The 125,281-nt window shown below is 34.2% G+C and overlaps 1 protein-coding gene across 1 annotated transcript; it reads left to right on the top strand.

The window, feature by feature from the left end:
• Nucleotides 1-7,067: 7,067 nt before the first annotated feature.
• On the top strand, nt 7,068-46,927 carry Ir64a (Ionotropic receptor 64a). Its single transcript, XM_036364261.2, has 13 exons — nt 7,068-7,320; nt 9,135-10,411; nt 15,211-15,887; nt 18,637-18,793; nt 22,350-22,477; nt 24,829-24,996; nt 28,585-28,766; nt 31,826-32,224; nt 35,317-35,528; nt 35,711-35,975; nt 40,789-40,951; nt 45,366-45,468; nt 46,062-46,927. The coding sequence occupies exons 1-13, from the start codon at nt 7,083-7,085 to the stop codon at nt 46,221-46,223; spliced, it is 4,131 nt and encodes a 1,376-aa protein (XP_036220154.2). The 5' UTR covers nt 7,068-7,082; the 3' UTR covers nt 46,224-46,927.
• The last annotated feature ends 78,354 nt before the right edge of the window (nt 46,928-125,281 follow it).

Below are 125,281 nucleotides of genomic sequence, written 5' to 3'. Positions count from 1 at the left end.
CAGTGTTTTTCTTTGGAAAATTATACCGTTATTCCAATTAATAACACTGAAGTTATTGGAGCATTCGGTTTAATCATTTAGAATTTGCAAAAGGAAACGTCAGAGACCCTATAAAATATATATATAAATGGTCAGCGTGACGAGCGATTTAGTTATATTCGTCTGCATGTTTATACGCGAACTAGTCCCTCAGTTTTTGAGATATCGATCTGAAATTTTGCATACGTCCTTTTCTCACCAAGAAGCTGCCATATATGTCGCAATCGGATAACTATAGATTATAGCTGTCATAAAAAGTGGCCGATCAAACTGAAGTCCTTGTATAAAAAACTTTAAAAAAAATTAGGCAGAGATTATTAATAAAGTCATCGCTACCATCTTCGTAGAAATTGTTCAGATCGTACAACTATAGCATACAGCTGTCATACAAACTGACCGAACTAACTCAAATTCTTGTATATTGTAGAAATCATATTAATTTGACAAGGTTTTTTCACAAATATATTATTAATTGAAGATCGGACCATCTTTTTTTTCAGGTCTTCCAGAACATCAGATAAAGGATCATGGTAATTCAAATTTTTCAATGTGCATCTCCGATTATTGAAGTACAATAAATTCTGTGAATGCACATTTTTTTTTATTTACTGGTTATAAAATATAAAATGCCTCACACATACATACATATCACGGAAAAATGCGTTTTTTCTGCTTTGCAAGTGTATATAACCCCTTAACCGAATAGACGAGATTTTAAATTTAATTTTTAAGGTGTAAAGTGTGATAAAGGCGAGTTCATAGCCATTACGAAGTTTGCTATTTTATATGCTACCAAACATTTTTTTGTACTAATTGAGAATACCCTGCACAAATAAATGAAGTTAACTAGCAAAACACCAATTTATTTCTTGGATGCACTTTTTAAATACAAATTCTCAAACCAACAAATTGATGAGCATGAATTAAGTGCTTTTTGATGATCAAGATTGAAATTTCAAAATGAAATGAACAAAAATCTAATCTTACAAATGACCAACAAAATCATAATGACAAAAATTCTTCGAGTTATAGATGAACGAAGTGAAAACGACGAAAGTAAAACGATGGCACTTGAAATGGACAAAACAAGAAGAGAGCACACACCATGACAACACTCCCACATTCACTCAAACAAAGGCGCATAGATTGCAATCTAGTTTAAGCGCCACTCAATTACATTTACCGCAATTTGCATTACCACAGAATTCAACCATTTGGTTCACCGCACAGTTGTTTTTTTGCTTTCCTTCGAATAGAATTTGCTTTTTGCCATTGTTTTTGTAATTCTTCTATTCCGCGATATTAGGAATTCGTTGAATTAATCGTTGTAATGCAATTAAAAATCAATATTCGCTTCGTTAAACCATTACGTGCTTGATTGCATAAAAATTCCGCCACCACGCTGTAACTCCACGCGCTACCTCAAACACCCACACACACACACACACACTGGCATTTTATTACACTTTACATTCGCGTTTTTGACTTTGCCGTTAAGCGCCTTTGTTGAAATAATTAAATTGAAAGAGACAAAATAAAGAGACAATCACCTTCGGGTTCGTTTGTTGAGTTGAGATGGTGTTGGCGTTGCCACTTCGCTTGTCCGCTTGGCGGTTGGTAAATTTAATCAAATTGAATTTTACAGCTTTTCGCATAGTTAGTGTGAGTTGAGCGTAAAAATCAGTGCCAAAAATAGCTCTGTTGAATGCTGACACGTATCGGTGTACACACACTCATACATATGTACATATGTAAATTTTGTACATATGTATGTATATATATGTATGGTATGCGCGCTGTGATTTAAGTAACAAAGCGCTCAACGTTGGTACTTCATTGCCCACCATCTGCGCCTGCCGGTGCTTATCCCTCCACCCGCACCTCCTTTGTATTCATGTTTTTCATGCCGCATCTATCTGTGCCAGGTAATGCAGGCTTCCTGGGCGCTGGTTATCCTGGTCAAGCGATGTGCTACACCACACCAATGGGCGAGTTCGTTGGGCCATGTGGCAGTTTTAACGCGGCTATGCTTTTGTCACATATTTGCACGTCGCCTCTTAATTAACTTTATGTATACCTGACTGGGTGTTCATCTCTCTCGCCAAGTGTGTGTGTGAGTGGTATATGCCTTTTATACATTTCGTTTGATTTTGATTCAATCAGCCGAAAGTGTAACGTGCAAACAAACCTCAATGTGCCTCTGCCTTACTATTTGTGTATTCGTGTCTATATGGGTTCAATAGTTGGTACATTAGAGCGTCACTTTTTTCATTTGGGGAAGTTTGTTTTGTGCCTCATTGATGTTAAGTGTAAGCTAGTGTAATTTTAGGCGCATGTGTGTTGGACCTATATTGAAGCTAGTTCTAGCTAATAACTAGAGAAAACGTTAACTTCAACTGCACCGCTGCTATAATACCCTTCACAGATGCATTTCCTATAGCTATTCTAGCATTTATGTATAACTTAATCTGAAAACGTAACCGGGTTAAGGTTTGCATTCAATGGAACATGTTTTGCTTGTTCTTCCAACCCACGTTGTTAGATATAAACTACATTCAAATCGAACTAAGTTTACTTAATAAGTAAGCAAGATATTTTTTATTCGATCAGTTTGAATGGCAGCTATATTCTTTAGTGGTCTGATCTAAACAATATTTATGAGATTTGTCGATATTGTAGTGTTGTCCGTACAAGGTCAAATATCGTAAAGACGTCTTGCCAAATAAAAAGCTTGACATATAAGAACTTGATTTTGATCGATCAGTTTTTATGGCAGCTATGTCCTATAGTGGTTCGACATCGGGAGAAAAAGACATGTGCAGAAGAACTGTTGTAGTGCAAAAGAAGAAGAAGAAGATGTTATAAGCCAACGAGAGATCTATGTGTTGAGATAGGATACAGAAAGGTATGTTTTTTACTTGACACTGCAATTTTAATCTGGATTGCGCATAGTAGATACGTCTATTCTTTTTGATATGAAAAGAGGCAATATTGCAAAACAAAGAGGTTGACATGATTTTTATCTCCACTGTAATATTGGTGAGTTGTAAATCAATTGGAACATACACGAAGAGTAGAGGTCATAGCTTATGCCAAAATCATGTTAGCATCCTTTGAGTAGCAAAAATCGTATTTACCGTTATGTTCAACGATACATTCCCTAAAGAGCATCTCAAATTATGGTTGTGATTACTTACATAACATTGTGGGATGTGATAATGTCACAGGAAACGCTTTCGACCGACACAATCAAATTATGGATATGTATGAATATGTTTGTATTTCTTTAAATAATATTCATACTATCATCAGAAGCAGTATACATATGTAGATGTGTATACTTGTATGCATTTTACATTCAAGTTTTCATATGACACATTTTCTGTGCTGTTATGACTAAAAATTCACATACAAGTTCATGTGTGTCTCGAAGTGTATTTAATATGCATGCCATTTCTTCTTCTTCTTTTAATATTTCAGTAAATAAAACACAAACTGTGTATTAACAAATTCTTCAACATATTCATTTCATTTTCATCGCTTCACTTGCTTTAACACACAATACCAAAATACCTGTCTGAATGTGTACATAATTAAAACTTCTATGATTTTCACATTTTCTTTTCGGTTTTGGTTTTTAATTAAATTTTGTTTTTGCGTCATATTTTTAAATTATTTTTTTTTTAGCTTAAACCATGTCATGCTTTATTTTCACTTTTGTGATTTCTGCTTTTTATGCATCTACTTAATTTATTTACGAGTTTAACGTCACAGACTTGGCATTGAGCTGCAATTTGATTACCGTAAATATTGACACATGTCACAACTTTTGATATAGGAATGCTGCAATGTGACAGCCATAAATTATTTTGCAAAAAATTGAAATTTGAAAGTCCACTGAAACGTCTTATTGAGCGGATACGATTGGTATGTTTATGTGTATGTGTATAAGTGCATCTTATATCAATTTCCGTTACTTATTCAGTGGAATTCAATACTTTATGTCATTTTCAATGAATTCCTATAGTGCAACATCGTAAACGCTGACCGAACAATGAGTTTACTGCTATACACGCCTTATTCACAATTTTGAACAATTGAAGAAGAGTTTGATTAACAACAAATGTCTTTACTTTGACAGCATAATTGAAATATTAGTTTCAATAGAACGTTGTCATATTTTTTGGGGAACGCGAGTACAGTGAGAAAAGTAAATGTGTATAGTTTTTTTAGCTTTATTTAATTTTTTTATATTTATCAATAAGTTTATTTTTATACTTATCTATAACTATATCTTTATCTTTATATTCATCTTTATCTTTATCTTTATCTTTATCTTTAACTTTATCTTCATCTTTGTCATCATCTTTATATTTATATTTATCTGTATCTTTATTTTTATCATATCATTATCTATTCAAATTATACTTCTGGATCCGTTAAGAACGGATTGATAGCTATAAAAGCCGTAAACCCAATATAGTTATGTGGATATTAGGATGGAGCAAAAATTTTTATTTTTATTTTTTTGCTTAGCCTGAGGCCTAACTCTCTTTTCTAGGACACTTATCAAAAATTTTTTACGAAATAAAACTAGAAGGTTTACTTTAAAATTGAGTGCGCCGCCTCTAGATTAGAAATTTTTTTTCCAAAAATTTTCTTATTTTTTTAACTAGAAGTTTTACTTTAAAACTGAGTGCGCCGCCTCTAGATGTTAAAATTTTTTTTTCCAAAAATTTTCTTATTTTATAATCTACAGATTTTACTCCCAGGCTAAGCGAAAAAACCCCCACCCTAGTGAATATATACGTCCGTCATTACACCAATTCTGACATGTGTCGCACTGGTTTGGTGACCAGCATTAACGAAACTATATAATATCAGGAAATAGGGGTCACCGGGGCTATTAAGTCATGTCCGACGGATGCGCTCAATATACTCATGTATCAGCTGCTCATAGGCATCTTTACTCGGAAAGTAGCAGCAAGTTCTGCTATAAAAATAAGCAGGAAAGATAATGGTCAATAGCGCCATCCTGAACCAGCTAGACTTAAGTAAATTGAACTACATCCTCGGGCAAGGATCCCTCTAGACGTGATTAGAGAAGAAGTTTAGTAGGGGAGGATGATACAACCTCGATCTATACCGACTGGTCCAAAGTGGACTGCGGAGTAGGTGCGAGTGTATACTCCAATGATATGGAAATCTCTCTCTCTATCCGACTACCAAACTCAGAAAGCGTCTTTCAAGCCAGACGCTTCTTTAGACGAATCCGAGGTGGAGTTTGTACAATGCCCGCTGGGAATGATAAAAAGGGAGGTCTTTACTCATTTTGAACAAATATCTCAGAACAGATGGAAATCAATAAACAACTTCAAGATAACAAAGAAAATATAGCCCAACTATGATAAGACTAGAACTAAGGACTTATTACATAGGTCCAGGTATAGTATTTACAAACTTGCAGCTACTATAACGGGCGCTTGGCTTTTTGAAGAACATATACTGATATTGGGTTTGCCCTGTAACAATATTGGCCTCAGCTTCTAGCTAGAAGGGAATAAGGAAAACAATTTCTACTTACTTTGCTTATGCCCAGCTCTAACACAATACCAGATACAGAATACTTGGAACACATCAGGCACCAAACCTTGAATGACTGTCCACAAAATGCATAGGATATAAGTAGTTTCATTGAGAGCACCAAATGGTTTAAGCAAAGATCAAACGAGATAGCAAGATCCAGCGATGCATCCAGCGCTAATTGAGCCCAGACTGCTCCTACCTACCTACGTACACTTGTTCGACCAACCCAAAAAGTAGGATGGTAAAATCGGTCGACTCCGTACACAAAAAAGGTAAAAATGCCCCTTAGGAATCTTCAGTTGCTGGGGCTGCATCCTTGAATTTTTTTACATTCTCCATTTTCTGAGGCGCGAGGCTCATGTGTAAGCTTAAAATTTGTTATTGTTATTGTTATTAACTCTATAATGCTTATTTTCTCGACCGTCATTTTAACACTTTGTTATTGCAATTTATGAGTTCTTTCCGCGCCAGAAATAAGGCAACGACACGTAAAATTTTCAGTAAATGTAAGTAGATTATGCTGCTTTTTATTTTACGTGTACTTCGTGGCTATCAATAAACGTGAACAAAGCGAATTACAACAAACAATTCATATGTCTTTCATAGCAATTGACAACAAAGGCAGGCTAAAGTCGATGTATATGCGTATGTATGTGTGCGTTTCAATCACTGTGACTCGGGGCAAGCGAAAAATGACATTAACATAAAAATTGATTGTTACCGCTGTGCTATTAATAATAAAAGACCGTTAAGAGAAGAATCGAAGAGCAAATGGCGTCTTGGTTATGGCATTTCCATGCACATACACATATATAGAACATGTGGCTATAAACGCATTTGTGCAACTTGTGAGCGCTGTTTGCTGCTCGTTGTGGTAATTTTTCGCTGGTTATTCTCCCAAACTCATTAATTGCCTTTCGGAAGGCTGCTTAAAAAACATTAAATGGTCACTCTCGACGCTGAACCAGTTGAGGGGAAGTGCTTTCAGTTGTTGTTGCTGTGTGATGAGCCACTTATGGCGACCACAATATTTCCGCTATAAAAGCGCGCATTAAGCCGCCAAGCAAATTGTGGCAGTCAAGTAAGTGAAGTTGCACAAACAGACGCGAGTTCGTGGCTTGTGTCATAAAAAAAAGTTGCAAGAAAATTTTGTGCAACAAAAACCCTCACACACATCTTACATAAACATGTTTATATATTTTTTAATAATAAAGTTCTTTGCACATTTTTATGCTTTCGCTGCTGTTTAATTTGTGGCATTGTGGAATTTATTTATGCAACGGCATAATTTATGAAATTTTTAAAAGAGCAAAAAAAAAATAGCAAAGGCAGCGCATAAGAATGCAGTGAAAATGGGCATGCCGAATATGCAAAGGACATCGACTACTCCACGGGCGCCGCGGTGTTGGCGGTGTGTGTTGACACGTACGCCGGAATGTTTTAATAACAAAATAAAAATGGCATTGTTAATTTTAATATGGACAACAATATGGTGCAGGCGTGAGTGTGTTGCCGCGGCACGCCATAGCAATCAAGCTGTGTATAATAACAACAACAAGAGTAATTTGCACGAGCAGCTGGAGATTAATGTTGTAGATGACAGTGAGGATGTGGAAGCGATTGTCAGCGAGTGGGATGAGGTCTACAATGGTGTTGCGCCATTCGATGTGGCTGACGAACGCCGTTCGGTGCATGGTGAGCAAGCAAGTGCAATTAATGCAAAGTTAAAGTTTTTTACATTACACGTTAAAGCTGTAATATACTTCATAGGTGCATTTTTCAAAAGGTATAAACAGATGTTTTTCTTGATTTTGCTCGGCCAGTTTGCATGGCAGCGTATATATGCTTTAGTGGTCTGATCTAAACAATATATTTGGAGATTGTTGCTTTGGACAATAATCTTTATTATATTTCACGGAGATACATTATTAAATAAAAAAATGTTCCTTACAAGGACTTGAGTTTGATCGTTCAATTTGTATGGCTAATGAGCAGCTTCTTGGGGAGTAAGGGAAGTGTGCACAATTTCGGAACGTTAACGCAAAAACCGAGGGAGTAGATCGCGTATATACAGACAAACTAACGGAGAAAGCTAACCCTCTTCAGGCTATAAAAATACACAGTGCATAAATAACGATTTACGAAAGCTTGTAATTTCTTAAAAAAAATTTAAAAGTTAATTATTTCAGCTTAATTAATACTATTACGATATGTCCATATCTGAATAGGATTTCTCTATTATATATATGTAGTCACTCTGGAAAACCAAATAATAACCTCTAACCTCTGTTAGAACATCATTCCTTGCTGTATAAAGTATACTATGGGTTTAGTCCCGAAAACATTTTGGAATCCCGAAGTTTTTTTTTTCTAAATCTCCAAGTGTTCAGATTCAAAGGAAGTCAAAATTCAATGTTATGTTGTATAAATATACATTTTAAGGACTATTAAGGTGATCGAAAAGGTTTTTTGAATTTTCGTAATATTTACAAGTATGTATACGTCTTATGATTGGGCCTGTATGAAGTAAAACATTTTTTATATCAGTTTTTCAAGCCATTCACGTGGGCTTATTGATACCACTATAGCCGATTTTATAATTTCAAAATATTTCGTATTTCGTATAACATCGTATAATATCCTAGTATGAAATTTCGAATTTTTAAATAGCTTTGCTTTGAGATGCAAAAGTAAATGATAACGAAAAAACTATATTACATACATTTTAAAAAAATATTGCACATATTACCAAAAGGTTGTAATGATTCGTTCTCAATCTTAAAATTCCGAATTTTTGAATAAAAATGAAAAAAATGAATTTAAAGCAAAATCATTTTTTCTAATATTATAAATTTTTTAAAATCGTATTATATTGTATTTTTCAATGCTTTATCAATTTCTTAAGGTTTTGGCATACCTTTTTTAAAAATATGTACTACATACATATATCTACTTTTCGGGATTTCTCGATGTTTCGGGATTGCCTGTACTGATACTGAAATATTTGAGTATAGATTTTTTTCTAGAAGTACGGACGGGTCTTTCTACGTTTTTATCGAGACATATTTTTTTTGGTTTAAACCTTTCGGTATTGTCAGTTTTTTACTTCCCTATTACTTAACTCTTGTATAACGGAAGCATATTTGGTAAAAACGTACATGCTTTTGTTGTATTTTGTAGAATGTTCTCATATATATACTTATTTTTTTCCGATAGTTCTTCGCAAATGAAGTGCAGTTATTCGTTTAACGCATCGGAAAGTTTCGGTACTAAAACCTCGATTACGTCATCGTCATCTAAACGTTGTTAGAAAGAAAAGAGCTTTATCATTGTATGTGTAGAATGTACTATATTTTAAATAGTATGTTCGAATAATGTTTCCTCAAATCTTCTCAATTTTGAGCACTTAATTTTTTCTATAAACATTTTATCAATTGGGTTAACAAAAATTTATTTTGGCTTATTTTAGCAAAATTTTAAATTTCTAAAATATTATTTTTGCTGTACAGTGTTGTACAAACGAGATGCAACGAAAGCGGCCGAAGGTGAGTCGGGAGTGCTAAATGCACCAGCAAAGTATGAGTTCACAACGCTGAACGCAGTAATGACAGGTGCGGCCGATACAAAACGCATGATGACCCAACAAACAACTGAAATACCAACTGAAACAACAACAACAATATATGACACCAACAGCGGGGCAACAACTATGAATAACAGCGTCGAAATTAATGAGTACGAAAATGTGAAAAATAATGGAAATGAAAATGGCAAGCGACCAAAGGTTGTTGACAGAAAAATTATAGCAGCCACAACAACACCAACAACAATATTTGCAGCAGCACATGCAGAAAGTGCCACCAAAACGGTAGCAGCAGTCACACCACAAACTGGAGACCAGCAAAATTCTGCAGAAAACACAGCAGAGGGCGTGGGAGGTGCGCGCGAAACCCAGACGGACGCATGCGAACCACCGGTGGATGTGACAGCCGCGTTGCATCAGCAGTTAATTTATGAATTTGCAATTAAATATAAGCACATACCGCGTGTCACGTACTTCACCTGCCGCTGGTTGCGTGGCGCGCGCGGCCACGAGGGGACCGGCAACACTTTCGGCGAACAAATGACGTACTTAAATATGCAGACGCTGGCGATGTTGCAGCGTATGTATGGCACTAGCAAGGTAGTGGATAAAATGGGGTCAGATGCCGACGCAGCAATGGCGAGAAAAGCCAGCGCTGACAAGGTGGCAACACAGCGCAAAAGTGAGCCAGCAAATATACCGAGCACAACAACAGCGCACAGAGTAGCCTTATCTAAAGCTGTCGAAACAAATACACGAACAGCACGAAGCAACGGAAATACGCGCGGCAAACGTTCGCCCACTGCGGTGCTGTATAACGGAAATGTGACGCAGAGCGGAAAAGGAAACAACCGTGCCAGTCGTGCAACCAGTGAAGGCTCCGCCGCCACCGCCACCACCGCACCGTTGGACATTTTAATTAAAGTTGTACATATCGATCAATTAATCAATAAACGTCCAACCGCTGCCAATAACAAAAATAGCAAAAACAACCAACGCTACAATTGGAATGTGCAACGCACATTTGGCGGTGGATTTGCCATTGCTGGTGGTTATGGTCGATCAGCAGCAGGTAATGCCGGCGCACGCAATGCGTACGCGAATGCAAATTGGCTGGCACAAGTGTTGCGCGACGATGGCAGCCGTCAGGTGGTGGCGCTGAATTTGGCATGCGGTGCAGCGAGTCGTCGGCTGCTCGAAATGGTAAGTGGAATGCGGAAAAACGATAAAGTGCCATTTGGCAAAAATGTATGAGATAGGTAAGAGTGAGAGTGGTGTGTGTTTTTAAGCTACTTGTGGCCGGCTGAATAGCGAATTTTTAAATACGGTGGCGTATACGCCGTGTAGTACCTTGAATCTCCTATTCTCTTGCTCCTAAAATAGTATTTGCAGCAGAGTATTAATATTTGTGTATGAATTGTAGTCATATCAATCTCCTTTTGGTTTAAAAAATATTATCAAATACTTTATATTAATTTTTTTGCGTGAAAATCTTTGTAAATTAATTTTTTTGTCAAGTTATTATTTTTTTTTTAATAAAATGTGCACTAGCTCATAGGTTTTTAATCTGTGGCACATATAAGTGGCACTGTCAAAAGTCTCAAAAATTTTCTAAATGACACGTTTACCGTTAAACAAAGCACATCTGCACTCTATATTACTAAATATTTATGGAAGCAAATTTTGTGAAGTTTAGCCTCATGTCGCCAAATATAATTACATAGCAGGTAACTAAAAACTACAATAATCCCTTATATTTGAATTCTTTTGACGTTAAGGCATGGTTATTTCCTTTATGTTTGTAAATTGTTTGGCATTTTGGGTTTCAGAATTTTTGTCTTATGGGACTGCGGTTTAGGAGTTTAGTAAGCATAGCAGTAGTAATTTTGGAATAAATTTCCTAATTTTTTACTCGTTAAAACATACTGAACATAAATATCAAACAGTTGTATTTACTTCGACAGCTAACATAACACTCAGAAGCTGAGTCTTTAGAAAACGCCTTATAACAAAATACACGCTTTGTCTTGAAGTATATTTTACTTCTAGGCGCATCTAAACTATTTTCGCGTAGTTAAAAGTTAACTTTTGAATGCAGCCACATATAATAAGAAGCTATTTAAAGAGTAAGATTAGTGCAACATTTCATATAAATGTTACGTATACGCCATGGTTCACCTGTATGTACAAGAGAAGTAAAAATATAAGTTTGTATAGAGGAACTGTTGTAAGGGTGGATATTTCTATGAGGTTTTTAATAGAAATAGTTGAAGTTGGGTCTGCTGTAACAACAGTATAGGGTCAACCGTATATAGAGAATAGAAATACGGCTGTCACCGTAGTAGGGTTTAACAAACCAGATGCCATTTATGAAAATAGCTTAGAACCAACAGAAAGAAGAAAACATATTAACTTCGGCTGCACTGAAGCTATAATATCCTTCGCAGCTGCATTTTTTATAGCGTAAAAGGGTATAAACAGATCTTTATCTAGATTTTGATTGATCAGTTTGTATGGCATTTATATGTTATAGTACTTATATCAGAACAATTTGTTCGGAGATTGTAGCAAAGTTTTTGATCGATATTTGCAAAACTGAGAATATTTACAGACATATAATTTATATATGGTATATACTTTATAGGCTCTCCGACATTTTCTTCTGGGTGTTACATTCTTCGTGGTAAGCTTAATATACTCTGTTCCGGGTATAAAAATAATGAGAATAACATCCACATACACATTTTTCGAGGCATGCATTTTTTTGACCCAATGATCTGTAGAAAATACGAATACCATTTCCTTGTTTATTTCGCTTATAGGCTTAACCCTTATATTATCCTTTAAAAAAATAAAATATTACTGATTATGACACAAAAGCGTCTTAATTATGTTAGGTAAATTAACACTCTTACAGCGAAATTTGAAGCAAAAGAATTATTTAATTATTCAATCATTTTTATGTTAATCACTTTATGTCTTACTTAATTTTTACCAAACATTTTTGTTGCAGTTTTCTGAAATATTGATATGCGAAATATATTATGAGCATAAACTATAAATAACATTAGATAATAAAATTATTTAAAATAGAAAATCTTGAAAGATAACATCCAATTTGATTTGATGTATTGTAGATAACATCCAATATGATTTGAAGCCGGTTGCATTAAACAGATTATAACTGCACGGTTAAATTGAATTTTTGAATTAAAACTACATGTATCCACATGACATTTAGTATTAATATCGTATGCATTTCACCCACGCATGCTGAAATGTGCATATTTATTCGTGCTTTGTCCGTCTGCCGCCTGCCACTCCCTGCGATTACCGCCAAATGTATTTAAATAACTATATTCGCTTAGATATACATAGCTACAACAAAATATAGTTTAACTGCGGGCCATTCAACTGTTTTTCGGAAATTTGCTTGCGGTTCTATATCGAAAGCGCGCTACAGGAATCGCCACTAATAAGTACCCACGTCTGTGTGCGTGTGTGGGCACGTGTGTAAAATTGGACATTTGGCCAATGCCATTTATGTTTGTTATGCACTTTGTATTCGATTTGCTGTCGATTTGTTGTTATTTTGCAACTGTTAATGCTTATTACTCCACACATTTGCCATGTCGGCTATTTGAAAATTCATCGCCCCACTAAATACAAATTCGCCCGTATGCATGTGTGTGTGTTTACGCCTTTACAATTTGATGTTAGGTGTAATTTTACGGTTTGAGCTTTTAGTTTAAATTGATTGTAAGCCGCCACACATTAGCTATTCAATTCAATTAGCATTAAAATTCGCAAATACATATATTTTATTAAATTTGTTGTTTGTGAATGGAAAAGCTGCCGGATATTTGAAAATTAGAGCCACATCAATTGTGGCTTTATTTTCAATTGGGTGGCTATTTTTAATTGAGGGAACACGTTTTACTTCAGGTAAAGTAAATTTCATTGTTGAATGTGAATGGAGTAATTTGTGAGACTATTTTTGTTATATAAAATCGCGAAAAAAAGGAAGAAAACATGTTAACTTCGGTTGCACTGAAGCCCATCTTCCTCTACAGGTGCACTTCTTATAGCATAAAAGGGTGTAAAAGGATTTGCATCTTGATTTTGATCGATCAGTTTATATGGTAGCTATATACTATGGTGATTTGATTGTTGAATTGTGTTAAATATTAGAGATGAATCTGAACAATTAAGTAGCTTATTTGTAGAAATTTTTGCAACATTTTTACAATTTTCTGATACGGGGATGTGGATCCTTAACTATACCTAAAGACTGAGGATTCCAGTGTCTAATTCATGAAAAAATTAGTGTATATAATCGCGGAGTGGCTTTTCAAGCATTTACACCCTAATCAGAAGCTATCTGTAAATATGTATGTGTAAGTCTTTTAGAATAGTTTAGACAGAACGAAAAATTGTGTTTCGAAAACGGAAATAGAAAATTCTTACTCAGAAACATCTTTTACTGAGAAAGCTTCATCTGTAACGTCGAACTAGAATTATCTCTTATACCTATATAAGTAGAAAGCAAAGCAGTATGTACTAAATGAAAGAAAGAAAAGCTAATAAAATAATTCTAAATAAATTGCACAAAAAAAAAACTTAAATCTTGATACATCAATCGCCAATGGCTGTTTGGCCGCTAAGGAGCGGTAAATCAGCGCTAACAAGAGCAAAAACGAAATCACGACTTACAAGCAAATCTATGCAATTATCCATGCTTATTGATGTGTTGTGAGAAAAGAACAGAGAGATGGGAAAAAAGAGAGCACAAAGCGCATGGTAGTAAATGAATCAGCTTGGAATACTATTGACTGTTGCAGATTGTTAGAGTAAAGATGTTTTTGTTGAGATTTTTATATATATTTTTTTTTGTATTTATAATATACAAGTATACTTTTGTGAATAACAATAAGTAGCAATAAATAGAAATAAAAACAACAAATAAAATAAAACGTTAACTTCGGTTGCACTGAAGCTACAATACCCTTCACAAATGCAAAAGATTCCTTACAAGAATGCAATTACGAGCGGTCAGTTTAAATGGCAGCTATATGATATAGTGGCTCGATTCAAAAATTTGTTCAGAGATTGCATAATTGTAGACTGTAAAACATCTTTTATGCGAATGAAAAGCTCAAGACAGGAAAATAATTACAACTATCGGTCGAGGGTTCCTTGACGACGTATCGGAAGTTGCTCATATAAAACTATTTATACTGATGAACTTCATCAGAAGCACAGTTTGAATCAGAGAGGAGACATTAGAGTGAGAGAACATTAGTCCCGGTGGTATCACGCCTCCTATAGGCCTAGGTGCGTCGTCTACTCTACCTACCTACATTGCATAGTTGGCTTGAAAAGTAATCTCTAACAAATTTCGTGTTTGCCATAAAACAACTTAATTTTGATCGTTCAGTTTGAATGGCAGCTATATGATATAGTGGCCCGATATCGCCGCTTCCGACAAATGAGCAGCTTCGTGAGGAGAAAAGAACGTGTGCAAAATTTCAAATCAAAAACTCAAAAACTTAGAGATCAGTTTGCGTACATACAGACAGAGGGATAGACGAACAGCTCATCACGCTGATCACTTATGTATATAAGAGTATATATATTGACAACAAACTGTTACAAACTGCGAGGTGAATTTAATGTACCGTTTTCAGGGTATAAATAGCTGAGGCTACTGACTCACTTTCATAGATATTTTCTAGGAAATCAATTTTATTATTTTTGTTTGTAATTTCTTAAATTTTCTTTTGACTTCGCCTACTTTGTGACTACCGGTGCTTTAACTATGCTCAAAAGAGAAGTGGAAGAGTAGCGTAAAATAAATATTCAAAATCTCATTTGAAACGTTGGACTAACTTTTTCACTTTCTCACTTCCACTTACATACAAATGAACGCTTCATTGTTACGCCGAGCAACTCCCACATAAATACATACACACACGTACGCGGATGAACGTACGAATGCCAAGGCATCGAATAAAGCATTGTTCAATGCAACCTATCATTGGCTGTTGATTGAGGATTATACATTTAATCGGAATGCTGACAACGATGACATCGCTGACAACGATCACAACGACAACAACAATAATAAGAATTGCAAGCGAACAAGCGCACATCCGAATAATGAGGCAGTCGATGGCGACAACAATAAGAGCAGAAACAACAACAACAATGCCGACAACGTTAGCAATAAGTTTTTCGAACAAACTCAAACGCAGCAGCTGCCTGGGAATAACGAGGAGGAAGAGGAGAAGAAACAGAAGCAGTTGACAGCGACAGCGACATCAACAGTTGCTACTCGTAGTACTTCGATTACGTCGCCGCGCCCAAAAGCTACTATTGCAGCGTCGCCGGTGACTGCCAATAATGAGAACACCATGGAGATTATTGAAAAGTATCTGGAAAAAATCAACATCAACATAAATACTGAGTTAATATTGGCAAAGCGGCACACACGGCGTATACGTGACGGCGTTGCGACTGGCGATAACAAAAAATGTGCTGGCGGTGGTGGTACTGATGGAGATGACGATGGTGATGGAGATGGTGTGCTCCATGGCAGGGGCTGCGGCACGTCTGACAGTGAAAGCGCTACTAATAATACACTTCAAAGGAAGGATTACTACCGGCTCTACGATGTTTGGTAAGTTTCATTTTATGCTTTTTATACTTGTATTATTTGTGTGGTTGTTGGTTTTGCGTTCGCGTACGGCATGCACGGCGACATCGTAAGATATACTCATTAAAAAGGATATGCCTGCTTGCCGAAGATAAACACACACATACACACCACCACCTACACAAGAGCTCACTCAAATACACGTGCATATATGTAAGTTGAATGTGTTTGCGTATTTGTGCGCTGCGGCCCTCTTATTGAGTATTGGCAACATATGTTACGTTACAGCGCAGCAGTTTGCCGTTTGCGCGTGCGTTTTGTACTTTTTCCTGATGACAATAATCTTTTGTAAACTTCTACGTGAAATGTGCAACATATGTGTGTATCTGTGTGTGTGTGTGCTGTTAAGCGAAAGTTTTTCAATTTGCTGATTGAAATTTTTTACGCGTGGCCAAAGTTTGCTTTTTGACAATAATGTTTATGGCGGCATATAGGAAGGAAGGCCTTGAATTTGACGTGGTTTACAATCTTTTTTATTTTTATTTTTCTGAAAATAATTGTAGCTTAACAATGCAAGGAAGCGTTTAAAATATCTCGCTTTTATCATGAAAGTTAACCAAATTTAGTCTTTGATATAGAAATCGATCATTAACGGAAATGTGTTATATATAAGGTTCTTATAGTGTGAAAAAATAATAATGCTATAAAAACAACAATCTCGTGGTGCAGATAATTTTACATGATAGAAAATATTTATAGTAGATGGTATAAACCAATATTTTTGGTTTTATTTTTCCAATTTTTGTGTTTGCCTGAGTAATTATAGAATAAAATATGTGCAGAAAAGTAAAAAGTTAAAAGTATGTGGAACATTGGTTTGATAATAAAATAATAATATCATTGGAGAAAACTTTCTTTGCTTATGGAAAATTTATTCAAATATTTGGCTTAATATTTTTTACGTATTTGAACACAAGTCTTGATTATCGTCTTAAAAAGAGGCTCCTGAGCCAATAAAAGCATACCAACGTCAATACAACTTTCAATATATTTGTTAAAAGCTTCGTTTTTGCAAAAGACTCAGGTCTTTTGGTATGTATCTAGCATTGACATCCTTTATACCCAAAATATTATCCAAAAGTCGATTCATATGAGAAGTTGAGATCCTCTGCTATCTCTGTGATGATAACACAATTATTTTCATGCACTGTTTTCTTAACTTTATAGACCTTATCGACATTAATGACTTTTCAACCTTCACTGAATGCATTGTGCTACACAAATACTTGTGTTCGTGGTAAAGTAGACTTCATAAAACAGTTTTGCAACATCCGTTTCCGTAGTCGTGATATCATTGGAAACACAAAATTTTGAACGAATGGGTAATGCACTTTATATTCAATACTATTTATATTCAAATCAACACACACACTAGTTGACATATGGAGATTAAACTTCAAACGAAGATAAAAAAGTTAGTATCAATATGGGAAAAAAATATTTATCGATTCCGTTGCCCGCTGAGTTTAAATTGATCAGTCCGTTTCAAATTTGAACTATACAGTTTATTAACAATGAAATAGTAAACTTCCATAGAAAAAAAATCTTTCGAAATACTTTCAAACAAAAGCACAGTTTGACTACCTTCGCCAATGTAAATGATTTACTGTTCAAAAAAAAATTTTTTTCCAGTCTTTTGGTAAACTAAGTGTACTTACGTATGTATGTGGTATGCGACGTTTTCAGATTAATAGGAAGCTTTGTCAAAAATAACCACAGGGTTTCCTAAGACTCATATGATGCAATAATTGGCTATAAATGTTAAAACTAACGAATGTATTTAAAAAATGGCGAAAACGTTAAGAATTAATGAGAAAAAGAAATAGTGAAAAAGAGAAAAATCATTTTCCACTTCTGAAATGGTGGATCTTACTTAAAAACTAAACTTTCAGTGTATGAAATAGGATTTGTGAAGACATTTATGAGTATAAGTTTCAGGTAGTTCTTAAAAACGTTTGGTCGAAAAACTAGTGTTAACATGATTTTGTTGTTGTTGTCGCGTCAGAAAATATTCCCAAGTAACTTTGAGGAATGATAGCTAGTTGACAGCGCTTTCACGATTACAATTCTTACCTGATATATAATTTATTGTACAATAGACCCAAATCTCTTGTGAATGACAGAGTCAAGTTATGAATACTTTTTGTTTGCTTAAATCAGTTGATTTCAATAGTATAGTGAACTACTTATGTTAAAATCATCGCCATGTACTTGTGATATACATTATTTTTCAAATTTCGAAATTTTACTTTAAGCCAATAAGACCGAGTTAATTTTTTCAAGGAAGTAATTTTCTAATATGCACACCGTTACTTGGCTATTGTGCCCTACAGAGTAAATAAGAAAATCAAATGAACTTCAACGGCACACGAAATGTTTACCAAAAAGGACACAAATGTGTTTGTGTACCATATGTACGTACATATTGCTGTCAAAAAGGGACCATATATACACCCACACACACACAGAAAGAGGAAAAAGGCAGTGAAAATAATAATACGGAAATCTACGAATAAACTAGCCGCAAATACAAAACGAGCGTAAAATCGACAGAAAATCTAATATTTGTTTGCCCATTCGCTTAGTTGCACACACATACAAATGTAACATACATACGTATGTCTCATATATGTATAGTATAATTGTATACAGTATATGTGTGTATATGTATATGGAAGTATATTATTTGCTGTTTCTTTGTTGACCACAATAGGAATCCAGGACTACAATATGGCGGCCAATTGAACATTTCGGAAATTGGATATTTCGCACTCGATGATGGTCTACAAATTGCCCTCTGGTATCGTAGATGGACCACAATTACAAGGCGAATGGACATGAAGATGGCACGCATCCGTTGCTTGATTGTGGTAAGTGGTGGGCTCGATGGCAAATAATACAACAAATAAAAAATACATATATACGTATAATTAGCCTGGGGGTAATGAATATATGGTATGTGAAACCGATTTTCGCAAAATATTTCGACTGGCTTGGAAATCACTAGTACGAGACTAGTTAAGTTAATTTTTTGAAAAAAAAGATTCACAAATACATATTGCGTAGTTTTCGTTTACGTGATAATCATTCTGTCAAAATTTTTTTATGAATGCTTTTTAAAACTTCTGACGTCTTTTACGAATAAGATGTGATCCATAACCAAATTTTTTTTTAACAGTATGACTTGAATGTAAAAAATAAATGAAGAATTTGAGCGTTGCGAATTTTTACAATTTTATGAAAAAAGGAAGTATAAAATCAGTGTTGTTGTAGCGTTTATCTAGACCTTGTTGGCGTGACAAGCCCCAAGTTTATTTTCAAAGGTTCCAGATATGTGCTGTTTCGAGACTGGGTCGGACCATATAGAAAGGGAAGTTAGGTGAGTTGTCTTTATGAGAAATGAGTTTCTTGTGGTTGTTAAGGATCAGATCCTTTTTATAGCTATCTAGTAATTAATTTTAATAAATTGTATAAATATAGTAACAATAAAATATAGCCTACATTTCGGCGTAATGATTAAATATTTTTCTTCACTGATTAAATAAAGCATTAAATGTGGCGTAACAATGACGAACTACACAAATTGCTATAGAATCTTTTACGTGTTCGTGACTAGTACCCAATGAATCGAAAAATAGGCAATACTAAACCTTTGAGTATATTTTAAGGAAGAAAACATTTTTTATGTGATATCTATTATCCACCAGTTTTTTCTAATGCCAGTTAACACAAGTAAACTTTAACGTTAGGGAATACTCGAAATAATATTTTTGGGATCTTAGACAATTTGGTCTACCAACAGCTGGTTGCTTGTTCTGTTTAGTTTTTTTCCATTTAAAAACAAAATTATTATTTTTATACTCAATTAAATACTACTACTCAACAACTATATACAAAGTAATGAGTTCTACGACAGTTACCGATTGTAGACAGTCAAATTCGCATATTCACGTATTCACATATACGCAATAATGACTGCAGGGCGAAAATTTAGTGAAGATGTGTTATTTAATGGGGATAAAGAGCGCAAACAGTGTGGAGCCGGAATAAACTGAAGTGCCGTGCTGTAAAAAAAGAGAGAGTCGTGTAAAGAAGTAAACTATTGGACAATGGCAAATAGGTAAACAAACAAGCAAACAAATAAAAGTTGAGGAGCGCAAATTTGAAAACGCTTAGTTGATTGCGACAGAGGGCGATGTGATTGTGTGATTAGAATGAAAATGCGATAAAAAGAGCATGGAACTCATATTTGCTTTCGGCTAAGCCTGTGCTAACTTGACACTATTTACATGCAAACATTTATCCATATACATACATGTATATAGGGAGTGCACACATATAGAGAGTGCGCAGTGCCGGTCTGTGTGTGTGGTGTCACAATGTCCTTTGATTTCCCAAGTGGAAGTGCGTTTATCTCCTGTGCTTTGCATTGTCCTGCGGCGAAAACCTTTCAAGTGTTCACACGTACATGCGCACAGACGTATGCACATTTATTTGCGTTTACATGTGTTTGAGCTTAGAGTTTTTGTAATTTTTATTCAGCCATGCAACTATACTGGAAGTAGAATTATTATTAAAGAGAAAAAAAAATGTTATAACGAATTCTTAGCTGAAGCCATCCAGTTGGCAAGTAATATGAATAGTGAAGATATATTTTTCTAACAAAATATTGTTCAAAGGAACTCATTAGGAATCAATACTAGAGTAAATATGCTCGACCCCTAAAAGTCAATAAAGAAAGCACTTACTCTTAGGAACACAATAAATGGGACAACTTGCCAAAGAATAAGTCATTTACTTTATATATAATAATAGAGTAGCAAAAATATTTCTGGATCCTAATGTTGATTTAATATCCAGTTATTTATAATTAAATTTATAATTCATAGAAGTTCTGTTTTCTTCGGAGAAATGCATATACACTCCGATAGCAGAGCGGATGCAATGGCTCGCTTTGTGGGCTTAAAGCCAGTCAAGGACCTAATTAGCAAAAGCATCAAACTTCCTCCATATTAGACATATTTGGGTAGTTGGGGACAACGGAATCGTTTGGAATTGCAAACCACTGATGAGCTTGCTAGAAGACTCCCTTGCCAAATTAAATCCGATTGGAAGCTAGTCGATGCTCCGTTGTCATCTTGCGCTATAGCTCTGGCCCTTTAGACATCCCGTATGCTCTGCAACCGTCTATACTGTCCAATAAGCTGAATACTTTGTTGGACTCTTTTTGCCAAAGATGGGGAGGTGGAATTACCTAGGCACCACTTTCTTCTCTACTGCCCAGTTTTGCAAAACTGAGATTGAAATATCTCGCTAACCGTACATTTGGCGAACCTAGCGAAATTTTTGGGAGTCATATTAACTGCCTAAATAAATTGGTGGTAAGCGCAAAACGCCTTGGCGATCTATGAGGATCGAATGATCTATTTTTAGAAGTTTTTGAGTATCAGGAAAAATCAACGTTCATAGCCGTCCAACTGAAATTCGGCGCTACGTTTTGGCCTTCCTAACCTAACCTAACAGTATTTCGTTATTATTATTCATTATTTTGTTAATTGTTAAGGTCCTTAGATATAGGCTAATCTACATATATTGTATTTTGATTGAGTATCTAAGGTGATCAAGCATTACTTAAGTCCTTTTCTAGTCTTAATAACTTTACTACAATAATCGAAGTAGCGTTCACTTAGCAAATTTTTGAAATTCTCTTCCGAAGCCTATTTTTGATTTATTTATTGTATTTATAAACCCCCTTTTGCTATTGCAGACTTACTCCTAATTATAGGCAATGCTTTTGGCAATTAACAAATCGTTGCCTACATTCAGGCTGTTAATGATGGATGTGGTTTCTAGTTAAGCTATAATATGATTAAAATCTAGTTAAGTGCCTGTTATGAGTTGGATATACCCTATCCACAAAAAATGGGGGGAAAAAATGTACACTTCCTTTAAAATGTAAACACTAAATTCGGTAGAAAGAGTGTTTAGCATAGTAATTGAGCACTCTGGTACATTAGCAAGTGTGCATGAAAAACCTATTAAGCTGTTTCGTCTTTAGTGTGCAATTGCATAAAATAACACCCTCGGGACAATCTAAATATTTTACAATTACCCAAACATAACTTTTCCATATATTACTCTTTACACTCTTTGCAGTTTTTAAAGAGAATGTGTACTCCTTTCTTAGTGAAAAAGTATACTTTCTAAACTTAATTTTACCGAAAAAAGTGCGTTTCCTTGTCACGTTAAATGATTATTCCCAAGACGTTACATTTTCAGCTGGTCTTAACTTTTTCTCTAAGTTTCTATTGCAAATATATTTGAGAAAGAATTTATTTTACCACATTTGTTCACATATTTATGTTCTTGTTATTGTTGTGGTCGAATCATAGCATTTTCAGCACTCACTGTGTATTTATTTTGCAGGTAACGAACAAAAATCTCACGGATACTCTGGAGCATTATCTAACCGCACACTACGACACACATCTGGATTCAATGAATCGCTTCAATTTTGCACTACTCTCGAACGTAAGGGACTTGTTCAATTTCAGGTTCGTTACGCAATGCTTTCTTCTCGATACTTTTCCCGTTTGTGTCTTGCACAAAAAAACGGGAACTTTTTGTACGAATTTTATTTTTTTTAAATTTTATTTTTATCTCATTCAAAGATTCCTCATTTTCATCAACACATCTAAAAGAGTGCTTTACAAATGTATATGTTTGTATGTACATTCATTACTTATAGTTCCCTATTTGAAATTCCCTTCTTTCGCTTATTCCTGAGTGTTTTGATTGATTGTGTGTTGCGCTGATTAAAGTGAGTGTGGCAACAAATTGAAAATGGCAAAATATGTACGAATTACTCTGACATGCTTCGTCACTTTCCGAACTAAACACTTATTTATCCCTTTTTCACATTTTCACTTTTTCGACAGCCACTCACATTCACATAAGTGGCGAGCTTAGATACAACTCTTTTGCTGTTGCCAACAATTTGTCGATAGTCATGTGTAAATTAAGATTTCCCCAGTGTTAAGTATTATGAGTGAGAAGATAATGATAGAAAATTGCTTATGCAACACGGTTTTCCATTTTCAAATACATAATATACTCGTGTATACTTATTGTATAGCTGAAAGCGTTATATTTGAATTGCGATATGGAAATCAGCAAATATTTAATTCGAATGATCGAAAGTACTCCTTAAAATACCTATGTTTTTTCTAGTATCTGAGGATTGTTTGTTATTTTAAATTAAAAAAAAAAATAACTTCGGTTGCAGCGAAGCTATAATACTGGTGCATTTCTTAAAGAACGTGTGTAAAACTTCAGATCGATATCTCAAAGACTGAGGAATTAGTAAATGTATAAACAGAGAGACAGATGGCCATGATTAAATATGCTCAGGTCGACTAATAGGACCGATCATATATCCTTGGCGATGAAAATGGAGTTTTGAAATATTATTGGAACATATAATAGTTTCACAAGTGCATTTTTTTCTGTTCTTCAAATTCTTTAAATTGACTGACTCAAATGCTAGGTGTTCGAAACGAATTTAATTTAATATATTATTAACACGGAATATATTCCTTTTAATGTCTTTTCTGATAGGTTATTTTAGTTAATTTGAAATCATTCCATATGTAAATTAGTACGTATTTGGTAACTGTTTATTTACGACGCGAAAGGTTTGTGTGGCTATTTTTACCACAGAAAAGTGAAGGTCGTAAAGTCATCAAAAGCATAGCTCCTGCGAGTCGTCAATCTACCTCTGTTAATGAAGATAACATCGAAAAAGTTAAGGAAAAATGTTTGAAAATCGTTGTGTTGGTATCAAAGAGAAAGCAAAGGATCTCAACACCTCAACTTTCTGGATAAAGCGTGTCAATGCGAGACTCGTAACAAAAGATCTTAATATTTTTCAAAATAGACGTCGAGTAGCGTTCGCAAAAGAAATGCTTGAGAACGTAGTTGGTGACCCTTCATTCATCGCATAATTACTGGTGACGAGACGTGGGGTAAGAATATTATACCGAAACTGTCGAACAACATGGCGCTCAACAAATGGACCGAAGCTGAACAAACAACGTCGAAGTTGTTCATGAATCAAGGTGTTGTTCGTCGATTTGTTTGATTATCGTGATTGTGGTTTACTATGAATTCGTTCCATAGGATCAAGAAGCATACAATATCAATAAGGAATACTAATTGACTGTAACATGAAACGTGAGCCATCACTCATCCACCAAATTCGCCATACTTGGGTCTCTGCGGCTTTTTTCTGTTTTCGAAACTGGCTATAAAATATTACGCTATAAAGCAGGAAGGATATGTACTTAACGAAACTTGCTCTTCTAATTGGTAATACTTGTGTATAAGAGAATGTAACATAAATATGGGGGAGGCATACACATACCCTCACACAATATTGAAATTAAAGTGTCACCAATATGATACCTACTCTCCCTCTCATCTATTAATGTCAGTTCTCAACTCACTTTTTTCACAACACAATGCAATTATAATTCATCACCTTCTACTTTGACTGTAAATTAAATTTTATTCTCTTATATACCTATCAGAAATCGATTAACGGTTACAAAGAACTGTTACCAATAATTTATCATTAAATTATAATCGGCCCACAGTTTTAAACTCATGAGAGAGTCGAAAGAGAATTAATCATGAGTAAATTTTTTTATATATAAAAAGTGAGATTATGAAAAAGTTACATAAATCATATTTGTTTGTTGTTTTTTGTTTTAGTCTGGAAACAAATTTAATCATGTAAAATTCAATTAACACAAAAAAATAAAATTTTTCATACATACATATGTTTTACATATATATCCTGTTAAATATGCATACTTTTTGCTCGCTGTCAAACTTTTTTTTGCAGTTTCGTCATGTCGAAGACTGCCAGCTGGGGCCACCTGAAGAATGGCAAATTCGACGGCATGATTGGAGCGTTGGTACGCAAACAAGCGGATATTGGTGGCTCGCCGATTTTCTTTCGCATCGAACGTGCCAAAGTGATTGATTACACCACACGAACGTGGGTGGCCAGGTGAGTGAGGGAGGAAAGCATAAAGAGCACACACACACATACAAGCAAGCCAGTAAATAAACACAAAAAACGCTGGCTGAGCGAAAGTGATAAATGGTAAAAGAAATAGGGGCAAGTGGCAAAAAGTCAGTGGAAGTCGGGAGGTCAAAGCAGACAGTTTGTTTTCTGGTATGGTGGACAACTGTTGTTATTCGCAAAGCTGTTGCTTTTTCCTGCTTTTTGTTGTAGAGAGGTTATTGTGGTTTGAGTGCTGGTGGTGTTAACCGAAAAAAGTGACTTACACTAATTCCTAGAAGCGGCACAGAGCATAAGCGGTCAACCGCTCAACAGTCACGTGGTTCGCTGCGCTACAGCTCTTAGGCGTGATTGGAGCGTCGTTGCTGTTTCCATTTTTCGACTTTTTTCACTTTTCTTTTGCTATGTTTAGCACAACAATAATAGTTGTTATTGTATTTATTGCTTGTGGTTCTTTAGCAAATTTTAAAAAGCAATTTGTCGAAAGCTTTGCACTTAAAAGCACAGCCCAGTTCGGTTCGTTTCGGCACAGCACAGTTGAGTGATGGCAGCGCGTTTATCATGAAGAACATGCCGCAATGAATTGAATTAAGTGGTGCGGCGTACAGGTGGGCGCGCTTCACTTATTTCCCTAATGCTTTTATTGTTGCTGCCTCACCTGTCACCTTTGTTGCTCTCAGCGCACTTGTTGGCTTTATTGTTGCGGTTTATTTAATTTCGCATATTGTAACCTGTCAATGGCATGAAAAATGATATCAGAACGACCGATGCGAGACCCGTCGCCGTTTAACACGAAACTTTTTTTCATTCACTTTACATTACCGTTATTTGTGTATTGTCGCCAATTGTTGCTTTTGTTTGCATTGTTGTCGTTGTTTTTTGTTGTTTTTGTTGTGCCTCGATATTATTATTGCCAAGATAAATGTTTGTAAGTTTAGCCTTTGCGGTTGACACACATAAATCTTGTTGACAAAATATCGCCAACAAAAAGTCACACAGTGCGCCAGCATATATCTTGAACAAGGAACAATGACATTCGTTTGTTGTCTTTATTTATAACAACAATAAATATGTACATGCGTATTAGTTAGTCATTGATAGTTGCGTACTGAGTGTGAGTTTGTAAATACCTGAACACTGGTGGCTAATTTAAACTCACTATTTCTTAGAGGACAACACAGAAAATATCAGTAAGACAGCAGAAAAGGCAATTACATTGTTTTACTGGAACATACCGTGAAAATATACCTTAACGAAATGCGTCTTAGAGGTTCCGCTATATTTTTTTTCTTTCAGTGAAATAATCTTTAAAGAGAAACTTTTCGGAAAATTTTCGAAAATTAATAGTGTCCTATAATATTATATAGAGTGAAGAATAAATCTAAGAATTTCTGTTATAAAATATTAATTGTACCACACCAATTCTGGCTATTTTAGTAAATTATGCAACAGCAGATTAACTTAATTAGGACCCATTTTATAATAAATGTTAAGTGACTCTAATTCATATCCAGTTTTTCTGAAAACTGCAAATTTAAGTGAAACTTATCACTCTTCCGGTAGTTTGCCTGAACTCTGTATAAGTATTCCTCAGATTTTTTGGAAGATTGGTCGATAATGTTGGCCTTAACTTCATCTCCATAATGAACGACATGATAACTATACGCTTTACAGATTATATTAAGTTTATCACGAAGTTAGTAACACCCGCAAGGGAACGTCAGAAATCCTATAAAATATATACATATAATAGGGTGTAGCGAAAAAATATATATTTTTTCTTAGCCTGAGGCTAAAATTTGTAGATTATAAGATTTGTAGATTATAAAACAAGAAAGAAAAAAAATTTTTTTTTAACATCTAGAGGTCTACTCACTATTAAAGTAAATTTAGAGTTTTTTTGGTTTAAACTCTTCATAACTATATAAAAATTACCGATTTGACAAAATTTTTTTCAAGTTGATAACTTTTAATTGGCCAGAAAGAAGACTCTCCACATCTTCTAGAACACTTATCAAAAATGTATTACCAAATAAAAATTTTTACTCTGAATTTACTTAACTTTTTTTTCCCCAAAAAGTTTTCATTTTTTATAATCCTTAAATTTTCCCATCAGGCAAAGCAAAAAAAAAAATTATTTTCGCTCAACCCTAATATCTAAGTGATCAGCGTGTCTTTCTGTCTGTCTATCTATATATGCACATGTGTCTAAACCGCCGATATTGGACACCTATAGGACTTAGGACAAGATAAACATCATTTTATTCCCTCTTATGTCATAAAAATGTACCTTTGAAGAGTATTATAGCTTCGATTAAGCCCTTTATGTCTGGCTGATTCTAACTCTCTGAGTATTCTCTTTTTTCTTCAAAAACCGTTGAAAGAAATGTTCGCTATATCTGTCTCGCTCTAATTTGTTAGTCGAGAATTTTGTATCAGTTATTGTGTTCTATCGAAATAATTATCATATACATTTAATAAATAATTTTTAGCGAATGTAAAGTCTGAGGCATTCTCCAATTTCATTTGTGAAATATAGAATGTAGAAAATTTCCCGTTTTCTCTGGGCTTGTTCGGCAGTTTCTGGGAATGAAGGCATTATTATAGTTCTGAAATATACGAATATTGAATTTTTTTCTTAAATGTCGAATCGTTTTCGTTTATTTTTATCACTGTCGAGGAAAAGATTATTCGAATAAAAAGGGAAAGATGTAGCTTTAATCTGACCACCACTGTAGTTGTGTCGTCTCTTGTCATTTGGTAGGTGTCTACGTGTGTACATCCGCGCACAATCTTTCCACACTCCGCCGATTAAATACTCATTTCTCTTGTTAAGCGGTGCAAATTTATGCGCCGCTCAATTTTTGCGTCGCGCTTTTGCGACGCTTCTTATCGCTTTGCGGTGATTTGTTGCACGCGTGCTTGTTGCTTCTGCTTTACTTACGCTCATTGCGCCCGAGTTCAATTTTGTTTGCGTTCTTTGATTTGTTGTAGTCGTTTCGTTTTGCTCGCCACTTCACCTCCAGCTGTGCTAAAGACAATTTAATGCTGCCGCCGCCAATGCCGCCTTGCTGCTTGCCTCGCTGGTGCTTAGAGACCGGATTGCTAACGCTGCGGCTCCCTAGAGTGTGGAAAGGTCACGCCAACAGCTGACTTGACAGCAACTTAAGTGGCAATGAGACGCTGACTTAAGAGCGTTTAGAATGTGTAGTTGTTGGTGTAGGCAGATGGCAAAGGACATGGCGTTGGACAAGCAATTTGTTTTTAGTCGGTGCTGTCCGCTCACTGCTCCACGCCACGTACTCGCCTAAGATTGACACATTAATTGAAACTAAATCCTGTCGGGGACATGTTTGCTGATTTAATTTCTTTGTGTAAAATAAGATTTATGTTTGTGGCTTTTCACCTGCTGCGGCTTCGCCACTGCCGCTGCCGCTGTTGGTTGATATTGTGGGCGTATCAGCTGATAAGGGCTGATTGCTGAAAGCTCACTTACATACCTATGTGTGAATTTACGGGTGTGTGTGTTATAGTTTTGTTTATACAAATACAATGTATTTTTATTATTCGCAGGCCTTGTTTCATATTTCGTCATCCACCGAGCACCAAAAAGGATCGTATAGTGTTTCTGCAACCCTTTTCAAATATCGTCTGGATTTTATTGGGATTATGTGGCATATTCACCATCTGCTTTCTGTGGCTCCTGACGTCAGTGGAGCGTAGCTTGGAGGCGGTGGGTGTGGTAAAGCAACTAGGTAGGTTTTATTTATTATGGTGAATCGTATTTTCATGCATAACGGTATGTTCTACAGTTGACTTAATTCTTCATATAGTATATATTTTGCAACCTATGACTTAAAAGTTAATACAATCTTCTGTTAACTAAACTTTTCCCGAATTTTTGGATTTGTCTGAAGCCTTTAACTTAGAACCATAAACTTTAGAAACATGATATACTTCTAACAAAATACTTTTTGCCGCTCAAAGGTTTTTTGAATCTTCAATAATTTACACTCAGTTTTAGGCTTTCTGACCACTGCAGTCGTCTTCCAACCAAAATGGCTGCCATAAAAGTAGCAGTAGCTATACTGCCCCCGAGCGCAGCCTCCTCCAGAGTGGTGAGTATCCACTTCGATGGCAGTGGGTTCAAGACTAATGAAGGGTAACTTTATGATTAGACTGGTTTGGATGTCTGGCCACAACGGAATTGATGGAAACTGCAAGACTGATAAGCCTGCTAGGGCAAGTACTTAACTCGCATTATATGCAGAATGGTGGGTAGGAGCTCTGCTGGTTTCTTACGGCTCATAATTGGCCAACTACTAGCAAATGTGTTGTCACAAGGTCCTTTTGGCGCAGGAAGAATCGTAAGAGGTCTAGGAAGTTCTTAGGCCAAGCAAAGTACACCTTTTAATGGTTGTCCGAATTCTAATTGGACCTTCGCTAAACAGTTAGGTCCACAAAATCGAAGCTATGTACAATATCGTGTATCTGTAATATAATAATCTTTAATTGGGAATACTGGTCAATGCTACCTTGATAACCTCAGTAATGCTTCAGGGTCATAAAGTAGTATATTTTAAGTAATAACTACCTAACGCTGTGGTCTTGAAAATCTTCAAAAATTATATGAAAAATTTCGAATCAGGAATGTTATATATTATATTTGACATTTTAGACTATTTCTAATCATCTATACAGAATTTTATACTTGTATATTCAGTTGGAAGTTTTCTAATCGAATTCGAATCCGAATAAAATAGTTGAAAGAACTGAGGAGAAGAAAACTCGAATTTTTTTCTGATTAAATATTTTCACCACCGCTGACATACATATTTATAGAATACATACAATTTAGAACTTTGTCTTTTAGCCCTTATTCAGCAGAACAAAATGATAGCTGAATATCAAAGAGCCACAAAAGTCTGGTAAATTATGCGCTGATGGCACTTATGTGGAAGAATCTCAGTTAAGTACTACATATCTCATGGGCTCCAAAATATGCTGCTGTTTAGTGCAAAAATTCGAGTTCGTTCATGTCATTAACGACTTCCAGTTCCCATCAACCAAAACTAATCGATTCACCACAACAACGTTGCGCATAAAATGTCATTAAATTATCGGTTATTACAAATTCCGATGATAAAATTTTCCGCACGGCGAACGCGGTTTTGACTTTTACTATTTGCTGTCGCAGACAAAAGTTTGGAATTTTCTTTTCACTTTAGTAATTTTTATAACCTCTGACGGTGGCAATTTCATAAAACACCATTTAGAAGGTAGACGAAGGCGTGTCGAAGAGCAAGAATGTCGATAGACAGTACCAACTTTGTGAAAGTATAAATCAAAACTTTCAATTTTCAAGCAAACCAAAGGGCCAAAAATTGCAGCAAAACGCCGTTAGGATGTATTGCAAGGCACACGGGACGATAAACGCCGCAATGTCGAAGTGCATTGGCACTGTGGCAGTCACATACAATGATTACAATTGCTAACGGAGTGTACGAGGGTAGTTTGACAAGACAATGACAGAGTAAGCTTAAGGAATTTCTAGAGTTTTGATTTACATTTGGAGGCTGCTTGATTAGTTGAAAACGGAGCCCATTGTGCTCCCGGGTGGTAACTAAAATAAGTCTTATCCCGTCTCATCCGGCTGTAGGCTTCGCAGGGATAATGTTCGAGCGTCTTATTATTCTCCGCGCATGTTCTGCATTCCGTTTTTTATTTTTTTGAAGGTGGGAACTTAAATGTGGGTGCCCTGTAATGACCCCTACAATGTTACTAAGTTCCTTTTTGCCTAGAGGCAGAAAATTTTTAGCAGAAGTTTTTCCAGCTCGGACCAAAAAAAAAATTTTTTTGAGTGGCCAAAATAGATGCTTGAGGCTCAACATCAGTATTTGATTATTTGATAATAAAATTTCACAATTTTTAAACGAGATGAATTCGGAGAATTTTCATGTAGTCTTCTTCAAAAGGTTTGGTTCGAACTTCGAAGTTAATACTTTCCACAATATTTTAAATCATTTGGAACACAAAAATATCCTGCTATAGAGCTCTACTTCCTGTTTATAGATTGGAAGGTTTACATATCTCGAAGATAAGAACGCTAGGTCGAATAAGAAAGCCATTGTGGAAACGCCCATAAGAAAATACGATTTTTGTTGAGGATACAGTCCACTTCCAAGCTCATGGAGATAATATCAGTTCATCGCATATTAACCCCAAGTTAGACATAAGTCACTCACTACGCGTGAATTAGAAGCCACAGGTTTTGGAAATTGTGTGCTTGCTTTGTCTCTCAGTCAGTCCATACTTCGGGTGGTAGGACCTATTCCACAATTTTTAAATAAGGTTGTAAGATGTAGGCTATCCGCTCGTGAGCCGAAATATATTGCAATTACTCCTCGCCACTACGATATCGGACCGCCTTCGTACCCTCATCGCGCTGGTGATTAGATGCACTATGCATTGTGGCTGACTACAGGACCTGCTGGGATATTTCGAGCAAATATCGCTGGCGAAAAGTTTTTGTGCGGCACGAATGCGTGCCTCTGAAAAATGAGAGATCATTGCCATTAAATTCTCGGCTCCATTGCGTATATGGCACATGCTTTAGCACTACGAGCGCCATTTATTTGTTTTCCTGCAAAATTTTGGGCGATATTACTTGCTGCGCCCGAGGTCAAAAACTACTAGAAACTTTTTTTAACTCGCATTTCACTCCTCCTTTCCTCTCTTACTTGCTGCTTTTTGCTTTATCCTTTCATTGATTTCGCCAACAATTGACTCCCTGGTGAATGCTGCGACACAAAAGGACATAGCACGCGCAGCAGCAGCAGCAACATGAACATCGGCGCCCTCATCAACAACCAACAACCGAGTGCAATCGGCGGTAATGATGAACTACCACCAGTTGGTTGCTGCTGTTCCACACGAACGACGTTAAGTGCTAGGACAATGCTGGGCTGCGGCGCTCGCACCTCGCCGTGGGTTGGCCTAGCAACAAAAGAGCAACGGAAACAAAAGCCTGGCAAGTTGATGCAACGAAGTAAGACGGAAGCGCGAAAGAATGTGCAGAGCATTAGCTGCAGGCATTGCATGCTCGGCTGCGGCAGTGCGTGCTGCGGCCAGACAGGCAGCGATGTGGCACAACAGCGCGCTGGCTTGTTCTTCGAGTCGATGCTGTTCTACGTGGGCTCCATATGTCAGCAAGGTAAGTTTGTCGAAAAACGACTACAGTAGTAGATAATGTTAGCGTAAAGAGCACGAGGGAGCGCGCTTCGAAAACTAATATACGCAGGAACTTTGTAGAAACATATACATAAGTTCTCGAGATATTTTGGGGCAGGAATGAGTGGCCTGTACATGTAAGTCGTAGCAGTTGTGTTTGTGTGTGTCTGTGTTTGAGCTTTTAGTTTTATTGGCATGTTTGGTAGCATGTGTGGCATGCAACGCAATTTATGCGCTCACAAGTTTACTTTTCAGCTTTGCTTTCATAACTAAGCATACTACTTTCCCAGTGTGCCGCCTTCCATCTGCATGTGCGTTACCACGGCGGGTGGAAGGTTCTTGAGTTCAATTTCCTTTGTTTGGCTTTGTTACAAGAGTTTCTTATTCTTGTAAACATAACTGAACAAATTGCTAGTGAATTTGTGGTGGTAAGACGCGGAGGAAAGCGTGCGCGTAAACAATGCTTCTTCTTACAAATTTATAAGAAATGCGTTTTCTGCGCAAAAAATGTGCTAAGTCAACACCGAGTAATGCTAAGAAAATATTGAATTATTTATTTAATTACCGTTATACATTTTATTATTTAATTAGGTCGTGCTTAAAGAGAGTTGACTGTTTGATGTGGCTCAGAATGGTGAAATGAAAGTGAAAGGTTCTCTGTTGTTAGTGAATTTTTATTTTATAAGGAAAGACTGAAAATATCGTAAGCGAGTTCTTATTTAACTGATTCAGTTCAGGTGTAAATTATTTTCAAAAACTTTTTTCTAATAAGAATTATCTGCAGTGCTGTTGAAACTGCTTACTATGTGTTTTCGACCCTAAATGTTGGGTTCAGTTGCGTATAACTGTTCTACTGGAAAATGAGTTCAGCAGAGTTCTAATTCAAGCTGCAAGCTCGCGCTCCCTGATTATTGACAGTCACATGTATTTGCAGTACTGCAAACCCCAGGTATTCAGCTTTGGTGTAATACCGAAAAGTCTGAAATTTCTGAACCCAGAAGCGCATAATCCTGTTCTTTTAGGGATGCAACTATCTGTAAGCTATTTTCACTTTAGATAAACCTTTACATTATTATCAATTGAGTTCCCTCTGTTTGGGTTGTAAGTACTGCTTTAAATACTGCTGCAAAAAAGGATCAAAAACCATCGAATAAAGCTATTTTATACCACTTCCTCAGATATAAATATTTTAGATTAGAGCTTTACAAAAAATACGTCGTGCTTTTGGAGGTAGTCGAAAAACTTGTAGTATTCTTTAATTTGTTCTTTAAATATTAAGCAGCATAATGCAAATTCTTCTAGTAAGGATGTTCTGACGTCAATGGCTAATAACAAAAAAACTTCAAAATGTCAAAAGAGCGCTGTGATAGAAGTGAATAGCTTTCGTCTTCACTCTCTTGAGTGCTGCTCGAGACAACATCACTCAAGGCTACATATCTCCTAATTGTTTCCCATAAATCGAAGCAATCACACCCTTCACCATAATTATTGGAGAAATTTAAACTGATTACCTTCAAGATTCCACTTCGCTTCTCCTTTTCCTTCTCCTTAAACATAAACTTCGATCGATTTTCACGTCATGACAAGTTTGTTGAAGTATATGCAATAACAATTCGCATTAAATTGCAGCAATCGATGCAATTGGGCAACAGCTAATGGGTTCTGTTTCTGCTGGTGAGTAGTTGAGAAAATAGCAAAGTCATTACCGTTGTTAGCGTCTGCTTCTCACAAACGAGTATATTCTGTGCGGTCAAGAATGAGTAGAAAGACGAATAATTGAAGTTAAAGGTGGAAGATTTTATAAATTACATGGCGGGGTATATGTATCTAAAGCGTGATTGTGTTGCAGCTGAATGAAATTGAGAAATGGCAGGAGTAAAATTCGAAAACTTCGAGGTATTCTGTATAAATAAATGAGCTCGTTAAAGTATATAACCATGTGTGGAGGTACTAATATTGCTAATTACTTCATTCGCCCATTACGAGGATATGTAATATGGATCGTAGATTTTCAGTGTTACCGATATTTGTATCAGTATATGTGAGTAGTAATACCTTGATGGTTAAATTTTAAGAGAATATGTAAGAATTTACGATAATTTGGATGGTACCACTTTTTTTTAATAATTATGTGGGAATATCAAAAAAATATACATATATGCGGAAATTATTGAGCATTTCGCTGTTCACGAGATGTAAAGATTGTGAGTACAGAGCTAAATGTTGCATAGAAAAATCACTTCGAGCAAAATCCAATTAAAATTGATTTTCAAGTACCGTATATGTATTGTGAAGGTAAGAGTATAGCTACTTGTATTGCCATCCATATTTAAATCTCTGATATATCCATAAATTCAATATTGGTAGTAGAATTAGACTGAAGACATCCACCGTTTCGTCAAGCATACCGAAGCGAGTTTTGTTGTTCTGCGGGGAGATGTAAAAAGCAATATGTCCAAACTAGAATCATAATTTCGTTGTACAAATGCTCTTAATATGACTCTCAACTGCTTCGCCCAGATTTTAGCAGAATAAAGACCGTAAACTTAGCATATTGGCAGGAAATCAACAATTCTTTTTTCAATTTTGCTTAAAGAGTTCACTATTCAGCATATGTATCTATAATATCTGAAGTGAGTATAGTCGTCGCAACCGTGAAGTTCAAACGCTTAACCCCCCACCCTGTCAAAAACAGACCAAGAGAGCAAATATCAAGCTTACTTCATAGCACCGCTGGAAAAATTATTTACCTTCAGAACCATCAACAAAAAAAAATGGTTTTTCCTGAGATCTTACTATGAAACGTAGTTCCAAATTTTACTGTTTTCTCATAATGATAAACGCAAGTACACTGTCCTCACCTTATCCATATACCTACTAATTCTGTTCTATTTAGTCTCTCTACTTTAGTCTAGTCTTTTCAAGATTAATTTCGACAGCATTTTGTTGTAAGCACGATATATGAGTGTGAGTGACTCCAATTTGTCCCGACACATTTTATTTCGTTTACTATTATTCTTCATTACTGCAATGAAAACTCATTCGTATCGACTGCTTGTTGCCGTCTATCATTAGGTCTGACATTTTCTACAAGTTTCTTTTCGGGTCGTTGCATCGTTATTACCAGTCTACTCTTCGCCTTCGCCATCTATCAATTCTATTCGGCCAGCATTGTGGGTACACTATTGATGGAGAAGCCGAAAACGATACGTACATTGCGTGATTTAATACACAGTTCATTGGCAGTCGGTGTGGAGGATATACCATATAATCGTGATTACTTTTTGGTAAGTTGCCGGAATAGTTGAATATGATTTCGGGTGGATTCAATTTTTATATAAGAATTATAAGCAAAATTTCTGGTAATTTTATTTATTTTTTTTATTTGATTAGTGAAATATATATTTGATATTATTTTAATAAAAACAATTATTAATTTATTTTCATTTTTTAATTTGTACTTTTCCAGCGCACGAAAGACCCCATTGCCATCGAGTTATATGCTAAGAAAGTAACCAGCATGCCAACGGATAGTGAAACGCTCTCCGAAACGACAGCTGACAATGCAACCGCATTAGCCACGCTACAGCCAAATATTGAGCTCACCGAAGCGGAGAAGGCCAAGACCTATAGAGACATCCTACACAGTCATGAGACCGGTGCGCATGCCAAGACGAATGAGGCGTCCAACTGGTATGATCCGGAGTATGGTGTCAAAAGGATACGCAGAGGAAGTGAGTACGCTAGACAATCATTTGCTTTTAATTGATGGTTAACATTGTTGTACTGAGCATTATTTACTATTCAGAGCCTAGAATTTTCAGCAATTAAATACGCATAATTTTCTGCATTCTAAATGTTCAGCACACATGAGCGGCTAAGTAACCACAGCACAGAGCTTTTTATATATTCACATGCTGCTCTATTTTTATGTTGTTGCCATATATGGTACTCTGTGTGTAAGCTCTCACATGTGTGGGCTATCTATTTACGCTTTAGAATTTAGCTGCCGGGCTTTTAAACTACAATTACGTTGAAAACCAACCGAATGGACAGCAAAGCGAGTGAGATGTTGTTAGATGAGCAGCATTACTTGTATTGTTGTTTTTGTAGTTGCTACTCTTGTCGACTGTTGTAAACGAAACGGGAAACCGGAAACCACAAACCGAAAAATTCAAGAATAATTTCTAACGCTTTGCTGCTTTCTCTACACGCCCTTCTTTTGCTCTACTTATGTACGCATTTGTGTTGTTGTTGTTGTAGGATTTTCAGCGCTTACATGATCTTTTGTGCTTGCAACGTACACCAACACACTGCGCTCATGTTACAAATGCGTATGAGTGTGTGTGTGTGTGAGTTGCCTACATGTTCTCTTGGTTGGCACCTATGCTTATGTATGTGTGTGAAGGCGCGCGCTTAAACGTGTGTGCGTGAGGCTGCTTTGGTTGGACCATAAGTTTGCGGTTTTGTATTTCCATGCGTTGCAGTTATACTCAAGCTACTAGATATCCAATTTTCGTTGCGGTTGGTAAGGGAGGCGGTGAGTCGGTTCTAAAGATGAATTAGCTTTGTTTAACTGTGGTTCTTTTTGTTTGTGTTTTTTTTTGCAATTTGCAAGGAAGCGAATTTTTAAGCTACAATTGAATGAAAAGTTCCACATTTCTTTAAGAGAGAACCATGTAGAACAGAGATGGCTCAGTCACTTGGTTCACTTTTTGCGCTGTGAGCCTCAGACGTCTTTATTTAAATATTCATCAATTGCCGGTCCAATTTTTAAATTTGTTAGGTTCCATTCAAAGCTTAGTTTGGAAGCTTTGCCCTACTTTTTTCTGATAAAATAATAAATAAACTAAAATTGAAATTATTATTGTGACGTGTAGTGAATTTAGACAAGCTTCATTACAAGAAATATAATTTGTTATATTATATTTTATATATAAAATTCTTTGGTGTTGCCACTTATTAAATATTATTGAGCGCGAATTATAAGAAAAAATATATAGAGATATGATAAAAGAACATTATTGGGTTAATATTAATTAAAAATTAGCGCAGCGTTGCCACTCCTTTTTGTTTGAGCAATAGTTGCCGAACTGAAAACAAAATGAAAATTCAATTCAAGCACAATTATTACGTTGTCACCTGATTCGTAATCGAAAAGAAAAATATTCTGAACTTTAAATTTTTGAATTTTATTTAGGAAAAGTGAATATTTTCTTTAAGTTTGGCAAGTGTACTTTAAAATCAAAAAAATATATAAGTTTGAAAAATATAGTACTAGACTATACAACGATTGTTAAAACATAGAAATTTTACAAAATCACAGACTTTGAAGAAAATTGCGAATTTTGCACAAAAATTAGATGATTTTTCGCCAAAATTACACTTTTCATTCAGTCGAAAAAGGCAAAGGTCATGTATGAAAAAATTAACACAAAATAAACAGAAGAAAAAAATGTGTTAACTTCGGCTGCAACGAAGCGATAAGATCACAGGTGCCTTTTTTATAACATAAAAGGATATAAAAACAGTTTTCTCTACATTTTGTCAGATCGGTTTGTATAGCAGATATATGATATAGTGGTTTGATCTGAACGATTTCTTCGGAGAATGTAGCGATGCTTTGGGCAATAATCTATGCTAATTTCACAAAGATACCTTGTCAAGTAAAAAAGTTTTCCAAACAAGGACATGAGTTGGATCGGTCAGTTTGTATAACAGCTATATGCTAGAGTTGTCTTATGTCAGCACTTCCGATAAATGAGCAGCTTCTTGAGGAAGGTGTGCAAAATTTCAGATCGACATATCAAAAACTCGCGTATATACAGACGAACAAACAGACGGACATTGCTAAATTGACTAAGCTCGTAAATCTAATCATCCATTTATATACTTCAGGGGCGTCTCCAACGTTTCTTTAAGGTTTTATAAACACCGTGGAAAAATTAATATACTCCATTCATGGTATAAGAATCAAAGCTATAGGGTGATCTGTTTTCGAGTTACAACTGCAACCAATTTGAAAAATGTAATTTTGAGAAAAATGCGCTTAAAGATAAACTAATTGAATTGATTGAACTGAGCGACTTAACTTACAAAGACTGTAACCGAAAAAGTATTTGGACTAATAATTAAAAAATGTAGTACGTTATTTTGAAAGGTGCATACTATCAAAGCGTAGAAAAAATAAAAAAAAATTATATGAAGTAATTGCATTAATATGCCCATAATTTGCTGTTGAGCGCACATCAATAAATACATATCGTCATACATATTTATATAACTGATATCGTGATATCGTAAAATGAAGTCCCTCTCAGTATTATTGGTGCGAAATAAAAAGAGAGTTGGTCAATAGAAAGAGTCACAAAATATTCTCCAAGAAATTGAAAAATGAAAATATTAACTAAAGCTGATATACGCTGATCTCCCTAGTAGAAGAACAATATTTTTGAGCATTTTCTAACCTCTTTCAATCATTCTGGCAACACTATTGAATATGCTCTCCTCTATTTCCATATATACTACTCTCAAGATAATTAAATTAAACTTAGATATTTACACGCATACATACATATATTACCATACTGACTGTTCATTTTATGCATACACAGTTACATACAAACAAGCATATATGTTTTTAAATAGAAAGAGAATAAGAAGAGCAGCGCAGCATGTATGTAGGTAGCTGCTAGCTTGCCTTTAGCAAAGTTGTCTAAATTTTCTATTTTCACTAAGCTTCCATTTCGGAATGCCAAAAGGGAATTTCTTGTATATATATAAAATTTTGGCTTAATTTCTCTGTATGCTAACTCGTTTTTCTCCTATGTGTAAAGGCATACTGCATGCTCTGCTCGATGTTTATCTGTATGTATGTGTCTCTGTATGTATATCTGTATATATCTAATTGCAGTAAGCTTGGGTTAGTACTTTTCTATTAGTAATCTGCTGTGAACAGGAACCAGCCGTAGCTATGAGTGCGTGAGTGTGCACATTTGCACACTTGTCTGTGTATGTATGTTCATTTGGTATATTTGGTTCATTGAAACCGCATACTTGCACCACAATGCAAATGTATTAGAATACGAATTAGGTTTACCCTTGGGTTACCGCCATTCTTTTTGTATTTTATACCCAGTATGCTATTAGAGAGTAATTAGGTACTAATTAATACTTAAAGAGAAGCAAATATATATTATCACGTAAACAGATGGTACTGCTTAAAGCTCCGAATAGTCAGTAAGCTTACTTACCTTATTTTTGGTAGTAAAATCCTATTACTGGTTTCTATTAAACTTAACCTCAGCTTTTGAGATATCGATCTGAAATTTTGCACAACTCCTTTTTTCCTCAAGAAACTGTCTTTTGTCGGAAACGTCGCTATGGGATCACTATAGCATATAGCTGCCATATGTATTGATCGGTCAGAATTAAGTCTTTGTATGGAAAACTTTTCTATTTGGCATAGATAAATGCCTACGATAATACTACAATCGTCGAACATATTGTTCAGATCGGATCACTATATCATATAGCTGCCATACAAACTGACTTTTTCATTCAACAATAAATCATCCCGAAATATAGGATAATAACTGCCCAAGGTAATGCCACAATCTCCGATGATATTAATCACATACACACATACAGTTAATATAATGCACTTGTGAAGGGTATTAAAATTTTGGTGCAGCTGAATTTTTTTCGTATTTTTTAAATTTTCAAAATATTTTTATAGTTAGATTCTCAAATGTACGCTGCGAATAACATAATTTAGCGTCATCGAAGCATATGAATAAAATATTTACATTTCTATAATGATTAAAATAATTATTATTTTAAATTTTTTTTGTGATTTAAAAAACTAGTAGTAAATTTCGGCTAAAATCCACTAAAAATAGCACAGGAATAACGAAAGTTTGCTTATTTGCATGCAGTCAGTTCTGATATGTGCATTATACATATACATTTGAGCGTGTTTATGTGTGCTGTGTTATTACAAGTGAAATGTGAGGCGTGTGAGAGAGAATGCATCTAATATTCCTTTATAATTATTGTAACACACACCAGCCATTGCGGTTTGCTAGATAATTGCTAAAGTAAATATGCAAAGCACACAAACACACTCATACTCACACACTCAGGCACACACTCAAGCATTTACTGAAGCATACATATCATGTTACTTTAGTTTTTTAAATATAGTACGTACTCTCTGCTCTACACTTCCACTCCCATACCTTGCATGCGCATGTTACTCATACGCCCTGTTGCGCTGCACTGCTCTGTGGCCGCAAGGGACGTGTGCATTTTGAAATGCTGTTATTAAGATTTATTATTATTTTAGTCAAATTAGCAAGCCTTTTGCGCACCAAATTCATATCAAGTATTTTATTTGCTCTCATTATTTATTTGTTTTTCCCTGCTACTTTGTTTGTCAGTTTTGATTTGATTTCATTTGGTTTGCATATTTATTTTGAATATTTTTATTCGACGCCATTTTGCCATTTTTTACCAAATTAATATTCGAGTTTTTTCTGTTTTTAGAATTCGCTTTCCATGTTGATGTGGCAACGGCATATAAAATTATCGCCGATTCATTTAGCGAGAAGGAAATTTGCGAACTAACGGAAATACAACTGTTTCCGCCACAAAAAATGGTCAGCATCGTGCAGAAGGGTTCACCATTGCGCAAAATGATTACATATGGGTAAGTGAGTGTCGTTTTTTTTTAAATATGTATATGTATTTATGCTTGAATGATTCTATGTGGCTGTTGTGTGAGTAATGTTATTTCATATATAACTTTGGAAATTATTTGCATGTTTTTGCTTTGCGGTTCGATTGTTAGCAAAATTTTTGAAATCATTAAAGTTATATAAGGTGATTGCATTTTTAATTAAATATCATGTCATTATCACCCCTTTATTGGCTATGCACAGTTAATCTATTTATCTAAAGATCTTTCACTACCCGCAACCTGTGAACCGTCCGGTTGCCTACAGCCCGGGAATCGCAGATTACCTCGAATCCGCGACAGCAGCAAGTCCTACCTTTAGCATGCTGACTTACATTTCTGATAAGCTCATAATAATTTCAAATCTGTTCAACTCAAGCTCTGTCATTTTAAGCAAGTTTAATATATAAATATATATATTTGGCAGATGAAGCCCGGATTCAGAGAATTATACTTTCGCTATTCATAATTTCATTTATCAGTGGTCTTTTTGTTGTTTCCTTTGAAAGGCAAGTCTTTAAATACGATACTATTTAGTCTCCTTGGAGAGAAGAAATTTGAATTCCAAAAAATCGGTTTTCCTGTTTCTAAAGACACTCGATTCTTAATAGTCCTCGCAAAGTTCTTTGTTGAAAGAAGCAATATATAATAACTTTATGCTTTTCTTGTAGACTAGCGCAGAAGCCTTTGAAAATTATAAAAAAAGAAAGAAATTCATAGTGGGTTGAAATGGTCGATCTGAAATCGGAAAAAGGTAGCGAATATGCGTGGTTAAAGGTTTAAGGGTTAAAAACGGTATATCTCGAAAAGTTCTATACTTTTTGGATATAGACTTTTTTCTCATAACCTCAAAATTTATGTAAAAACTTGAAATAACCAAGTTTTTTCATCCCTTTATGCTTTTGTTTTGAATTCTAAAATTATTTAGCCTGGTCTATTGATGAAATTTTCAGTTAAATTTACAATTTAATATTCCTGCTCAAATCAATTCAAATTTATTCTCATAAAACGAACCTCTTTGTTAAGCACTTTTCTTATCAACTCCCTGAAGTATGCTACATTGTTGTATATTTATTTTTCCGCAAGTAGTTGAACATTGAATTTACATAGCTTAAGTTTTCCCCGAACAGCACACATTTACCCGCTTTACCATCTCTCTTTATCATTTCTTATTTGGCATTTGACAGTGGAAATTTTACTGAAGCAAGCAAGTACACACTCTTCGTTGTAATATCCAAAGCAACAATAAAATTGAGTTAAAAGTTAAAAGTGCTGCGGTCATGCCACATCCTTTCAAAAGCAAACGACAGAGAAACACACATATACAGATACAACACGCACTAGCAAGCAGTTTGTCTCTTTCAAAAGTATTTGCTGTCAGACCGCTGATAGCAATAAACAGCACACCGATGACTGCAAGCAATGCACCAAATATGCAACTTGTTGTGACGTATAATGCAACAACACCAACAAACACAGAAACAACAGCAGAATAATTGAGAAAATTATGAGGATACAATATTGTGTGTGTTGGCAACACTGTGTGCTGCTTTGAAATATGTCCGCCAAGCCAAGGAAGGTGCAGTGTGCAATAAATAAGAAAAATTTGCTGAACTTTGCAGAAAATAAAGAGAAATGGTCAGTAGGTGAACACAAAATGCTTGGCGGCGCTTGGTGTGAATGTTTGTGTAAAAATATGTAAGCGTGTGACAGTTGTGGAAAGTATGTTTGCAAGTGTACGCAGCTGCTAAGTGCTGCATTTGCTAATGTATGCATATATATTTATTTATTCGCATTTTATGCAGCAGCCCAGAAATATCTGCGTAGCATACTTCTAGGGGCTTATAACTCTCGATAGCAATGTCAAGTCACAGCAAAGCGCTGGAAGGCAAACATTTATTTTTGGAATTTAGTGCAACAAAAAAATTGTATATAAATACAAATTTGACATATAATTTCACTATTTCACAAAAAAAATTTCCAGCTAATTTATTCTTCTAACTTACAATAGTTGTCTGTTTTTATAAAGAAAAAATTCTCTAGTTGTAGTTAAGTACATTAGAGGTTCCAAGCTAACCTCAAAATGATTGCTGCACAATCTATCATATTGCAGTACGAATGTCGAGTGCTTTGGTTGTCAAAATTTAAGTTTTAGTTTCTAAAATTCGAGTCAAAAATATTTCACTTCTCAAAGTAGTCAAATGTTTATTGCAGGTTAAAATATCTCATATATCTTGCCACAAATCCTCAGAAAATTGTTTGTAATAATTCTTAACACTAGAAAATTTTGGAATAACTGTCGGTTTGTGTGTGTTGGTGCGATAAGATTTATTACATTCGCTCAGTGAAAAACTGGACAATTGTTCTGCACGAGTGGTATACAAGCATATGTGTTGGTTATACGTAATATTATAGCACTATATATGTCTGTATGTATGTTTGTATATTTGTACATATATGAAGGCAGTTTTATGGAAGACATGTCATGTTCTTGACAAGGGAATGCAAGACACTAAACATGTTGTGGGAATGGAATGTGAGCAGGTATTTAACATACATACACATATACATTTTTCTACTTTTTGAACATTTATTTTTGTTAGAATTATTACCATACTGAAGCCAAAAAGAAAATACAAATTTACTTGCAGGTTTTTAATAACTAGTTAGGATAAGTTAAGTCAAGTTACGTTAAATTAAGTTAAGTTACGTTAAGTTAAATTAAGATAATTTAAGTAAAGTTAAGTTTAATGTTATTTCTAAACCCAATGTTTATATATCCCCTATTTTCGAAAAATATCTAATTTGTTTTTAAAACGTTTGCCCAAATATTTTTTTGAGCCAGAATTGCCATACACTGTTTTACTCTAATTATATTTTAAATTTTCTTAAACTCCATTTAGTAATATTAATAATTTAATATGGAACTTTACACGTGAACAAGATTTTTAATTAGGGTTAGCACCTAACAAACAGGTTTTTAAAGAAGCACAGTTATGTTAGATTTTATAAATATAATAGGGAAAGGAAAAAAGTTATTTAAATGAACGTTGAAAGCATGCGTTTTTATTTTATTTTATTGGCCATAGTTTATTTTCAAAAGAAACAAAAAAGGTTATGGAAAAATGTTCGACAGGATTTCTTCGTCTAAAATATCTAATTATGTTTCGAAATTTAATGAAAATGGTTAAGTCTAATATCTTTAATTTAAATTATTGTTTATGATGATCAAGAAATTGAGGTACGCTATATATAATTTGTTAAATTTGTTCACTTTAATTGTTAAGAAGGAAACACATTTTTTTTAATTGCGCATAATCTGGCTACCTCAAAATAAAAAAAATATGGAAAATAATGCGACTTTAATTAAGTTGAGTTAAGTGGCGGGACGTTTACATTTAGTTAAGTTTAAATTAAATGTAATTTAAGTTTAAGTTAAGTTAAAGTTAAGTTAGAGTTAAGTTTAAGTTAAGTTAAAGTTAAGTTAAAGTTAAGTTAAAGTTAAGTTGAAGCTCAGTTGAAGTTAAGTGAAGTTCAGTTAAAATTTAGCTTATGTTAAGTTTAGCTTAAGTTTAAGTCAAGTTCAAGTTAAGTTTAAGTAATGTTCAAGTTAAGTTTACATTAAATTACGATAAGTTTAAGTTCCATTAAGTTCAAGCTACGTTTAAGTTGTCTTAAGTTAAGTTTTGGTTGCGTTAAGTTAATTTTTAGTTAGTATATGTTAAGTATAAGTCCCGTTAAATCTAAGTAATGTTTTTACTTATCATAAGTTAAGTTTAAGTTATGTTAATTAAATGAGAAGTACTATAATAATTTTTGCTGTAAGAGCTGTTAGTTAACAATTGATAACAATTTCTTTTTCAAAACTGGAAAATCGACTTTATCTCCCATATGATTTTATATGTATACCTTCTACACATATGTCTACATACTTAAACGTAAGAGTAAAGAACCAGCAGTCACAATATATTCATAAGCATGTGCCACATATGGCAGCAGGCAGATGTGACATTAGTATGAGTGAGCAAGTAGTAGCATACCTGTCTGTGAATTCCCCAATGAAATATGAATCTGTATGAAAATTAATGCAAGTTTGATTGTCGTACCCACATGCAATACACAACACACGCATGCTACCTAGTTAGGTGTTGGAAATGCGAGCAGATGTGTAAGATGATGTTTTGGATTTAGGTAAGCGCATATGCGTCACTTGGGCTATTCGTAGTGGGGGTTGCGTGTCGAAAAAGTAAGCAAAAAATTATATAACTTTCTATGGTCTGAAAAAATTTAGTGCAATATCTTTAATAAAATATCACTTATAAAATTGAATTTATTAAAATTTCTATATATTTATAGAAATTTCTAAAGTGTTTTTTTTTTCTTTAAGTTTGCGGCGTGTTACCGAATCGGGCTTAATGGATTACCAGCGCAAAGTTTGGCACTCGTCGAAACCGCGTTGTGTTAAACAAATACATACGGACGATTTGAGGGTGAGTAAGGTTGCAGAGGTGATAAATAAATCAAATAGAATATATGTACTTATGGTATATAAAAAGTTAGAGGCAAGTATTTGACGTATGACAAATGAATTGAAATGGTGAAAAGTTGGAATTATACATAGAAATAGTGGCTCCTACAAAGTCTCTGACTTCTTCATAAAAGAAAATTCTTTTTCTTCTTATTTTCTGCTTAACAAAATAAGCCTAAAGTTCAAGCCAGAGTAGGAGTACCGACTTGATATTCATCGAGACAGCATTTAAGCAGATCCTATTATTGTTCTTAGCGGTTGAAAATTTGTTCAACTTAAAGAACGAATTCGTTTTAGAATGGAAACACCACGAATTACTGCTTTATAGTGTTATACTTGATTATGAAGCACCCTGTATATGCTGAAATTGTTACTTTTTACTAAACTAATATAAAAAATCAGTTCAGCTTACTACATACACACCTACCAAGTATTTACATATTTGAATATAAGCGCTAAATTATGCCACTAAATATTTTCCATATTTCGCCTTCATAATATCTCAACTCCTTTCACTTTTTTCATGTACAAACACACACACACAAACGTTGGCAGGTCGACTTGCAAACCTTCGCCTCAGCACTTTTGGTTCTTATCTTCGGCTATGCAGTTAGTTTACTGGCACTCAGCATCGAGATTATACAACATAAATTATGGCAACGCTACCGAGAGCTGTGTGAGGACGACGACGACAATGAGGCCGAAGAGCAAAATTAAGGCTGCGAAGTTGTGGCCACCGCTAGCTGCCGGCCTGTCTGCCGCAATAGTGACAACCCACACGAGTGATACTTTGCGGCGCCGCACACGCTCTAAGTACACTACCTGAGCCAATGACATTTAAACGAGATACTAAACGCCAACACATGGCTCACACGGCTGAGGAAGACACAGCTAAACACCTTCACACCACACTTATTTGAATAGCGCACGCTTGGAGCTCGACCGGTTGTGGGTAGAGTGTGCAACATTACCTGAGCGACGGTCGGTGCTGCTGCTGCAACATGTCAGTGGTGTAGGTTGTCACGTCGCTGTGGCCATATTAGCCATACATACACACACCCGCTTATATACACTCGCACTTAGAGCTAAGCGGCTGCCTTCACAGCTGCCGCACACACACACATCTTGGATAATGCATTTACACCGTCACCGACACCGGCACTGCTGCTGACACTAATGCATGCACCGGCTTTGGCAGCTACACCGGTAGCACCGGCGCCGACACTGACTGAGTTACCGTCACGGCTGGTGACATTGACGTGTTGGACACTGAGACAATATGGTTAATTGCATATTTTTAGCTGCACAAAATGTTAGTGCACAACAGCAGCTAACGGTAACTCAACCTGCTTGGCGTATTAAATTATGTAGCTATGTTAATAAGCCGACTCATATTTTGAGTGGAAAATAAATAAATTTGTCGCTTGTGTTTAATTTCAAAAAGAATTTGAATTTAATTTTTGACTTGTTGGAAGTCGGTTTTTCTGGAAAAAGATAAGGTATCATAAAACACATACTAATATTGTAAAGCCATTTTTCTCATGACTAACGGAAAGCACTATTTTCTGTATTTTATATATGCGGAATCTGGTGATTACTACGTCCACAAAGTACAGTGGATCGAACTATATGAAATGTTATAACTTAGCCACATATTCTTCTCCAGGTAAGAGCGAGTTGGCAGCTTTGTGGCTTCTAGTCGATTACGTTTCGGTTAATTTTGTCTGGATCTCGTTTCAGAACATACCCGTGGTAGGCCGATTTTCTTCTGAGAATTTCTGCCCAGAGCTCTTTCCCTCTGTAGAATGATGTAATGTTTGGCTTGTTCATAAGTCTGTGTTAGAGACCATGACGGGCCGATGAACGATGCGCCAAATATTGCGAAACATCAGTTTGTGAGAAGGTGCAGCTTTTAGATGTCAGAGGCTGCGGGATTTCATGTTTCATAGCCGTTTTGAAATCAGGACAAGAGTCGACATCAGAATTGGATAAATAAACTGATATCAGAACCATTCAATCTTAAACCGATCTTATCCATGAAAACACAATAAGCCTTGGATTTTCCTATATCATATATTCTTTTAATAATCCTTTATATACGCTCTACCGATTGATATTGCTAAATATATATATAAATTATGCGATCTAGATTATAAAAGTATAGCATGGTTTATTATCATAATATACTGACGTTCAAATTGTATGAAGTAGGTCCAGACCTTCCTCTAGCCCTCATATATAGTACACAGTCTAACGATTTGCGATCTTCTGGTTGACTTTGTATCATATATATCAATCAATGTCGTTATCTGAATTAAAAGAAGATATTATATGTCCTCGAGTATCTATTTTGTTGAATAATATACTGTAGTATAATTCGCAATTGAGACATTGTTTAAAATAGACGAATTGCCGAAGGCATGAGGTACATAACTATATTGTTACGAGTTTAAAAAGGCTTGTGCATCGCAGAAAAAATAACAGAAGAACGAAAGTTTGGATTTTGGTGAAGTACAAACTTGAAACTTAATTCTTAAAGTAAAAACTTAATAATATTTATGTATGTGCTGCTCTATATTATATGTATCGTCAAGGCTTAACGGAAAAGTCTTATCTGTATGCCGCCATAACGTGCAACCAGAAAATCATTATCGATACATTTTGTATTTTACTGCAACGACGATAGCAATATTTGTATGTATGTATTTGCATATGGAAAGAAATAACGAAAAAGTAAGCAGGTGTTGCCGACATCTGTCGCTTGTGTGTGTGCATTTGTAAATTTGTTGTGACATAAGTTTAAACACATGTTAAGAGCAATTGCATGGACTTGCAGGCGACAGGAGGCTTCCGAGGCTTTCGTATAGAGGTCAACAAGTCCAATTCACTGGGTCATATGCGTATGCAATGTGTTGACAATTTAAAATGTGAATTAAATTTAAATATTTAAAAATGCAATTACCACATACAAATTAACATGTCAGCACATTTGCTTGCCACGCAGCTAACAAACGAACAGACGAACAAAATAATGCAAGGAGCAGCCAATATCAACGTGCAAACAAATATAAACATGTGTAAATAGAGACGTATAATATAAAATTATTCATACCCAGATGTATACACACAAGAGTATGTGTGTATGTGTGTTGTTGAGAAGTAAACGAGATGGGAGTTCAAGTTGTTGGTAGCAAATGCCAAGTAGTAAATGGTATGGGTTTTCTACTGCTACGGAATGCATCACTTTTGGACCAGTTTTGAATATTCCATGCTATGATGGATTATATTATTAATGAGTGTGACTCTAGTCACTACTATTATGGAGTTATATGCATTTGGAAATTTCACAAAATTTTATTTTTTGCACATAAAAGCACTACCAAAAAGAACGACGTAATATAAAAATGAAATAAAACTCTCAAATTTGGTCAAAATGGGTTATGCTTTATTGTTATGGAGATCATTTTATGCTCTTAATGGTTTGAACAAAATGTCGGCTCCGTTGAGCTCTTCGAGCGTTGCTGGTTGATTGGCGGAAACTTTGATTTAACATATCCCCGAGGAAAGTAATCTAGAGGCATTAAATCACATATATGATATGACGTGAATTTGCATAATAATCTTGGACAATTTCCTAGCGCTGTGTCAATGTGAAACATGAAATGATAAAATGGCAAACCTTACTGAACACAATGACAGAGTTTGACACAAGTCCGTAAACAAACGTGGCCGCCATAAGCAGGTAATGATTAAAGGAATACAATTTCTAATAATAATTTTGAACTTTAGCCACTTAAGCTACTCTGAGTGAACATTTTTCACAAAACTGAACGTTTTTGCAAGAAGCCACCATTTTGACAAAAAAAAAAAAATTTACTAGTCTTTCGATCACTATTTATGGTAATAATGTAATATAAATAATAACTAGTCCACATTTGCGTACAAAGTATGCATTATGTAACCTGTTTTTTTGCGACCACATTCTCACATTTTCTGCTCTTGTTGAATGTCTGCATTGTTTTTTATTATTTAACTACACTCTTGGCCTTCTCTATTGCCACTGCTTTTGCATATTTTTGTTATTTTCACTTCTGCTTTTGACTCTGCTTCTGCTGCTGCTGCTGCTACTGTCAGTGCAGATTGTTTGCTATGCTATTTTAATTTTCATTGCATTCATTGCTGTCACAAAAGCCTGAGCAATGTTGTGCTCCGTTTCGTCGACCGGACTGCAATAGTGCCACGAATATGAGCTGCAAGCGAAGCAAAATAAACTTGCATCTACATACACACTTACACATACACACACATATGTATATATAGTAAAGTGAAGCGGAGCAACAATTAAAAAATTAAAATGGTAAATGGAATTTTATGTCCAGTGTGATTGCGAAATTGTTTTTTGCATAACAAAAAATGCAGTTGCTCTGTTGCTTTGATACACACAGACTACTATACTTGTACCATATATATTTATTTGTTGTGTGCCAAGAGTAATAATAACTGTGAGTCGTGCAAAACCTTTAGGGATCTATGTAGGCTGGGTGACTCTTAGCAATTTATGACTTGTGTTTCGATTTTTTCTCCTTACGACTTTGTTTCTAAAAAAAATAATTTGAACTAAAATTAATATTATTTTGTTTGTTTCGCTGTTAAAAGTTTCAAAAAGCATTTAAACATTTGAGATTGATTGCTTCCGTGTTGCTCAGATTTAGATTCAGATTTTCAGTATGAATAAGAAATAATATTTAAATATTGGAGCATGGACTTAATTTCAAGTCGGCCCGTAAACGGTTTTTCTGATTGTCTGATTATCAAGATGAACTAGAATTATGTGTAGACTAATTGTAGTCGTCCAAGAACGGAATTCAAAGGCAGCTTTTTTAGTCATGTAGTTTTCAAGAAACATAATGCATATATTTTAATGTTATTGCCTAAAAATTAGCTTTATTATGAAGATAAGGGGTTTGCCATTATGTTTAAAACAAGATTTCGTGCAAGAGACCGACGCGGTTGGTTCGAATAAATTCCAGCCGAGAGATCCAATTTACGGCCACTTTTTGCAGCAACGCACCGAATATTTACTCCAAAGGCGTCAATCGTCTCGGGCTTATTTGCATAGACAAGCCACTTACATAACCCAAAAAAAAAAATAGTCCAGCGGTGTTAAAATGGACAATCTTAGAGGCCAGTGAACAGGTCCACGAAGTGAGATAATGCGCTCACCAAAAGTTTCCGTTAATACATTGATTATTTCGTTGGCTAAATGGCATGTATCGCTGTTGAAACCAAAGCTCGTCCACGTGAACATCCTACAATTTTGGCACGAAAAACTCATTAATCAGGGCTCTATATCATTCCCTATTGACTATAACATTATGGGTGGCTTCATTTTTGAATAAATATGCATTAGTGATTCCCTAGTGTTGCGAAATCGACCCAATGTTTGGCTTGAATTACCCGATCTGCTGGGCGATTGGGTGGACTGAATACTGGAAGCAGTGTGCGCTGCGTTGCGCGAATCGAACCATAATTTTGGTAATAAATTTTCACTATTTGTAAACGTTGTTCTGATATAAGTCTGTCCATTATGAAATGGCAAAGCAGACTAAGTATAAATCAAGTAACAGCTGTCAAAAAGTCCAACTAAAAAGTGTTGAATCATTGAAAACCGCACGTCGAAAAAAAACACCTGTTATTTTTTCTATATGAATTATGTATTACAAGTGATGGAAAAGTGGAATGTATTAAATATATCAAATATATATTTTTACAATAACTGCAAGTAGACTTATATCTGTCAAGAAAGTATGTACAATAATTGGAAAAATTACCTCTCCGATATAGCAGAATACAATAAGTTTATTGGTCTGGCTTCGAAAAATTCAAAAAAAAAGAGCTTTTCAATATTAAGCTTGTAGCACTGTAGCAGTCGATTTTCACAAGCTTTACTTGAGGCTAATTTTTCACTAGCAAAATCATTCGCAAAAGACAGGAACAGGTAGTAATCACTTGGTGCCAGGTTCGGACTATAAGGTCGATATATAAGAACCTCTAAATGAAGCTCTGTACTCTGGCAAGTCCCAATCGATATGTGTGATCTTAAAGTTTAAAGTTGGCCACTTTTAGGCGATTGCTTGCTTTAGACGACGATCGATGACAGTACAGGTCGGAATTAAGAGTTTGTCCGTAAGAGAGCAGTCAATAGTAGACTTGCTGATTTGCATTTATTTATGGATATTTTTGACGATTGGGCTTCTAGAGTGTGGTGAATTTTTGACATAAAAATTGCCGAACGGAATCGGCGAAACAAAAATTGCGCGTGGGTGGCTGTTACAGAAACAAGACCACAAACACTGTTCACAATTATGGCTTGAATTTTCACTTTTATGAAGAAAAACTGCAAAATATTGGGTATCTTTTCTGACGCGAGCTTAAACAACATTGAGTCCAACAATCACAAATAAGTCCGAGAAGTATCGAAATCTTATATTTCTAACGACATATTAGATACCTATCGGATATAGTCGCAATACAAACTGATCGGTCAAAATAAAGCTTTTGTATAGAAAACTCTAAAGGAAATTAGTTTGATTAACTCGTCGAATTACCGTTTTAATCCCTACAATTCATATCTTTCAAATTGCATCAGTTCCAATTCTATAACGATTTCCATATAATACGTGCTTCGAATTATTTACTTCAATATAATGTAATTAATTTGACAAAGAGTAATGTTTATTTAATTTTCCTAATATGTGATTAGGAGCAATTGTACAGTTACACGCGTGATTAGTTATCAAATGTATCCATATAAATGATATGCCATTATTTCTTACAATAAAAACTGATTTACCATTGTGCTGCATTAGTGAAACGAAATGATTTATTATGCAATGTGAGCTAAGCTTATTAAAATGTTACTCATACGCCACGTGTAACAGCAACATCTTAACACAAAAGCACAGAGTAGAAGAACACACAAAGCACTCAGTGAAATTTTGCGGGTAAAAGAAGCTGTCCAAACGGTTGAACAATAACATTTTGACGGAACAATTGCAACAGTGGCTGTCAAAAGTCATGCGCACATATGCGGACACATAATCTGTAACGGGTATCTTCAGTGCTCGTGCTGTGGCAACACTACACGCTGACCACTCAACATTCAAATGATAAATCCGATAGTTAAACGAATTTATTGCTCGTGATTTTCTCATTAATTTGATTTATCACATTGACTGTGTGCATTCACTTTTTCACGAACAACATTTTTCTCAATTCTTTAGCATTTTTTTGTCTTTCTTTGTATGAAACTACACATGTGTGTTGTTGCATGTGAACGCTTTGCATGTGTATGTGTGCGTGTGTGATGACTTTTGGATACAACTCAATTCTCTCATCGCTGGCGGTTGCAGGCGGTAACAATGAAGAATGACTTGTACCCATTGAGTGGGCGCTGAACTGAATGTTGGAGTTGCGTGTGTGTGTGTGTGGCGGTAAGTTACATACTCGCTACCTCAAATGTAGACACACGCGTGCATGTCAATTTTCGTGAGGCCTTCATATGGGCACTCAATGCGCTCAACCGACCACAAGGCCACTAAAGGCAGTTTTCCAGCCATTAAGCACACATGCAAAACTTTTGCTTTATGTTTTCTTTGTAGTCGTGTATATTCGAGTTTGTGTGTGTTTGTGGTTATACATTTTACCCAACTCAATTTGATTGGGCCCGTTGACCGTACGCCTGGTTGAATTAAAATGCATATTACGCTTCATAAAAAGGACATATAATAAATTTTCGAAAGTCAAACGGCATAAAAACGAATTGATGCTATCGAAGTTTGACCACATAATGGTCAACAACAAATAACGAGACTACGGAGGAGTATTGGTCAAAAGATAAGGTAGCTTTTATTATATGTGTATTTCTCAAAGGATAAGGAATGATTCTAAGAATGTGTAGATTTTAAAAAGTATAAAAGAAGGAATTATGAGACAAGCTCTACATATTATAGTGAACTGAAACATTTTCGCAGAGAGCTAACCACACATGTGAAAACCCTGACAAAATCATATTACAATGCCGTTTTTACTTAAAAAATCAAGGCATATCTTTTCGTAAAATAATTTATGAAGCTGCTATAAAAAATTTAGAATGGAATTCCAATAAAACTCTCTTGACCACTTTAGAGTAGAGCTTCTTTCATCGAAAGAAGTTGATTTTTGTGGAGAATGTTTGTTTCAAATATTTCTGGGAGAAAATTTAACCACAGCAGACGATTAGTCTGGTAGCTTTGTCTATTACAGCCAGGCAGAATCAGCTAAGTTGTAGGGAAAAATCTGCTCGAAATGAAAGTGAGTGTAATTTGGCGCTCCCTTCGCCATCTAATCACTAAAAATAAATAAACTGTACCAGACATTTGAGAAACCTTTTTTTGTGGAGTAATTTCCACACAGCCCTCTTAAAAATAATTATACGTTAATGCTTAAAGAGTTAGGAGATTTGGAAGCATTCCGAAGTCTAGATTTTTTTACAAAAAAAAAAAAAATTTTGTTTGTTGGTAAGTTGCTATTTTTCGAAAAACAAAATTTTGGTCATTTTATTTTCGATCATTGCCGAAAATCGCCTACGACAGCAAGAGAATCCAAAATCTTTAAAATGAGTTAGCGGTTATTGAAGTATATAAAATTTCGTAAATGTGTTTTTTTTGTTGTTTTGACTTGCAAGTTGAAAAATATAAAATAGTTGCCTGTTCAAAATCAGAAGAAGAAAAGCAAAAAATAAATATCAATGTCGATTTGTTTTGGTAAATAATTATATTACGAAAAATTTTGATATTTAAGTAAACAATTAAATGATATGTTGAGCGAAGTCAGTATTACAGTAACTATGATCATATTAAAACGGGTTAGTGAGTATGTAATGAAAATGATGATTTTTGAAAAAATCTTCCGCTATTTCTTTATTTGGCAATTAGTCTAGTTAAATGATTAAAAATTATCTTCGACGACTTGTGGAACCTTAGCTATTAAAACAACACTACTTCTTAGTAGTATCGATATAGATATGTCACTGAAAAGTTAACTTATTTCTATAAAAATTGTGCCTGTTGATGGAAAATGGATAACTTACGACAGCCCTAAACTGAAAAAATTATGTACAAGTATTATGAGCTTTTATGCTACCGACAACAGCTCATCAAATTGATGCAAACGATTGTTTAAAAATGCCCGCAATTTGCTACTGACCACAAGGCAATACTTTTCTATCATGACAGCGCTCGTACTAATATATTTGGAAAATAGCGGCTGGGAAGTTTTACATCAATCCACATAAAGTCCTAGACTTTGCGCCTTCTGGCTACCATTTATCCCGGTTGATGCAGAAAGCCCCCACAGGGCTCCGGTTCACATCAGTTTAAGGCATCAAAAATTGGAAAATTCGTGGGTCTTCATGAAGAAATTTAAACTAAGTTAATTGTCCTGTCGCGCTTGCATCAAACATATTGGTTAGAAATTTGCAATTTTATAACGCAAAATCATAGCTCGATACCTAATAGCGGTGGAGTATACTCGGACAATATTAAGTTGCCGAGCTTACCTCTGCCTTAGAATAGATACTCATACAATCTATTAGCACTTTGGTTGGTTCTATGTAAACCAGTTCGTAAACCTTCGACACCTTCATATATGTATCGTATTTTAAGCGGTAGACTGAAGTACCATAAATACTAATCATCTGATTAGTTATCGCAGATGTATATTGTGCTTACAACTTTAAACTAAGTGTTGTGAGGAGAAACATTGATTTCTATTAAGACAGCTCGGAAAAGTTGGAAGTCATCAATGCAAGGAAATATGCATAATCTGCAGTTATATTTCGAGCTGCCTCTAGATCCAAAGATTCTAGATTTTGCTTTTAAGCATTTTTAAGAAAAAGTCTGATAAAGCGAGGTTTCTAATGAATTGTTGAAGTTTTTAAATTTCAATTTATCGAGCTAAAAGAGCACAAGTTAAGACTTATCAACTGTTATTGAAGCAAATTAATATTATTGTTGTAGTAACGAACGTATTATTGAAACGAAAAACTAACGGTTGTATTTCTAAAACCCTGTCACATTTTCGAAATTGCAGCAAGCGCAAGCATATGACATATAATGGAATATACCTAATTCCATCAAAAACAAAATTGCAGCTTATGCTCATTTTCATTTTCACATTTGCTTCTGCTTCAGTATATAATATATAATCGCAAGGAAGTATATAGAAGGAGACGCTCAGTCGTGCAGCAGCAGCTTGTATTGTCTGCCTGACTATCTACGCTACGGTTATGATAGTATTAATACTTGTGAAAAAATCCAAATCAAAGTCAAAAGCAGTTGCAGCTGCAACATTATGTTGCACAAGACGCAGCCAAAAACAAAAGCAAAAAACTAAATTAAGCTAGCTGCTTGGTAGAAAAGCTAAAGGACTGACGAGTTAAGCAGGCGGAAAGTGAGTCAGCCTGGCAAAGACAGCTGTTGTAAAGCGTAAAGCGACTGCGACGGCAGCAGCAGCAGCCACAGAGGCAACAGCGGCGGCAGAGACATCAGCAGCTGTGAGCGCCATGTTGAGCGCTCGCTGGACCGTGCACGCTCAACAAGCTGAAGAAACGCTTTAAATTGTATTAAAATAATAAAATTATTTCCGCTTCGAAAGCCATGCAACAGGGTGAAAGGGTGCACCAGCAGCGTACTTTGACGACTTATATAGCGTAGTGTAACGAAGAGTATTTGAAGCCAACAACCGTAAAGAATTATGAAATTTCGGCCAAACATACATATTTACATAGCGAAATGAGCAAAACTTGCAAAACTTGCGCGCTCACTTCAAAGTCAATGTGCAAGCATGAGTGGGCGAGTGAAGCATACAAATTGGCGCTGAAGAATTTGAAAGGAGAGTTGAGAGAAAAGAAGTTGTAATGTTAAAATATGCATATACTCCCTCATATACATATGTATACCTATGTAGTATCACATAACGGTATTTCTGCTAAACAGTTACTTTTATCTTTTAAGTGCTGCTAACATTTAACGGTACATTTTTTTTGATGTTTGCTTTAATGAGCAAAAGTCAAAAAATTCATTACACTCACGCTTATATGCCAACACATGCATTAGGGTGGGTAAAAAAAACATGTTTTCACTTTATACTCCAAAGAACTTATTGCTACATAGCGCAAAAAAACAAATTCATTAGGGTTGGTAAAAAAAAGTTTTTTTTTCACTTTCTACACTGAAGAATTTATTGGTAGACACCAAAAATTTTTTTTCCTAGTGTAATTTTTTAATCGCCTTTAATTTTTCTATTTTTTCTTATTATTGAAAAAAAAAATTTATTTCCAGGTATTTTATAAAAGAAAAAATTATATCGTCTCTTTTATCTTGAAGAAAATAAAATTCTTAATTTTTTCATTAAATATGCCGTTAAAAAGTTACCAACTAATTCTGTACAGCAGTAGTATTTTTTACCCACCCTAACATACATACAAATACTCATATGCGTAACCCCACCACAACTGTTATCACTACGCGCAGCACTTACCTCAAATGAGTGACAACGTACTCGTAATGGGAAAACAGCCAAGGAAATATCGCCAATGGTTATGCAACACGCTGCTGCAACACATCAACTTTAGCTGAACTTTGACTTCATTACTGCATTTGCCAGGCACTCAACGTAATGAAATTTCTTAGCCACTCAGTGCGCTGCGCTCACATATGCATTTACTAATACAAATGCATATGCTAGTGCGGTGCGGAGTGAATGGAAACTGGGTGCAAGTATTTAAACTGTAGTGTTGTTGCAAGCAAAAAAACAAAAATTACGTTGAACAGCTTTCACTAGCTCATAAGTATACCCGTTAAAAAGTTATGTCATATAGCGCGCACATACACATATATATATGAATGCATAAACATATGCACACCTACAAATGCACGCAGAAATACGCACACATACACACAATTCGATTTCGCATGCGTTACTTGAAAACTTTATATGCTCATTTACTCGCGAGATGAGTTTATTACTCACACTCACTCACATACAACTGTACTTATGCTTGTCATCATAAACTCAAGAATTTTTCCCCACGTTATTTCACATCATTTGTCAACTTACTGAATTTTTAAACAGCATTATGTCAAAAAAAAAAGAAAAGTTAAATTTTTTTATGAGTACTCGCATTGGTAGAATATCATCTGGGAAATAATATCATTTGAAATCAGCATTCTTATCAGTAAGTTCGTTGACTTTTTTATGAACATTTGTTTTTGTAGAAATTGCATCATCAATGAGCTTATTTAATTTCTTGTTGAATGGCTAACGACATTATCTTTAAAGGTGAAATGAAATGCTGATTAGTAAGGAAATAATAAAGGTCTTTCTATACATGTTTTTAAAAGTGAATTGAGTTATTCCGAAAAAAAATAACACTGAATAAGGAAGTAAATAATTATTTTAAAATATCTCTTACACATTCATATTGAAATCATTAGCTTCGTACTCTTTAGAATATTTATTGAGTACATTTCTTTAACGCATATAATATCTCAAATATTTCCATTAGCAAACTTTTTACTATATTAGGTATGTGACTTCGCTAAAGTTAGCCTAAATGTAGGCCACATTTTCGTTTTGAATTTTATTGCTATGATCTTTATATATAATATTTGCTAGTTTTCTTAGAACATTCACGTTTATGTTATCTGCGATTCCGAATCTAAGGCATATTTGTCAAAAATTTACAATGGAATAACAGCGAACGTTAACGGAAACGAACCCAGATATATGTGTATCTTGCTGAGAATAATCAACTTGACAGCATTGCCGAAATAATTAAGGAAATATTTACTGTGTAAGTAATAATCAATACCAGTAATTTATTGGAATAAGCTTTTGGTGAATTATAGCTAGCAGTAGTTATTGGTCTTCGTTAGACTTCTGTCTGTTAGGAAACAGCAAGTCAAAGACCGGAAACCTGAATGCCAAATATTTCTGATTCTAACAGAAATTAGAAGAACAGGCGACTATCTTTATTAACAGATGATGCTTATCCTGTGAGTGCTTCAAATAGCAGACTTGCCTAAGAAAAACTAAAAGCAGACCTTATTCCAGCTCGCTCTTACTTATTCCTGTTATTTTCCCTTTTAATTACGAAAATAACTGTGCATTTTATTACACACATATATACAAAGGAAACAATGACAGAAGTAAAATGCATAAAACTGATTTGCTAATCTGTTATATTTAATATGACAACAACAAATACCGACATTAGTAAACACATCAGCAGCAACAGCAGTCGGATTTATTGCATTCTCCTGAAGAGAATTGAGAGCGCTGGAAGTTTATGGACGAAAGAAGCTGCAAAGGAGCATGAAATGAATAAAACAAATGTTGCTGCCGGTGTTAAAAATAGCAATGAAAAGTATTTTGCACAAAAAAAAAAAATATTAAAAAAAAAAAAATGAGCACAACTTGACTTTTGCACATTTCTTTGTTGTTGCTGCAATTGTTTTTGCACGCTTGCATTGCCAGTGTTGCAACAAGTCTCAGCAGCATAACTGGCATATTGTACATTTTGACCTTTTTTACGGTTACTTGCCTACACTATGAGTACCGTCAAGTTGACGTTGCCAATCAGTTTGCCACATTGCAGCCACAAATGTTTTGCCACGTCAACTCTTCGTTCAACTCTTGGCTGCCAAGACAATAATTACATGAAGAACTTTGTGAGTGACTGAGCATGAGTGCGGTTGTGTGTGTGTATTTGTAGGTTAATGCCCGTAGGCACTAATTTGTGTGGGTAACGGTATGCTGTAGCTATTTTTGTGTCCACTACTGTATAATATTTTACATTGTATAATATGTATATGTGGGTGTATGTGAGTATGTGCCTGTGTGTGCGTGTTGGTTTTCGCACCACAATTTCATCTGAAGAATGTTAAAGTTCGTTAAAGAGGAGAAATCAATTTATGAGCCACGTTAAGTGAAAAAGTTTTACCATCAACCAAAGGCCAAAGGTGAGGCAAGACAAACATAACACACCGGCGTATGGCAAGAGTTGTTCAGCAAAGTTGGCAGCTTCAAAACACACAAAAAAGAAAGAGAAAAGAACACAAGAGGTAGAAGATATTGAAACAGCAAGTTAATGTTAAAGGTTGCATCATGTTGAGAAATTTAGTGAAAGGACAGCCTGCAGGCCTTGTCAGCTGCGTGCGTGTATGTAAAGGTGTTAGTGTGTAGGAAAAAGTTGGCAAAGATGCAACATTAGCAATAAACCATGAATGCCAGCACATGCAGTTGCCTTTTGTTGTACAACATAAGTCGGTTTTTGTGTCGGTGACAGGTGTGAAAATTTCCTCAAGATAACCACACACACACACATACATTATACACACATACAGAGAGCTTTCTTTCATTATCACTGACTTGTAAGGTGTGTGCAGCTGTGCAAGTGGTGTTGCAGAGATCAATTCTGATTTTAACAAACTACAATAACTTTTTAGCCCCGGTCATGGCCGACAAGTAGTGAAGTTGAAAAGTTGCCGAGTAAAAGCTTTCAATGGGCTTTCAAATATTTTATAATGGCTGCACATTTAGTTTGGTTAGCATATCAATTTGTAAAATGGCTGACTGTAAGTGTAGGGAAATGCATTAGGTACAAACTAGTTCTGTTGTAGGGCGTTTAGGTCCAGTATTAGTTTGTTATGCTCGACAAAACTTTTTTGTACCTCAGAATTGAAAACAAATTTGTCATGCAGTGAAGAAAAATAAAAACAAGAAACAATAATACCTTCACAAATGCAAAGGATCCTTACAAGCACTTGATTCCGATCGTTCAAGTTGTATGGTAGCTATACACTATTGTCATCCGATTTATACAATTTCTTCGGATATTACATTGTTGCCTTATAAAATAACTCGTGCCAAATTTCCAGAAGATATCTCGTCAAATAAAAAAGTTTCCCATACAAGTACTTGATTCCGATTGTTCAGTTTGTATGGCAGCTATATGCTATAGTGATTCGATATTGGTCGTTCTGACAAATGAGCAGCTTCTTAGTAAGAAAAGGACAGGTAAAAAATTTCAGATCGATTGCTTAAAAAGTGTGGGACTAGTTCGCCTATATACAGACGGACGGACAGACAGACATTGCTAAATCAACTCAGCTCATCATGCTGATCATTTATGTATACATATTATATGAGATCTCCGATGTTTCCTTCTGGGTGTTACAGCTTTCGTGGCTAACTTAATATACCCTATTCAGGGTTACTGTCAGACAGTCTTTCAAAAATTTCTGGAGTTGAATTAAAGTTGCGTTGCCACACATGTTTATAGTATTAAGTTCAATGATGTATAGGAAGGGTAGTCAAGGATTGTGTTGTTATTATTATGTATGTTTCAGATGCCATATTAGATATAACCCTATCTCAACCATCAATAAGGACTTTCCATCTGTTCTTGTTTTCGCATTCATCGATTTATTTTTAGTGAGGATCTTCTTCAGGTGGTCTTCGGGCGGCCTCACTTACGACTTTCTTGAGGGTACTAATCCTAGGGCTTGTTTGACGCAAGATTCAAGATTTGCCGTAGCTGTGCATACATAAGCTTTCTTGCACTGTGTTCCACGGTCGTTGTAATGTTATCTGTATATACATTACATACGTATTATACAGGTATCCGGTATCCAACCCTAAGATTGGTAGTCCTTGAAAATACTTTTAATCGAATGGATTTGCAAAGCGAAAACAAAATTTAAACGGCTAAAGTTATATCTAGGTTATTTATATTTGAAATTACATATATATATATTATTATGACTACATATCCCAGTATAAAGTTTTGCTGCGTTCCCAATATCTTTTCTTCGAGTGCTCCATGATCTTGCTGAATACAGTAAGCTCAAAAAGCCTAGATATGAAGAATCGTTAGAGAAACTGGCTGATCTAACTACCAAAATGCTACATAGGCCTTACATTTTTGAAAACACAGCTGTGAGATCCTTCTAATAAGGCTTCATTTCTCATATTTAAATAAATATGCAAATAATAATAAATAATACCCTTTAGTGTAACAAAAGCATTGCAAGTATATAATTATTGATTTGCATATTTTTTATAAAAATTTTTTTACCCTACACCTATGTAAATCCTTTAAAAATATGATTATCAAACATTTTCTGGCAGCATTTTGTCCTACTCCAGCTTGTTTCAGTATATATTTATAATTTTGTTTCCAATACATATTTACCCCCAAGTAGTATTGGAATATTGAGCAGCTACTTTAAATCTCAACTGCCTCACACTTCAAATTCAGCAAACACCGTTATACAAAATCTTTTCATGTGTTGTTGTGTTCAAATATGGATGTACTCAAATGAATGGTGCAACAAAGTAGGACTTATCGTCCGATTGGCGATTTTTGCTATTGTGTTATTATTAAGGGGATAACTGATGATAAGCTGTAAAATGTTTGCATGCATTTATATATAGTATATATATTTTTATGTGCTTTGTGTGTATGTATGCATATTTATTCATGCTGCGGCTGTGTAGTAGAATTTACTTGTATGTAGTTTAAAAGGTAAATTTTGATATGGAACTTTATTGAAAGCGTGCAAGAAGAACGATAAGTTTGTTGCGCAAGAGTAAAGGATAGGGTTACGTAGGTTTAAAAGGGTAAAAGTTAAATTCAGAAAATGTTAAAAGAATAATTTTGTATTCTTGTTTTAGCTATTTATCGATGTATCTTTATTTATATTACTGTCATGAGTTCACCGAAGAAGTTCTATTTTTGAAATATCATCCTGAAATTTTGCGCATGTTCTTTTCTCATTAAAGGGCTAATTATGTTCTTATAAGAAAAACTTTTTAATTTGACGAATATATTTACGAAGGTTTGCAAGATTGAACAACTATAGCGTATAGCTACCATACAAATTGACTGGTTGAACTCAGATCCTCATGTGCAAACCTTTTTGATTTGACAAGGTGACTAAATTTGCCAAAGATTATTATCTAAGGCATCGCTATAATCTCCGAACAAATTATTTATATCGGACGACTATACCATATAGCTGCTATTTAAACTGAACGAACAAAATCAACGAAAAAAATGTTTATACACTTTTATGTTATAATAAGTGCACCTGTAAAGGATGGTAATGTAATGTAAATGTAGATAATGTAAGTATACATCCTTACTCAATATGTAATCAAAACTATTCGAATTAAAGGATTAATATGAGTTTATAATTTTCATAACAAAATAAATTTCCATAAAAAATTTCAAAAATAGATTATCGAAATCTACATACTTGTAAAAAATTGGTGGGTGAGTGAACATGAATAAAATTCGTCTGAAAAATATAATTTAATTTCTCAAAAAATTGGAGAAATTGGAGGAAGTATAATAACATCAGACCCTCTTATTTAATTTGACATCAACTGTCAAAATCCAATAGCTTCATGGGCTATTAATGCAAGTTTCTAAAATTTCCTTCCATAAGAGCTTCTACTGACTCCATACAAGAACAGAAATATCTAATTATATATTCCACAAGCTTGTTGAGAAGGCATTTAGTTCTTAATTTCTCTCCTCGATCGACCATGGTTTCTTGGCTGGAGTATGGAGATATATGAATGAGCTGAAAAAAAGCATGACTGGCAAAAAAATTGTCGAGAAAAGAAGTTTAGGGGTAACTATTGCCTCTGTTTCGCTGGCGAGCATTTCTTTTGCAACTCAAACTCATTAAAAATGTTGTTAAAAATATTTTTTTATGTACCTCGTACTCTGAATTGTTTGATATTACGAGCCTAAAAGGCATAGCGTGCAGTTCCATCTCATTTGAGTTACATTTTTGATATTTTCAAATGAGGTATGTACATATTAAGTAAATTATGCCAAATTATACCATCTAATCACCTAAATTTCCTTAAGATTACAATGAGTCTGATGGTTACGTATACGCCATGTACCACATATGTAATGATTTTAGAACCAGTCGTAATAGTTACGTATTCGCAATGTATTACATTTGTATTGCTTTTAGAACTTGATTAGAACTAGCCGAAATCGTTATGTATACGCCATGTACCACATACATATATATTGTTTCTAGAAATAGCCATTTATAACTAAAAAAATTCTCTTCATATGCAAATCAATCAAAGATTCACATGCAGTCTATTGCAAATTGTAAGAAAATTATAGGTCAGCAAAATTTTTTTGTAAATTTTTTTGGAAATAAATGTATGCCTCATACATGCACAACAAAAAGAGTTTGAAGCAATCGCCCACAAAAATCTTTCTGCTCTACAATAATCTTAAATACATATGTATGTGTGGCAATAATGCCAGTCTGCTACTTACTCTCTTTGAATTTCCAAACTCTTTTTCCACTTATTCTAATCATATGATGCTCACAGCCAATCGAGTGAATTCGAAAGCCCTTGAAATTTGCAAAATACATTTGAGAGCATTTCCACTTTTTTATAGATATATTTACAAGTCTTTCGTTTCGATTTCTTAAAAGGAAGCAAATATGCATAAATTTGAATTAAATAAATTATTTATGAAAAATGAAATAGCACCAGAAATATGCCATGCTTCAGCGCATCATGTGTGTGTATACATGTGCTTTTATGTGTTTCGGTGTGTGTATGCTGGAGTTAAAATCAAATAGGGAAAGCAATAAAAAGCACAAAAAAAAAGCAACAAAGAGCAAAAATTGTAAAACAGAAGCAAAAAGGCGTAACAAGCAATGCATGAAATGGCAAAAGTTCGGCGCGCAGCTGTGTGTGGTGAAAAAGTTGTTTGAGAAAAAATATAAATAAGCCGTTTTTTTCTTCTCATACCACCCGAAATTGCGATCCTTTTGAACGCAGTCAACTGACGCAAACGCAGCAATTCATAAATATTAAATGATGCTCATCAATACAGCGGAGCGTAGCGAGCGCTGCCGAGCGGACAGACACACATACCTACATACATAACATCATATATATGGTACAAGTTTCAACATATGCATACATATTTATATATTTTTATCACATAATATGGACAACGCACGCTTTTTTACAGCGCTATAGTTATACATACCTATATAAAAAATATTTTCATTGAGCTTGTATTTTGCCACACCAGTGTATTTTTATATGCACACTTGCTTGCATATTTATATATTCTTGCGGTTACATCACTATATTGAGTGTTGCAAAACATATTTGTGCGCATTATTGCAACAAAACCAATAAATAAGTGGCACATTTGCATTACGTATTGGTCCAAAATCCTACATGTGTGTATAAATATATTTGTATGTATGCTTTGAGCGTTGCAAATATGTATTGAGACCCTTTGCTACCCAGCATTTACATAATATTACTATTTGCATATTTTTGTATTTAAAAAAAATTTAGCTTTACGGAGGGAGTATTCGCTTATTGCAGTTTGTATCTGTTTCATCAGCCTTGCTATTGGCTTATTTGGTGTTCAGCTGCTGATCGTTGAAATTATTGAGATTTTCGCTGTGTTTCAATTGCTGCTTTAAGAAATAGTGGAATCGTTGAAAAATCATAATTTTAAGTAGTAGTGTTGTAGTTGTAAATGCTCAGCGTTTTATTAATACCTGAATTGTATTAACTAATTAATTTAATTTTACTTTTTCTCGTCTTTATATATAATTGTTAACTTATCTAACTGAAAGTATGTGTACATGTGTTTGTTTGTATGTATCGTCACACGATATTCGCATCTTACTTATTTTATGTGATATGTCATATGTGTTTTATATTTGTGTGTACATGTTTTGTTTTTAAGTGCACAGAATTATAGCGCATAAATGTGTTTTCAGAAAATCTATTTTATCAATGCATACATTTATTTATGTATGCATGCGTATTGCAATATAAATGCATATAATTTTATGTTTGTTTATGAGAAAGGCTGCGCTGATAGATATGTTGTTAAGGCCTTTGATGTTAATGACTATTTCCGGCATTATTTCGACGGAGCTGATGGTTGTGCTTAACCGTGTGATTTTCGCAGCGATACGAAATGTAGATATAGCGAATGGGCAGCTCCTGTTAAAGCAGTAATTTTTTTAAAATAAAACCCTTATTTCTTCCATAATGTATTATAATATGAAAAAGTTTTGCCTCAAAGGAGGTAGCGTACGATTTTTCTTAAAAAATTGTATGAACAACATATTGTCAAAAAATATTAATGCGCTAATAGCAGAATTACTTTCAAGTCTACGGACCCGAATTTTTTTAACATTTGGTTATACAAGTATACACTTCTAGAGTACTACAAAAAAAGCTAAATAAATAATTATAAAATTATGCATCTTTGAAGTAGAGAGCGAAGACGGCCACAACCTCGTCATCAGGACTTGCACACTGGTAAGTCATTTAAAAAATTAAACAATGTCTGATTTTTGATTTCTACAAATTTCATTATCGTTTAAACCACAAAAAAAATTAATTTTATTTATAAAGTGGCGGCTACTCAAAGATAAAGGTCAATTTGTTCACAAATTTTGTAACTTCTTTGTATTTTTTTAAATATATTTCAAGTTAGAAATTTTCAGTGTTGGTTGATTTGCATGTACGATAGATAGCAATATATTATATTTAAAGTAAATCGACTGTTTGGAACTTGAGATATCGTGATGACCGCATCGAAAAAGTAGTTAAGACTAGAGCGGCCGAGATGCTACGCCTAAAACTAACTTTGAAAATCATTTAAAGTGAAAAAAAATATTTAAGGCAGAAATTTTTGAATATTTAAACTATCGAAATATGAAAAAAAATTTAGTTTTTTTAATTAATTTTAGACTAAAAAATGCTCCTAATGTAATGTTGATAATAATAATTTAAGCGAATAAACATCCAGTAAGTTCAAATAGAAATTTAGTTTTTCAAAAATTAAGCATTGTAATTGTTACGTAATATTATTAAATGAATATTCTTTAAATCATAACAAATATTTGATAACGCAATACTATTTTCCCCCATCATTTAATGTTTATCATACGCCCAGGCGTCTTTAATTTTATTGCGTGTATTGCTTACTACACCTTTATGATCAATCATTACAAAGAGTTGTCAAGTGGTACGTTTGTTGTCTATTTACAATTCGTGTCATATGCCTGCGGGCAATTGCATAACATTCCATGTATTTAGTTTTAAAAATTGTTTAGAAATCCATTCGATTGTTTGGCATTGCTCATGGGGAATTCTACAGTTGAAAATGTATTATGAAATGAGAATTTTTTCACATTGTCGATCAAAACTTGCGTTGTTCTCATCTTGAATAATTGCAGTAGTATTATTCTTTACATCATACAATCTTGGAAAACTGGAAAATTAATAATGGCAAATAGCTTGAATAGTGCGTACTCTGAAAGGAGACTGGTCGTCTAACATCACATTTAAAAACTAAGATGTAGGCAAGTAAGATTATATTTCAACGAAAAAAAAAAAATTTTTTTGAAATTGAAGTATGAAAAAAAAATCACACAAGTTATTGATGTACGCTCTAAAAACCTTAGTTTTACTTTTTTATTTTGATCCTGGACGATTCGATTTAAAGAATGTGTGCGATTAAAACCAATTTTAATAAATTTTAGTCTCTCCTAAATGTCTCTCCGTAAAAGCAATATAAATTCTGCTATGATTAATATGGTACAAATTGCCCTAAATGTCAAGATATATGCATGTCTGCGCAGTTTTAATTTATATTATATGTGATGTCTGTATATACACATGTATCTCAATATATACGCTTTTTATTAAATTCAAACTTATTAGTTAAAGTGTTTGTTACAACACGTATCTGCGTTGTGAGTTCCGTCGTTGCTCATTATGATTATCTGTATACAAGTATATGGCTGTGGCAAATTACAAAACTTTTTAATGACTTTCTAACAAGTTTGTTTGAATTTTTTCAAACATTTATTAACACGAATTCGTTTTAAACCATTAAGTGCTGTAAAATCGAAATTACATGAAATAATCAAAGTAAAACAAATTATAATTGGGCGGTCAAAATTGCTTGGCGCTAAGAATTTATGCTTTTATGAGTTTTTGAACACAGCTGTCAACCTTATTCGTAATGTGTTATAAGGTAATGCAATTTTATTTGATTGAATTGAGGATTTCACTGAGCGAATGTTTATGCGTGACTATCACCATGAAAAAACATTTTTTTTTTTTAATTTGTATATATAGATGTGCTTATATAATATTTTTCTTCACAAGAAATGTGAACATACATTTAATTTAATGGGGTGCTTAGCAGAATGTTCAACTATGTAGGTAGTATGCCAACCTGATGTTTTTAATTTTAAGTAGAAATCTGGATGTACCGTTTAGCTGCATACCATCATGCGATTTTAAGATATAGCTTATAACAAAAGAAATTTGAGTCTCAAATAATTTGTTCGGATTATTTTAAAATGTGCCCTTTGAATAAAGTCGACTTAGGCCGCTAAATGTTTTGCAACAGAAATATTTTCAATATTTATTACATGGGGGTGAATTTTCTTAAAAGAAAAATTATTTTTAACACGGAGATGAGTTGGAATATATAAATATATGGCAATAATATATGGTAGTAAGCACACAAGTTTTTACACATTTCCATTTTTATCAAAATCAGTAACGCACTCAACCTTTTTTGCTTTTAAAAATTAATATTAAGTATAACCCTATCATACATATAAAATTGACATATGTATAAAGACTTCGTGTGTGCTTATATTACATATGTATGTATATTTGAAATTGCCATTGGTCAAGTAATTTCCTAATGTAGTCACGTTTATATTTAAGTGCCACTTAAATTTCCCAGTTGCCCATATGCAACACTGGCACTTTGTGATTAAGGTTAAACGAATAGTTAGAATAGAATTATGGTTTTGTAAAACTGTGCATAAATATATGATAGCTCTTCGGAAATTTATTAACTTCGATAAAATATAAAAAGAGCAAATGGAGCAGTAAAAGAGCTATACTACGAGCGTTGTATGAGTGAGTTGGACTTGAAGTGCAGTTAAGGCCTGTGAGGCCAGATAAAAGCGTGATAAGTAAAGGATGCCTAAAAGTATATTAAATTTTAAATGCTATAAACTTTGTTGAATTCTTGTACGAAGTCAAAAGAAAAAGCTCCGAAAATGATGAAAAATACTTTCCTTTGTAGTTTTGAATATAAAAGGTTTAAAATCTATAAAAAAGGAATTAATAACTCAATAAAAATATTTATTTTCAAAAAACTACTTAAAATTAAATTAAATAAATAAATTTTTTATATAACTGTTGAAAATTACAAGAAATATGTTGCAGAAAATTTAAAATTTCTTTTTAAAGATATTTATAAATTACGTTGCTGAATTTTAAATAGAAAAGTGGTAGTTGCGGAAATGAAATAAAAAATTTGAGAAAATCAAAAATTTTTTGACAGACAAATATCTGTCGGAAACGTAAGACCATTGGCTACATTTGTTGAGATGTACTTTTAGTACAAAAAATTTTCGAAAACTCGAAATTGAATAGAAACAAGTAAGCAAGGGCTTAGTTCGGGTGTAACTGAACATTTTATACTCTTGCAAGTTGCAAGGATTAAAGCAAAGCAAATAAACTCAGGCTTTTGAAAAACTTTATATTGAATAATGTTGCAAAACAATTGTACATTTATTATTCGACGAAATCGTAAATAGATTACAATCAAATTTGGTATATTTTTAAGTTATATTATAGGTCATAGACTCACATAGTTTTATTGCTCTTCGTGTCAGCTGAAATTTTATTGCAAATGTCTTCAATTGAGATATATGAGATATAAACTCAACTCAACTCAACTCAAAAAGCTAAGTTTAATATAATGAGTTGATGTGAAAACGTCAACCAAAGAATCGCAATTTATTAGTTTAGGGGTACAAGGTTTGGATCGATGTCTAGACCAATTACATTCATATTCCTATACAATTTTTAAAAAACTTTTTCAAATAATTTTATTAAAGTATTACACCCTTTGTCAGGTGGAAAGTCGGAAATTATTATATAGGCTTTATTGGGGACAGAGAAAAGGATGAGTTAATTTTGACATTGCTGAGGTATACTTGAGGTCATATCTTCAAACATTTTTATGAATATATAACTTAAACATTGAACGACATGTTCGGCATGAGGTATGTTACAATAACTTAAATCAATATACCTATGTAGTATTAGGGAGTTGGGGTAATTCGTAGACTAAATTCAAATATTTTCGGAATTAAACTATATTAAGATATTATATACGTGTTATATACGTTGAACTAGAGTACTTGTATATCCAATATTAATCAGTTAATTTTGCAAAGATAATTCACATATTGACTGATATACCTATATGGCATAAGGCCGAACGGAAGTTTAAAAATCTCATATTAAGTGTATTAAAGGTTGAGGTAATACTGACCCGATTTTTATCTATTTTTGGCGATGCAACATACTATTAATATAATAAAATGCTCCCTAAGTTTCACTAAGATACCTCACATACCAACACATGTGGAGTAAAATCAACCGGATGTTTAAAAATTCTGTGATTAGCTGTACGAGGGCTAGGATACCCTCTTTTACTCAATTTATGCACAAAGATGAAGCATTCAGCTCACATATTAGCCAATATATGCGGTAGCCTATAAGCAAATCAATAAAGTTTGACTTCAATAATATTCTTTAAAAGTTATGTTTGATGCATAAGTACAAAAAATTTGCTTAATTTTCTGAAATATTGAAAATTTCCACATTCCAAGGCATTAATTTTTAAACAAAATGTACAAAGCCCCGTATTCAAAGCCAAGCGTGGAATGCAAGCGCAAAGCGCCGATAAATATTCCTGCAACAAAGCAAAATTTACAGCACTCTTGACAATTTCGACTGTTGTGCATTTTGCTGCAAGTATTTCATCTATCAAATGAGCATGCAAGCTCACACAAGCACACATATGCATATGAATTATTGAGTATGCAGTTTGCTAATATTATGTATACGCCATGGCGTACTAGAGGGGACTGTTATTAATAAGATATTTCTGGATTTTCACTCTTGCAGGAGAGACACGATAAAGGGTCGCTAAGTTGCTAAAATAATGTACTTACAAGTTGGATGTATAAAAGTTGTTGTATTGGTGGCTCTATAAGAAAACGGACATAAACAAAAAAATTAAATTTTACAAAGGAAAAAAATTTAACTGATATAACAACAAATAATGAAAAAAGATGAGCAAATTAAATAAATATATTAAACAATACAAAAATAAAATTTAAATAAACTAAAATTAAATAAAAAAATTAATAAATTACAATAATATAATAAAAACATAAAATAAAACAAAATAAATTAATATAAAATAAAAAAATCAATGAAATAGTATATAAATAAATTTAAATAAAAAAAAATAAATAAAATAAAACCAAATAAACAAAAAAGCAAAAAAACAAAATAAAATAAAAAAAATTAAATAAGAAAATAAAATAAAATGCAATGATATAAAATAATAATGAAATAAAAAATTTAATGCAAAATAAGATAATAAAAACGAAAATAAAATAAAATTATATAAAACAAGAAATTTAAATAAGAACTATGATATAATTATATAAAATTTTTTATAAAATTAAATTAAATAAAGAAATAAAAAATAAATAAAATGATTGAAGTAAATTATTAAATAAAAAAATAAAATAAACAATATGCATTAAGTAAAACAAAAAAAGTATAGATTCCCATCTGAAATTTAATAAAACTCTAAAAAGACAAATTAATTTTCAATTTTACTTAAGCTGTTTTTAAAATTATTATATTAATATTTATTAAATGCGCATACATTTTTGGTAGTTTAATTTGTACATTTTTTATAAAAAAAATTAAATTTGAAGCATAAAACTGAAAACTAAAAAAAAAGTTCCCTAATACAACTAGAATTTTTTAAATTTAAACAAAAAAGGTGATCACCAGTAGTCAAAGCAAGAGAGAAATATGAAATAAGAGGTGAGTGCACACATACTTGTATTTTTTTCATCGTGACTCAACGTGCTCTATATAAAAATGCTGAGACTTAGCAACTTTGCTTGTGTACATAAAAGGTTTGGCAAAATATTTTGATTAAAAAACATTTTTTTTTTGCATTAATTTTAAATATTTGTTGCTGAAAATTGCACAGTATTATCAAATATCTAACTAACGGTATACAAAAATTACTGTTGTACATATAAATAGCTTGTATTTCTATATATTTAGCATAAGCGTTTGTGTGTAGTTGCCAAAATAATATTGCTTTTATTAAAAGCTGTCCCTTACGGTATTTTGCTGTTGTTGTGGTCGTTGAAGAAAGCCATAACTTCATCATTGCATTTTTTGTCAGAATATTGTTGACCTAATTCAACAAAATACACAGCAATACAGGGGAGTGTGTTAGTGAGTGTAGGAAAATGCATGTTTGCATAAGTGTTGGTATATGTGTGTGGCTGTATGTGGTATAAAGATGCAACAACGTAATGCTGCTGCCTACCATTAGGCGTTTTTAACTACTTCGGCTTAGTTGTTTAGAGTGCGCAGTCTCTTTTGTGGTTTTGGTCAACCAAAATGTACAAACTGTTAACTCACTAGAGGCTGTGCCGCAAACAAAGTACGTAAAATTCTGAAAGTGGCCAAAGGACAACGGCAAACTATAACAATGTGTTAGGAGAGAAAAAACAAAAGGAAAGAGTAAAACAACAAATGCAAATTTCATTGTTCATTTATATGCAAAATAGAGGTTGTTGTTGGTAATATATAAACATATATACACATATACGAATATACATATACCTCAGCTTGCACCGAAGTTTCCTGGAAAAATGGTGCTTGCGAAAAATGCAACTTTTGTGGTGAGTGCTGCAGGCGTGTGACCAAAAAAGGCATTTAAAGTGGCGACAGAGCAGTGAAAAATGTATTTTTCCCAAAACCACCGAAAAGTAGAAACCCAAGTGTATGTTGCTATTTATATATCTGGGTTTACAGGTACATAAGTAGACTCGTGAAAGTATTTGTGGTCGACTTTTTAACTGAAATGCAGATTAATAGTAGAATTTATAAAAGCCACGATGACACAGTTTAGAAAGCAAAACATTTTAACTCAACATATGACTTATAAAAATATAGCCGAAAGCCTTCTTGAAATTGAATTTGAGTTTATTAAACTTTATTAAATTAATTTTAAGAACTTTTTCAACGCATGCAAATAATTAAATTGAACACTCTCTTCAGATGTAACGCTGTTCAAATGTTGTAGAATATATTTTTGCTGACTGTTCCATATGTGAAAATTTCTTCTCTGTAAGAAAAATAATTAAATAAATTTCGAATTCGAAAACTATCAATTTCGAAATTCAGATATTTTTAGGCCCAAGCCATTTCAACATCAAAGTAGAAGTAAATTCGAAAGTGAAAAAATATCGCATCTTTCGATTTCGAAAAAATCTCAAATCGAATAGCTAAAAATTCGAAAATCGAAAAAATTACAAATTTAAAAATTAGAGTACGAAGCTTTATTTTTTGATTACAAAAGAAAAAAGACGATATTTTTGCAAATTCAATATTGTATATGTAAGATTGCTAACTGCATCAATTGCTTGTTTGAAAAATATGAACTTCTCAATTCAGAAATTTTCTAACTTTACCATGTTTACAGAAAAGTAGAAGTAGAAAATTGGAAGTAGAAACAAATCGAAAGTTTAGAATTTCGAAAAATTTTCAAATCAAACATTTTGAAATTCAAAAATTTCAAACCAAAAATTAGAATACGAAACCTTATACTACTATATACGTATAAATAAATAAAACAAGGTGATATTTCTGCATATCAAAATGTGTAAAAAGTGTGTTTTTCAAGCCTTATTGTGGTATATCGATTTCGAATCGAAAATGTAATATATAATTACCAACATTTATAACTTTTCAAGCTCAGCAATTTTTAGTAGAAAAATATAAGCAAAAAAGTCAAAATTAAAAAAGAAACGAAAATTTCGAACTTCGTAAAAATTCGGAAATTCGAAAATTGAAAAAATTTACCTAGAATTTACGAAAGCTTATATTTGTGATATTTAAAATCATATAATAACGATATTTTTGGATATCAATATCGTTACTTGGTCAAATTAATGGGTGGTTGCAATGTTACTTATTTATAATATTTATATTACTCTATACATACAAATGTACATAAAAGTGAAAGTCAAAAAGAGTGAAGAAATTGCAATAAAAGGACTGATACACTTTGTAGCGTTTTCATTTTATTAATCCAATTTGGTTATAAAAGATTGGATCTGAATCGAACTAGTCACATTTCAATATTTCTAAGCGATTCTTTTTCAAAAAAGTTCAGGCTAAGGGCATAGTTCTGCAAGCATTAGATCAGCTAAAAGGTACTAATTAGGGAAAGTTTTATGGAAAAATAAAATATTTCAGTTATCTACTTTGAAATACCTTTGCACATGCATAGCTAAAAATACTAAAAAAATAAACTTAATTCACCTTCCAACACTTCTTTTACAAAAACACTTAATTTATAAAGATGTCAATGTAAATCTCTCGATTTAATGGCCATTCTTTGCCCCTCACAGCGTGTGGATACAGTGAGTGCAAAGGCGCTCTTCAAAAGTGCATTATTTTACGATTTGAAAATAAACTTGCACGCCAGCGAACACATTGTCGAAGCTTAGCTTACATATGTACGATTAATACATACATATGTAGCCAACAAACTGAGCCATTAAAATTGATAGCGGCTTAAGTGTGCTTATAAGCGCACACGCACACTTATATGCACTTGTGTGGGGTTGTGCGTAAGCATGTAAGTATGTATGTGTATTTTATAAGATCCTGGAATTTGAGTTAAGAAAGCGTGGAAGGAATTTTTCAAAGTCTCATCTCCGCAATTCTAAGCGGCTCAAATGCTGCTGCAATACTAATACAACATACACCGTTATACACCTACATATGTTTATGTGGTGGGTTGTGTGAACAATTGCAAGCAAGCAGCTGAAGTATCTCAATAAATCTTGAGCTTAACATTTGCTCAAGCTTGCAAAATGTGCCATACGTGACTGCTTGGCGTAAATGAAGGCACGCAAACGCGGTTGATAATACACAGATGAACAAACACACATAATGATACACACATATATATATATATATATATATTTAGAATCTCAAAGCTATATTTGCGCATTGGCATTTATGCATACATACATATATAAATGTATATATGGAGAATATAGCATGCTCATATGCACCTTCGCTTGCGCTAATATTTAAGTCACCTATGTGTTGATGTGTGTGTGCGTGACGCGTATGCCTGTTGGTTGGAGGTGAAATGAAACGAATTGCAGAAACTTGGTCTTTGAGTTCATTTGCAGCACCGCTATCTGCGCGTCTGTGTGCGTACGTGCATATAATAAATTATCGCATTTAAAAAGACTTGTGTAAGTAGCAAAATATGCTCGAACATACCGAGCGCTGCACACCTTCCCGCGACGCATCTCCCGATGTTGTTAGATAGAATACAGTTGGCGTTGCAGCGTTGGTTTGCAAGAGTGGCGACTGCCATTCGTTGTAGATAGACACAAATATATCATACATATACAATATAATATTTTTCTTTCACTGACTTACAGGAGATTTCTATATACAAGTCTATATACTTGTATATCAAAAATCATATATAGAGATTTATATACAAATTATTACACGCTTATAATGATTAAGAACACTTGCCACATGCTTTTTATTCTATTATTTTTTCATAAGCGAGCGCAAGTTTAAATATATATACATATATTCCTCTACACATAAGAAAAAAAGTATTCAGTATTTTCTAATCACAACTACCTGTCAGCGCAAAGAATAATGAGTTAAAATTATTCGTGCAAAAATTTTAGAGAAAGTTTTTACGTTTATAAATACAACTGAAGAGAGTGGAAAACAAGAAAAAACGTTAACTTTGGTTACACGGAAGCTATAATACTCTTCACAAATACAAAATATTCCATACAAGAACTTGATTTTAATCGGCCAGTTTGTATGGCAGCTATACGCCATAGTAGTCTGATCTAAACTATTTTTTGGTGTTTGTACTGCTGTTTTGGACAATAATCGTCATGCTTCGTGTATAATTATATATTTTATAAAATCTCTCATTTCTTTCTATGGGTGTTCCAAACTTCGTGGCAAATTTAATTTATCTTGTTCAGGGTATAAAAATTCTGCATGATTATAATGCAGCGACCCAAAATTTGTTTAGTCCAATTCAACACTTTCTAGAATATACATTCTAAATGGTTTAATTTTAACTTAGAATTCAGACGCTCGATAATTAGAATGATTTCGATTCCATTTCTGCCTGGCTGAATTCCTTAACCACATACATTAAAAAAAAATATATAACTAAAACCTTGTTGCAGTAACGGGCGCAGAAATATAGGTGACTTTTGTATTCGTCGAAATAAGATACAGATTTAAACAGTCATGCAGCACACATTTCAGCTAGTTCGATGCTTTGAGAACAAGGTTTTGAAAAGAAGGAAAGGCTCAAATGATTCTACCTCTAGTTCTTCCAAATAAATTGGACACATAGTTAGGTTAGGTTTGATAAAAAAAAAAAAAACGTAAAAGCAACTGTGATCTCTCTTGGGCGACTAAGAACGCCAGGCCATTGTGGTACCTAAAACTCCCGTATAATGATCAGACCCTCATAATTCAACAAAACAATTTGAGCATACCAAAAATTTAACTTAACTTGGCGCATGTCAGTTTCGGCTAAGTCTCCTAGTTTACCGAAAGTATACTTGCCAAGATGTTTTTCATGAAAATAAATTTTTATTTGGCGAAGAGAAAAATATTTTGCTATCAAAACAAAATCTTCGCCGTCGCCACTGCCGTGGTCACGGTTAAATTAGGCTGACCTTCCAGTCAGTACATTCTACAGATGTGGTCCCATATGACTTCTTTTTTTTCAGATCTTTACAAAATTTATTTTTTAGAGAAATTAAAAAAATTTAAGCTTCGTTGAGTTAAGTGTATTGGGCTGAAAGGAGACTAACATATGTTGAGAAATAAATCACCAAATCGGATCGCTCGCAGATATGTTACATCAGCAGGTTAAGTTAAATTTTAGCTAGAACAGATATCTCTGCCTTTAATGTAGACTTTGTGAACTTAAATAATAATATGGAATTTTAGTTTATTTGATCACATATTAAAAACTCTGCTGACCAGGTTATCCACACAATTACAGCGTATGTAAAACGGTACGTCTCCCCTTTTTCCTGTGCTTTGGAATTTTAATTTCTTTATCATCACAGCATATATCACAGCAGTTCTAGATGTTAAGAAGGACTAATGTATTAGAACTCATCTTTCACTTCACTCCATTACTTAAATAATTGCATAGCTAAGCATAAAAGGTTCATGGAAATTTAACATAAAAGAAAAAAATATTTCTCGCTGCTTAGCTGTTGCTATTCCGCGAACTCTGCGCTCGAAAAAAACACTCGACACTCGCACAATTTACTTTTGTTCCTTCCGCGTGGCAGTTTAATTATATAAATAGAAAATTAACACCTAAGTAAATAATTAATTTTCACACACATGCAATTTTCAGCTTCATATGGGTGTAAGTTAATATATATGGCTTATATATATATATAGAAGCTTCTGTATAAAAATATTTTATGCGAGCGCCAGGGGCGTCTAACCAACAAAACATGTCGACACGCAAGGAAATGTACGCCTTTAATGTTGTAAAATATTATGTATTTGCATGTCGGTGCTGTTGTTAAGCTGTGGCGTTGGTTTAGCTTTCAGCAAATATTTTGCAAGCAAGCTAAATTGTGGCAGCCACACCTCTTTCCGTTCAAACCACATATGTTTTACACATACATATATGCTAGAGTGTATTACTTTTGTTTTTGCATATCTAAGTTATGCGCTTTTTTGGCTGAAGCTTGCTGAGTCGGCCTTAACAATTAAAGGTTTTAAGTCTAGAATACATAAATAGAAGGCTGAGTACATCATAATAGTTATGTGTGGAAGGATAGGCCGAAAATCTAATAAAACTTGTTTGACCACAGATCATTGTTTTGACCATAGATGTTGATTGGTAAAGGAACTATTTACTCTATGCGGTTAAGCTTATCAGAAAATAGTTTTTGATAAATGCTTGTCTTCATGTCCATTAGGATAGAAAAAAAATAAGTTTAATAGTAATAAAGTGCTTGTCGTTTCCTTTGACAAGATATCTTCTAAAGCAATGGTTCAATCCCAGTAGCAATTTGTCTGATCGGCCTACTATAGCGTATAGCTGCCATACAATCTGAACGATCGGAATCGATCCTCTGCATTGAAAATTTTTTTAATCGATGAAGCTTTTTTAGTCTAACACAATTTTGTTGCCTGATGCCTGTTTCCCATTCCATCATCCAATGATGTTTCCAACTCAGTTAAGTGAAGGCTGGATAGTCCAGGGGAAAGTGTTGAGATGTGTTTCTAAATCTTCTTCATCTAAACTCACGCCTAAAGTTGGACCGCAATAAGACAACTGACCGGTTTGCTGGGACGACAGTGACCTCTTTGTAAGCTCATCGGCTTTATAGTTTCCAATGATTTCGCTATAGTCACGTATTCATGCAGGTCTTATCATCAAATAGCTTGATGCAGTTATTAATAAGGCTAAACATAACTTGATCTCTATTTGCGCAAAAGACGATGCCGTAGTCTAGCTCAGGGACCGTCGACACACCAAACGAGCTTATGGAGCCGGTGATTACCATTTAAAATCAGCCACCTTCAAAATCTTAAAAGGCTTATCTTGGTTATAAGATAACCCACTCAAAGTTTATTGCAGAATTTTATAATACCTAGGTGAAAGATGAATTATTGTAGAAAATTTGACACAAGCCCTTATTTCACCAGTTATAGGAACCAATATTCTCCACTCAATTTCTAAAAGCACCAAAAATTAAATCATTTATTTACTAAATTAAGTAATTCAAGATAAGTCATTCTCACAGAAATAAACTAAATGAAATGCAATTAAATGCAGAAAACTTTAATTTATGACGACAGAACACTCAACAGTCACTTACTCACTCGTTCGCTCACTCATAATCCACTCACTGACAGCTATGCAAACATTGCGCAGATAATTATTTTTCTGAGTTGTTATAATATTTTTTGTTCTGCTTTTGCAAATATGCACAGAGGAAGCATTTCAGCGACTGTTGGCTTCCCACCGCGTGCTTGACACTTGAAACATCACTTGCCACTTGCTGAGCACCATTCATTAAGCGACCAAAATCACCGCTGACTGGACGGAGTGCACTGCCAAAACTTAATTCAACTCGACACAAAAGTTTGAATTTAATTTGTCAACTGCACGCACACACATATACACCCGTATATGTATAATTATATACCAGCATACACGCTGTGAAAGTGTTGTTTCAAATGAAAACAACAAATAAAGGTGTTTTGTGGCGATTTACGTTGAAAGACCTGTGGACTGGGAAGCGCTGGTGACTTAACAATTTAGCTTAGAAACGCCGAATTTTTAATACCCAGCACACAATTTAGCATATAAGATATAAGCGCTTAGTTTTCGCTTTTACATAACCTGTCAATTCATTGGTCACTGAGCGAATATAAGCCGAACTGATCCAGCTATGTAAACCCGATTATCGTGTTAGGCTTCTACTACTCAAAAAATCTGCTTTCCTGTTAACTAGAGTTCTGGCTGAATTTGAAGGAAATTTTTTTCTAAGCGGTATTTTGAAATGTTTTTCCATTGAAAGAAGAATTTTATCGACACGTTCGGGAAGTAGATAATGATCATTCGTTTCATGTTATAAACCACAAGTCCCTCCAACTTGACTTTTGGTATTATAATCCTTTCAATTAGCCTACCAAAACAAAAAACATTTAATCAGTTAATAATTTCGAAAATTCGGTATTCGTATTCGAAAGAGTTAATAACAATTTTGTATCAATTTCACCAAAATATTTCTCAATCCTCTCACAAAAAATATTAGTATGAATTTATTAAAATATTATATTGGTAAAGGAGAGAGAATATTCTTTTAATTTCTTTTTTACTTTCTCGGATTAGAAAATTGATTTTGAGGTTTCTATCTCAATTATCGGTAGAATTATAGGAGTTTGTCATAATTCTTGATTGGTTTTATGGTATGTCGAGGGGTATCTCATTATTAAGGCGACTCCGAATAAGCAGAACGTTGTCTATTATGATTGCTTTTGAAAAAATGTTGCGCGAATTTCTTAAGGCTTATAAGGAGTATAATTAATATGTGTAAGTATTTATAGAATAGGAAAAACTAAAGTGTAAGTTACGACTAAGGGTAGAAGGTGACTTTACTCAGTTTTTTTTGGGGTTGTGCAACTATTCGTGGCATAAACCAAAACTGAAACTAACCTTAAATACAAAGCAACACCCCACCCCCAAATATTAACATCACCCACATACTTCGCTGATGAGCGAGTGAGTGCCATAAGTTTTATCATTAAGTTGTTGTTGTTATGGCGGTTGCTTTGCTTTTCGTGTTGCGCCTTTACTGTTATTGTTTTCAACAAATTTCAAGTACAATTAAGCGCAATTAAATGCAAAAAGCTAAGAAGCAAACTAAGATCAGCTGAGTTGCGGCAGCAGATGAGTGTTGTTTGCAGAAGTTTGGCCATTTTAATGGGCTGCTCATTTTGTTTGGCATTGTTGCTAACACTTTTTATATTTTCCCTCTACCCCACTAAGTTAGAAAGTTCTTCCCCGGTGCAGTGACTTTTTATTTTGTATATTGTATTTGTTTTTTGCTTCCTTGATGTTGGTGCTAAAGTGCTGCTTACGCGCTCAGCCACTAATGCGATTTCCTTTTTAGCAAATTATGAATTTCATAAATTCAGCGAACTTTACCTTTTGTTTTACCTGCCATTAGTTTGGAGGTGTTGCGTATTTCCATTGCCCATAGCTGGCTTTGAAAGCCTTTCATTATTTATTTGTTCCAGTGTTTTATCATTTAACTTTTCGGAAATTAATTTAGATTATTTGTGAGTGAAATAAATTAAGTGCGTCCGCATTTTAGCACTCTTCAATGTTTGGTCACTTTGATTCAATTAAGCCGTAGATGAGTGTAACATAAGTGCGCACTTATGAATTTAATTGTGCTTGAGGTAGCAGTTATGAAAGGGGAATTTCGCAAATATAAAGATATAAAAGCATTTGCTGAAATTAATTTTGGTGGACACTGTTAATGACCTCAATTAAAATCTTCTCAATTTCTGTGCTTCGTTTACTTATAGTGGTCTCTAGTTGAAGGTCCAAGTGATATACTTCCAGCTATGCACACGGTCTAGACAGAAACGAGTTAATATTCTCTGACGCAATTAAATTTTTTATTACATAACTCTCTCTGAATATGCGCCTTGAGGGCTTATATCCACTTGTGATGTCAAAAAATCAATTCGGCACGTTTATTGAGAAAAATGTTTTTATTATTGAAAATACATTGTTACAATACAAAATTGAACATTTGTTAATTTGGGGGGAAAATAAAAATAGTTTTCCAGGAAAAACGTTATTTGTTGAACGCACAGTATTTGTAACAATTTTATAACTAGAAATTTTCATATGACCTTTTAAGGTATACTTATCAGGTAATGGTAAATCGACGAAAGATATTTTCGGAAAATTATTTTAGATTTTTAACTGCTCTGAAATATAAATTCTCCCACAAAAAACGATATATTTTATTGGAAAAGCGCGATTTTGTCAAAAATCAGAATTTTGACTAGTCCATCGATCGTTACTTCTTTTGATCGATATATTACAGACACGTTTTTTTTTGAGTTTGCTGTTTGATTTAATTTAAAGCAGAAAAGTCTTTCTCACGCCCAGACACCTTTTTTCGGATTTCCTCCTTTAGACCGGGTCAAGCGAAATCGAAATGAATCGCCGAACGTTAAATTATATTAAATTTTGTAAATGTAATTTCTTTTTATTATTTATTAAATATTATATAAGACTTTACAAAAGATATCAGAAAAAACTCGAGTTTTCTGGGAGCTAAGATTAGCTTGACTAGCTAAAATTAGAATTATTGCTTTTACTAATATTTTATTACTTTAATATATCAAGTTGTGTGAGTGGACAGTTTGTACAGTTCATCGAGCTAACTATAAACCTGCATAATATTTCTGTTTCTACACAGAAACTTTTAAATGATCGGTGGGCTACTGGACCCTCTATTAGGGCTGACGATGGGCTAATGTAGTATTTTGGTTTCTCATGAGATCTTTACCATTGCAATATTATTTTCGTAAAGCAGTTCTTGTATAAAAATAACATCTATAGCCAAGTTGGTTTCCAATAAAGCTGATACTACGGCTCTTTAGAGCTGAGGGTCAAAAGTGATATTTCAGAAAAATCTTAAACGAAGAGTCGAATTCGTTAAAAACTTTTTAAATCTAGACTCTTTCGCAATTTAATAAGGGCTTTCATCGTAATTGCTAAAAAGTGTGCTGTGCCGGTGTAGTTGTTGTTTTACTCAGCCAATATTCCACCGACTGTACGAATTAATTTCTTTATTTTTAAATGGATAATGACCATTTAAGTAGTTTCGTGGTGATGTACAAGAACGCGAAATCCTTAAACTTTAGGGTGGAGTCTGGTTCATTTTCTACTCATCGCAATGTTTAGAACAGGATCTTCCTTTTCATTATATTAACATATCTTTTCTGGGTATTATTAAAATTTGTAGTTAAATCAAATATAAAAACTAAGTCCTAATATGACTTATAATAATATGACTTATTATTAATCTTTCAATTACAAAAGCTAAAATAATCTACTTCAAGGCAAACAGGCTTGGTGCCAAAATCAGCCTGCCACCGTAAGTGTTACTTAAGTACCGTTAAAAATGGGTCTGAGTAGATGTAGATGCAAAGTGACAAAAAATTATGATCATGTTATTTTGAGCGTAAAAGCACTTCGAGTGCTCATTTTAATGCGAGCATGTACTTTAGACACTTACACATACACTCTCATACACACACAAACATATACCAACATAAATATGCACATTTAAACACCACGAGCCATGCCAAGTCTGTTAGCCGACAGGGAGCCACACTTTATGAGCGCATCTTCCAGCTGCTGATGATGGCGTTGGCGTTCACCAGAGTTGGCTTGCTGCCAGCAAATGTTCGGCCTGCAATTGTTGCTGACATGCGCTAGCGGCGCTGCTGTGCTGTAAACAAATGTGGCAGCGAGTACAGCATCCAGCGCTACTCGGGCAGCAAGCAAATTGCCGTCGATTTCTCACCGTCAGCAGCGTGAGCACAAGCACATAAATAACGGAAAATATGTGGTGGCAACCAGCGATGGAGAAAGCAGCGAGAAACTAAAAATGTTGTGATTGCAATAATAATAATGTTAGAATAAATGCTCTAAGCTGGCATGAGGACATGCGCCTAAATGCGCGCTATGCAAACGAAATTCTATTGCATTTTTACGTAGTGTTCGCTGCCGCTAATGTTGCGCTATGTGTAATTGCTTGGCGGTCTTTGTGCCTTTTGTAGAGTGGTGTATTTAAATATGTATATTAGGGGTATTCGGTGTATTAAATTTTTAATTGATTTTTTTCGGTTAAATTAAGTAAAAGTTATGTGTGAAATAGTCAATATTTTAAAACTTTTAAAGAAAAAAGTCTCAAAAATATGTATTTTCAAATCAAAAACTGTCATGAGTGCTATCTTAAGACTATTGGACAGCACATCTGTCTGCAAACTCGTAAACTCATAAAAATTCTCAAAATATCGAAAGCAAGAAGAATTTATGTACGACATCAAAAATTATTAGTTTAGTACTAATATGCGGATTTTCAGTGCAACAACATTTTTTTTATTTTTAAAATTTCTAAATTTTTTACATCTTAGAATCTATATGTATAATTTAATAAAAAACTGTATGCAATATTTACCGATGCATAGTTTTTCAAAGCAAAAACTTCTGATTTTTAAGCCAAAAATTTGAAATATTATAAGAACAACCCTAATGTTACTTGTAGCTCATTGCTACTGTCATTGCCGCAGTAGTTAACGTAATTTTGATTTAAAAAAAAGACACTGCAATATGTTGAACGAAAAAAGTCAGTTCTACATGAATTGGCGCTGTTTCAAGATTTTTTGGCTGATTTTTTTATTACTTTTTATTAGGCATATATTTTTTAACATAGATCCCTTTTTATTAGCCTGTTTTTTTTTTTTTTTGCTTCACTAGTCATCGTAGAATACCGCTAGTAGGCTTTTAATATGTAAAAATAAAAATTAGTTGTTTGGCAGCGTTCAAAGCCGCTGCGGCACGCTGCCAAATCGTCGGCATGCAGATGAACCAATAATTGTCAGGAAATGCTATGATTTGCAATATATCGTATATTGCGCTTTGTAAACGCGGATGGCATTTTGTAGGCATTGACTTGATGACTTTTTGATTGCGCAGAAACTAAGGGGATATTCTATTGGTATGTTATTGAGGAGTGTGTTCATAAATTTTTGATATGTCATAGTATGTGTTTGGCGATTTTACAAAAAAAAAAAAAAAAAAAAAATTGAGCAACGCGTTCACTTGAAATTTCGCGTTTCCAATGGAATCACTTTTATGGAGTTGCTGAACATATTGCAGAATTGTTTCGGGGAGTCTACATTATCACAAACACAAGCACAAAGCAGTCAGTGAAGGTCGTGAAATCATCGGAATCTAGCCTTATCTATTACTCTAGAAACTATTTTGCATCTCGAGAAAAGCTTTTAAGACATTACAAACTATTCTAATTAAACTCCATAACCAGTTGAAATTTTAATAAGAATGCAAAATAATCATACATATTTTTTTTTTCATATTACTTAAAAGGAGTAGCAGCAACATATTTAAATTATAGCTCTCATCTTTGAAATTAGTGTGCTTCTAATTTCATAATAAATAAATAGTTTTCAAAAACTATTTGCTACAAAAGTATGTCCTTACCTGCGCTACCATATACCCTACACTTATCCTGACATGAAAAATGAGACCAGCTCAGACAAGCAAAAGTATATCTCTCTTTTTGAAACCAGCTTAGTGAGTGCATAAAAGTTGGGCAAAGCAAGCTGCTGAATACTAATTCGGCCACAAACTGATAGTATTGGACGCACTCAAATATACGAGTGCACGCAAGGACATTAGACAGATGAAGCAGCATATGCATGGGAGTAATATTACGAATAGCAATAGAGCTTACACCACGCCCAGCTCATTAGGAAAACAACTTGCGCTCGCCTCTACTGCGAGCGCAGTTTATTTGACCGTTAAAAGTTGCAGCGTACAATGAAGAAATTGCAAACATCTATTCAGATTGGGTACGTGCGTGGCGCACTCCCATATGATTACCGTTAATCCTTTGTGTACTATGTTACGTAGTGGCACATGTTTGGCGCAACTAAGGTTAAATGAAATAACGTTGTAAAAGCACTTAAATATTATATTATAGCAAATGATAAAGTAAATGAGAAAAGTTTGGGGAATTTATGGTAAGTGTTGAGAAAAAAAATTTTTGATTTGAAACTAAGCGAGCGGTATGTATTGTTCAAGGTAACTTGCATATAACAAAATTGTAGGTATAACTACATATGTAGACATGTGTCTCGTATGTATATACTTTAATCGAAGGGACCGCCACTTGTTGTCTCCCTCTCAGTTTCAACATAAGTAATAATATTAGTGTTTTTCGGGAAAACGGGAAATCGGAATTTCTCTTTCCAAATCTCTCTCCTGGAGTATGTAAGCAATTGCGGCGTCAAATTATTAGTTAGCGATACGATCTCCAATAGTATAGTAGCAGAGGAAGTATATACGATTATCACTCATATACAATAAATATGATGATTTGCCTATATTCTTTATTTGCTTCTATAAGTAATAAATATTGAAATATAAATTTTAAGAGCATTCGGGTTCAACTGAGTTACGTCTTATTACTACATAGAATCTGGGTTAGATGAACATCAAAAAATATTTTTAAGAGCAATCTCAACTCGACTGGTATAAGTGAATCTCGGAGTCTTGAGAAGTTCTCTCATGAGAATCGTTATAGTTTGTAGCTGTCACAATTTTAGTAAAAACATGTAACAGAAGTGGTATATATTATTGTAGGCAAATATTATTGTCGGTTTATGCCTGACTCAGGAGATATGGCATTGTCTATATAAATAAATATATGAAACGGCTAATGAATAGGATACAGCTGAGGCAGAGTAACTATGTTGTCAACTTAGAATAACCATGATAGAATTTAGCTAAATATTCCAAAAAATTGGTCATTTGTGACGATCATCGTACAAACAAGCTTTTGAAAAGGTAATAAGAAGGTACATTGAAGGTTTTGTTTAGCTTAGTTAGGATGATCCGAACTTTCAACTATTATACTCTGTAGCAACATATTGCAAGATTAAAAAAAATCACCATTTCGTTCGATAAGTTGTTGCCATTTTGAAATTGTTTATTGGCAAAAAACGGTACGTCGACCAGTTTAACCAGGTTCTCTCGAGGCAAATGTTTCACCGGCAAAATCATTTGCCATAGACAGGAACAGGTTTGTAATCATTTGGTGCCGGGTCCGGACTATAAGGAGCTTCTTCTTCTGGAGCTTTTGGCGAGTCTCTACAGATGTGTGTGGTCTGGCGTTCTACTGATGGAACATAGTTCCTCTCCAATTGACCAAAGTTGGCTGCTTCTGGGCGGTGGCTTCCTTCACAGCTCATAGTTGATGATGCCCTGCCAATTCCATTAAAAACATAGCAAAATCTTCTTGACCGTCAATCTTCACTCGGCCACCGTTTGCGCCGGATCGTTGCGATTCGACCACAAACGTTATCGCATGACGTTGTGGTAAGTGACCTTCATCGCCAGTAACCATCCGCTACAAGAATGTTTGATATTGTTGCGATTCGGACGCATTCGTAAATGTAAACTTTATTAGTGAAGTTTTATTTTTTGTGTGCTTACATGAATTTCGGATTCGACGATTTCCATCCTTTTATCTATATTTTGTACAATTTGTTTTCCCATGCGTGGTGCTTCTTTGACATCAAAACTACTAAAACAAAATCGACGAAACCAAAATTGGGCGTGTTAGACTGTTACAGCGTCAGGACTATTAACACTTTTCATATTTTCAGCCGCCTGGCTGGCGTTTTCGCCTTTTTTATGTCGCTGAAGCAACTCGGATATTGGGGATAGTAGGAAAATCAGTTTTTTCTTATCTCTGGAATTACTCAGAATTCATTTAAGGATTTTTGTTAAATTTTTGATTAAGAATTATATAGATTTTTCTGATATACATATTCTTTAATCCAGAAAATATTGGGAAAACTTTAATGAAGACGAGTAATAAAATATCTTTTATCTTTTCAGTGCAGTATATCTTAAGTAGGTATAACTTATGCTTTAGTACCTTTTTTTCACTGATCCGAGGACTTCAGTAATAATTATTATAAGCTTTCGATGTCTTAATTCGGAATTAAGTTTTATTCTGACATTCTAATATTTGTTTACCAATTTTTTTTTTAATTTCTATGCAAAAATAACACAAGCACGTTTCAAAATATTAACTACAGAAATTCTCTTCTATCGTAAATGTCAACTTTAATTAACCTTCAAAAGGCTTATTTGCACATCAATAATATTATATAATCGCACACGCCATCAACCGGCGCTTCACTTCATTTCCGAGTAGAGCCAATTATTTCAAACAAGCAAGCATCACTCACTGCTGGCCACATTATACCCTAATCAACAGTGTGCGCCTGCATTATTGAGTAAAACAATAATTTTCTATTACTTGGCGGATATCCTCCATTGAATTGAAATCGCTGGAGCTTTGCACAGTGTGCGCCTAGAACACAAATCACTTCGAAAACTTTCGTGGCGCTTCCGCCCTGAACATCAATATTTATTAACTGTAATATAATGTTGTAAATTTCACAACAAACATTATTACCAGCAGTGTTTAGTCGCTCTTATTATTATTATTATTGTTGTTGTTGTAATGAGCGCTTGTTGTAAAGTTGAAATTCTCAGCACGTTGCCACAGCGATTGACATTATATTTTCATAAAATGAACATAATTTTGGGATACGCCGCAAAAAAAGTTTCGCTATTAAAACAAAACGATAACGCAAACAGTACAAACAACAACAACAACAAAGCATAAACAAAAAAGTTATCTCCGAAAACAAGAGCCTTCAAAAATTTACGCGACATTCTAAAGTACAGAAACGAATCACGTACAGTTGTAAGTGAGGACGAGCGGTTGGAGGGAGTGAGAACTGCCCTCCTTCTAGCGTAGCAGCCAGCAAACGGAATATGCTCACGCTAGAGCGCCAATGGGAAAAGTCGGCAGTCGCGCGTCACAAACTGTACGTCCGTCCATCCATAATAATCGCGTCTCGATGGCATTGAAGTCGATTTGTTTATGACACAAGCAATACAAATAAAAAACAACAGCAATAAAAACGAAAAAGCGACAACCACAAAGATATTAATATTAACAACAAAAATTTAATACCAGATAGAGCATAGAGCAAAGAGCACAACAACAATGCAGGATTGAAACGTTTTGTCTATCCCTAATTTGTTGAACAGCGTCGGACCCACAAGCTTGCCACTACTACTACTACACACTACAAGCTCATCAACGCGGCAGCTAGCGAAAGTTTCGCTGTCAAGTCTCCAATGCAATATTTTGCGTTGCGTCTCCGCTTCAGTCGTGTTATTCAGTTGCCGAGCGCGTAAGCAGACTTTAACTTTGTGGCGAAAACTTTTAAAGCCTCGCTGTAGGGCAGAGTGGAACTTGTCGCGGCAAGGCAAACGAAGCGCTGACATTTTGTTAATAAAAGCGCTAAAATTTTTGATTTGCCCTGCAAATCTATAGGTTCATAAAGCAGGCAAAAAGTGGAGAAGTAGGAAAAATGTGTCTTCTTTTTATTTATCAAATGGAGTTGAGCGCTACGAGTCCACATAAAGCTAAGTGAGCTGAGTGCCATTTGGTTTTCATTAATATTTCAGAATGCGTCAATGGCATAATGCGGAACCAACTAATGCACAAAGGCTGATCGTTTTTGGGCGATTTTGTGTAAAGTCACAGGAAGTGCGGCCAGAAATAACATAGGCCCTAAATTATCTACTGCTTTATACATAAATATACGTTTATTTAAAAAATTGTATATATAATATTTTATACATACTTACGTAAGCAGTATCAGAAGAATTTTAAAAATACAGAAAGGCAAACCATTTCATATTTAAATACCCCTTTCTTGCATTAGTTGAAAGCTTTGTTTAATCTAACTGTTATCTGCAGAAGAGGATTACATAGGATAAGTGACAAAAAATTTAAATAAAAGCATGATAAGCTATATATACTAAGCTAAAAGACTTTTTTGAGGGTTGGGAATGTAATATGTTGCTCCTTTTGTGAGTGCACCAAATTGGCTATGATTTCAAAATAGACAAAATAGATCAAATTTGACACGGACTGAAAACTTTCATGTATTTTAATACAAATCTTTATTATTGTGTAAGCTCCTAAAACAATACGAGCATGCCAACGCTTAATCCAATATTCCATTAATTTGTTACAAGCCTCAACTTCGGGTAGCGAATTTATGGGTTTTTCAGTTTCAGCTCATTTTTGGAGAGCCATTCGCTATATTATTGGCCAGTTTCGATGTCAAATTCATAAACCCCCATCTCAGCATCAGTAACGACACACTTAAAAAATTTAGTGTCATAAGCTATGCTTTGCAACATCTACTTGACGTGGTTGTAGCAAATCATTTAGGTCTTTGGGTACGAGTCTAGCACTAACACGCTGCATACCTAAAACATTAACCAAAATGTGTTGAGTCGATCCATAAGAGATGTTGCAATCCTTTGCTATCGCTTTGATGCCAATACGATGATTTTCAAGCATTGTTTTTTTAAGCTTTTCGATGATAACGTCATTAACAGAGGTGGAGATCGCATTAAGAATTGATGTAAGTTTTCGATGACTTCAAAACCTTTACTGAATACTTAATGTTCCTCAAATAATTCTGTTCGATACAAAGAGGAGTTTCCAAAATGCTTTTGTACATTTGCAACAATTCTGTGGGCGTGATTCCATTGGCATTACAGAATTTCACGCAAATTCATTGATAATTTTTATTTTCATTGAAAACATCACACGAACATAGAAAAATTATTGTACCAATCTAGAATTTTATATATCGATTATGTTATCCCGTGCAGTTTAAATTGACCAGTATGGGTCAGATTGTATATTATATAGGAAGCAAGCCTGCCTGTTTTCTATTTTCATACTATATCTAAGAGCTAAAATTAATTCAAATCGGTCAATTGTGTTTGTGGTATAAGAGAATCTATGTGAGAGTAGATGCACCCATATCTGCATAAAGTTTAAATTTCAAACTGATTGTAATAGGTTATCTCCAGATTGGTGGTGTTCCCAGAATTTAGGTGTTCCTTGTGAATTTATTACTTTGAAGTGCCCTGAAAAAGTTTAACGGTCTTGGCTAGTGTAATACTGAGTCAATGTGCTTGCATGTTTCCTTACTTCGTTAAAAAATTCCGCAGTGAAACCTATACCCCTACTTTTCAAAATCCTTTACCGTGAGACTGTGTATTATTCGTTCATATTTCACTTCAATATTTATTGAGTGGATATATGGCATGCTACAATTCTCCTCTATAAGCAGTAAAACGATCAAAGACAGAATGTGCCTATGCTGCTTTTAGTAGAAATAATCAAATAATCTATACTTGCATATCTGTCAACTATTTTTTAATTATCTCGTACATATATACATACAATGTCGTTATTGCCTGTTGTAAAAATACTTTAAATATCAGCTTAAAAAAAACAATACTTAATTAGTATGATAAAATTAATAATGTTGTCATAGAGAATTACCCAAGTGCAAACGTGCGACAAAAGCCAAAGAACAAACAAAAAGAATAAATCCGAACACACCATCAATTAACTATAATTACATATGAATGCGTTCGTGCACACATACTCATTATACATACATTACATAACGGTTTGTTTGCCACACTCGCATGAAGGACTCAATCATGAGAGTCACTTTTGAATTCAAAGCAACTTAACGCAATTAAAAAATCATTATTAACACGCTAATCCAATTGTTGCCTTAACGCACCAGCACTCTGCTGCCCTTCACTCCACACCACCTACCGCCAGCAATCAGCAAGTATCCTTTAACTCGCACAAAACCATTAAGCTCACTAACAGCACGACATAATACATAACGGCAAATGTTATTTCATTAAAGCACAAAAAAAAAAAACGAGAAAATAAATAAAGCACTTTTTTCAGCATTCGATTTTCTTTTTTTTTTACACATTGGACCACGTTCTGCTGCTGTCTGTCAGCCGCTCATACAGCCGGTATTACTTCCGCTTTGTTGCTTCATTATAAAACATCAGCAGCAAGCGACGGAAGAGCCATTTACCGCATATTATATAAGAGCCTTCATAACAGCCTGTTGCTTTTGACATTCGCTCTCTTTCCATTAGTTCTATGCAACTTCCTGTTCATTTAGCTCTTTTAGCGCCCATTCGCACATACATATGGTTGTGTTGGTGCGCTCAAACGCTTAATATGCCAAGCATAATTAAATTTCCTATAGTTAATGTTGCCGCTTTAATTATTTTCTTGCTGAGTACGTTGACTATGTGCGTTTAGGTATATAAAAATACATACATATCATATGTATGTGTAATACGTTCGAGTGTGTGTATGTTTGCTCATTTGTATAAAAATATTGATATAATTGTAAATTATTTTACTAATTACATCATGCGGTGGCTGGATTTTGGCGGATAAAACTAATCGAAAAAAGTTTGTTCATCAGAAGTATTAAAATAATAAAAGGAATTGATTTCGTTAATTCGTCTATTGGTCAGTGTCTGCCCGTCTGTCCATTTGTCTAACTGTTCTTAGGTCAGTCGTTCCCTCTGTCTATCTATTTGTCCACTTGTCTCCACCCGTCTATTGATCGATTGTTCCTCTCTTACATCATTTCACCTCATCTATAGGTTGATCCTTTCATCAGCACGTTCATCCATCAATCTGTTTATTCGTTTATTTGTATCTGTCCGTCTTCGGTCCATTGGTACATCCTGTTACTATTTCATCCTGTCTTATAGGTCCATTATTTCATCAGCCCGTCCATCCATCGATCCATTTGTTCACCCACTTGTCTCTTGGTCCATTAGTTCATCCTTCCATCCATTAGTTCATCCTTCGTACGATTTCCTCAGTCCGTCCATTCATTGGTTCATCCGTCCTTTGGTTTCCATATTCATCCGTAATACATTGGTCAATCGTCCAGGGGTCCATCTATCATCGATCATCAATTGGTCTAGTCTTTCATCGGTCCACCTACCATCAGTCTGCTCGTCTATCGATCCATACGACCTAGAATCCATCTATTCTTCCATTAGTCTCCGCTCCTTCATAGATCCATCCTTCAATCATTTCACTTCAATAAGTCCCTTCATCATTGGTTCATCCATCCATTAATTATTATATGACCGTAATTCATTCGCCCATCGTCTATATCCGCCCGTTTATTCGTCTATTCTTGCATAGAGTCATTTTCAATTAGTCCGTCCGTCCATACAACTATTCGGCCATCCATCCGTATATTTGTCTGGTCATCCATCGATTCGTCTATCCGGCCCTTCGTCCATTTGACCATCTTTTCATCTCTTCATTCATCTCCGCGTCCTATTGTCTGTCCATCTTCATCCATCTAAATGTTTTTTTAAAGGTAGTTCTATGCAGTTGTTGTCTCCTCCAAAAAAGCTGGTTCTTTGAACACTTATGTGCTACTCTTTATTCAAAGTTTCGATTAGGTAAATTCTATCTAAATTCTAAATCTAATATTTCAAAAATTTTCAACTCGGTTTTCAAATACTCCATCGAATATATATAATCTAGCGAATAGCGAAAATTAACCGAAATGAAAAAAATTAAATTCGCTGGAGGCACTGAAGGCCAACCCTGTCGAAGCCTAAAGCTTTCCATGCTTATATTGGCGCAGTAGCCAATGTTAATTTGAAGGCGATAATATAGATGAAAATTAATTTTTTCGTTAAATTTGAGGAGATGGTGTAGTAAAGAATTTCAGTGCTGATGTGGAAGTAAATGCTCTACTTCTACTGAACCAGTAGATAATATCGTTTTGAAATATGTTGCTTAGATAATAATTGGCTCAAAATATTTCGAACATGATTTTCAGAAAAGACAAAAGATTTGGTAAACATTTTAGATTGAATATGAAAGGCCAACTGATTAACCTTTTTTGTTAGTGTTGATTAAATATGTGTGCGATAGAATAATCTACAAAAGTTACTAAGTATTCTGGTAAGTTTAATTTTCAGTACATATTAATTTTCGAAACCGCATAAATGAGCAACGACTTAATAAGTATTAATTTTGATATTTCACTACAACTCCAATAGCAAGCGGCTAAATTATACACAAAATCATCACTGAGAAACCCATAAATATATCTGGTAAAGCGGCGAAGCAACAGCATTTGTCAAAAGAGATGATGATGTGCTGAGTTTATGGTATATATATTGTACATAAATCGTTAGTTATCATTAGGCACACATAAATATTATAGCATGCACCTACTTAACAATGGAAATACGCACACAAAGGCTATGAATGCATAATCCACCAAGCAATTGACTACATGTATGCATATGAGCCTTTATAAGCATATACATATATGTGTGTGCATTTGAAAGCGAGGCAAACAATACGAGTGGCTGTAGGCAGACGCACGATGCAATCGACACTAGTACGATTAGACTAACACCCACATTAAAATGTGTATGTAGACAAATATGTGTGCAGCAACACACCGAGGCTGTAATGCGCTTTTGCTACAAGCAAATATTTACCGTTATACATGTGTGGAAGTGTGCGCTTAGTGCATAATATAATACTTGTATATTCACACGCACACACCTGTAGCGTGAGTTGAACTCAATCCGGCTTGTAGCTAGAAACTGTACTGACGGCACATTAATTGATATAGCCACTGTATGTTTATAAGCAATTAGATACCGCTATGAAATTCATTGGATGATCATTAACCAATCGATTTGACTGCGGGGCATATTTGCTGCAAATTACATAGATATATTTATGTACATATGTGTGAAGTTCCCGCATAACTATATTATGTGCATAATGATTACCCCAAACTGTTTGTTTGTATGTATGTATGTATGGTATTTGTGTGCCAGGCCAGCACAGCTGGCACTCGTTGCTGATTTATGCTGGTCTAAAATGCTTTTGTCCGAATGCTTGAATAGACACTATTGAACATTTCGCATCTAACTACTAACCTAACAACCTTACTACCTTCCTACCATCCTACTTCTACAGCTACTTGTAGTGCTTATGCAGTTGACAGCTGCTGCTGCTGCTGATATATTGGCATTTAGGCACATGAAATGCAACTGAATGCATGTCTTGAGGCAAGCTCTGGCCCATGAGTGGCGTTAGTCAAAATCACATGCTTGCTGATTAATAAATATGGTATATGTTGCTGCTGCATTTGTATCTTGAGTAGAGGTCTACATGACGTATGAGTAATATTTCTAAAGTGCCCGTAGCGTAGAGTTCATCAAATAAATCAGCTGTCTATGTTGCTGACTGATTTTGGAGTCCATTTAGTATATGATAACGCATAACATTTCGTGTATGCTGTGGCTACTGTTTTAGTCAGGTATCACTAATCTTTATCAAGTTTTCTTATTGAAAACATTATCAAACCTTCATTATCCAAATAAATATTATATAACTTATATTTCTATACTACAGTTTATCTTTTAATTGTATGTTTTGAAAGAAGCTTCCTTAGCGAATTTTATGACAAGCGAATTTTATGACAACCGCCAGAATCCAGACAGGCAGAACTTTAATTAATTGAAGAACTAGATACAAATAGTGCAAATGTTACTTCTTTTATTTTTTAAAAGAAAAAATTGTTTTTGTTTTCCATTAAAATAAATAGCGAAAACTGCATATTTTACTGTATACCAGGCAGTTTGGAAAGATTTTTCTGTTTGTAAGAAAAATACCCTTTTGGGCAATATTCAATATATGAGTAGTAACCATCGAGTCTAACTATTATTGTAGCACGATTTTCTTTTGTCCTAGCGTAGGCTCCTGTTGAAGTACATCTCTTTGTGGTTGTTGAATTTCTTTCTCGTACTTGTATTGGCTCAAAAGCCGTTTTTAAAACGATAAAGATTTGTATTAAAATACGTGAACATGTTTTTTTTTGTCGCTCTGGATCAAATTTGATCAGATGGAATAAAACAATTTTTTCGTGGTATTATTAAATTACATTATAATTACGAATATTGTAGATCATAAAATTATCTTAATAAAAATATCTGGATAGGTTTCTTTTCATAAATCTTTAGTTATTTGTCTTAAACAAGAGTATTTTCGCTTAAGATGAGTGCTATAAAAACTCATATATATTAGGGTGGAGCGAAATTTTTTTTTTTGCTTAGCCTGACGGTATAATATGTAGATTATAAAAAACGAAAATTTTTGGAAAAAAACACTTTTTTAACATCTCACTTTTAAAGTAAATTTCGAGTTAAAATTTTTTTTGGACAAAAAAAATTATTTTGGTTAAATTTCTTCACATTTATATAAAATTTACCGAATTTGACGGTTTTTGACTTAAAATTTATTCCAACGCTTAAGGAAAGCATGTTGTCGTTTAAGACTTGTTTTTAAAACTCCAATAATGACCACAAACATTTTTTTAAGTCTATAACTTCCAATTGGCCAGAAAGAGAACGCTCCACAGCTTCTAGAACACCTATCAAGAATTTTTTACGAAATAAAAATTTAACTTAAAAGTCTAGTTCTTAAAAACTTTTTTTTTGTGCCAAAATTTTTCTTTTTTATAATCTACAAACTTTACCCACAAGCTAAGCAAAAAAAAAATTTTTTTTCGCTCCACCCTAATATATATACTTATACATATATATATTTAATTCATTTGTTTAGATTTATTTAATTTTTTTTTTAAATTTTTTTATTTTTAATAAGTTGATTTATACTTAGTAGATTTATACTGAACAAATATATTGGTATATATTTAAAGTCAATTGATATATCTACATACTTGTTCATAACTGTTTATTGAACTAAATGCTTTTTTGTTTACCTAAATGTCACGATTTAACGTGCAATTATATAAATATAAGTGCAAAATGTTACATTCAAGTGCTTTTATTATATAAACACATGTGTATGTGTGTACGTATAAATGTGTATGTAGACACACTTAACTGTCAGTTTTATCTGCTTTTATAATTCATTTCGCTCCAAAGGTGTGTACTCCAAAGTTTCATAATTAATTCTCTACGAACGGTCACATACACACACACTCAAACTCGCAATTGGCTGCTGATGAGCGTTTATACATATTTAATATGCACATATATATTCACACATACAACAACAAATATAAATACATTTGCATAGTTTATTGTAGAGCAACACTTGTAAAGTAAATGGAGTGCGTACATTTAAGTGAACATTATGAATATACTTTATATAAATACTTGTATGTTAGTATGCAGGTGTATGTGTACGTGTATATGTGTACATGCTGGCTATGTAATCTCAACTTATTATTGCTATAGCATCATAAAATTGCTGCAAAGGTTTCATGAAATGAGTTATATCTGTACTGGCTTGATTTATTCACACAAATAGACATTTTTGCATATATACATATATATATGTGTATGTGTTTGTATTACAGTTAACTCTAAAAGTTTATTGACATATTTAGTTTTGCCAAAATTTGTGCATTTAATGACTCTCACATTAAGTTTATCGCTTATAAACGAGATAAGGAGGTGAGTGTGAATTAGTATCAGTATATATGTGGGTACATATAACGGATATGACAAAATAATGTACTTATAGACAAATATATAAATATACCCATAAAGCGTTCTTAAGTGATGAGACGTATGTGTGGTGTGTTAGTTGAGTTGTTGCTGGCTTATGTTAGTGTATGTGTATGTGTCCACACAAACATTTGCTTAATGCTTTCGCTATGACATAATCAGAAGTATTTATCTAATCGCAATAATGTCGCACATACTCAAACGCTTGAGTACTTTCACTAACACTGCTGTGTTTACTGGTTGGCCTTGAGTAGATGTAACCTATTATATATACATATACATATGTTTTATATATGCGCAGTTATATGTGAGTGTATAAATATGCTCGTTGTGAATGTGCGAAAGTTTCCTATAGATTTGAGTGTGAAAGTAATTAATTTTACTTTGAAGCTGTAACGATGTCATAGTGAACTACACAGCCCAGAAAAACTTGTGATAGAATAAAGCGAGACTGATAAGTAAACAAAGCCTTTAGAAAGCGCAATTAAATGCTTTATATATTATTTAAACATTGTTTTGGGTTTTTATATAAAATATATATTTAAATGATCAGCATGACGTGCTGAATCGATTTAGCCATGTCCATCTGTCTGCCCATCTGACCGTCTATTCTTCTAGTCTAAGACTAAAAGTCTAAAAGTCCTAGTATGAAAAGTTTTTATTTGACATGATATCTTCACAAAATTCGGTATGGGTTATTTTTTTTTGAACAAATATACAATCTACGAATATTTCGTTCAGATCAGATCACTATAACATAAAGCTGCCATACGAACTTATCGAGCAAAATCAATATAGAGTTCTTTATTTCTTTTCTGCTATAAGAAATGTGCTTGAAAAATAATTTTCGATGCCAAAAAAAAATTAAAAATTCAATTTTTGATAAACTTTCTTTTACTTTTAAAGCAAAATGTTAATTATTTATGCACACGATACATTCTCATCCTGCTTGCGCCTCCCTATACATAGATATGTATATATAAATACGAAAATGCATATTGCTCATACGTCACGTCCGCCCCAACAGTTGACTACAGCTCAATCGTTTTGAAGCTGTCGAAACTATTCACGGCCTGAATAGCGAGTACATATGTACATACTGCCGCTGCCAACGCAAAGCACTAAATCAAAGTTTGCCGCACTGACACCGGACGCGGCGGTTGGCCCGAACGGTTGGGCGTTGCATACAGCCACCGAAGTTAACAGTTGTTAGTTGGCTGCCAAAACCGAAAAGCGTCGAAAATATGGTGGCCAAAAAAGAAGAGAGAGCGGAAGAGTAGAAGGCTGCGCGTGCACGAAAAATGGCGTTTCAGTCGATTTGTGAAGAATCGCTTTGCGCTGATTGCTGATTGCTTTGTAACGTATTCGGTGTGCGTTTTATGTGTGCGTTAAGTTAAATGGTGTGCGGAGTAATCGCTACTAAAATGAAGTAATCGAGTAATTGTTATTAAAGTGAATGTGTCACTAGTGTGTTAGTAAGTAGATGAGTGTTTTAGTTTGTGAGTGAGTGTAATAAAAATTATGCACACTTGAGCGCACACAATGCTGCTTAACGAATCAGCGCCGGGTGGCAATGTCAAAAAGCTTTAGATTTCTATTGATTTGGTCAAACTGCGTCAATGTTGCATGACATATTTTTATGGTTGACACTTTCGCAATTATATAGGTATGTATGGTATGTATGTGCGCCCCTACCACTAACCATAAAAGTCATCGTTTTCATTTCGCTGCCGCTGATTGCTTGTGTCTGCGTCAAATATAACTCTTGTTATAATTAATTGCCGCCGCAATCGCAATTCACATCCTTTCATGAGGATTACTACGCGGCAATCTCTGTTTGTTAACATTTGTTTTATTTTTTTTGATACCCTGAACAGGCTTTATAAGGTTATCACGAAGTTAATAACATCCCGAAGGAAACGTCGGATACTATAATATATATATATGTAAATTATCAGAGTGACGAGCTGCGTCGATATAGCCATACCCGTCTGTCTGCTTGCCTGACTGTCTGTATATAAGCGAACAAGTCGCTCAGTTTTTGAGATACCAGTCTAAGTTTTTTCACACCGCCTTTTCTCCCCAAGAATCTGTTTACCTATTGAAACCGCCGATATCAGATCACTATAACATAAGCTGCCATGTTCAGTGCCAGTTCTTGTATGGAAAACTTTTTTATTTGACGAGATATCTTCACGAAATTTGGCATGAATTACTACCAAAGGCCACGGTACAATCTTGAAATAAATCGTTCAGTTCGGACAACTATAGCATACAGCTGCCTTACAAACTGATTGTGTAAAATTAAGTTAAAACTCGCTTTATTCCCTTTTATGCAATAAGAAATGTACTTGTGAAGGGTATTATAGCTTCGGTTAACGTTGTCACTTATTTTTGTAATCATCTGCGACTTCCGTTGAATCTGCACCGAATCACGTGCAGCTTATTTTCATCTCCTTTCGCTTGTCTTCCATTTCACAAAGCCAAAAAATATGAGTACAATGTCAAGTAATCTGTGGTCGCTACTAGCGCTCGTTATGTCTACTTGCATATGCACACACACACACACACATAAACGCATGCTTACATACTCGCATTGATATTATATGTTCTATGTTATAAATGTGTCTTTCTTTTGGCAATCCAAGTCGGAATTACTGTGGCGTGCTCTGAATGACAATTTTACTATGTAATTTTATTGTTTTACTTCTGCCTTTTCGTTGTTCTTCTTCGGTGACATTTTGGGTGTGCTTTAAATTGATTTTCTGGGTTGTGATTGCTTTCGTTCACTAATAAATACTCACGCATGCTTTCGGCATATGTGTGTGCGTATATTTGTGTGCATATGTTTTTGCGCGCCGGCAGTTGGTCGTGACGTTATGGCACGTTCTATTAATTAGAAACAGATTTGTGTAATTGTGTTACCGTAAGTTGCCTTTGAAGTTCAACAATCATTGGTTGGGAGTCAATCAAACGCTAATGAGAGTGCTTCAAGAGACAAAGTATATTTTTTGTTATGAGCTTTTAGTAAAATTGCACACATCTTACAAGCGAGTCATATGTGTGATTTCGGTTGATGTTGCAAATGTTGTGGCTTTATGAGAGAACTGATTAGTACGGAAAAATAATTAGATAGATAGATAGATGCTGTACTCATTGTCGTATCTTTCGTGGTGACTAGAAGTCGAGCCACCCTCAAAACTATCAATCAGCATACCAGTACTGTAGTTTAAACACTTTCGGAGATAGAGGAGAAAAAGAAATTTAAATTCGCTTCTGACCACTCTGCAAGTTTTCAAGTGTTTCTTTTGAGAATCATGAGAGTTTTTCTCTGTAACACTAATTTTGATGGTATCCACCTCTAAGTACCAAACTTCATGATCACAATAAAATCAGTTTAGATAACGGCTGAACATCGCACAACAGTTATCCCAAAAGCGCCAATTTAACGGCTGTGAGCGCTGTGATAGCCAAAACTCCTTGAAATGGATCACCAGATCCTTATGGGACGACGAAGTGCTTTGAGCTTATCACTAGTTTGTTAAGTCAGCTAATAGCAATCGCAGTCATTTCATTAGGTTCGGCGAAGGTGTATCGCCCGAAATGGCTTTTATTCTGGCTGGATAAGTAAAATGAATAAATTCATAATTTCACCGCACTTTCCTCCACACAGCTTTGCAAATTTGCATCCGGCAAGATATTTCGCCTCACCACCTATTGCATAGTGTGCAGTCAGAGTAGCTATGATCGCATAGGGATGAACTATGCTAAGTAGTTCAGAAGATCTCTTACATTCCTCTCTGAGCTAGAAAGATCTAGACTTTGTCAGCAGTACGGATTTGGGAAAGATGAAGATGCACCTCACTGTGGACAGACAAGGTGTTTTATTACCCATATGGCTGCAAAAATTTTTCGCTTATAACTTTCGTCTATGATTTTTGCCTCTACTGCATCCGTTTGCGACATACGATTTTATATTCGATAAATTGAGCCTCCTTAAAGCTTAAAGCGAGTTTCAAACATTGTTAGATTTTTTTGGAACTTTGTTTTAAGCCGGAAAAATGCTCTAGCGTTTAACTTTGCTTGTAAGGGAGTAACTGTTATTAGAAAAAGTTGATATAATTCTCAAATAGAAGGGATTGCATCTATATATATGCACTACTAGTTGAAAGCATTCGATCGCACTTACACAATCACAATATACTCATATATATGTATATATTTCAGCTTTTCCCCAAAAAAAAAAATTCTCTGAGGTGTTCAAATACCCAATACTTATAAGCAATCATCTTTTCTATTTCCCCATTAATATATGTATATATGTATGTATACAAATATATGGCTTGTCTTGCTCATTGTTCTACTAACAATTTGATCAGCGAATTTACAAGAAATAAAGAAAAGCCAAAAATGCATTAAAGGATTTTGCGGTTTAATTTTCACAGCCAATTCTCAACACTTCAAGCCACTTAACAACAAATTGATACAGATGTAAACAGTTCTACAAACATATATTATACTACACAGATGTATGTGTGTTTGTGAGTGATTTTAACTTGAGTGTTTGCACTTCTCCGGCGCCAAACTCTTTTGTAGCCGCTTCATGACTTCTGTTAACGCGCATAAATTCTGTATGTGAGTATGGTGGCAGCGAAACAGCTTGTATATTGTATACTTGTATTATACATACATACGAGTATATTTATTGTTGTTGTGTTACTTTTTCTTCTTCAACAACAAACGTTGATTTTCAGCAATTGTTGCTTGCTACGCTCTTGTTGTTAATGGCAAGCTGTTGAAAAGCACTGAAGAGTTGTTGTTGTTTTTGTCTGTTTGTTCTTGTTTTTGATCTGTTTGTTGTTGGCTTGATACTTTTTGTTGTTCTTTCTGTATTTTTTCGGTTTGTATACACTTGTTAAGCAATCATCATCAATATCCTGCTACTGTTGCTGCCTTTGCTGTTGCTGTTGTTGTTGTTATTATGTATTATGCTGTTAATATAGAAGCACTTCAAGTATGTTTTTACTTCGGCAACAACAGCAACAACAAAGAAAAGCTTAGAACGAGCGATACTTGATAGTCAGTTGAAGTAGACGCATTTATTTTCACAGCTGATATAATTTATTTGATTTGTTCATGCTCCAAGTGTGCATGTGAGCATTTGTAAGAATGTGTGTGTGTGCGTGTGCATATGCGCACGTCTGTAGTCTGTGGTAAACAGCAGACAAACACGCAGATGCTACTAAATCGCTACAGATTATGTTGTGCCTTTTTTGTTGCTGTTGTTGTTGTGCATTATTCACATCCTCCCGGTTATGTTTGTTTGTGTCATTGTATTGGTGTGCTGGTGTGTGTACAACACAATCTGCTTAGATGGATCGCCAGTGGCGCATAAACATGTATTCACGCGCGCACACATACCCACGCGCGTATATTTATATGTATTTGAGAGGGGCGTACAAGGCATAATCATACGCACAGACACAAATACATGCACACACATACATATGTGCGTATTTGCGCATTTGATACAGAGAATTGAATTGTGAGTAAATTGAATAAACTCGCTACAATAGCTTGCCGTATGTCGCTTGTCGCACGCCGTATGCCACATGCCACACTAGCGCACATACGTACATACAAACATCGATACGCTTATATAAGTGTAAATATGTTTGTATCGATGTTTACTTGTAAACTGATATGCGCACACCTTGAAGCGGGCGCAATTTTAGATCCCTTAATAAAGCCAAAGCGGCTTCGGTTTGACAAGTTGCTGCTCCCCTGCGAAGCGACTACTATTTATAACCGTATACATGTGTGTATGTACGTTCCATGTGTGTATGAAAGCATAGATGTTGTGTTCTACAGTGACGTTCATTTAATATTTATCGAGGAGTTTAGTTGGTTCCACAAGTGAAGCACTTTAGGCAAAAATTGAAAAAATGGAGATTAAGCAAAAGTTTGGTCTTTTTGGCCTGCTAAAATACAATTTCTGATTAGAGCATAAAACTGGTAAGTCATTGTATGAAAAACTATACAAAGAACATGCAGAAATTTGTTAGAGATCCGATCATTATCATTCTTGTAAAGACTCCAGCAACTTCGAAAAATGCTGTTTTGAGGAAAACACGTTAAAAAAAACGGATGAATTTAGTGGATACATTTTAGACGGATGGAACTCAAAACTATTGAAGATATCGATTTAAAATTTAAGCATATTATTTTTGAAGTTAGAACTTATCGAATATGAAATAATCGATTTCACACTAGGTGTGCCCCTTAACAGTTATCCCAACTGACAATTTTATACGAAAGCTCTGCTGCCCTAGTCAAGTACAGTTTTTAATTGTAGCTGTCTTTAATTAATTTATTTCGATTGGTAAGAAACATATTAAAATGTATGCCTTATCCTTAAATACATTATTAAGAAAGTAAGTAGTTTATAAAGGTAAAATCTGAGAATATCAAGCTTTTAGAGAAAAGTTTGTGATAAAGCTAGTGAAAGCTTTTAAGGTTTACCAAGAGTTTGATCATAACTTGATCGCCTGCCCGAAATACTACAATAAGGTGCTTGAAAGTTCCGTTAAAAACTCGCTGAAATTATTGGTGAAAGCTTTTAAGATCAACCAATGCATTAAGTGTAAATTTGCTTTTCTTTACGTTAAGAGCTAGAGTAAAACTAGCAGTGATGAAAGCTTTTAAGGACAACCAAAAGCGTAAACACCAACATTATTAATACTCTTGCATTAAGTTGGAAAGCTTGACAGAAACTATTGCCTTGGTAAAAGCTTTTAAGAAGAATCTGCAACCTAAGCACCTGTATTAGAAATACTATTTTATTGCCTATAAAATGCTGTTAAAAGCTTGAGTAAAGCTATCGCTGCGGTGAAAGCTTCTAAGGACAGTCAACAACCAAAGCACTAGGCAATAGTGTATGCCTTCTGCAATAAAGTTCTTTCTACTAGTATATGACAGTGTTATACAAATTTTGACTAAAGCTATAAAACTGGTAAAAGCTTTTAAGGATATTTTAAACTAATCATAGATTTTCATTTCTAAGTTCTGAGCTACACATTGAGCGACCTTAGTGGTCAGATTACAATAGTATATTTAAGTTTAACAGGTGGCACTGTTGATTTCATAACCAACATAGAATATCAACATTTATACATAAATTAGGTACTTAATATAATATAAAAATATCTTAAAAAGCTTCTTGTTCTTCGCCTACCCTTTGGAGACGCCTCTGTAATGCAGCAAATTAAATCTACATACAGAAAGCTTTCATACCTACATACTTGTGCCATATATGAAAGCTACACACATGTTGAGATTTGCCTACACGTCGTGGGAATTTCAGATTACTTTGTCACCAATACAAATACAATTTTCGTCATTATTGACAGTTAGAATTGCTGCTGTTGATTGTGTTAGTGTTTGCAAATGATATTATTGCCTTGCCTTTGGCTAAGTTGAGTGGCATTAATGGGTTGCTTAATGAGTATTAACTTTTACCAAAGTCAGGCCAAAAGTAGGCGGTTTACGAAGTCAATTTCGTTCCAAAGTAAATGGATTTTGTTCACTTTGTAAGGTGGAGTCACAGAGTTTTTGGGTAAAAGTGTTTAAATGAAACGAAATTGTGTGGAGAAACAGTATTTCGACACGTTCCTAGTACTTAGACAAAGTCACCATAGCGAAGGAGGTATTGAGTTAATTGTACTTATTTATTTCTTTATTGAGTTGCAAGTTGGAAAGTTACCATTTGCTTAGAATTTATAATTTTAAATAATAGGTGAAATTATGATGAAGAAATAACTATGTATGAGTATGAGTGCGTAACTGTGGAGGATTGAGGAAGCTGGCAGCAGAAAATATTTTGAAAGAAGATGCCAGCTGCTTAAAATTATTTATTAAATTTATTTCGCACAATTAATGAAATTTTACAATAAGAGTATATGCAGTTCTCTTTCTAAATAGATTTGCCAACTAATGAATATTTACAGTTAAAGAAAATGATTGGATAGCTCTAGCATACAGTACGACAACTTAATATAAATCACCATATATTTGTATATGAAGATATTTTGGAGTTGGGCAAAGATTTCTGGGGAAAATATTTTGAAAAGCGTTGCCACATGATAAGAAATTTTTTCAATTAAGGGGCACATCTAGTGTGAAATTTTATAAAAATCGATATTTTTTCATATTTTGATAGTTTTACCTTTACAAATGACATACTAAAACTTCAAGACATATTTTTTTACCAGATATTTTTGAGAAGGGGTGTCCGTTTACACAAAAGCAGGATTCAAAAAAGCTGATAAATTAAATTCTATTAAATGAAAGTTATTTTTTTAGTATACTGTATTTGCTTAACATATAGATATATTAAATGGAATTTATTTTAGTTTCTTCTTCACATAGAAAAGAAATTAAATAGTAAAAAAAAAATATTTTCACTCTTTGTTAACTTATATTCAAGCATTGAACTCTTGTTTATTGTAAAAATTTTTTTATTTCTATTTTGAGTCAAAAACCAAACGAACATTGATAGATGATGGTATTCGGCAACAACCAGTAGTCAACTTTTTCTGATAATTTTGCTTTTTTTAACCATTCGCAATAGAAATAGCGGAACACTGCTCATATGGCATCGTTCTACCGCTGGAAATTGGAAAAAGTTGACTGCTAGTTGACGCCGAATATCGCCACATAGCTCTGCAAATACTTATATAAGAAAGGGCTTGTAGAAGTGAAGAATTGCTGGTACTATGTTCGGCACAAAGAAAATTTAATTTATCAGTACTAGTACAGCTAGCAAGTTGCAAACAAGTAAGCAATGGATATGCTGATGTGATTGGTGATGACGAGATTAGTAGAATAGGACTGTCAGAGCTGCGAATGTGATTTTCATAGACGAGTATTAGTAAATAATTCAGTGTAAAAGGGGCTTAAAAAAGCGTTATTTTAATTCATTTTTCAGATGTATTTTAATAATTGCTGATTTATTTTGGAAAATTTTTGATTTCTTTGATAGTTTCCAACATTAGCTATTTGTTCCATTAAACATATTTCGTCAAGTCTTAAATAGATTAAGATAAAGCCTGAAAAAGAGCAATTAGATCCCTTTTTTTCTAATATCAAGAATAAACTGTCAAATATGGCCTAGGCCTTTAATTTATTAAATTATGAAGCTGTGTGAAATGTCAATTAGCAAATTTTCTCTACTGGATGTTTTCAGAAGAAGACAGGTTGTTCAAAAAGTTAGTACGACTTTATTTTTTTAAGTTTATACAAGTACGTGAAACTCTCCTTAACACTTAAACTTTCTAGCTTTTACCAACTTTAGTAGACTGTTAATGTCTTTACAATATATTGAAAATTAGCCTCAAAACACACTTCCAAATTTACAAGTACAGAAAGCAAACAATATATTATTCGAGTCAATACAAAGTACTTATTACTATCCATAAATTTAGCATAAGCGAAAGAATTGTGTATACCTATAAAGCTTTATAGAAAATGAGAAATATAAAAGCTTAAAACTAGTTTATTTCGAAGTTTAAATGGTAACCTCAAAACTGCCCACAAGTAACGATATTCACCAGAAACCAACACATGTATAATAGTAATTGATTTAAGCCATTCATGCACCACGTGACGCCCAATAATGCACTCAACACATTTTGCCCTCTTTAGGAATTTAATTAATACAAATTAATTAAGTAAATATCTGTACTTCACTGTGTCCATACTGTATAGACATAATCAACTACACAAGTACAAGAGTGCTTAAGTTTTGATGCAATTAAATAGCGATTGTGCCTTCATGCTCGTAAGCTTGCCTAATTAATACAATATAATGTCTTAAATTACTTTGTTAGTCGTGAATTAATTAGAAACAATTGAGCTTCACGTTGAATTAACTTGTGTAATGGTGAGTTCATAAATTTAATTATACTATGATAAGTGATTTAGGGTGCAACTATTTGCCAAGAGATGATGAGTTTATTTCTAAGATTAGCTAATATACATTTTTAATATACTGTGAACAACGGCTTTAACTCTTATTAAATTCAAAATGGTTTTATTTTTAGAAATCAACCGATTATTTGTCGTAAATACAAAATTACTCACATTTGTTCATTATAATCTTATTCTGTTGGCTTTTAGTGTCCACCTAATGCTACCGTCACATTTCCTTTCACATTGCGCATACACATACCATAGTCTAAATAGACGTATTGTGCGCATTTTGAATGCCTAATTGTTTAAAGAGTTATTACATAAACTATGTCAATTGCATGATTTCGAACCAGTCGCTTAATTCAATACAGATGCGATGCGATAAATTCAAATTAGCGTATATTACTCGCATATTTACTCAATGAAGCTGCAACTAATTTATGCCCAATGCATTTCAAGTGAATAATATATTATTATATAATTATTACACTAAAGAGTAAATTCTATTCAACGAGTTGCTTTGTCTAAAAATCCTCTAAGAAAATTGATAAGCTTGTTGTTTTATAGAAAATAAGACTTTTAAGTCACTAGTCTACCAGTGAATATATTTTAGAAGTGGATGGAAAATCGCAAAATATATGCGGAGTAATTTCAAAATATTTGATTTAATCTCATATCAGTTCCACATATGTATCTCCAAACCTCTACAAATATCATCTTTGCCTGAATTTTTTAAAAATCAGTTTGAATATACAGATTACAATGTTTACAGTATAAGGTTCACGATGCATTTCACAAAATTACTAAAAAAGTTGAGTTCTCTTTTTATATAGTTACACTACCTATTATATACCGGAAGATAAACTGTTAAGAGCTCTGGCATTTGTGTTGAAAATAGTGCTTCGAATATTAATAAGTGAAAAATTATGTTGAGTATGCAAGCAAAGGTTGGGAACCACTGTAAAGAGTAATAACTAAAACTTATATCATTATTTATTATTTATTCTTGAACTGTCTGAAGAGAGCACTTTCTCATATCGATAACTCGAAAATTTGCCATTGCTTGAAGAGAGGCTAAGTAGAGTAGTGTGTTCCCTTACTGTTATAACAGGGTAGTCCCAACGATGTATGTCACAGCAGAAGAAAGTCGACGAAAAATATTTCGTTATATTTATCTATCGAATTTTTGCAAAGCTGTCTTCTGACACAACCCGTATTTTCATCGCGCGTGTTAGGGTATTTCAAGTACCACTAAGTAATGCTTTTGCAGATATGCAGATGCAGATACAATTCTAAATTCTTTATAAACGTTTTTGTCCTCATTTATAGCGGCAGCCTTGAGATTTCTTCGAAAGCGTGGTGTATTGCTATAAGTAAAGCACCTGTGAGGGTATTTATATAATGCCTACTTCTTAACGTTTCAAATTCAATTTTTAAAATGAAATAAGGCATGTTTCCCATCATAGCAGCTTAAAAGCCTGAAGTGTCATTTGGTGATTGGTCGTGTCAAGGTGGAAACCACTTGGGTCAGCAAATAAGCTTATTACCAAAATTTCAAATTTGATATCCAACCGTCGGATATGTCGATAGCATCGCAAAAGAAAAAAAGTGCAAAGTTCGAGTAGAGAAGAAAACATAAATATGTATACTGAATACCGAGCAAATCACTTGTCGCGCATAATTGCCATCCACAGAGATGGCCAATGGCTTTGAGTCCACTGTTTAACGTTTATTTATAACATTATCTAAATATTTGTAGACGCACATGATGCGGAAACTTTTCCATGCCCATTAAAATGGTAGCGTTGCATTAAACGGCCGCCGAGCCTTAAGTACTGCTTTCCTTAACATCCGTCGCCGTACGCCGTAACAATTCTTTTCCATTTTTAAGAGCACTTTCAACTTTTAACTTCATGGAATTTCCATTTTTTCATCATCTTATGCGCATTGACTGTCACGATTTTCAGTTGTTGTTGTTTTTATTACTTTAGCTTTGCATGGCGCCTCCCACCACTTGTTGGCGATATTGTTGCTGTTGTCGCTTAACTTTTTTATGTTGTTTGCCGAACAAGTGCCATGAAAATAAATATTGATGTTTCGTGCGCGCAAAAATACAGCTGGGACCATAACTTCCCCGCACTAAGCGCCGTAAGTTAGTACTTCGCCGCAGTTGATGGACTTTCTTGCGCCCCTGTCGAACCTCATTTCCCGGCTCAGCTTTCGGTGGTGACGATGGCCGGTAATTGTCATTAAGTTGATAAGACCGATGGCGTTGTGGCTCTTTGTTGCGACGTCTCTGGATGGCTTTGCTGATGGCGAGGGTGTTGCTTTTACTGTTACTGTTGTTGTTGTTGTTATATGTGTTTTGTGTTGATGTTTATAACTGTTGTTATTTCACTTTTGATATTGCTAGCCATCAGTGTTAAGTTGATGACATTTAAAAAGGACAGCGTCAGCGACGCGATGGCCACTTTTGCTGCTGCAGATCATTTGGCTGATGGCCGATTGTCAGTCGTTTGCTTTATTGGTGTGAGTAATTTACGAGTTGCCCGCCTTATCAGTTGGCTGTGGACATTTAATATTTTGAGGGTGACGTGTTTTGTTGGTATTGTTGTATATTTGAGTTGCACTGATTTAATTTTTTTGATACCTTGGGGCTTTGGCTTAAAGTGGTGTTCTTTATGAGGAAGAAAAATCTCAGCAAAATTGAAAAAAGTCATGGTAATGTGTCTTATCTAATAGTTTTTCAATATTATAACAATGTGTGTGTGTTGGTAAACTGCTTTTTTCTGATTTATATTATGATTTTTTGGTAAAATGATAGTCTTTTGCAGCACTAAACCTCTCTGAACCTGAAGTTAAGTTCGACCATTCTTCATAGCGAAAAATTTTAGAGGTTGTTTTTTTTTAATAGATACGTTGGCAAGCTTACACTCATTTGAGGCAGTTCTCTATATATCTATTCTAACCTGGGTCTGTGGATCTGCTGTGAGGACCATAAACATAATTCGTGAAAGCATGAGAGGGGAATCGAAGAATAAAAACTAACTCAACTCTGACACAATTTATATAATCAGGCGATAGATAATGACGGAACTATTGACTTTATTCGCGACCGTACCGCAGGGCTTTCGTTCTAAACTTAGAGAGAATATGTTTTGTTTATGTGAAGAATATGTTTTTTAAATCAAGGAGAAAATCTTAAAGAAATCCTACCATCGGATAATAGGATTCGTCGCAAGTAAGTAATTTCCCTAAAAATCATCATCACCCAGACCCCCAGACATACATACTTATACGTCAACCAAAAATCTATATACCTAATTTTTAGGTATTAATGTAATTTTCTGAAAATTACAAACTCAAGGTGCTCAGTTTTTCCAGAGAGAAGAAGTGCGCCAGAATTTCAATGGAATGCACAAACGAGAGAAAAGCTATGATTATCATTATTTCAAGTTCAGTTCTGGACATATTTCCCATCTTAATGCTATAAATGGTATAGAATAAATCTTCATAAATTTCATAATTGGCTGGATTTGGTTCTCTTGTAAAAGTGTTTTTTTTAAATTTATTTTTTAAATTTTTTTTTATTCAAACTTTTTGTTGTACAATGAAGTTTCCAATTTTCCAGTCCATTCTAAAGGAAAATACCGCAGTGGTATTAGGTACTTGGGGTGCAGTTTTACAAAGTGTATAATAAAAGTTCGGAAAACGGTCGCCAAATTCCAGGTACTGTCATGGCTACAATGAAATTCTCCTCGCAAAACTTTTCGTTTCAAAATGTTTGGACAATCAGTAGTGTGTGTTTTTATTTTGTGTTTCAAATGGAATCACGGCTACGAGATCGTTGTAGAAGTATTTTGAGGAGTCTACTCATCACGAACCCAAGTTTTTGAATGGCACCATGTGTTCAGTAAAGGTTGTGTATTCATCGTAAACTTGATTCATGCGAGTCATCCATCCACAACCGTTAATGACGATAACATCGAAAAATTTAAAGAAGCAATGCTTGAAAATCGTCGTGTTGGCCCAAAAAAAAGATAGCAGAGGATGTCAACATCGTTTATGGATCGACTCAACACATTTTGGCTAATGTTTGGGTTGTGAAACCATCATTGTAAGACTAGTACTAAAAAACTAAAATTTTGCAAAAACGACGTCGAGTAGAGGTTTCTACAACGTAGCTGAGGACTATACAAGTACATTCATCAAATGTATAAAAGACGCGGGGTTATAAATATGACGCGAAACCTGTCCAACAGTCTATCGAACGGCGCTACAATTTATGCCGAATCGGAGGAACCATAATTCGCTGAAACCGCTGAAGTCCATACCAGCCATGGTTATAAGAAGTGTATGGCAAAATTAAGTGTAGGAATTCTTATGTTGGCTCAGGAGCCTATTTTGTAGGCGATAATTATTTTTTTGTTAAATTCACGTATTAGTATGCGTATGCAGTTTTATTTTTGTCAGCCGAGGTTAAATTTGATCATATGCTACAACCTCCCCAAAATGCGTTTGAGATACTATCTGCTCTACAGAATTTTCATTGGCAACTACAAATATTAAATTGCTTACCAGCAATAAAATAACTGATCATCAGACAGACTGGTAGGATAGAGAGAGCTCTTTTGTTATTACAGCATATAGTCATAGTACTGAATTATAAATATTGACTCTAAGCAGCAGTGTTTTAGAAGCCGAATTTGTTACCTTCCAATCAGTTTAGAGTGAGTCACCATACTAATCTGCTCCTCTTACTCATAAAATAGATTGCGAATAGAATAATCTAATCATACTAGTTACGTACTTTTAATTATATACTAAAACACTTCTCCTACTAAAGAGTGCATATTCATACATATATTATATACTTGTATACCTATGTATATTGAGCTACTAAAGCAAAACTCTTTATAGCTTCTGCCACATGTTTATATATGTGTAGCCATCACCGAAGAAATGTATACAGCACCTCTAAGAAGCGCAACGCATTTATGTATTACGTGATCTCATCATATAAGTTGGAGAAATGTTGAGATTTATTGCTTTTCCACGGGAATTGCACTGCATAAAGATGATAAAATGAGGAAGCGAATAACCAAGCACCGAAAGTGGAAGACTGAGATGGTGAAACTTGTGTCTCAACTGCGTAGAGTTGTTTCCTAAAAGATTTTCTTTTATGCTACTTACGTTCTGCAACGGAACTTTAAACGACTGCAAGCGTTAGGAAAACGTATATATATATATATATGTATCACACATAAATACGTATCTCAAATATACATATGCATAATAAAGTGTATAAGCGAATATAAAGTGAGACAGGTGCCATAGTGAAATGATGTCACGAAGTGAGTAACAGTAAAAAAACAGCTTAGTTGGTAAGAGGTTGTTGCGACAAAGCTAATGCGCACATACATACGTATATGCACACATACTCACGTAAATATATTTATATACACACAAACATTGAAGCTTACATCGTTAGAAAGGATTATCAGGTTTATGTCTGCCACTTAAGAATGCTAAGAGTACAAAAGTCAAGTACATGTACACATATGTAAATATATTAAACTTATGTATAGTATTACTACAAGTATAGCCGCTTTTGTTGTTGGCAGTGTGATAGTACTTGTCATGCAAAGTGCATAATGACTATGCAATAAACCTTTGTCAATTTTTATTTAATACTAGCGATAAGTTTATTTCTGATATTTTACGCTTGAAATCTGCTTCGTTTGGATTTCATTTATGTTTTACAGCGTTCGTGTATTATATCATAGCGACGGCAGTGTAAACAAAAATTAAATGGTGAACGAGAACAAAACGAGAATTTAGAATTGCAGATAAGTTGAAAAAAATATCAAAACTTCGCAACTCGTGTTGTGTGTCTTTAACTTGAAGATACATTTTTTAAATAGAATCTAAGGCAAGTAATAGTTCAGTAGAAAATTTTCGATTTATTTCAAACTTTACTAAAACTCAATAATTGTTTAATAATATTTTATATATCTGCAGATTAATTTAAAATGCGGCACATGATCTAATTAAATTTTACTCGAACTGAATAAAAAATATACATTTTCATTAATTTAAGTACAAATATTTATTATTGTCTTCAAAATAGGCTCCTTTTGAGCCAATACAAGCATTCAAGCAAGTTTTTTTACACTTGTTATAAGCCTCGGCTGAGAAGATCTTCAGAGCTTTCGGCAGTTTTTGATTTGTTTCGGTTTCGGCTCAATGCTAGATTAATGGACAGTTTCGACGATATATTTATTAGGGTGGAGTGAAAAAAAAATTTTTTTTTTGCTTAGAGTGAGGGTAAAATTTGGTTGGAAAAAAATTTTTTTTTTATCATCTACTCTACTCACTTTTAAAGTAAATTTCGAGTTAAAATTTTCATTTCGTAAAAAACTTTTGATAACTGTTCTAGAAGCTGAGGAGAGTCCTCTTTCTGACCAATTAAAAGTAATTAACTAAAAAAAAATTTTGTGGTAATTTTTGGAGTTTTAAAACAAGTTTTAAACGACAATATGCTTTCCTAAAGCGTTAAAATAAATGTTGAGTCAAAAACCGTCAAATTTTTTATATAAATGTGAAGAGCTTAAACCAAAAAAAATTTTTTTGTCCAAAAAAATTATAACTCGAAATTCATCTGAAGAGTGAGTTAGATGTTAAAAAAACTTTCTTTTTTGTTCAAAAAATTTTATTTTTTTAATAATCTACAAATTGTACTCTCAGGCTCAGCAAAAAAATATTTTTTTTTTCGTTCCACCCTAGTATTTATAAACCCACTTAAGACGGGACAGTAATGATGCATTTGATAAATGAGGTTCCTACTCAGCTATGTTGTGTTTTTGCGAGCTCTACTCGACAACGTTTACACAAAAGATTTAGGTCTTTTGATACGAGTCTAGCATTGACACGCTTCATACCAAAAACATTAAACAAAATATATTGAGTCGATCCATAAGAGATGTTGAGACCCTGAGTTATCTTTTTGATGTCAACATGATGATTTTCAAGCACTGTTTCTTTGAATTTTTCGATGTTATCGTCAGTGGTGGATGGATGACGCGCATTAGACGCGTTTTGGATGACTTAACGACTTCTGTTACTCAAATACTTGTGTTTGTGAAAAGATAGACTCCCAAAACACTTCAGGTACATTTTCAAGGATTTCATAGCCGTCATTCGGTAATCGCCCGTGCGTGAGGCTTCTTTCTATTTAATCAAAAGGAAAATCCTACTTCTAATCCTACGGCATCAGGCAGATAGCCAGCAATTATTACAACAGTTATCAATAAACATACACAACAAACATAATTTTACAATTGAGTCTTGGGTATAATACCTTTGCGGCTTTAAGATATTTAATTAATTTCCATAAGTTATCGATATCTTGCCCAATAAAAACCGCTCTTATTTTTGTTATCTTTTTTTGAGTGATAATTCTAGTTGACGTAAACTTGTTTTAGATATTTTATAATTTTTCTCCTCTTTAACAATTTTGAGTTAATTGAAATATTATTTTAAAAAGGTGGTAACCTTATGTAAAATTTTCATTAACAGTACGCTTCATACTGACTGTATATATTGGAGGCCCTTTGCTCTATTGGAATGATGATTGGATTATATAAACTTTTAATTAAGTGGCAACTCTGAAAAAGTTTTTTTTTCTTTTAAACTCACTTGCTTTATTATGAATATATGTTGATCTCTTTATACTGGTACCGAAAGCTATATGCAGCAGGGTGAGAAGAAATGTGCAGGATTTTCAAGTGAACTAGATTAACATATGGTACATTTTATATCGGACTGATTTTGAAATACAAAATTTTTTTGTTGAATTTTACTGATTTTTAACTCAAGAGTACTTAAACTTTAATGACTCCATTGTGATGGCGACATTTTAATGCCCCTGTTTTGACATATATGTAGAGTTGCCACTTGACATCTTTTGCAAATACCTTCTTTTTGTTAGCAAGTGACAATGTGTTTGGCGCAAAACAAGTAAAACAAATTTTTCAAATTTCACAAAAGAGTTAAAAATTTGGCTTGACACCTTGAACTCTTTGTGAATATTCCATAATTTTGAGCCTTTACAGTATCTACAATACACACATACCTAACTCAAGAGTCATAAAAAAAAAATGTTTTGTGCCGTTAAAGGGAGTATACAAAATGCACTACTTGCCATCGCTTATGCCAATATTAGTGTAACAAAGGCGTTATTGTGGTTAACAGGTATTGTTGTGCTGCATTCGAGAGCATTTTCCTGCTGCTTATGACACAGGGTTGCATTGTTTCACAGCAAATCAATTACACACAACTAAACGCGCGCATATTAAAAGCGTAATCATATTGTTAACACACCTATCTATATGCGAATGTAAATGTGTATAATATACACGCTTCCATGTACGATACTATGTATTTGTGCTCGTGTCAACAACACAGCGATAACATTATTTTGTCTATAAATTGTGCGCTCATATTCAATGCGTCAATCTTCAATGCCAACTAACTGCATGTCTACTACTCGTGTATCTACTCGTATATATAGATGTTGTGTTGTTGTCACCTGCCACCTGCTGGTATGAACATCAATACCCATCAAATGCATACCATGAATGAATGAGCGAATGAATGCCGCATTGTGTTGCATTTGCGGTGCTTTGCATGCGCAAACTGGCATCCTTATTTTCCGGCGCTGGCAGCAACACAACACAATGACAGCTGCTGCGGTCGCATTGTTTCTCAGCCGCCGCCTGCCGCGCACTACAGTGGCGCTGCAGTAAACTGAAAAGCTTTCAATGCGACAGTTTATGACATAATACACGGTACTTGTGCGCCCGTGCCTTTGGCAATGTGGAATGTTGAATTCGCATTATTTGCGCCATTTTTTAATGCTTTACATATTTAACTGTATTTAAAGATATACTTGCATACTCAGTTATTTGCTTGTGTAACGGTATGCATTACAATAAGGCGTCGTGTATTGACGAGGGTTAAGTCAAATTCAAGCTCAAATTGTATGCGTATTTATAAAACAAAAATTTTATTTTTGTGCATTTATCATTTGCAATGACAGCTATTACCTTTATTTATCATCGAAATTCGGTGGGTATCTTCCTTAGCCGATAATACTCGGGTACAGGTAAATGTGTGTGCATGTATTGTAGCCAAAACCCTGTTTGCCGTTAAGTGTCAAGTGCATACGTGCAACGCCAAAATTTTGACAAGCTCCGCAACAATAACTGTCAATTGCAGCGACATGCAAATAATTTGGCAACGCCGCTTAATGCGTGGCTGTATAGGTACTTGAACGCAAGCTTTATAAGGCGGTGGGTATGTGTGCGTATTTGATAATGATTAAAGTAGCGGGAATCCTACAAACTTGATTGTGTTAGTATTTTTGTATGCTGTGTATATATAAATATACATATGTATTTATATATTTCTGAATTGAAAACAAAACAAAAATAAATTCAGTAGATTATTCGTTATTGTTCGTCGAATTTTTTAATATATGTTAAAACACTGAACTTTGATGCTGCCAGGATCTGTAAAAATAAAAAAAATATATATATTACTGGAAAAATATATAAGAATGCTAAATGGAATAAAAACGCACCTTTTTTGATTTTGCATCAAACATGATTTTAGAATAATAATATAATGATATGATTTTATAATATATATATAAATATTACGAATATACGTAATTTTCACCAGCGTTTATCAATATTCTTCCTTTTGCAGTTTAGGATTCAGCAAAATAATCACAACTTAGAGCTCAAAAATATCGATAACTTGTACCGATAAATTTAACTATGTTTTTTTAAATGAATATTTTTGGTAGATTGTAAACGCAGTTTTATTATTTTTCAGCTAACAGATTACGATAATTTTAGTATCGATACTTTTTATCGATAAATTTAACTGTATTTCTTAAATTTATTATTTTTAGTCAACTTTAACCGCAGTTTTAATATTTCCAGGCCAACATTAATCGATAAATTCTATCGTTAATTTGAAAAAAAAATCGATATTATTAAAAAGTTTTGACCTGCACTTAACGAATTTTATAAACTCATATTGTTAACCTAAACTTTCTATAATTTCAAGATTTAAAGCTGAAAACCGTCAATACATTTTATCATTATCGATAGAACGCATGCGAAATATTATTTTTTTTTACTCATAGATATTAGTTATCGAAAAATTGCAAGTCGATAACAAAAGCTCAAAACATAACATCAAGCAATATCGATACATTTTTGTATCCATAGTCGAAAAATTAGCAAATATTATACAAATATCAACAAAACGTTCAAAAATTCATTAAATGTGATTTAAAAGTATGATTATGTGTAAGATAAGGCCAAAAAATAAAAACTACTAGATATTAATATTGGTTTTAAATGTTCTTAGAATTCCAAAATTTGCTTGAGATTAAAAACTTTAGGCATTTTAAATTTGTTATAACCAAAAAGCGCCTTAATCACATAACCGTACTTATGAACCACACTTAAGTACCAAATTATTGTAATTTTCCATCGCTAACAATTTTCACACCTTCATCAATTTCTCGCCTCACATATGTCCTCTTTGTACCGAAACGTATGCCACACTGCTGAATTGAATCCTAAACACCACAATTCGCCAGCATTTGCAATTCAGTGCATAGTTGTTGGCGAAAATAATCAGTTGTGTTTTTGCTTATGTTATCGAAGCGATTGTTTGCTGTTTTCATTGTCGATTACGTATCGCTTTTGTTTACAAATCACTGAAACAATACCAAGTGACTGCGGCACGTACCATTCAATCGCTTAGGTACATGGTGCTGTCATCGCAAGCTCTCCGTCACAGCAACAATTGATGCATAAATATGATGATGAGCGACTGTTCCGGACGCCAATGCTCGTCAACGGCTGTCATTAATGTCTGCTATTATTCAATTCCATTTGCAAGTGGAAAGCGTACAAGCACAATGAGTATTGATTGCATTTCTTTCGTGTGGGTATTCATAGAATGGAATGCGATGCGAACTGTTTTGATAGAAAAGGACGTCAATAGGAATATTACACCCCCTATTGAATAAGTGGATTTTGTTATATAAAAGTTTAAGAGTTTATGACTTTATTCTTAGTTTTTTTCTTCACAGGTAAATAGTACGTAAAGGTGTTATTGTTAAGAGTGGATACGTTTTTGGCTACATTAATAGCATCCAGAAACTCAATAACGAATTTTTTTATACTACACTGATTGTAAGAGCCAAAATCTTCCAGCTGTTTTGCCGTTAAACCCGAAGCTTGTTCAACTCAGTCCAGAAGCAGTCGTTTAATATTATGAATCTGGTCTTGAAAACTAAGCAACTTGGTGAGTATTCATTTTAACCTCAGAACCTCAAAATCTCTCTCTATTTAACAGTTACAGCGTGCTTAATAAACAATATTCGACTTAACCTGTTCGCTAATTTCTCTCAGAAAACTCTTATAAATTCACTGAGGCAGATCTCTTCAAAGTTCCCACAATTTGTAAGCATCCCAATCCTAAAGCTCTAATGAATCAAGCTGAATGGACGCAGTCTTTACAGGAACCTTTTTTAGAAAAAAGTCCTTCGCCACTGGAGTAGGAAACTTGCTTTTGAGGTATATCTGATAACTGATCCGAAATCTTAATTGAAAGACGAAATTGTTTTTGAACCATTAACGAGCTTGGAGAAGAATTTAATAGGAAATGAATAGTTTGTCATTCTTAAAAAAATTTATCCTATGGTAGTGAACGAGAGCAAGACAAAGTATCTGGAACATACACACAAAGATTCCTAGCGTCTTGAGAACTACGTCGCTGTTGGCAGCTAGAAATTTAAAGATTTTGTTTATCTCATCTTGAAAGTAGCCTAAATTCCCCTATCAGTCTAAGCCTGGAGATCAAGCGTAACACTTGCCAACATCTGCAATTTTGAGATCTGAAATGCACAAAACGAACAAAAACGACGCTCTATAAATCTCTCTTTATTCTCGTCCTATTATACGGCGAAGAAACATGGTCGATGACGAACCGAGATAAGAAACCACTTGAAGAAATTGAGTGAACTGTTCTCCGCAAGGTCTTTGGAACCGTTATATATTCTATATGATTACAAAACTTTTCTTTTTTTAATTTTAGTATTGCACTTTTTGTAACGTTATAGAGAAAATTAGGGTGATTTGAAAAGCTTTCCTAAAGCTCTAAAGCTTTTTAGCAAAAGCTATGAAGCTACCACATTAAGTTATATATCTAGATTACTGAATTTTCGAGCGAAAATATTATTCGTAAAAGCAAACGTTGCAATTTTCAAGTTGGTATGACCTTTTTTGTTATTTTCACAGATAACCGAATGTTTTTCTTGTAAAAGCAAATCTTTTCTGTTACACACAATAGCGAAGATATTCTCAGTAATGACACAACGACATTTGAAGGCGACTTTTGCACTAACTACAACAACAGCAGCACAGCAGCAAATAAAACAGAAACAAAATTCGAGAATTGCAAGGACACTCGAAGGCTTCAAGAAATAAAGTGTTGTATCAGCAAATTTTGCATTTCCACCAAATCATTTTCCACATTTCACTTTCAACTGAATTGTGTGTGTGCGTGTGTTTTCTTTACAAATCTTCCAGTGCATTTCTTTGTTCTTCACGTTTTCCGGAAGTAATGGAGTTATGACATAAAGTTGATGATACACAAGAAATCAAAATGGCAATTGTGACAGTTACAAGTATGAGTAAACGAACAAAAAAGAAGCGGCAAAAACACTGCAGACACATAACTAAAAGAGTACAAAATGAAAGCTTAAAAAATGTGTGGAAGGAATTTGAGGTAGGTGAAGAAGAGTTAGCGATTCAGTAAGTATTTACACAGAAAACATAAAACGGCATAAAGAGAGTGCAGAGAACATGAAAGTAAAAAACCGCAATTGCAATTGAACGTGCAAAACTGACTGACTAACTGTCGAGCTGAATAATGCTCAGAATGACTGACTGATTTCTCCCTTTTTGTACGGTGCTTTTGGTGAAGTGGGTTGGTGTAATGATGCACTCAAGGATTTATTTACACGCTACTCACTTTTCATGGTCTGCTTGATTTGGCTGTCAGTTATTATTCAGCTACTTATTGCGACAACAAAGAAGGCTATGCAAATGTGACAGCGAATTACATAATACAAGCGAAAGCAGTGAGAGTGGTTTTATAGATAATTTGGAATATTGTCTTTGTTAGGGAAATCTATTTGATGTAGCTCAATGAGGGCGACGCAATAAGTAATAAACCTCACTGTTTGAAGGCGCTACAGACGCAAGAGAAATCATAATAGATTCTCGTAAATAATTAGTGTCAGAAAATTAGCCGGATCAGTCGAACTCGTAGCCTTGGTTTGACCACATATCGACAGGTCGTGTCAGTGGATTTTAGTAAAATGAAAAAAAGTAGTATTGGTTGGTGATTCTTGTTTTTGGATGGTAAAGGCGGTCGGTTATTTTTCGAAAGGGAGTTCATGTAGTAAAAAAATAATTCTATATGGAACAAGAAAGCTCTTGGTGTGTCGAAAGCTGCTCACTGCAGACAGCAAGCGCAACCATGAGACCATTTTACAGTAGTTTGTATGAGGTTTTATGTTCACTAGTACACACCAGAGACCAAGCATTCAGGAGGTATAATCTACATTGGTTAACTGGAAAAGAGCAGAATGGTCACTGGTTCAATTTAATTTCCCAATAGCTGGATCAGGGTGAGATGGAATGCCTTAAGGGCATGCAGAATCGCGAAAAACAAATGAACGGAAGGAAAACACGCATGCTTTTTAAACACACAGTCTCGAAGAGACTGCAGGACGATTGTTGGTCCAGACACAGGTACCAAATTACTGGCATCAAATGCGACCCGCACGTCACTTCCTACATGTAGGCATGAGAGAAACGCTGAAATACCTCCCCTGCTTTTATCTGGCCTTATCTAGAACTCGGCTTAGATATCGAGGAGCTTCGAAGCTCAAAGGAGTGCATGAAGTATCAGAATTAGATATCAGGTCGCATTAAACTGAACTTCCAACTGACATTACAAAGACCTTACCCCTTTCAGTCTATGTATGGCATTGGAGTCAGCCAGCATAAACTAATCTAACCTAATATTCTTTCACCTCTTTTTTCTTGTCATATAATTTTCATTTATTCGTAGCTAAGCGCTTTTTTGACTGTTATATTTTATAGATATTTACCATTTTATGATCGCTTTCAAAAGCATTAAAAATGGAAAGTTTATGCCCATAAAAGTTTTTTTTTATTTTAGTCGCTAAATAACACCTTCAGAGTTGACCATGATGTCAAGTGAATATAAAAGTTACTTCAAAAACATTTATTCTGGTTGGCGTCCTACAAATAAAGTGCTGCCTCTCCAACATTCTTCGCACATTTTTTGACCACTTGACCAGATTTAGGCAAAGTGTTTGTCGTGTATATTTTGTGGGTTGTTGTATATGCAATAGCTCTGTATGCTTGAGCGTGTCCACTAAGCTTACGCTTCACAGCGCGTCTGCAACAGTCAGCGCTGCAGGAACTCGCCATCGCCTGCACAAAGCTTTTGGCATTGCAATTTTTCAAACTTTATGCACAAAACCGGTAAACGGAAAAGAAAATGAATTAAATAAAGCAAAAAAAAAAGGTTAAGCACGTTGAATAACACATAGAAAAAATTGTGTTGACTAAAATGTTGGCCAAAAGCCAAAAGCCACAACCAACACATCGAGCGCCAAGCACAAGGCGACGGACGGCGTGTGTTTGGCTGTGTACGCTCGGCTGAGTGCATGCTTTCACTAGAATACTCGTGGCACATTCACATGCAACTCTGCGATGAATTATTGTTAAACCGCCGCCTAACTTCACTGCCGATTGTTGCTGACCTATGCAATTGAAAAAGTTACTTTTTTCGCACTCATTCACACACGCTCTTCCTCCGCTGCGCTCTCTCTCTCTCCCCCTCCCCCTATCTTTCTCTTTCTAACTCTTCTCTCGGTCGCTGTAGAACTGTGTAGATGCGGCGTGAAATAATAGAGTGAAAAAATTTAGTTCCAAGTAACTTTTGGACATTAGGGCGAAGAGCTGTGCAAAAAAAAAGACCAAATTGGGAGACAATGTTAACAGTAAGTGAGTGCATACAGCATGTGCATCGAGGTCCTTGACAGTTTTGAACTTGTTACTTCATTTGCGTCATGCAAATTGATGGTTTTGAGTATCCAAAAAAGAAAAATAGAAAAAAACAAAAAATAAATTTAAATTTAAAGACATTATAAAGTTAAAATGGGTGAGAGAAAACTGTAAAATTAATTTTGTTACTAATTCGATTTTGAAAATTTTTAATTTTCGGCACAAAAATGCAATTCTGAAAAATATTCGGGCAAAACACACACACATACAAAAAACACATTCAAAAATATACACCCAACAAGGTCTCTCAAAATTGCCACACTACACCAGCTGCTGGAGCCAACCGCATACAGTTCAAAAATATTAATCAACTCTTCATACAGATGTGCTGTATTTTGCGCAAAAAGCAAAAATAACACAAAATATTCAAAAAATTCAAAATCGTTTGCTACGCTTAGCTGGAGCTACAAGTGCCGCTGTGCGCAGAAGGCAACAAATGAATACAAAATACACACATATACACGCACATACATGGAAGCGAAATGTTATAGGAAAATTTATGTTCGTTGAATAATCCAATTAATCCATGTGGGTGGAATGTTCTCGGCTATTGAACATGATTCAACACAGCTTTTCAAAATTTTATTGCTTTCGATGTGCAACGACGACCACGAGCAGCATAAACTGCCGCAAACGTTGATGTACAAGTAAAAAGCTGCATTTTTAGCATTCTTACACATGTCTATACTATATACATATATATACTTACATATAAATACATATATATCAACATGTAAATTTGGATATTTGAATTAAAATAGCGTTACCTTAATGAATTCAAAAAAACAAAAAAAGAAACGAAAAATAAACCTGCGGTACAAGTAGCGCTTCGTTTTCTTCGAGCCGGTACATTTAATTGGGTTATTTATGCACAGTTTTATTTTGGTTGTTGGATAGTACATGAAGAGTGTAAATGCACGAATTAGCATCGATGGGTATCGGATATTTTTGTATATATATATGGATGCGTTTCAGAAATGATGCTATGGCAGTAGATGACAGCTAGAAAAATCCCGATTTCGAACGTTGTTGCAGAGAATGAGTGCGAAATGTGTGAGGTGCTCTGTATTAGTTTTCTACTAGAGTGTTACATATTGCAAATAATACTCAAATTCTCCAGCTATAGTCAAATGAATCTTCTTAACCAGTGTAAGCTATACACATACGAATACAGCTGCGTTTTACTTTCCTACAAGATCTAGATATGACAAAAGTCAAGTAATACATATATGCTGCATTTTAGCTTCTCAAATAACCCTCTGAATTTTATTAATATACCTCAAAGATTTACTGATAATTTAGATATAAGGTCAGACATAGGAACTGAGGTTCACATATTCCACACATCCAAGTTTGACTCGCAAAGGTGCTTTAACAATAACAAAATTTAAAGTATTAAAGCAAGAATTGCTTGAGCATATATATAAAATAAAAAAACTTACCAGAGCGTATATATATATATATTTATATACTTGTATAAATTCATTACCCAAGTATTCTAATTAGTCTCTAAGTTCATTACTTCTACGCAAAGAATAAAAAAACTTACCAGAGCGTAGAGGTCACAACTTGCACCCTCTGCACATTTTTTATTTTGGCATAAACATTGTTGGTTTTCGATAAGACTTTTAGTGCAAAAACATATCACTATTAGTGCATCATGCTTTCCATTTACCATACATAGTTATTTTCTTTGATGCAGATAAAATGCATAGATGGTTGCCCCTTATTTGAGCAATTCCATTCGAACACATACTTTCACACACATGCATGTATATCAAAGTATCAAAGCGTTGTATGTATGATACGTCCGCATGTGGTTCGTTGGTACAAGGGTAATAAATTTTTGCTAGCAGTTAGAGCACTTGCACTCATAAGACACACACACACATACACACACTTACAAGCATATGTAGTTACCAATACATATATATCAATATATCAAAATTTATGTAGATACCCTGAGACCAGTGTGTCGTTAGTGCCCGTAACGTGTTGCATGCTTGCATATTCTCGCACATATTCGATAGCTGGACTCCGTTGAGTGCTTTGCTTTAAAATGTAATTCCATTTAATGAAGGTAGAAGCAACAAATTTACTTTGATTTTTGGCTTTCCTAAAATATTTACAAAACAAAATTGATTTTTGATTTTTTTTTTAATTGGAAAATTTGGTTTTGTCCCAAGCTCCGCAAGGAGTTGAGCTGGATGGTACCTATGAGTGCATAAGGTATGCATCAAATGTGATAGAAAAACAAAATATAATAATTTTTGAGTATATAACGGAGGGATCTTAAACTCTTAACGTATTAAAATAGCTATTTAGACGGAAAACGGTTAAATTTCAGGAAGAAAAACTCTTTAACAATTAGTTAGGAGCGTGTTTTTTCGACAGATGTTTAAACAAACTAAATTTGAGAATGTACTATAAGCAAATTATTTATTAGAACAGGCTCTCACGAGTGTGAATGTATTTTTAGAAAAGTTTTGTACGTTCGGTCTAAACTAAGCTTGATGTCAGCAGAAGGTTAAAATGCATTAAAGAAGTACTTGTGAGAAAAATTTGTAGTAAGTCGAAATCTTTAGCTTCCTTCAATTTGTTGTTTAGAGCAAACTTTAACCAAACTTATGGACCATTTTTTGTTTGGGAAAAAATATGCTTTGTATACCTTTTATATACTCAAAAGTAGTTCTAAAAGTCAAAAAAATTTAATGTTTTTAATGGTAGAATTTTAACTTGTTGTTTTATGAGAAATCTTATTGCCTGACTTCAGGAGTTGAAAAAAAATAAATAGTCTTTATAAATTTTTATGTGAAGAGAATTTATTTACAATTTGTTAATGAAATGTTGAAAAAAATAAAAACCAAAAATTATATAAGAATGTAGAAATATAGTGCAATGATTCACCACAAATTCCATGATTCCCTCATTTGTTAATTTTTTAACTAAATACTAGTTATATATTTTATTTAAAATTGCTATAATTAAAAAGTTACGTATACGCCCTGTATAACCATAAAGGAATTGCATTTCATTTCACCTACCAAAAAGTATATCAACCATAATGAATTTTAATTAAAATAAATAAATTTGTAATTCATTTAAATGAAAAATACGATTCATCATTTCTCCCATCATTTGAGAATGTTAATTTGTGTCAACCAATCAGAATTTTTGAAGCTACTATTCTCTGTTTGAACTGCGGATAATTTTTTCTTAACCATTCAATCAACAACGCATTCATATATTGCACGAATACTTTGTAGTCGTATTCGGCGCGCTCTTTCCCGACTCTCAATTAGTGTTTTCGAACTTAAACACGCATT

The sequence above is a fragment of the Bactrocera oleae genome, chromosome 6 (assembly GCF_042242935.1).
Source record: "Bactrocera oleae isolate idBacOlea1 chromosome 6, idBacOlea1, whole genome shotgun sequence".
Classification (NCBI taxonomy): Eukaryota; Metazoa; Arthropoda; class Insecta; order Diptera; family Tephritidae; genus Bactrocera; species Bactrocera oleae.
The sequence above is the reverse complement of the archived record's forward strand: the minus strand, read 5'-3'. Positions and strand labels throughout refer to the sequence as shown.

What these genes read in the sequence shown, in the direction of transcription:
- Ir64a (XM_036364261.2), top strand. Translation starts at nt 7,083, where the DNA reads ATGGCATTGTTAATTTTAATATGGACAACAATATGGTGCAGGCGTGAG. An exon ending in TACCGGCTCTACGATGTTTG is followed by an intron (nt 15,888 to 18,636) that starts GTAAGTTTCATT and finishes TGACCACAATAG; the next exon opens with GAATCCAGGACTACAATATG. An exon ending in GGGCTCCATATGTCAGCAAG is followed by an intron (nt 32,225 to 35,316) that starts GTAAGTTTGTCG and finishes GTCTATCATTAG; the next exon opens with GTCTGACATTTTCTACAAGT.